The following is a 144,179-nucleotide window of genomic DNA, read 5'->3' on the forward strand; positions in this document are numbered from 1 at the left end:
CTGCCCTTCAACCACTTCTTCACTCAGTGCACAAGGACCTGTCTCATCCCACAGTTGGATAACTTACCCAGAAAGGTGCTGTGAGGAACAGTATGAAAAGTAATACTAAAATCCAGAAAAAAACTGTGTTTGCTCTCTTCCCTTCATTTACAAGACAGATGAGTAAGAATACAGGAATACTGGGAAGAGTACAGGAACATTGCCAGAGTATGCAGGGGTGGAACCAAGAAGACTAAAGCCCTTTTAGAATAAAACCTAGCCAGGAAAGTAAAGGAAAACAAGAAGGGATTTTTCAGGTACATCAGCAGCAAAAGGAAGATTAGAGTGTGGGCCCACTGCTGAACACACAAAGTGCCCTGGTGACAGAGGATGCAGAGAAGGCTGAACTACTGAATGCCTTCTTTGCTTCAATCTTGACAGCCAACGCCAGTCTTCAAGAAGTCTAGTCCAGCAAGGATAGTTGGATGGTCTGGACAGGAAAGGACTTTCCCTGGGTGGATGAGGAAGAGATTAAAGACCTGTTGGCCAAGCTTAACACTTGTAAGTCAATGGGACATGATGGGATGCACCCTAGAGTGCTGAGGGAACTGGCTGGTGTGGTTGCTAAGCCACTCTCCATCATTTTTAAACATTCATGGAGGACAGGTGAGGTGCCTGTCACGTCACATAGGAACATGTCTAGGCAGGTCTTGAAGACCTCCAAGGACGGAGACTCCACAACCCCTCTGGGCAGCCTGTGCCAGGACTCCCTCACCCTCACAGTAAAATAGCTTTTTCTTATATGTATGTGGAACTTTTTGTGTTCCAACTCCATCCCATTACGCCTTGTCCTGTTGCTAGCTACTATAGAAAAAATCTGGAGTCTTGTGTCCAGTTCTTGGCTCCCCAGATCAAAAGGGAAAGGGAAGTTCTGGAGAGAGTGCAGCACAGGGCCACCAAGATGATCAGGGGACTGGAGCATATTCCTTATGAGGAAAGGCTGCAAGAACTGGGGTTGTTTAGTCTAGAGAAGAGGAGACTATGGAGTGACCTCATTAATATTTACAAATATCTAAATGGTAGATGCCAGGAGATTAGGGCATCACTTTTTACTCTTGTATCTAGTGATGGGACAAGGGGTAATGGGATGGAACACAAAGCTGGAACACAAAAAGTTCCATTTAAACATAAGGAAGAACTATTTCACTGTGAGGGTGAGTGAGCCCTGGCACAGGTTGCCCACGTAGGGTGTGGAGTTTCCTTCTCTAGAGGTCTTCAAAACCTGCCTGGACACGTTCCTGTGTGGCCTATTCTAGGTGAATCTCCTTTGGCAGGGAGGTTACAGTAGATGATCTCTAACAGTCCCTTCCAATCCCTACCATTCTATGATTCCATAATTCTATGATCTTAGCACAGAAGGATATCAAAATAGATAAACAGGACTACATGTGAACCCATGTTGACTGTACCTGATGACTGCATTATTCCAAGAACTGAAGTTAAAGAAAAGATCTACAGTTCCCCAGGTCTTCTCTCACACTCTTTTTGTGGACTGGAATAACACTGGGTAGCTTCCAGTCAGCAGAGACTTCCCCAGACTCCCAAGACCTTTGGTAGGTGATCAAGAAGTGTCCTGCCATAGCATATACTAGTTCATTCAGTCTTCTGGGATGAATCCCATCAAGTCTCAAGAATTTATGAACATCCAGCTGATACAGGTGATCCCTTTAAATGAAGAATCACTATCCCCACACATTGTCCTCCTACTCAAGAGACTGGGCATCCCAAGGTCTGTCAGTATTATTAAAAACTGAAGCAAAAAATGCATTGAATACCACTATTTTTTATACTTATTAATCTGATGACCATCTTCCACAATATCAGTCTAATGTTTTTTTTAGACCTCAGAGTTACAAGCCCTTTCCTCTCCACAGCCTGCTTCTGGGTGGAGCTGTATAGGAAAAAGAGAAAATTCTAACACTATGCAAGCACTTCTCAACACTATGTTATCAACCCTGTTTCAGTCACAAGTCCAAAACACAGCAGATATGAGCTGCTATGAAGAAAAATAACTTCCTGCCAGCCAGATCATGTACACCTATTTAGCAGAACTGACTAAGTCGATTTTTTGCAGATATTAAGTGGTAGTAGCTGATATACTAGCTTTTGTCTCTCTCTTACAAAAAAATGTGCACATCTTTTTTTGTTTGTTTTAAAGTTTTTATTTTATTTTTATTTTATATTTAATGAGAGTGCTTGGCCTTCCATATACTGGTGAAATAACTTACCTTTGGAATTTAAGGAGATGTGGGTCTGGCAATTCTTATATCTTGGCAGTGATGGATATAGTACTAGACTGGCAGAACCCATAAAACCTCCATGAAAGTACTTAATATCTGTGTTGTGGGGAGGATCTTGATGTGAAGGGAGAGTCCCAAAGGTGCCTTGCAGGTGTTCTGAGCCTGCATCTACAGCCTTCCTTAAAGCACTTCCCAAAGGAAGCCTGAAAATGAGATGATTGCCTGACAGAATGTCAGCATAAAGGGGAAGATAAGCTAAGCGAGGATGTAATGCCCTTCCTTTCTCCTCCTCCCTGCAAAGAGTCTGGCATCTTTGCCCTCCCTTAGGGAGGCATTGGCAATCAGCTCCAATAACGAAGGAAGCCTTGACAATCAGTTCCAATAATGGCTCCATTATTAATGGGTATGTTTTCTTCCTACGATATGTTTCTTCCTTGATTCTGTCTGTAGGAGTCTTATTCTCCTTACCCCTTTGGCTAACATTAATTTGTTCAGCCTTTTTTTTTTCTTTTTTTTTTTTTTTAATCCCTTGCCCTTTCTTTTCCCTCCAAACCTTAATTAATTCTGTATATTCTTGTTTAATAATACTTACCTACCTCAGAGGGACGTTTTGAAGCTTAATTAATTATTGTAAAGGTATTTTTTTCAGTTGCATCTTTGAGCAATCCCTCTTTGCAGCTATTCTGGCAAATTCTCATTCTTTCCGTTCTTCTTTTGTAGGCCTTGTAAACTCTTGTGCCTCAGTGAAGATAATTAAAATTTCTCTGTTCTTCTTCCACATTGAGGAATCCTTCCTTGCATTAAGGCCTGTTCTCTCTGGGATGGACTGAAAGGAAAACTGTATTACTCCTTCTTGTTTGCTTTCCCACATATTGAGTTTTAAATCCATGATCCCTGCCCTGAGTCACTGGAGAAGAGCCATTCTGACCTGGTATGAGACTCTCCAAGGCTGGGCTGCCCTCGGAGGTGGTAGCTAAGCTGTGAAAAAACACAGAAACCAAAGAGGAATGAAGGCACTGTTGTTAACTTCTTCAGCACTTTTGAAGCAATGATTTTAACCAGAGGAAACACACCCGAAGTGTCACCTGCCTGTTCTCAGGGTTGTGTTGCATCCTCAACCTTCCACTTTACAGCCTTGTAAACCCTACACTCCAAAGCCTGTAAGACTTCTTTCTGCTGGCTCAAGATGCATGTTTTCAGATTCCTTGTTACATTCATGTGCCGTTTTTGCCTTCACAGATATGTTTTTTGGTAACATCTGCATGCATCACCACTGCCCACCCTTGAGAAGAACCTGTATGCAGTTTTATAACAGAACAAAATATCTTTTGTCACTGTAGAGAAAGACGATGGCTGAAGCATTTCACAATGTTCCCAACATACTTCCTCCAATTTACATCAGCAGGAGCTTGATGACAAGGGTGCTGGAGCCTTGTGATAATTAAGGATAGGGGGACTGTGACAGAGAAAGGAAAAGACTATTAATCTAAGACTTTTTATGAAACTCTAAATGAAACAGCTCTTTACAATGATTAAAAACTTCTGCTGACATTTATTTTTAAAATATTAGCTAATTCTACACCTCCAGTTTTCTTTGATCTAAGACATCAAGCTTCCACAGAACTATCTCAGTGGAAAGTAGTTCTCCTCTAGCTGATTACATCCAAGGAAAAGAGAAAGGAGGAGGAAATCTTGTCTAAAAGCTGACTGCACTAAAAGCAGAATATTTTTTTGTAGGCAGCATTGCTTTCCAGTTTCCTCCATGTTGAATTGCGTTTTGAAAGCTAGCACTCCCTTCTTGTTCCGCATTGCAACAGCTATGCTACCCTGAGTTTATCAACTGGTACACTGTGATGTCAGATGGTCTAAAGACACAAACTCAGACAAGAATTGAAAACAAACTATATTACGATGTAAGAAAAATCCTGGTTCTTTTATTAGTCTGGTGATTATGACAAATTTGGAACACATAGGACAAGCCTCATTCCTAAAACCATGACAGATTGTAAAAGCAATAAATATTAACTTATGTTTTAAGTCAAATATTGTGTGGTTTTGGTCTGCAGTGTATTCTGAAAGTTCTATGCCTTTTCCATAGGCTATGTTGCTTTTGAAACCAGGAAGAGAACTAATATAAATCCAAAGACTGGGTTTTGCCCTGAGTGCTTTAGATACTAAAATTAAGCTAGTTTTCTCTAAGGAGTTGTAGGTATCAGATTAGCAGATATCTCTATAACATGGAGATGAGACATTCTGAAGCCTGTTTTGGTTCTCTTTGGTATCTCAAGCCTAATGAATGGGGGCTGTAGGGGAAGGAAGGCACAAAGACACCTTTGTGGGTGTAACTGAAATCTGTGGTCAAACACTCTCTCATTTGAGCTCCCACATCAATTGATACATAAATTCTCTGAACCAGATGCCCTGTCACGACATACTCAATTTGGTTTGCAACAGCTCTTCTGTGAAGGTATTAAATGTTCACAAATACAAACCAAATTGAAAAAAAATAATGGGAAAAATATATTAATGCATGTTAAAATTATTAATCTTCAGTTTCTCGTGTCTCCCAGTATTGTGAGAAGCCTGTGCTTTGCCAGGTTTACGGCTACTTGAAAGACATCTACTAAAAGGATAATTAAATAATAAGACTGGTTGACATGCTTAAAATTTCCCAAAGGTGTTACAGAGTGCTTCCAACACTGAAGCATCAAGGAAAATTTTTATTGCAGTCATCATCCACGCAGCAAGAGCTTCAAAACAGCACTTTGTTTCTTCAGAGCAATCCTGAAACATTTCTGATAGCTCCTTTGACTCTTGCCCAGAGCTGAACCTTTGTCATCAATCCAACACTACTTGAATACCTTGAAGTAATAAAAAAAAAGAACAGGTATTGACAAATAATATACCTTCTACATACAATACATTTCAGTTGTAGAATTCCTGCTAATCACTCTTCATTCCTTCTCCTCTGTTGGACATTTGTAGAATTTTGTTGATTCTTTTTTTCTTGGTTCTCCATGCACCTTGCTTTTATTAAGAAAAAAATGATCAATAATTGTAACACAACACTACCTACAATATTTTCATTGTGTTACTATTCATTTTCTTTCAGATGTAAACCAATTTTTAAAATTGCTGAAAGTAGTGACTTTTCTCTGCTTCTTTTACAATGTGGCAAAATTACATTAGAAGATGAAGCCATGTGGCTGAGTTATTAAACTCCCCCACATTTGTGTAATTTAGACATTACATAATATATGAGGGAGAACCTCTCATATATACATATTTCAACAATAAACATTAATAACATGTTAATATCTTTATTTCTATGCTTATTTCTTTAATCCACTAAAGGAAGCTGGAAGCAAAGTTCATATCACAGTTATTTTCATTAAATCTACCCTATTTTTAAGAAAGGCCTAAGCTTTCTTTAGTGGGTTATGAATATTTTACCTTTTAGCATAGACATAAATAAACAAATATATGTATTTCATACACCTGCTAGTTAACAAATCTGGACAAGAAGATATTTCCAGAACATTTGGATTCATTATGATGAATGGAGCTACTATCAGAAGATCAGGTACAGGGTCATGGAAAACAATGGACCAAGCTGGTAGGAGACCGATTCGAATTCTGCAGAGGTGGATATAATATCTTCTTTCTCGGTTACGGTTTTATTTATTACTTATACATTCTACACTTTCACAGTTATTATAGCAGTTACAGTCTATATTTTATAATGTAAAACTACTCTATGACTGCTGATAGTAGAATTTAATGTTTATATTGCAGTGAACCCTAGAGATTGCAATAGGCACCGAGAAAATGTAAAACTGTCTATGGACTAGAATTTGGAGATAATTGGGGTGTACTCGGCTTTGTTATCTGAATCCTTCTTAAATCACATCTTGTTTTCCTGAATGTAAAATGTAATTTAAAAACAAACAAACAAACAAAAAGTCCAAACCCTGTGAGCCATGAGTAAGGAGAACAGGGATTTTGTATCTCTGGTGCCAGGGAGTGGGACTGCCCAGTTTGTCACTTACACAAGAATCCCATGTTTACTGACTGGAATGGTACCACTGTAAAGGTTTATGCCCAACTGAGAAAAATGATAGCAAGGCAGGGTCAGAGCAATACCTGTTCTGGTATACTTAGAAGAATCTGGAGTACTTTTATATAAGAGTGCAAAGGCAGTGTGAAAGTACAAGCTCTGCCTCAAGACCCCCAGAGTAAGTGGTGAACAGATGGAAAAAGAAGCTTGTCAAATTTACTGGTACATCAAGACACAGGCAAAGACAACTTTTACCACTGGCAATTTCTGAGAACAGGCTAGCAAAGTACCTGTTAAGCATGTTTTACGTATTGTTGATTGTATTTTAGAGCAGAGGGATGGACTATGTTCTTTGAACCCTATTTTGACAGTATTTCTTTGACAGTGTATTTGAAGGGTAACTCGGTGTCCTTGGACCAAGTTACACAGGCATGGCAAGATCATTCTCATCAATACTCAACAGTTCAAATAGCATAAAACATCCCAAGTATGAGATTCGGTGGTTATTCTGGGACTGATGGATCAGTAGTGACTGGCTGTTTGTATTCTTGGCATGGCAATGCAACACAACTTCTTGTAATTAATCAGTTGGGTAAATTAACCAGCTATAGGCCATGACCTGCCTATGGAGGCTGGTGTGTTCCACTGGCTTTGGGAAAGGTCTCTTCCAACCTCAACCATTCCATGAAGTTATGCCTAAAGGAGGGCAGTACCACTGAGGCGCAGTGCTAGTCTGGGCACAGACTAGGTGTCAGGTACCAACACTGGGCTGAATGATGCCTGCAAAGAGCTTTCTCATTGTCACCATCCTCGGTAGACCAATTGGCCGTAGGAACTAAAGCACTGTCAATGACCACAGCAAACTGTGCCGAACCAGTGACATCTGTGACTTTCTTTGCATAGGGAGAGAGCTACTAGCCCTGCCAGGGGAAGGATGCCTGTCTCCCTGGTGCTATCATCCTTCTTAGGCCTGGTGAGCCCTGAAGCACAGTGCTCTGTGGCCAGGCAGGATTCCCTTTGGTGGACACCGCAGGGATGCCATGTCCCTATGTCCATACTGACATTGTATGATTAAAGGCAACAAAGAAGGAATTAACGTAAGAGGTGTTTTAAAGCTCTTACAGTTTATTGCATATCCCCAGCTGGGAGTAGTGGACTGCTGGGTACTGAGAAAATCCCGAGATTATTTCCTGCAGAATTGCAGTATCTAACTGAACATGTCGATTTGATCAGTTCTCATACTTTCTTGGGCATATGTAACAGTAGTAACAAGCAAATCATGACATGACATGCATTTAAGATCAGTGTCAGTGCTGTCAGACAAGCAGCTTACTTATGGAACAGATCATACCAGCTGGAAGACAGCAACATTTGTTCCTCTCATGGCAGAGTTAAAAGCAAATGTTATATAAATGGACAATATCTATTTAAAAGAAATAATCAAGATTACTTGCACAACGGAAAGGATCCCAGCCAGATGCATAGAGAGAGGAAAGCATATATAGAAGTTTGTTTCTCTTAAATAATGGGTTAGTAAACATGAAAATCTATGAGGACCAAGTTAAACTCCAGAAATCAACATTTTTCTAGTCAGTCAAGGGTAGAATTGTTACAGAGAGAAGCATCTGAATCAAACCACATCTAGCTACTGTGGTGTGATATTCCTTAGCAATTGTATCGTAACAAAATCATCAAGGTTAAGCATGAAATCCCAACAATTAGGTGAATTTAGTTGGATAAGTATAGTCATTTTAGATATGCTACAAGTCAAAGATTTGGAATAAAGGAGAATGATGTTTGCAAATTAAAGGTCACAATCAAATTGTCTAAGGAACTTGTTTCTGCCAGACAGATCTGTATTAACATGGCAACCAGATCAGAGTTGACTTTATGGCTAAACTGACAATTTGGTTAACTAATGCTTAAAAGTAATTCAATTTTATTTTAGCAGAGAGAGTATCACTAAAACATTGGACTGCAGATTTTACATTCAGAAGCTTAACCTTAGCTACTCTATAGCTCTACACTCTGAATTATGCTCTTCTGAAAATGTTTGCAGAAAAATTCTACTCACATTAAAATTGTTGATTTAAACAAAATATTTGTAAATTATTTGAAAAGAATAAAATATTGCAGTGGAGAATTTGAGAAAAAGTAGACCTATCAGCATGATTGATTAGCACACAGTAAATTAAGACTTTTGTCCAAGAACTCATAAAGGACCCAGCACAGAAAAGAACAGAAAGTTTACCTGGGGTTTAAATATATTTTCTAGAATTGGTGGAAATCTATTCACAGATCTATTTTAAGTACAGGATTTTTTTAGGATAGCCATATGCAGCAGGCACTGAGAAACTTTCAAATGAGAGTCCTTTTGTTCTCCAAGGGATCTCCATCTGTTCCACTAATCATGACTTACACAAAAGCAGAACACCACATTGTTCCTTGATGCTAATAGTAGATTTGTTTGTAAAAATTTTAATTGAGGCAGGCTTTTGAAGTCAGAACCTTACTTAATTTTTTTTTTCAGATCGTAAACTATCAAAGAATTTGCAAGTCAGAACTCCTTAAGAATCTTGCACCAGACTGAATTTAACTAGAGATTCTGCAATACACAATTTTCAAACCTTTTGGAAGGTCTTGCAATATTCAACACCAAATGCTAAGACTTTGCAGATATCTCTGTTGACAGGCCTGTGGCCTTTAAGGTACAATGTCAGTTTAGCTCACATTTCTTTATATTTTATATCTTTTCCTGGAAGAATTAATATGGTGTCTTGAATAGCCAATGTTATTATTGCTTTATAAATTGTGGGAATAAGATTAGAAAAATGTAATTTTTATCTGATTTAACATTGTAAAGGGTGAGGCAAGTTAGATCATTTAATTGATTTATTCTACATATTTAGTAACCACCTCATTGCATAGTTATTTGTAATACCAACAGCTGTAGCTCTGAGTCTGTCCTGAATGTCCAACAAGAGGGTGCTCATAATTAAAATTTGGATGGAATTTAAAAAACATTTTCTAAATAACTTACAACATATAATGGCAGCTTGAGATTTCAGAGGCTGTTTGAGAGAAAAAAAAATGTTTTGTAGTCATCATATTACTTTAAACTTGCGATCCAAAACTCTGAAGACAGAGGGAATACTCTTTAGCTTCTAATATTGGACACTGGGGCATAAGTACATAAAACCTGATCACTCTTAACTTCTCAGGGATAGAATACACTGTGAAAAAATCTTACAGATCTGCTTACTGAAATCTGAATGTTTCTTGCATTAGGGCGTCTTAACTTCCACATTACTCTGATAGTGAACATTGATATTTAATTTTCCTACATGGAAAAGATGTTAAGTTTGATCTTGCCTAATGCATGTACTAGATCCTGCCTGCAGTCCAAGCCTGTACAGGGGAATCATTACCAACACACCACACTGAGAACTTGATGACCACTCCATCAGTCCTTATTGGCTGCTAATCATCCTTCCTGATCACTGAACAGTCCTGGCTTTCAGGCTTTCATCTCATTCTGAGTCACTGAAGCAAATAAATACAAGATGAAGGAGTAAATTAGTTAATACAAGCATTAAATCTAGTGATGACAATTTACCACTGTCTCAAGAACCCACTTCCCACATTGGTCGAGTGAAGCACATACAGAGGACTATTGTGTTGTAAGCCCCAGTGGTATGATGTGGAGGCTGCTTCACCCTAGGAGTGCCGCTGCAACAATCCCTTTGCTCCAGGGTGCTGGGAGCTGGTGTGCCTGGGTCATGACACAGGAAGGACAAGTGGTGGTCTCTTAAGCAGTCTTGGGAGACTTCTGAACAGGATAGCATAGTGTTATAGGATTGGCTGTTGTTATTGTGCCATTGAAACTCAGCTGTGTATCTCAGCTGATACAGCAGCCCCAGACTGATACAGTCATTATGCCTTTAAGGATGGCACAGGGGAATGAAGAGCAGCCATCAGTCAGAACATGGCCAGACTGAACTGAAACAACTCAGATACTGCCTCAGATGCTGTCCCCATTAACTTGTCAATGTCATCTCAAAGCCCTGATGAGTACTTGTGTTTGAGGAGTACCAATTTCCAGGAACACCTCTCCACATCTCCCATCACAGGAGACTTTGACCTTTCCTTTGAGAGAATGATTTGGCTGCAGCATGTGTGTTTTTGTTATCTCTTTCCTGTACAACTACTGTTGTACCACTGATTTGAGAGTAAAACGGAAGCAAAAGGCTACGGCTGATGCAGTTTGTTTCATTTCTTCATTCCTTCCTGCTCTGTTAAGCTTATGCTTAAATCTTTATACCAGCCAGTCATCTTTTGATGCCAGCTTTTGGTTCTGGTCTCAATTTCAATTTTCACAAGAATTTGTGGAATGAGCTGCAGCTAAAATAAAGTATAATTCTAGGGGCAGATAAAAAAACTGAGGGTGGAGGATTTGAAAAGGAACGGCATGTTCTTCGTTTCCAATCTCACAAAATAGAGGAGCCCAGGTGGATCCAGAACTTGTCTGCTTTAAGAAAGGATGTGAAGGCTCTGTATTTAAGTGAGACTTTTTGACAAAAAGTACTCAGAAAGCTCCAATATTCTTGGTTATTCCCATCAGCATTTCCTGATCAGCCACACTCTTCTTCTCAAGTTGAATTTGGTTTCAAGGGCATAAGTCCATGAAAAAATCCAAAAGGATGCTATGCTAGATTTTATGTGAAACACACAGATATTCCAGACATAAGTGACAAGATAAATTACAAGATGGAGAGATTAGACAAAATAATATTGCTATTTGAAATAAAACTTTACTGTTATTTGTTTGGAATGTGCCGTAGACAGTGAGTCATTGGCCAAGCACCTGAAATTTCAGATATTGTTATGAATTGCAAGCTCTCTCTATATTTCCATGAAGCAGTCTTGTAGCATTTGGAGCTTTGGAGAAAGCTAGATAATTTTCTGCTAGAATGGAAAGCAGTTTAATCTTACCCACCCCTCAGGTCCAAAGCCCAAATGTTATGTAAGCTAATATTGATAGCATAAACATTACTAGGGCATTAGAATCAAAGCAGCAGGAAATTCAGGCCTGCATAGTTGATGTTGAAATTTAATATATGGATTCCATATTTACTCAGTGTCAACAACAGCTACTCACATGTTTTTAATGCTTTCGATCTATGCATGGGGTGAGTGTTTAGAAGATAGGAACCATGTGGCAAACCATATACTAGCAATCTGTGCTGTATAATGGACAGAAAAAAAAACCCAAGCCCCATACACCTCTGATTATTCTATGATTGCACATAAAGATCTTACATATAAGACAACTATCAAATCTGCAACAAACAGAAGATACATATTTAGCCATGACCACTAGATCTTTTGGGATGTATTGCTTTTGGTACAAACAATATCCTCAGTTTTCTGATGCATAAAAGTAGTGGAATAGTATAAACTTAATCCAAACAAATCTCTGTCAGTACAGTTATGTTGGCAGATGGATGGTTCTTAAGATATGTCCATGCTATAGATGGGTAGGAGCATACACACTTAAACACATACATACCTCTATGTATATATAGATACATCTTATTATATCTTTGTAGAGAAAAAGAGAGAAAATGAGAATGAAGAATAAGAATACAAATATGGAGACAATGTCAATCTTAATGTTTTTCAATTTAATCAGAATATTACTCTTCCTTTTTCTTGAAAGGAGAAGGAAGGATGTGTTCATGGGCACATTCACAGGGAATGCTCAAGACCACTATTTCTGCATCATTAAATTTTTCAAATTTTTAAAGGAAATTCAGGGGAGAATTTTAAACTTGGAACAGAATTTTTATTAACTTTAATTCTCTCAAAATTCTATTTCTTTTTGCCAATTACTCTTATGGATTAAGAATATTGATTCTTTACTCTGCAGCTTGCTTCTTTACTCAAGACATGAGTAAAATTTGCTGAGAAATGATTGGATATTCTACCTCCTGCTTGCACTTCTGTTTGTCCTGGATTTTACATACCAGATGTTTTGCACCTTTTCATGTAATGATGGATTAATTGAATAGCTGTAGAAGAGCTAACAGTCAAAATGCTGGACTGTATTAGTTTTGAAGCTTTTAAGAGAAATTGGACTTTTAGAGTTGTGCTATATGAAAACATGTGTGAGATAGTGATAGGACCAAAATTAATGACTAAGTATACTGAGTGGCTGAGATATAGTACAACTAGAAATAATACCTTATAGATACATTTGATATCTGTTTAGATACCTAAATAATTTAATACATTGAATAATTTTCAAAGCTCTCATGAAATTATGGCTTGGTTAAACAAGCTGAAAATCTGAGAGAAAAGTAATTTCTAACATCATTGGGAAATGGAGACTTGGGCTGATTATTTTTCACCCAAGGATATAGTGTCCTACCACAGTTTACAACATAACAAGACCATTATGACTTGGACAGTGAGCACTTTCCCATGGTACTTTGCCCACTTGGCCACAGGCGATTTTCTTATATCTTAGACCCTCATTGTAAAAACAGAAGTAGTTGAACTGTGGAAATAACGATTCACAGATGTGTGAGGATTTGTTTCAGACACTGGGGAAGATACATAAAATGTGCACGTTGTGAGCTCTACGATCCTTTTCCCTAGTGGCACGAGTTAAACTTCTGAGTAGCTAACATTTTCTTTCCTAGCAATGCTCTTAGTATAAGTCATATACTACGATATACTACTATATTCTACCTTTTTTCATCTGCCATATGTGGTAAGAAAACAAAGACTTCATTGTTGCTAAGCTTAAACTTCCTCCCTGTTACCACAATACCTACAAACTGGGAGAAATTGCAGATAATCTGCAAGTCATGTATTTATGGGCCGATTTTGTGCTGCCTTCTTCTTATGATGCCTTCTCTTTTTTTCTAGTAATGAGCAAGATACTTCCTTATTTCTTTAATCATTAATGTTGACAATTATTTTTGCAATACGTGAGTGGAAAAGTCACCCCAAGAGCATGATCTTTACTGTCATTCTCCAAAGTTCATTATACTGGTTGTCAAGCTGGTTATCCATTCCATGTATATGCTAAAGCAATCAGTGGGGCGCTTTTTCTTTATCCAGTGCTGCATTGTGTTCCGATGGTTTCCCAGGCTTGATCTACACCTCAGTTTTTGGGCTTGACCAACTACAGGTTCTTGCTGCTGATTTTCACTCTGCTACTGCCACTGGTGAGATTATGCTGCAGGGAAACAGTTCATCAAGAATTGAATGAGTTTTCTATCTGTTAATGTGTTGACATACTCACTGTGGCATTGAAACAGAAATACATTCCTCTCTTCTTGGTTTTGGATCAGAAGACAACAGCAGTCTCTTCTGCCTAAGTCCCCTATCATTGTCTTTCCATCACCTCAATTTTTCTGCAGTCACAAAACTCATCAAACACTTTTGTGAGCTGATGCATCATTGGGAACATTCTTCTGACAGTACACTCTTCTCATTGTTTTTTTTTTCTTCACTACTGAGATGGTAAAAATCCTTTAGGTTTCTTGTTTTTACCTCACTGTGGTCAGTTCTTCATGCATATCCCATCTTTCCTTCCACTGCTTTTAACTTTGTACATAAGAGTACCTAGGAGGCTCTTTCCTTCTGCTGCTGCCTAACTGCTGTTTTGTTTTCCTGTTAATCACATTCTTTCCCTAGCTGTGGATCTCGCTGGACTGACCAATGCCACCGTAATTTATATAGCACCTTCTGGGAAAACACAGGAAAACTCTTTTGCTCTGAAATAAAATTGGCATTTTATTATTTAGCGAGGCACTGTGAATGCAGTTACCATTTCCTCTAGACATATCCTGCTGCTTCCTCAAGCTTCTTCCTCCTTGAAGGCATAGAATGGTGGAGGTATGCATGTACAGGTTGCAGTTTATTGTATCCAAATGCAACTATAAAAACTAGATGAGATGACTGGCAATCTATGAGCAGCTCTTCCTCTCTGCTGACTAGAAAGCGGGGGGTAAGCAATTAGATCAGATGAAGATGTCTAGGCTGTCTAAAGTGAGGGAAGATAAATCCTATCAGTGTTACTTGTGATGGATAGTCTTTACATCACAGCTGCCATTAAATAACATTTAAAGATATTTAAAAGAACCTAAATAAAAGGTGCCGTGAAGCAAAACACAACTGCTCTTAACATGTTGTAATTGCACACTTCAGTGTGTCTGGCAGATAAGGCATCTATTGTTCCTTTAATGCACGTGAGACAAATAGCACATTTAATTACCCTGTATGTCAAAATTAATACAGATCCCAAAGCAGGCAGTGTCAATACATTTAGTTATATAGCAATTATAGTGCAGCCAGAGCCACTTAATGTACAGGATTGAAAACAGAAACTAAACAAACATGAAAAAGGGGAAAAAAAGCATGGATCGGTGCTTCAAAGAATAACCTTATAACCTTAGGAAAGCAGGAGTTGTTCATTAGTACTAGGCTGCAAGTCCAAATAAATATGTAACCTCTCGAAAGTGTTCATACCAACCCCAGAGCCTGTTAGGCCTTGTTGTTTTAGAGACCTCAGAAAGGTGAAGGTGAGCTCTTGACACAATGCTTTTCATTTGAATTCACTTCCTGCTCTCTCGTTTACTGGAGGTAACTTCCCTTGGTACCTCAGCTGGCTTTCTTCACACAGAATGATTCGCTATTTGCATTTTGGTTCTAATACTGAATTCGACTAACATGATTCAATCTTATTTTCCCAGTGGTACCATTAATATTTTAATTTAATCAGAATTTCAGGAACTTGTTTGCCATCCAGAGCAACTTGGTTACCTGTCAGCCTCCATCAGCTTGTCATATTAGAGGTGATTGTTCCTTGAATCTAATCTACTTTAAATGATTTCATTGGGTAGAGGTCTATAAATCATTTCAGAATGGGTCTGACAGATGAAGGCTTAGGTAAGTAAACAAATCAGGCTTGCTTTACTTTAGGCAGCAATGAACTTGGCTTTATCAACTTCTCATTGATTTCTGCACTCCAAAAGGTCAAAAAAATCTCTTTAACATAAGAACATTATTAATATAAGTACAGTATTACAACCAACCATAATTAAGATAAGTCTCAACATTCAGTGATGAGGCTGACTTAAAAACGTTGCAGACTGCATTTCAATAAAGCCTGTTATGCAGTTTGAATTGATGAATTCATTTCCAAAAGGTTTACTTTTGTCTTTCCAATCAAAACAGAAATTAACTAATTAAGCAGTCCAGAGTCCCTCTGGATTTTGAGCCAAGTTTATAAAGGATAATATGATAAGGCTGCAGCTGGGAGTCTAGATGTAGAGTATATTATTTGAATCTTACAGTATGTTCACATTTACTTACCTAAATTGTAGTTAAAAGCAAAAATCTGGTCCCTTTGAAATGCTGCTGAGGAATTAGACATCACATTGTGATTCACATCAGACACATGCTGAGGTTGAGTTAATCAGTGATTGTCGGCATGAAGCTGGCAACAACAAGGTGATACAGAGAACAAGGTATGTTACGTAAGAGCATGTTTGTTCATAGTCTCTGGATTTCAAACAACACTGACACATGTATCTTGGAAGAACCGTGTCTCTTTCAGTATGGGCAAGGGGGAAAGCTCTGCATTCCTGTGGATGATTTCAGCCTCTGACAGAAAGGAGGAAAAAGTGGAAAATAAGGCTAAATAATGAAAAAAAGGACATTTTATTACTTAATCTTATACATGATTGACAAAATTACTACTAGGTAATATATAAGGAGATATCTTCCGGCAATTTTACATACCTTTAAAACAAAGGGTAAATCAGCATTTAGACACTATAGCTTGCATAACTCCCTCCTTCCCCAGATATTTTTTACAAAAATAAATGGATGCCTGTTTCAGTTTCTAATTAGTTTACAAAATGACATCCAAATACACATATAGAAATAAGTTTATGGAATGTTTTCCTTGGAAAAACAGATTTCACTTCACTGATACATCCTATCACACCACTGATCAATAGAAATTAGACAGTTATGAAGTCAAACATGCCCATGGCAGTGTGTAGGTACAAAGTGTGAATTCACCAAAAAATGGACCAACTCTCCACAAACCTGCATGTCCCAGAGAGATGTGTGGGAGAGTAAAAGGGTCAATAATAATTAATAATTAATATAACTCTAGACATGTTGAATTCTTCATATGATTTCTAAAACACTGCAGTGAGTTTAGCTTCACTTAGGGACAACGCCTTCTTTTTTGTAGATTAATATCCACATGCAAAGGTGTTTGAAGATATTTACTAAGATTACAAAGTTCAGGGGTCGTGCCAGGCTATGTAGCACATGAGATTAATGAGAGTTAGTGTCTTTAGCCAAAGAATTGATAAGGCTGGTGCTTGATTTGGCACCTCAGCATAATTTGTGAAGAAGATGCTTACAGTTGAGATTACTGCACAAATTTGCAGAAAGTTTGTGACATGGCTAAATGCACAGCTCTGGTTTGTAGCAATTGCCTTGAATGCTCATTCCAATACCCTTAAAGTCCCTTAAAAGTTAGAAAGTGATGTTGCCTGGGAATGCTGCTTTCTGTCTCAGGAAGCATTATTGCTTTACAGTTTCTAGTTGCATCATCATGAATTACTGCAGGATATCTTCATAGAATCATAGAATGGTAGGGTTGGAAGGGATCTTTAGAGATCATCTAGTCCAACTCCCCTGCAGAAGCAGAGTCACCTAGGTCACGCAGGAACATGTCCAGGTGGGTCTTGAAGACCTCCAAGGAAGGAGACTGCACAACCCCTCTGGGCAGCCTGTTCCACTGCTCCCTCACCCTCACAGTGAAATAGTTTTTTCTTATGTTTAAGTGGAACTTTTTATGTTCCAGCTTCATCCCATTACCCCTGTTGCTAGCTACAATAGAAAAAAGGGATGTCCCAACCTCCTGACACCCAGCATTTAGATATTTGTAAATGTTAATAAGACCTCCCCTCAATCTCCTCTTCTGCAGATTAAACAGCCTCAGTTCCCACAGCCTTTCTTCATATGAAAGATGTTCCAGTTCCCTGATCATCTTGGTGGCCCTGCGCTGGACTTTCTCCAGCATAGTAATAGACACATCTTCCCCAGATATCTAAAATCTGGTGTCTGGTGGAAAAGGCACCTGTAGATGGTAACTGATCCTAGTTCTCATTTATAGCTATCACAAGACATCCATCCATGTTAAGATAGGTGTATCCTAGAAACGTCCAGTCCCCCCTATCATCTGTAGAGAGAGTCTGGACCACATCTAGTCACAGAAGACTTACTATGAAATTTAAAGTCACAGCTGCACCGGTATCAGGAACATGATACTATTAAAATTAGATATATATGGTAGTGACTTTAAATACTTCTATCCACTTTTAGTTCTTTTAGCTCACCTGAAAGTCACCATTACTTAAGAAGAGTACAAGTTTTACATAATAACATTAAGTATTGAGAGCTACCATGAGAGCTGTGATAACATGTGTTGGAAAGAAGAAAATGCAATCCTTTAAGATTTATGCCACTGATGAGCTCAGCTTTATCTGAGTCCGTGAGTCTATCTTGGAGCTGGCTGAAACTGGCTATGTCCAACATGGGAGGCAGCTTCGAATATTTTCTCCCAGAAGCCACTTCTGCAGCCTCCCCACTACCAAAACCTTGCCATGTAAACCCAATATTGTCATGTTAAAAGGATGCCAATAGTATATATGTAAACTCCATTGATGAAGACTTAGAGGAACCTGATAGCCTTTTATGTAACCAGGTGGATGGATGGTTGTAGTGCAGTGGATGTGGTTTATCTTGACTTCAGTAAAACATTTGATACCATCTCCCATAGCGTCCTCACAGCAAAACTGAGAAGATGTGGGCTGGAGGATCAGGCAGTGAGATGGATTGTTGACTGATTGAAGGAAAGAAGGCAGAAAGTGGTGATCAAATAAGCAGGGTCTAGGTGGAGGCCTGTATCTAGTGGAGTCCCTCAGAGGTCGGTGCTGGGACTGGTACTGTTCAGTATATTCATTAATGACCTTGATGAGGGAATAGAGGGCACTGTCAGCAAGTTTGCTGATGCTACTAAACTGAGTTGAGTGGCTGACACACCAGAAGGCTGTGCTGCCATTCGATGAGACCTGGACAGGCTGGATGGTTGGGCAGGAAGAAAACTACTGAAATTCAACAAGGCAAGTGTAGAGTCTTGCATCTGGGAAAGAATGAGATGGAATGGATATGTATGAGCAATATATGGGGCTGAACATCCAGCCAAAGGTGTCATTGGGTGCAGGGCGTTTGTACACAGAGGCCTAGAAGGACACACTGTTCCTTCATGCTGCTCTGTCAAAAACTTCTGAGAGCTTTGGGCACTGACATGCCCCTGTGTAGATGTACTGACCCAAACCTTATAAACAACCACATCTTGGGTTGACTTAAACAACCACTTTGGATTGACCACATCTTGGCTCTGGCATTATGAGCCTGAAATGACTGAAAGTGGGGTTAGTAGACCTGAGTGTGCAAGCCTTGAAAGTGGACCTAGGTGCACTCATTGGAAGACACAAAGCCCAGGAACTGCACTGTCAACCACACAAAAAATACCTATTAAGGGACTATCACTAAAACATTCCAGAAGGTAATCAATCAATATAATAAAAGTACCCATTTATTAACATGTTAAGCAACATTGTAATTATTACCATACCTATTAAGTGGACGCAAAAATAATTTCACTGATCTCATTTTTTCTGATTTCAAGACATGCAATTATGTTTTATTTGTTTCATGGTATTTTGAGTAAAAACACATGCAAACTCTGTGAAATTCTTAGAATGAGACTCTCTTTGCATTTGCTCTTAGACATCTTAGCATTTTACAGGTTCTGTTTTCAGAAGAATGGCCTAAACCTGTTTGTGTGAGTCCTAACGGGGAAAATTCTTCTGCAAAGGTTTTAATTTATCTGACTAAACAGATCTGTAATTTTTTATAGAAAAGTTTCAAAATTGGAATGGTAAGTATGATTTTTAGTGAAATGATAAAAAAAAATCTTCGAAACTCCTAAAATACAATTATCTGTGTCTTATGTGTTATCTGAAATCTTGTTAGCATCAAACTTTCATTAATACAGACAATACAATTTCATATCCAGACATCAGTCTTATACTTTTGGACTGACATTTACCAAATTTTGTCACAGGTTGTTCCTTTTTATAGAAGCAAAATTTCATCCTTTCTGCACCAATCTTGTTTTGGTTCAGCATTTGCCAACATTAATTCAAGTGTTAACAATAAAACTCTTTGGTAGTAACTTCAGCATTTCCTAATCAGACAGAGCGTAGGAAACAGTCTGACTGGCTTTAGCTTTGTTAGCTATTGCCATTTAGAAACATTTGGTGGTAGAGAAACCTATGTGAAATGAAGTTCTAGCATCTGTTTATCTTAAGCAAGAGTTAAACTGAAGGTGTAAATTTGTATTTTGCTGTTTTGTAAGTTTTTTGGTATGAGATCAATGGAAAGTGTCTAGTAAGTGACATTAATCATTGTTTTCTCTTAAAGCCTGCCTGGAAACTTCAGGAAAGTATTATCAGTGAATGCACATGCATATACTGAAATAAATGGGAACAGGCCTTGTATTATAACAGAACTTTTGCTTTCATACGTTTCCAATACCTTAATCAAAGATATGCCTTGGATTTATATTAGACTAATACATGTACAAGACACACTTTACATTCCATTACTACCAGACTTAAAATACCGAGCAGGAGATACATTGTAAATTGCTCAGGGCTGGATCCTCCTCAGCCTCTTAATTCCAGTGGGAATTTTTCTGTAAAATTCACAAGGCTTTGTATTCAGGTCCTTATTGCTTTTTTAGCTTTTGCCAGAAAGCAATGAATTTCTTATTCAGCGGTAAGCTAGAATGATATGGGCTGAGTGAGGTGCTCTTTAGGCATGAAACCTACCTCTTGATGATCCAGAAGCCACTTGATTCTACTCGTGGGCTGATAAAAGGCCAAAGCAATTTTCAGATTTCATATTGAGTTCTCATTACGGTGAAAAATCCAGTCCAGTTCCAGAGTTTACCAACAAGGAAACTTGTAATTGATGAGTTTGTATTTTTTCAGCTGGGATGTCTTCATGTATGCATCACAGAATATACAATAATGATTTTTAGCCAAAGCAAGAAGCTTTTGGACAATCCAGACATTTCTTAACTAGTATTAGAAAATCAATAGATTTTGCTATAAAAGGACTTTATTTTGCTCCCACTGGTATCAATGTGACTTTTTGCAGCACAAAAGTTCCATGCATTTTTTGTCTTGTGAGGTCTAGCATTTTGAGGAAGCTGAGCCACAATTATGGTTCTCTGGAGTTACAACGAAGTGAGCCTATGGTCTCTTAAAAACTTGAGAGAATCTTTAAAATCAACATACCATATGGCGAACAAAAAGATTTAAGTCTTTCCTTAAATGTAAAGTTACTATGGTTTGGCTTTTTTCTTTTCATAAAATTTGATAATGCATAATTGAAATGTATGTGGAAATAAATTGTTTTCAGCAGTCCCTGTCTCTATTTGAATAACAAAGACGAAAAACTAGTGTGCCTGATTTGAAGTAATTTTCTTTTCTGGATTTGTAGGGAAGGGGAAGGAGTGGGACAGAAGCAATTCTACAGTATTAGGTTCTTGTTAGTATTTTCCTGATGGAACAGATATGAATTAAACTGAACCTAGGGAAACATTAGGATATTTTGATTCTTATGTTCTCTAAATCTAATGTTGCTATTTTATTATATGAAAGTTTAATGCTTTTTTCCTCCTGGTGCCAAAAATAGGACTGCACTTCCCTGACTGACATCATTGTAAATTCACTAAGATCAGCTTTTGTGTTAGAAATGAATACTGAACCGATGGAAAATTCAGTTGATACGCAGCTCCTGTGGATCTTTTTTAGGTCAGACAGTTGTAGTTCTCTTTTTGTTTAGTTTCAATTCAGAGGGATTTTTGTTTGTTTATTTTAGTGATTTGCAGTAAGAAAACAAAAACTTTGGGCCCTTTTCTGCCAATGTTATATGTAGAAAACACCCAAAGGCTGTCTACAGTACTTTCTCAAGATGAGATGATAGATAAAGAGATTGGCAGGATGATAAAGAGATTGGCAGGATGAACTAGATGATCTAAGAAGTTTTTTGTCTTTTCTGTCTAACCTCTATTACATAAATTTAAAGAAGAAAGATACTGACACATTTATCCCTTTGGACAAAGTTTTTAAAACATTGGAGCGATTGCAAATAGCCTCTATTTAACAGAGATAATTCTAATTAAAATTTCAGCTTGGATATTAAAGTAATTTTACTGCAATGAAAAGAGAGATCATAGGCTCTGAAAAGTGTAGATGTCAGTGCATGATATAAAATATTTAATTTAAATGTTCCAAATCCATGAACTATGGGAAAATGTATGTCAGACATCACAAAATTGTGTCCTTCTTAATAGAGTTGATAATGATAACACCAGGTAGTAATATATTTGTTATTATTGACTACTAACAATCTTATATTTATGATAGAAAAGGTTCTGAAAGGTTAATACATAAAGCATTAAAAATAAATTTGCTAATATGTGTACTTCCATACTTACATTTATGGTGGAATACTGATGTTGGCAAATTCTTTATTAAAACATTTTTTATGCTCATTTAACTGCTAAAAGGAATTAAATAAGTTAATTATTTATATAATTAAATAATTAATGATTAAATAAACTAAATAAGAGCAGGGATTCCTTGCTATTTTATGTAATCAATTGTTACTTTTGAAAAAATGACTTGGTAACTCATGATATAATACTTTGGAAAAAATATCTTTTTTTTCAGTGTATGAGCTTGTAGTTTTCACTTGGTAGGTTAGTCCCAGACATTTCAAATACTCTCAAACAACACATTCTTCTCTTCAGGTGACTGTCAAGAACATGCGTGCTACTACATACATCCATGAGTAAGGTGGTCAGCACAGCAGGCAAATACTAGGACTATAAGACAAATGATAGGTATAAATTATTTGCAAGCTCAAGTAACAGCAATTTGACTTTTTATGAGCCTGTAACAATGCCCCCAGAGACGAAAGTGTGAATTTCTGTAGATCATTGCATTTTCATGGCCTTGGCATTAAGTAAAGGTTGCAGCTTTAGGTTTTGAATTTCCCTACTCATAAATAAGAGCCATTTTGGTTTTTATGTCTGATTTTTGCATGAAATATGTATATTCTAATCCTTGCTGAGAAGTCTTCAAGGAATAATGGTGAAGGCTTTTTGGTATAAAATTTCATCTCACATGCTTGCAGAAACCATACATCTTTGGTGTTGAAGTTGCAGCACCTATATCAAGGGCTTGTGTATCAAAGCCATGCTCTTCTGTATTCTAATGTTTAACAATTTGCTGATCATGACTGACAGATTTACAGAGCTAAAATGTTCTGGAGTTGTGGGTGATTTATTCCAGAATAACTCAGGCAATTCAGAAAATTTGGCTGCCATAGTCTTCCTTCTCATCACAGATAATAAATGCCTATTAGAATTGAATACATTCCCTTTAAGATTCTCCATTAGAGAAGGGACTTTGCCTACAGTGTCCTCAAGTAACAGTAATGTGGGCATTCAAATTCTCAACGATGAACCACAAAGAAAGGTCTGTTAGCTAATTTTATTTGGCCTTTGCCAAGAAAATTTTTTCTTGTCTTTTGTTGAAATGATGGTTTATTGATAACGTTCCCATACAGTCAATAAAGTCTATATAGAGAGCTCATGAGACAAAAAAATGCCTAGTGTGATCAAAGTGGAAACAATTCTTACAGACAAAGTGTTTCACTTGGGTGCTACAACCCTAGTAAAGATGAGATCACAGGAAAGAGTGAAATGCAGACCTGAAGTGGACATGGGTTTTATCTGTTTTCAGTATTTTTCTTTACACTGGCACTTGAACTTGGCTTTCCTTATCTCTACCATAGAATGCTGTGATATGTTTTAAATAAAGCAAAAATATCCAGAAGAGCTGACTGCAGGCACTCAGCTGAAATCTTCTTATCTGATCACAATTTTTGTTTGGATGCTTCAGCAGAAATTAACTTCTTCCTCATTATTTACATTACTGCTAGATTAGAGGCCCTAAGAAATCTGTAACTCCAAAGTGCTAGATCCTTTACAGAATATAATAGCAGGCCAACAGCTGAAGACATGATGAAACAGTTGGGTAAAAAAACAAGGAGCAGATGTGGCACAGAAATGGGTTTGAATCCTACAACTAGAAATTTGCGTGAACCACCTGTTTAATTTGATAGAATAAAACAGGCTTGCTAAGCCTCCAGCTGGCAGATTTGGATATGGATAGTCTTTATTCACGATCTTGTTTGGCCCTCTCAGAAATAAATGCATTTCTATAAAATTGTCCCATAACTGATTTGTCTGATCCTGAGCTCAGGTACGAGAAAGAACAGATAGCCATAGCTTTATCATGTGGACTGATTACTCCATGTCTTAATAGAGCCAGGCATCAGAAATGGCACACAATGAGCCATGGAATTTCAGAGCAGTGCTTTCTCCTGGAAATCATACCTGGATGCAAGAATATTACTGACATGGCCATTATATGTGGGTTCTCTTACATATGCTTCCTTCTCGTTAGTACTGCAAAGGAAGTAACATGGTTCTGTGACCTAGGAACTTCAGCGTGCTTTTATTTAGAGGTTTCTAAAATTGCTTCTCACACAAGTGGATACTTTTTCTTAGCAGGGAGGGGCGATTAGTATCTCATAGAATACTTGGATTCAGCTCTAGGCTAACTGAAGAAAAGTGTTATTTTCTTCTCTCATGTTCAAAGGTAGGTTTACTTTCATGAAATAAGAATTGAATTCTAACCAATGTGGGGAACAGCTCCAAATAGAATTGGGTGAATATCTATCCCCAACAGGCATTGGGAGTAAGTGGAGTGCTTAAGAAGGTTCTCAAAGTATTATTCAATGAAGAAGGCTGTGTCTGAAAGGCCAAGATGTTATCAGCTGGGATGATTCTGGACAAATATGGGTGCCAATGATGTATGTTCATGCCTGGGTTAGCTACACTACACTTTTTGCAGTAAGACAGAAGCAATTTTTTTTCAGCCATGAATCTCCTTTGCTCATGGAAAAGTCTGACAGAGGTCAGAAGAACCTCATAAACCCATCAATTTATCTCCACTGAATATAAAGGCATCCTGGGGTAACTTGTTTAGATACAGTAAATGACATTGTAGACATCTCAATTTGATTGAGATAAATTGTGGTGAAAGTGTTTAAATAAAAATTAGCAGAAATCAAGCTTATGTAGAGCTAGAAAACGAAGTGTAAAGAAAAGAAAAAGATCTTTAGTAATGTATGTGCAGATATGTATTTGTATATGTATGACATTCTATTAGAACATATATAAGAGGACAGAGATTCGGATAATGTAGGCTAGGCCATCTGAATATGTGTTTCAGCCAAAAAAGAGGAGCAGAATAATCAAATTTGGCAAAAGCAGAACTAAGAGGAATCAGGATAACTGTCCTAAAGTGCATTCTAACACTAAAGAGAGGGAGAAGAGCTACTTATGGCAGAAGGACAAAGTAAGAAACAGAACATTTGTTTAGAAAGAATTCACACAGAAATTAGAGAAAAGTTTCTAATTATTACAAGAATTAAACTGAGGAAGACTATCTGGAATTACAGGCCTGTCAAGTTGGAAGTTGAAAATAACTGACAGACTTCTTAACAACTTCACGTGATGTGGATTTGCATATTATAGTTTAGTAGTTTTGCCTGGGCCAGGCTTTTCTCATAGTGGGGGTGGGGCTACAGGGGTGGCTTCTTTAAACAAAGAGCTGCCAGAAACTTCCCCTGTAGCTGATAGGGCTAGGACTAGTCAATTTTAAGGTGGACCCCGCACCTGACCCAGACCTGGCCAATTAATGACTGAGGTACAGTCTCTGTGAATAACAGATTTGAGAAGGAGGTGTTGTGCAGCTGCTTAGCTGCAGTAACAACGGGGAGTGAGAATGTGAAAATATCTCTGCAGACACCAAGGTCAGTGGAGAAGGAGGGTGCTTAGGCTCTGAAAGAAAGACTCCCCTGTGACCTGTGGTCAAGTCCATGGTGAGGCAGCTGTGCCCCTGCAGACCATGGAGGCCACCAGGGAGCTGAGACCCACTCACAGCCCATGACGGACCCCACGCTGGAAACTGAAGGAGACTGTGACTCTGTGGGAAGCTCACCCTGGAGCAAGTTCCTGGCAGGACCTGGGAGTCCATGGGGAGAGAGGAGCCCATGCCAGAGCAGGTTTGCTGCCAGGACTTGTGATCCTGTGAGGGATCAGGCTGGAGCAGTCAGTACCTGAAGGACTGTTCTCCTGGTGGGAGACCCACGCTGGGGCAGGGTGTGAGGAGCCCCATGGGAAGCCCCATGCCAGAGCAGTTCATAAAGAACTGTAGCTCATGGGAAGGATTCATGCTGGAGAAGTTTGTGAGGAACTGTTTCCTGTGGAGAGAGGCCCCACAGTGTAGCAGTGGGAAGTGTGATGAGGCCTCCCCCTGAGAAGAAGCAGCAGCAAAGTCCATCTGTAATTAACTGACCACAGCCCCTGTCCCACATGGCCTGCACTACTGGTAGAGGAAGAAGGGAGAGAGCCTGGAAGAGGGAGGGGTATGGGGAGGTGTTTTAAGAGTCGATTTTATTTCTCATCTCCCTGTTCTTAGTCTTCCTTTAATAAATAAAACAGTTTCTCTCCAAGCTGTGTCCGTTTTGCCTGTGATGTTAATTGCTGAGTAATTTCCCTGTCCTTATCTTGACTCAAAAACTGCTCGTTATATTTCTCTCTTTCTCCTGTCCAGTGTGGGAGGGGGAGTGATATTATGACTTGGTGGACACCTGGCTAAATCACCATATATAGTAAAGGATTGAAATTGATTCAGTCTTAAGCCTTGGTTTGTTTAAAATTTTGTTTTAAATTTTAGGAGCATTCTGACTGTAGAATGTTGCAGAATGTGTCCCCTTTCAAATTCTCCAAAAACTCCATTACTTTGATATCACTTCTACTATTTTGGTTTTGTTTTGTTAAGTTTTTGAGAGCAGGCTACTCCAGAGAAGGAAGCTCTTTCTTCCTTGCCTCCTCCACTTCTCCCTGTGCACTAATCCAAAGGTGAACTATGATACAGACCTTAGGAGATTTAGAATTGCTTTAACCATAGTGATTGAGAAGCTTTTTGACAATGCATTGTTTAATCTCTAATTATTCCTTCTGCAACATGTTCTTTCTCTTTTGAGTTATATCTTAGATTGTGTTTGTTAAAAAGGTAAATATTTTGGTTAATTTTGTTTATGCTTGAAAATTCCCTTTAAGTAGGAGTTGGATTTGCAAAAGTCTTGAGCATTTCTAGGGGAGTTTTTAAGACTGTGCACAGGAACTGAACAGAGAATTCAGAATTAGAAAATAGATATGAAAACATGTAAATAGGAATATGGCATTCCTATTCTGCTTTCAGTATTTGCAGTTTGATGTCTCTTCTAACATTCGACATTACAGATAGGTCTTTGTTTTTTGCACTGATTTCTCCTTAGGAATTTAAAAGTTCTTTCCAAATTTTAAAACAGATCACTGGTCAGGCCAGGTAGGACTTCAGGTAGGAAAAGATAAAGTATCTGAGCATGGTGTCATCCTATTCTCACAATTTATGACCAGTTCCTTTGCCATGGCATGTTCCAAATCTTTCTCAGGACTTCTAGGAGGATCATTTTGAAGAGAGCTCTTTTCTTCTACGTCCAAGACTCATATGTCTTGATCCTAACAAAAACTGTCTGGGTATCAATTAAAATATATTGACAAACATTTAAGCTATTTATTATAGCTTCTTAGGGAGCATCTTGAATTTTCATCAAAAAACCCACAAACCCAGCTTTGAATTAATGTCTTTCCTAAGCATCTGAAGCTGCATGCAGCAGCTGAGGACGCTCATGCAGATGATGTGCTGAGCAAGATCTGTGGTGTTCCACAACTGCTACTTGTCAGAGTTTCTCAGGACTCTTCTCTCCTATGGTGGCACCCCAGGATGGCTGAACTGGAGGGAGGATTTTTCTCTTGTTTTTAGCAGCTTCTGACTTGTTGGCAGTCTTACAAATGTCTGTGAAGAACTGCCAAAGTAGCTTTGCCTGCTGTAGAAAAATAGCATAGGCTCAGTCCTTCATTATGGTCTCCCCTCAGCCCTTTCTGACATCTTTGTCTTCCTTCTGATGGGGCTTTTTGGTGGGGAAAGGAGCACAACTGTTCAATGCCATGTTTCTGGGGACATCAGCAGTCGAAAAGACGCCTGTTCTTGTGAAAAGCGTTCCTCCTATTTGGGTGCAGGTGAAACATCATCTCAGCTCCAGAATTCACAGTGGATTTTGTTGAGGATCACCCTGGATTTTCAACCAGCATCATGAATTTTTAAAGCTGTTAAGGGTGTTAGGACTAACAAATCTGCCAGCTCTTCCTCAGGCACCTCCATCTGAGTCTTTGGTCCTAATCCAGCAAACTGTATAAGCATACGGTTATATGAGAGTGGAAGAGCAGCATTGCTGGAACTACATACAGGTCCAACATTGAGTCGAAGTTTAAATTCTTTCCTGAACTGGAAGTTTTGGATGAAGCAACTCCTTTGCTCATTCACGTTATCATCACAGCTTGACTTAAGTGGGTATATATATTGTGTATATCTGTGGTGCACAAATCTGAAGCTCAGAGTACAGAGATCATGTAACACTGCTGGAGGGATGCAGTGATTCTTCCACATTTTTTCCCCAGGTTCTTGGAGAAAAAAAAAAAGGCATGTTAACATGGGGGAGATTATGTACTTTTTGACACAGTGTATTTAAAATATCTGGGTTTGAGCTGTGAATAATAATGATATATAGCAAATACTTGTGTACCTTTTTAAATTAAGAGAAAATCATTCTTTTATTTGCTGCTGTAGTGGTACAATCTTTGCAGACACAGTGTTGCTATCTACATTTTAGTAATGTTTAACATTCTGTACATTTTCCCTCTTGCTGTTATTAGCTGAGGCATAAAAGGTTAAAACCTCTAATTGTACCTCACATATATATATATACATATATTTATATCTATATATGCCGTGTCTCAACTTTGCTGCTGGTGCCAAAGAAAATGTTGGATTCTATTCAGTTTTCTTCATATTCATTTTCCTGCCCACTTAACAAAATTATATTCAATGAGCTGTGGGAGAAATTCACATCAACGGGCCATGTAATGCAATTTCTGGTATATATGCAGGAAGAAAAAATCCTACATTTTCTTTCATTTCTGTCAAAATCAATCAAATTGTACTGAACTGAACATAATCTCTTAAAAAAAAGAAAAATCACCCAGGCATTTCCAGTGAAATAAGCCTCTCTTACATGGTAACATGCACATATTTAAGAGGTCTCTGTTTTATTTTTTTTTAATCATGCCTAATTAGTTTTTTTTAATCACCCACACAACTAAGGCTCTTGCCTGCATAATTTATGACATAGAGGACCCGGTGTCAGAAATCAAATGTTGTAAATTAAAAATAACAAGTTTGAGACTAGTGATTCAATTAAAACCCTAGAAAACATTGGATTATGCATAATTGAGAGCTTGTATGCAGAGATGCATGTCATGCTTGTCAGCTTGGATGGGAGGATTGGATTGGAGCTGTCAAGAGCATTTAAATCAACTCAGTAAAAAAATTAGAAAACAAAGATGATATTTATTATTAACTTCCAGTGTTCAAAAATAAACTGAGAGGTATTTAAATTGAATGCTTAGATGACAAGGCTTTATTTATAGCAGAAGTTATAAAACTCAGTAATAACCCTAGTTGGCACAGATGTAAAGATACTACTGTGCAGCTGAGCTGCAGCTTACAGTGTCAGGATTCAGTGGTTGGCCCTGAATCAGGGCTGTGTTGAAAGAGAAGGAATCCAGATTCTTGAAGGGAGCTGTGAATGACCAAATCCTTATTTTTCTTCTTTTCTTCCCTTTCTTTTCTTCCTCCCACAGACTGACAATTTTCTGTGAATTACTTCATAACCTCTGAGAAAATGTGAGGCCATCCTAGGGAAAGGCTGACTTGTCCTGATGATCCAGGTATGCAGGACTACATTTTATCAGCCAGGAAAACTACTTGGTAGGAATAGTCAAGGTCTGAAGATTAACAACATCATCCCACTTCAGCCACACATCCCAGAGTCAGTTCCAAACTTTATTTGAAGTTGTAGAATCAATGATAAATCGCACTGTTGAGAGTGCGCATAAAAGCTAGCCAGAATCCTTCCTACATACAAAATTAACTCCATTCATTTCTAGCTGAAGAAGAAAGAATCCAACAAAATAAAATCGTGATTCTTAGTACTAGAATATATCTGTATCTAAAACACCTATGGTCTCACAAGGACTCATCCTACCCCTCAAAAATAGACGAAGGAACTAAGGGTTCAGGAAGACCATTTAGTTGCTAACCTATATCAGTCACATAAAATGAGTTTTTATTTTTAAACCCCAGCCTAGTCCCTAAGGATATAGCCCTTTGGAAGACTTGAGATCTTATTGCAAGGTACCCAGAAATGCTGAACATACGTGACATTTTGCCTTTAAAAAGACTTCTACTCAGCAAGTACCAAGACATGAGATTCCATCTTTTTTTCCTTGAAGCTTCTGTAAATTTGACAGTGTACCCTGCTCACTCTTGTGGTATTTTGTAGCAAATGAAATAGGAGTGCAAAAGGATCACCATCAGCTTTATAAAGCTTTAAACCATGTGTTTCAATGAGGCAGTATCTGAGAGCAGTGGTGCCAGCCTTTTAAATGTTTTACGATGCTTAAACCTAAGCATCATGCTAGGGAAAAAATTTGTGCCTTGAGAAAGGCAAAAAGGACCTTCAGAAAGTGGAGAAAACTATATGAAGAGTTAAATTCTTCTCTTTCGGTACACCGCTAACCGCTGACGTCAACGGGATTTGCAAATTCACATATGAGAGTGGAATTTGGCCATAAGTGAGGTGGAAAAATGATTGATGACTGCCTAACCATAGAGGAGCTGGATCAACGCAATCATGCAGTGGAGCTGGAAGCTACTCAGTTTACCCTCATCAGTTTTCTATCAATTTTGCCTGTGAGCTCAGGGGCAGGTGGAAAATTTCCAGAAACACAGGCAGCTCTTGGTACCTGGCTAGCTTGGCTGAACATTAGGCCCACACAATGCATCTGGGGATGGATTTTTGGGGGCCCAGCAGTGAAAAGAATGCATCTCAGAGGTGAGCCTGGGTCACTTTTTACATAGTGTATACAGGGCATGCACGAGTCCTAAATTTAGAAAGTAAAGCAGAGGTGTATTTAGGCAACTTTCAAGGATTCTAGAGGGAAATACATAGTTAAAGCTCCTTAGTGAATCTAGAAGTAAGATTTTAGTTGTTCATTTTTTAAAATCTCAGTTGGCAATTCCAAATCTTTGCTATACTAAATTCCTCTTATAACCTACAATCACTTGGTAGCGTTTACACATACTATCTTTGTATCTCTTTCATCATCTTTCTTTGATGTTTTATTAGTTACAAGGTTTAGCCTAGAAAAGCCTGTGCATTCCTCCTTAAAAAAATTAAAATGTGGAAAGATTTTAATTTAAGCCGTTCTGAGAATTCTCCAAATTATAACAAGACTATAAATATGAGCGGGAAAGTTATGTAAGCAGAAAAGATGAAGCAGTGGTGTCTGACTTTTGCTGTATTGGAAAATACAGCTTTATTCCTGAAAGTTCTGGGTTTTTTGGTTTGTTTCTCCCCCCCCCGCCATTTTTATGGGCAAAATCAACTAAATGAGAAAGTTGTGTAAGTACTAGGAGATCTACAAGCACCTTCAACGTTTGCTTAGCTTTGCTCTTATTAACCTCTCTAACAGTTTTCTTATAAGCTTCAATGGGAATAGAGTTCAGCCAGAGTCCTTCCATTTATTAACTGTGGGTGTCTGGGAAAAGGATCAAACTTTTGCTGGTTCTAAGGAACTGCTAGTGTCAGTAAGTAAATGTGAAACAGTCTAACAGTCTCTGTTAGAGGACAACCAGCTATCAGAGTTCCCTGCTAAGAGATAAGCAAGCCATTTTCTTCTACACTGAAATGGAAATGTAAGTTTTTTATTTGAACTGACTTTCTAGACATAAAGGAGTGGAAATTAGAGACCATATTTGCAGGCAAAAACATTAATCATTAATACAGTTCATTATCATGGGACTGTTCTCTTTACTGCATTCTACACTTGCACTTCCCACAGAAATGAAGAGCTTTTGTATTTCCTTCATGGCCTAAATGAAATGGAGGGGTATTTTAAAAAACTATTCTGACAATTTAGGTCTGAGTAGATGCACCTGACAAAAATATCTGGCAAAAAAGTCTGAACACAAATTTCTACAATGAGAGGATAGAGAGCAAGCTAACATGGTGAGGGCTGGATATGGATGAGGAAGAACAATGAAAATGGGAATAAAATTCTGGGTCTTTTAAATAGATGTGAGTTTATACATTTTAATCCCCAAGATTAAGATGTCATCCTTTGCCCCTGGTGTCTTTCTTCTGCTTTTTACTATCTCCTCTGCTTCTGCAGATAGTCTGGATCTTGGCAAAGGAAATGAAACTCAAACCCACATGACTTCTGCCTGTGTTAGAGGCTCGTTGAACCTGCATTGGTTTTTACTTCTGGTAAAAGCTGCATGGGGTTTCAAGAAATGAGACACATGAGAGAAAACAGGGCTTTCATTTGGTCAAATGTCAAATCAGATATATGTGTAGTATGGCTCACCTGTGTGACTTCAATGGGATCCCCAGGTCTGAATTAGGTGCCCTAAATTTGTATGCTGTGTGAGATGAAACAGGAATCAGAAATGGTTTTTTATGAAATCTAGTGTGGTGCATAGGCAATCCCATAAGACAATCACTTAGAGAAACTGTGTGTAAGCACTTGCCTCAGCTTTCAACTCTCCCTGACCTGATGTGATGTTGCTGCTGAGGATGTGCTGCTTGACTCCAGAACTGCATGCAGGTGGAAAGGTAGCAAGTCCAAAGCAGAGCAAGAAATCATCATGGGCTATGCACAAAGCCATTCCTCTGACCTCTTAGCTAGCAGTGCATATGTATCCTCAGAAAATTTAATTGGTGAAAAGCAAGTTTCTGGATGCTGGTTACACATAAGCATGAGCCAAAACTAAGATAGAAACTGAGGAATATCAGAACACTTCCAGAGACAGAAGTTTTGTTTCCTGCAAAAACTTTCAAGGGAACGAGTGTTGCTTGAGTGCGACTCATGCCTTCTGAGTCACGTGGCAGCTTCATGGAGCTTTATAGTCTGGCATATAGCCAAATGTACATTTCCCTAATTCCTGTTAGAAATGTCTACCTGTCTTTCTGGATGTAAACTTATATATCCAGAGAACGTTATTAGCACAAATTTAGGTGCCAGGGGAAGACAACTGTCTTCCCCTGGGGTGAGGCAGCAGCTCAGCTGGGATTTTGAAAATCTATATTTTGGATTTAGATATTTGCAATGGCTGTTAGACTCATAATTCTTTTAGTGGATCTAGGCCATAACATGTAGGCAAAGCTTGGTAGAGTCAGCAGAATTTTCTCTTAGAAGTTTTGGGTTTCTTTGAAGCTGAAACTCACAATGGAACTAATTATAACTTAACAGTAGTTGTCTGCCCGATGCCTTATAATATTCTTGTTTGAGACATCCTATAAAATTATTTTTATACTTTTTAAAATGTTGTATCATGTTTTATATCTAAATTAAAAGTCCTTGTGATGAATTCTAACAGTGAATGGTAGTTATAGAAATTTATCATCAAATCAGAAATACTTATTTTTCCTTGAAAAGCTTGAATTTCTGCTGACCATTAGGAAATGAAATGGAAGAAACAAACCCAACAATTAGTGTTTCAATTAGTACATGTTGGCTGCACTGAATTAGTGAAACATATTGCTTAATAAATGTAAATAGTGATGCAAAGTTCTGTACGATAACTACACATCTTAGTAACTTAATATCTTAGTAATATGCTGAACCGAGAGATTTCTGATCAAAGCCCTCAAAATCTGTGGGATCAGTAGTTGTTGATACAATCATGCAGTCTGACCTTATGTACTGAAATGCCCATGTGGCAGACAGTGAAAGAGAAATTCCTATTTTAGGGATGTACTCACTCTGAAAAGTGTGCATCCAAGAAATCGTAGGAGAACTATTTCATCAGAGCAACCAACTTAAATGTTAGCAGACTGATAGCTTACACCTGATGATTAGCCCAAAATCACTGTATTGCATTAACTGGGAGGGTTTTCTTTCTAACAAGCTACAATACAAGGCTAATTTGATAGAGGTAAAAAAAATTTAACCTTTATACTAATCCATTTTTTCAAAAGACAATGAAAAATGAATCTACCTGTATAACGTTGAGGAATTAATTGGGGCTGCCCCATTTCATAAGACTTGATTAAAAAGAAAAAAGAATGGAGTGATGAGAAGCAAAGAAGTTAGAAAAGAAACCTCAGTAATAAGAAAATGAAACAAGCTCTTGGAAATACAGGTTCCAAAATCCCAAATCATCCAAAAAAAAGTAGTAAGTGAAATCCCCAAAATACAGGATCAAAAAACATCAAAGCAGGCACGTATACACTGCCAACAATTAGAACAGTATTAATTAGCAACAATGTTCTTTAATCTATAAATAATAAAGTGATCAAACGGTCCCACAGAGAGGTGTATAACAATACATAGAATTTTACAGTTGTAGGTCAAAAAGTCTATTTAAAATCCCTGTGGCTAATTCATATGTTCAGATTTAAAGCCCTGTTTATCGTTTAGTTGAGAGATCACTCCAAGGTAGATGTCAAAATCAGATACAGTGCCTCTGAAAAACTACACAGCATATAATAAAGAAGCTGCATTCAATCGCCTCTTTGCAATGAAGTAAAAAGGTGCAGGAAGTAAAAACCTGCAGGAAGAAACAAACTATGTTTTAGAAGAAACTTAAACTGGGCACTAAGACAAGGGGTCTACACAGCATCATTGGGAGTGAGCTACATCATCAAACTAAGTTATGACAGATGACCACAGAGCTGTAACAATCTATAAGATAGATATATATACACACATCTATATATCACACTAGATAATAGGTCAAAAAGCTTTGAAATACTCCAAGTTGTGTTAAAATATTTACTTAATTAAAACACACAATGTTCCAATGAACTAACATAGTATTATTATCTCCATTCAACTATTCAGTCAACGGAGATAAATATGCTAAATGAATAATAAAAGGTTGCTTTTTATCCTATTGTTCTATCTGACAGACTAAAATCACAGATCATTCTCCATCTAGAATTTTATTATTTCCATATAGGGGCAGAACTCTGCAGTCCTTTACTGAATCAATCAGTGTTGGGTTTTGCTTTTTTTTTCCCCTGATCTTATAATATCTGCATTCCTATTCAGATGGTTTAATCTGAAGATTTAATGTATGCATTTTCTGTTTTTTTACTGAAGTAATTCATAAAAATATTGACCACTATAAATGCCAGACATTCCTTCAGAACCTCCATTTTGACAGTAAGCAGTTTATAATTACTTTCACAGAAAAGTTTCACATTTAATAACTGTTTTACCATTGATATTTCCCTAGCTTGTCCATAAAAACACCTGTAAATAACAAGGTACCACTAAAGTCAAGATAGATCAAGTCTACTTTTCCTGTAAGCTCCAAGCCTGTTCATTTGTCATAAAAAGAAAAAAAAAAAAAAATCATTAATTCTTTTGGTTTTTTGTTTGTTTGTATTTTTGGTTTTTTTTTTGATCAGGGTTGGTTATTACTCGTTTCCTTGTTGCCAGCTTAAAAATTGCTTGCTCTGTTACTTGTCTGGAACCTGTAAACCCTAGACTCCTCTTTTTTTAATTTTAAAAAATATTTTAATTTATCTTTATCTATATATATACACACACACACACTCATTATACTTGTCATTTTCTGGTCTTCAAGAAACTGCTGTGAGTTCTCAAAGAAGTAGTCCTGAGGGGAATGTGGTAGTAGTCCTGGGCTGTGCTGCTTCTCTCTTCTCGGAGGAGGATGAGTCCTCATGTTCTTCCCCTGCTGATACTGGGTCCCTCCCATACAGTCCTTAACGAACTTCTCTAGTGTGGGTTCTTCCCAGCAGCTACAGCTTCTGCAAATATGGGGTGCCTGCCATGGGACATGGCTTCCTCTGTGCATAGTCACTGCCCTTGGCACAGGATCTTTTACAAAGTGCAAACAAGTCACAGCTTCACCAGTCCTCTCCATAGACTGCAGTGGAGTCTCTGCTCCAGCACACCTCCTCCTCTTTTCCCTCACTGACCTTGGGTTCCACATGTTTGTTTCTCTCTTCCAACTCCTTGCACCACCACCAGCTGGAAAAGAAGGAAGAACAGAACAAGAAGAAACAGCAGCCTCCTCTTCTGGCTTCTTTTTCTTAAAAAGTGATCATGGGGGCACCTAATTGGCTCAGTCAAGTGGGTCTGACTCAGAACTGGGGAGAGTTTTGAGCAACTTCTTACAGGAGCCATTTTTACAGCCCTTTTCCCATTACCAGAAATGGCTGTGCAAAAAACCATGGCATTTGTGTATACATAACACCATAGAGAGATTGCAGGAATGAAGTCTAGGTGTAGCCACAGCACACACCCAGGCATAGCAGCCAGGAGGTGCTTCTGAGTCCCATAGCATAGAAACATAAATATCAATGTTATTTATCTAGTGAGCTATAAACACAAAAGGGCATCGTTTGGGATCTTTGAATCTACTCTCTCTGGCATCTGACTTTCTTTTCAGGCAAGTTGATTTGATCTGTGATGATGAACAAGATCTCTTACAAACTAGATTATCACAGTGCCCTGGATGCTGTCTGCTGAGTGGATTCAGCGTGGCTTCTGTGAATGGAAATACTCCCGAGGCGCTTCTGTGAGGGAGGTAGTGAGCACATAAACTAAAAGCAGCCAGGGCAGGTAAGATATTCAGTCTTCAAAAAGACTTCATTAAGATCCCATATCAAGGTTTTTAAAGTAACCATTTCCTCAGGACTGTAAGAAAAGTTCTTTTATGATTTAATTATCATAAAAAACTGGTCATTTTCAGAGTTTAGAAATGTCATCAATAGGCTCCCAAGAGGGATTAGTGCTAGTACCAGTTTTATTCAGCAGGGACCAAGAATATTTCAAAAAGGTGAATGAGTGGTTAAAAGATGGCAGAAGAACTTCAGTATAAAAGACATTTTAGTGGTGAATCTGAGGAACAGTAATTTAATCTGTGCCTACACGATGCTGAACTCAAAGCTAGTAGCCACAGCTGAGGAAGAAGACCTTGGAGTTATCGCTGTCTGGTTTCCAAAGTTGTCATTTCTATGTGTGGTGGCAGACAAGAGGGCAGCAGCACTGGGCATTGTCAGGAAGAATTATGGAAAAAAAAAATCAGCTGATAACTTTCTGCTGATGTGTTAAGCTGGGACATGCTACACCTTGAGTGCTGTGTGTACAGTCCCATCTTTGGGTCTCAGGAAGGACTTAGTGGAGCTGTTACTGACTACATCCTGTAATACCATAACCACTCGGTAAAGAAAGAGTGATGCTGCTGTAAAGGCAAGCATTCCTTTAGCAAGCACTTAGTGAACTCCTGTATATTTCTTGCATGGGAGATATGAGGTTAAGCAGTACCTGCAGGCAGAGAAGAGATAAATTTATAATCAGTAGGTCTACAAATAGATATCAAAAGGTCTAGAGAGGAGGAAAACCTTTAATAAATCTAATCCAATGACTGCAGAAGTTGGAATAGTGCATGGGAAATGGTCTTCCACAAAGGGAAGTTAAATGTGTTAAATGCCCGATTTCTTCAGTTTTTTCGGAGCACCAGACTGGTTGGACCACCCATCCTGCCCAGTCAAACATCTCTTCTCATGTTCATTTTAGGTGCATGGGGAGATAGATCAAGAACTGAGTATCTTAACACCTCTAAATCTGGGTTGTCTCCAGCTGTCTTTCTGTATTAACTAGCAAAATTGCTTATACTACAGTGCTCCTGGGGATTTGCATTACAGAATGGTTTAGAGACAAAGGGGAAACAAACTGACAGAAAAAGATCTTATTGCATTCTTATTAGCATACCTGGATCTCTCTTATTCCCTCTTGTTTGAAACTGATAGCCCTTAGCAGAAATTCTTGCTACTAACCCTGAAGTACATGACCTTATACTGCTTATTTTATTCACTTCACTACAAATAAAAAATACTTTGACAGAAAACATATATTCCACAAACAATTACAGACATATGTGTACTTGGTTTGTTATATGCATTTATTTATAAATATCGAATAAAGTTCCTGTCGTTCCTGGTTCAGGATGAACTTTTACCCAGAACTGACCCCTGTCTTGAAGCTGGAATACAAGTTTTCTGGTGAACTAATAAAACTTTTTTGAGAACTTTGACTTTTAATTTACATATTTTGTGCACATTTGACTTCTCATGTAATTTCCATAATCTTCATAATTTTAGTAGTCTTTGTAATGTTTGTTAGGTTTAAGAAGCTAACCTTTATTAGAGACCTGGGTGACCATCATCTTTCAGCTTAGTGTTTAAATGACATTAACAACCATGATGGAGTCTAATGTGAATGTCTTTGCCCTGTTGCATTGTTAGTGACAGACTGTTATCATTAATATCTTTTGAAAACTTTGACATTGTTTTACTACTGGGTACATGTATCCTTCAGCATCTGCCTCCAAAATTCAAAAGTCCTTTAACAACCCAGTTTTAATTTCCACATATTGCAGAGTATTTAATTCTATATTCTGTTTAGATTGGACATATGCTAGTTTTGGCTGGTGTATAGTTAATTTTCTTCATAGTAGCTAGCATGAGGCTATGCTTTGGATTTGTGCCGGAAACAGATAACACAGGGATGTTTCCATTACTGCTGAGCAGTGCCTACACAGAGTCAAGGCCTTTTCTGGTTCTCACACTGTCCCACCAGTGAGTGGGCTGGGGGTGCACAAGGAGTTGGGAGGGGACAGAGCTGGGACAGCTGACCCAACCCACCAAAGGGATATCCCATATCATGTTCAGCATATAAAGCTGGGTGAAGAAGGATGAAGGGACATTTGGAATGATGTTCCCAAGTCACTGTCATGCATGATGGAGCCCTGCTTTCCTGAGGATGGTTGAACATCTGTATGTCCATGGGAAACGGTGAATTAATTTCTTGGTTTACTTTCTTTGTGTGCACAGCTTCTGCTTTACCTATTAACCTACCTTTATCTCAACTCATGAGTATTCTCACTTTTACTCTTTTGATTTGCTTCCCCATCCAAATTCGGGGTGGTGTGTAAGCAGCTATGTGGGGCTAAATTGCTAGCTGGGCATGGCTGGCTATCCATGACAGGTCATCAGGAGGCCCGACATATACAGCCTTCTTCTCCTGAGTCTTCTTAGGCCAGTGCTCCCATAAACATCAAAATCATTGCACTTCTCTGTTGGGAATAACTTGTGAACAAATGCTGCCACACAGTAACTGAAAATTTCTTCTCTTTATATTTCTTTAGTATCTTTCTTTTTGTATGATGTGCAGCATTGGTATATATGTCACTTTTGTCACCAGAGCTTCTTTAGATTGTTTTTCAGTTGAGCCACCTTCTAGCTCATTAGAGCCTGGAGTCTTCCTATCTTTAGCCAAAAAAACCTTCTTTCTTCTTATCCAGTTCATAAAAGCTCTTTCACCACTGTAGGATTGCACAACAAGTGAATCTCTTTGTAGATACAGATTTAATTTTCTCAACTGTTAGGCAGTTTTAGGGCTTGTGTTTCGATGTCCTCCATTTTCTCTATGATAAACTGTATGCAAGCTCTAAACCTGGCTACATAGCACTGCTCACTCGTACTCAAAACACCAACACTGCACCTCAACAGTATTTTCAAAATCAGGCAGATTCTCATAAGAAACAATTTATCTACAAATGTTTTAAATTTGCCAATAACATGCAGTTAAAAAAGTGATGAGCAACTTTTAGCCATGGTCTTTTCTACTGACACTGCCTACAATATCTTTGCAAAGGTCAGGATGACTCCCTCTTATTGTGTCCTAGGCTGTTCTTGGCTAACAGCCCTTTGAGGAGGGACTTGCATCTCCTCTAGAAAAGTATGATTTACAAGTGCATCTGAGCTATACGGTACATGTTCTTGCTTACCATTACCATTTTTCTGAAGAATTCTAGGTGGTGCATTGTTTGCAAAGAACAAAATCATGAGTGCTGATAGTTCTATGTCCACAGGGTCTGCTAGCTTTTCATAAAACAGCAGGAGTTCTCTGGCTGTATTTGGTCTACAGATTCTAGCTTATGCAACTGATACTTTTAGCATTTCTGATTCTTCCACCTGGGGACTAACTAATGATTATTTGGATCATTTCCTACTCTTCTTGTCTCACTGTCTGCCCCTTCCCTGAACTGTATAACTCGGCATAGCAAATATGATATGATTCATGGTACAAAAATGAGCCAAAAATAAGAAATATTTGTTCTCTATCAGCAAGCAAAAAGTAAGTTTGTGTATTGTGCAGATAACATCAAAAGCTGCTCAACACAAAAGCTTTTTTTTTTTTTTAAATAAAACCACTTTCTATCTGTTTTTCCTCTCTGTGATAAAGTTCATAACCAGATTAAGACAGTATTCACTGTTCACTCTCTGACTTATACTGCCTAGGCACAGTCTCCTTTCTTTTTAAAGGCTTTGTGTTACAATCTTGATTTCAATTCTACAGTAATAAAGGAAGTGCAGTCTTCTGGGCTGGGGAGGGTTTAATTAAATTCATGCCTTTTTGTAGTAGTTTTTGGTGTTTTTTTAGCAAATATATTTATACGCAGACTACAGAATATTCACTGATAATTGCAAGTATTTTCTTAAGTAGCTGATTTTCATCTAGCCAGGACACAGGAACGTATATCATGTAATCCCAATTTCACAAATCAAAAATATGTTGAGAATTAGGTAGAGATGAACAGGTAAATCTTCAGCAAATCTGATTTTTATTATAGATTATTAAAATACAACTATTAAATTCTTCCTAAGTACAGATTTCTAACATATGCCTTTTTCAAGGAGCCTCTTCCTCCCAGATATTTGAAATGTCCATTTGCAGAGCAGTCATTGCCCATTCTGGAACAGAGTTGGCATAATTCTACATGGGGCTTTGTGAAATATTTTTATAAAGCACTTATTAGTCAGGCTACTTTCTTTTCACCTACTGTGAAATCGAGAATAACAGAAGAAGTTGGACGAGATGATGATCAAAGTTTAAATGTCGCTCACAGCATCTCATAGACTTCAATTTGAATTCTGCCCAGTGTGATCTGTGACATTCCTATTGTCTTAAGGAAGCTTTGAAAGAAAAGCAAAAAAAAAAAAAAGTGCTCACTGCCAGGAATAAAAAAAACCACATCAGGCCTGAATTAAAATGTAAATTTTAAAAAGAGAGGGGACTAATTAGTCTGTTATGCTTGGCTGCTGAATGCAACAGGATTGTATCAAGGTAAGTACTCAATTATACTCTTGAAGAATTTAAAGTGCTAATGTAGTTTCTGTTATTGCAGTACCTAAGCCTGTCACCATCCCTCTTGTAGGTATATACACAATTCCCTTTGAGGTGGCAACATTTTACTCTCTATATTTATAAATATGAACGACAAACAGCAAGAGAGGCAGAATTGTCTATGCCCATTAAGGTTTGAATTCATTTTATATATTTTAGGTGCTTAACTGAGGCATGTAAGCTAGTAATACAATTGTTCTTTTGCAGAAAAAGTCATCATTTAGCTTTTCCCCTGATGCTCCTTGGTACTTCAGTGCAATGCCTACAGTTAGGCAAAATCACCTAGATAAATGATCAAAGACCTTCTGGATACTTCTCCAGCTCGCTCATTTCTGGAGCTGGCTTCCTCACTTGTCAGGTCTTTGCTCATTTTTTTTTAACAAAAAAAAATAGGACTGTGACTCTGTGAGTTTGTACCAACTGATACTCACTTTGACTGTGGGGTTACAACTAAAATCTCCATAACACTTCCAGTTATTGCTGGCAGCTGTGACTAGAAGGCTGTCAACCAAAGTGACAGGAAATAAGTTTTTTCCTCTACAGCCACTGCACCTCACTTGTGGGTGATGTGGTGGAACATGCACTATTACCTCTGTCTCAGACCGACTACGTGGGAGGGCAGAGAATGTTCCCACTGCAAGAGTTCTCAACGTACATTTTTCTGGAGTGCTAGGTTAGCTCAAACATTCCTGCAAGCACATAGTTTACAAAAGAGCTGTTTTGCCTACTTGCAATCGCTTCAGTTTCACCAGTCTGTAAGATTTTGTGCCTGGGGAACAAACGCTTCTCCCTAGGCTCAAATGAATAGTTCTACTAACTTCAAGGAGAGTATCAGCTGCCATAAAGCAAGCAGAATTTGGCCCTTTCTCCTGTCAGGTATAAAATATTTAAAAAATAATCACATTTGCAGAGTTGCATTCATAAAACACAGCTGCAATTAACCTTGAAATATTGTAATGTTAACCTTTGCAGCACCATATAAGTACATGTTGTTGTCCTTAAAAAAAAGAAGCTTGGCCTCTCATGCTGTAAATATTGAATCATCATTAATATATTACCACAGAAAACTTAAGCCCTAAGACCTTCAGTGTCTTTGCTGAAGTCAGCAGCTTCAACCAGAGCCTATCATTGGTGTCTCTTGTGTAAAGCCTTTGAAGTTATCACTGCTCTGAAGTGAGGAGAGAAGCCAGGCTTTTAAAGGGGAAAAACGTAACCAACTGCCAGATGAGCTCTGTTCTGAAAGGAGGTGGGAGCAGAGTGGAAATCTAAATGGTGGACAGTACAGTGCAACATAGTGCTGTCAAGGTCTGATCACCAGTTTGGATTAGTGAGTGTGACTCTACCAATGTTGGTGGAGATATGCAGGTTTCCACTGCCTCAGAGGCTGCACCTTTCTACTCTGGTCTCACTTGAGCTACTTGCACTTCACCTTCAGCAAAGACTCCCCAGAGACAGAGGCAGAGGTGAAGATCTTTCTTCTCTCTTCCAGGACAGAGGTCTGGAGCCTGGTGGTTGTCCCAGCTAGGAAAAGCACTATGACTGAGATAGTGGAGGGGGAGACACATGCAAGGAATGTGTATGTACTGTCCAGGTGTTAAAAAAACTCTACTGCATCTCCTAACACCGACCACAAAAACTCGTTTGCACTGGCATTGTCAAGATGATAATTTGTGTTGTGAGACTAGCCTGTGTCATTCATCTTAATGCAATTCTTAAAGTTTTCCAAAGTGACATTGATACAGGTTTTTCTTATGAGAAAAAGGCTAAGATAATAGGAGTAACCAAATAAGACTCCACTGAAAAATCTTCTCCTTGTGAAAAAAAGCAATAGCTCTTTGGTAGGAGGATCCAAACAGTGTACTGTTCTGGCAGTTCAGATATGGTGGTGTTTCCAGTCCTAGAAAAAGATGAACTTCATGTGAAAGTAGAAGTTACCAGCTTTTTTTTTTCGTGGCAGAATTTTCTTCCTAATCCTGCCTTTCCCCCCACAGTTACACAGTACAGAACTAATCTGACATTTGAAGAGGACACAAGGGGAAATATAGTTCAGTACATTATATAAACAGACAGGATACACTAACATATTAAAGACTCTGGACAACTTAGTGGAAAAAAAACCCTACTCAACATCCTTTCCTATTGCTGTAAAAGAAAAAACAGTTTCAACTCCAGTTTCTTAGAAATTAGAGCAATTGGAATAAATGTTTTATGAGCTGGCGATCAAGTTATTCATGTAAGCTGAAGAGATGAATAGCATTTTGCCTTTCTGTAAGTGGAAATCAGGCAAATAGAGCTGCAGATTTTCCTTTAAGAAGTTTTGGTAAGCATGCAGGTTGGGGAAGGTACTTTGTTCCATGATTGCTAACCGTCAGACTTCTTGACCTATAGTTACTTCAACTTTATGTGTTATTAGTTGTCAAGATCCCTCCAGAGTGGCAGGACTTATGGAGGAAAACTAATTTGTCTATGCATTTTCAATCTTTCTGCTTTTTAACTGAGGTGGCTGTAGGAGCTGTTGCCATTACTGTTGCCATTGTAAAATGTGTTCCTATAAGTTTTATTTGGGTAAAATTGTAAATTGCTTCATGCTAAGAAGGATCACATAAAGAAACTTGGATGATTCTCTTGCAGCCAGAGGTTCTCTTGAACCAATTGGAAAAAAAAAATCAAGGAGTACAGCAGACGAGACAAAACTCTTCGGTACCATTTCAGAAGATATTATGATCGACTAGGGATTCATTTTCATTGCTAGTTCAATTCCTTAAACCTTGTCTAAACTATGGAAATGTACCATTCTAAGAAGTGGTTGGCCCTCCTAACATGGTTGTAAAATACCTCATGTCCATGCCTATAGGTCTGATTTGATTTGTGGAAGCGTGCAAATAGAAGAAAATTCCCACTGGTGGGAGCTACAGGGTAGACAAGATGTCTATGAATGTAACTATTTTTACCACCATTTTGCTTTGCTTTGCTTTTCCAATAGATTTAATGAAAACTGTGGTTGTGGCTCCCACTAGTTTTAACACATTCAACAGCATTGGAGTCAAACGTGTGGAATTTTAAGCAGTTGTAAGTTTTCTCACTATTAACTGGCTGGGTTGGTTTGTTCTTTCTCTCTCTCTCTCTCTTTCTTTCTTTCTTTCTTTTTCTCTCTTTTTCTTTCTTTTCTCTCTCTTTTTTTCTTTCTCTCATCTTATCTTGTGCTCTCTTGTTCTCTCTTTTCAGTACAGGTTATATTCTATTTGATACGAACTATTCAAAGCATTATGGGAGTCTTATATGCTAAACATTCAGAGTCTTAATACCTATGAAAATAGAAGTCACTGCCCTTCGTGAAGTGACTTGCCTGAAGTTCGCTTCTGGGCTTTCACAGTCTTCAGGACAGAAATGACAGAGCTGACAAGTGCATCTGTAAAGTTACCATCCCTGCTGTGACTAGGCACTGTGTATGATTCATAAGCAAGATGGGTGGCAGCAGTACCTTCCCTCTGAGGGACATGTCAAATGTTCATACAGACCAGAGGGGTCACCTAAAGGACTCCAGGAGATATAGGTGAAGGAGCTGGGAGGTACTTGACAGAAAATTAGAGAACTTAGTGGCTGGGCAAAACCAGAGGGTAAAGTAGCTCTGAAGGAGGAACAATCCCAAGACATAAACAGGCCATGCACCCACATGTGTGGCTCTGGTTATGTCACTTAATATGCCTTGTTCAGCTAGAAATAGCTACATTTTCCTACTGCTGGCACATAGCCAGGGTGTTGAAAAGCTTTGTGTGGGTAAGTACCAGAGAATCAGGTTGTGGTCTAGCTCTGCACTTTCCTCACATTACACAAATACTAGACATGGTACCAAGGGGGATACATTTTTAACCTTAACACTTCAGTGATGGATAGTAGGATGGATAGTTAATGCTTACTTTTTAAGAGTCATTCATTTACATTTGGGGATCTCAGGTGACAAACTACTATTCCACCCTCTTTCAGATCTCTTTCAATGAATATGTACAATTGAAGCTTAGTTCCAAAACCAGTTTTTAAGCTGAAAATAAATGTTTTCTTTTGTCGAGGAGAGAGACAGAAATCCGTATGTCCAAGAACCACAGGCTGTGGCTGTCTCTTTAAGTTTTCAAATCTTTACAACCAATTTACAAATGAGCACATTTCTATAACCCCCGTGAATAGACATGTTTTTTTAATGTAAGAATCTGTTTTATTTGGACTATCTCTCCTTTCCCACCCCCCCCCCCCCAAGAAAGCATACCACATGAAGGAGAATGTGTGGGCGTTGTAAGAATGAATGATTTTCAAGCTGTGAGGACATTATGGCCTCATGTACCCTAGGAAAAGTACTCGCTGCTGACGACTGGTGTCAACAGTGACTGTGGCTGAACACTGCTGAAAACAATTTAAAATCCTTCTGTCCCTCAGCTCACACAGTATTCAGCAACATTTCAGGTAGTTTGATTAAAATCTGAAGAGGCACTGATTCTACTAGCCTGGTATTAACAGGAGAGTGAGCTGTAGTGTAGACAGCTGCCTGGCTCCAGAAGCCATCGGCAGTGCTCTGTGTGCTCCGTGTGTCCTGGAAATGGCTTCTGAGCCAGAAAACTGTCTACACTAAATTTACATCACTTCTTTTCTTGTGCTAGCATATGAATGGGGTGAAAATTAAACAAGCGCAGTTGAAAAATAGAAATATCCTTTTTGTTTGAATTTTCTCACCAAACAGAGATTTAAGATACTTTGGTGAAATCTCAATTACATTTTCTTTATATCCTTTTCACAACAGCAAAAGCAAAGAAAGACATTGAAAAAGAAGCAAATGCAATAAGCTTCTGGTTTAAGGTTTACAATTAAAATATAATCTTGGCAGGAGTCTTTTCAATTCTTCCCAGAGAAAAAGAGTTTTTCACATTAGCTCATTATGTATCTAAGAAAGCATAAAGTGCTGTGCGCAGTTTCCACGGAAAATCGCATGAGCAGTCCTCTGTTATGCAACAAGTACTTCCAAATGAAGCTGAAATGCAAAGCTAGTATCTTTGATCTCCAATAAAGACTGTAGCAATATGCACTAGCACCTTGTAATTGAAGGACTTTTTAATGCAGTCCTGCCCGTTTACTGTATCTCAGCCCAAAGACTGAGAAGACAAATACCCAATCCATGTGAGGAAACAAAAGCAAGCTAGAACATCTTCTTTTTGAATGAGGACTGTGAAATTATTTTGAAAAATTATTGTGGAAAATGGATTAAAACTAAATGTTTGGCCTGATGCGAGGATTCAAATACACTGTGAACAGTGTTTACAGAATTTGACAAATGTAACTCTTCTCACTGCAGAACAGATGCAAAAAGTGAGGACTGAAACAGCAGCATCCTACGTAAGTTTATGCTGTTTGGCAAAATACTTGTAAGGGCAAGAGCAATGTATTTTATTCATGGAGCAAGGGAGAAAAAGATACTTGCAGGGAGTCCCTGAAAGTAAGTACACTGTGAGGCGTTATTGCAGCTTCAAAAGTGTTCTGATGCCAAATCACGTCTATTCATAGCAGTAGATTTAAGCTACCTTCTGGAAGAGATAACTTGTGTTTCATAACTAGATATGGAGATGAACGAGGTCACTCATTTAACTTCAGCCACCTACACAGAGACAATTTTTTTCCAATTTTGTCCCTGACTTGCAAAACTTTGCACCTCTGTTGGAAGTTAAAATACATGACTAAAACTATGTGGGATCATATCTACTCTGTTTAAAGCAAATGGAATAGTTGTTCATTTGCCGGCTTTTGCATTCAGATTCTGTCATCAGACAACATGACAAACCTTAGCTGTGGCCCACAGAACTGCAAAAATTCTCTTTTCTTTAGAACCTCCTATCAGACAGAGTATCGTGCCAGATCCCTTGAATAAAAATTTGTTGAAACAGTGTGCAAGTCAGGTATGTTTGAGCGTGTGAACTGGATCTTACCTGATGCTTACCTCCTTCTGTTGGTTCACTGATGATGCCCCTGCCTACACACAAACCTACTTGGTGCCATATTCTTCTCCTTTCACATTTGATAAGTGGAAAAGTCGTTAGTGCTGTCACTCACCAGTACATCTTGTTCTGTGAGGCACATTGGGCTTACTGTCTGTTTCCCAGTCTTGGGAAATGCAGGAAGGGTAGGCCTTGGAACACAATGGAAAATTTCCTTGCATTAGCTACCAGAAAAAAAGAGACACCCTGAAGGCCTTGTCTTTTTTCATTAGATTCATAAAAAGCTGTATAATTACAAAGCTTGTGCAATGCTAATTTTCCACATAACTTTCACACTTTATCAGCCCTACAATATATCTGAAGTGGCAGTATTGATACACAGATCAGGTGCCAGCCCACATATTCTGCCATAGATAACACAACCCGCAGAAGCACTGTCTAGTCTGTAAAGAATTAAGAAGAAATACCTCTACTGAGGAGAAATGCTCTGACTGGATTACTCAATGAGTGCTGACAGGAGAGGCATTAAACCAGGGCATTAACAGACTGCAAGAATTGCAGATTTGCCCTCGCTGGGCAGAAGTATGCCTTAATCACTAAATTAATGATAAACAGAACCCCCTCAAAACTGCACACAACTATTAATAAACAATCTCACAAAGTTACGTTTCATTAATAACCATAAACAAACCTATAAATGGTGCCCATCGGAAAGATAATGTTTTTCCCCTTTTCAGAGAACATGTGTTTGTAAACTGTGTAACTGGGCCCCGAGTAATTTTGGAGTGAGTAATTTCCGAATGTGCAATTACAAATGGCTAAAGTGCAATAGCTCCCCGAAGCATCATCACGATTTCTACAGTGAGTGTTTAATTGTAGCCAGACTTTGTAACCTTACCATGGCCTGTGTCCTTGCCATAACCCTAGGCCTAAGCTCCACTCTTCAACATATGGGAAAATTTTTCAAGCTGATTGCTCCAATCTGATTAAGGGAAGTTATGTAGCTGCCATTTATTCAGAGTCTTGTTACCACACTCTAACAGCTGCTTTGTAAAAGATTCCCATTAAGGCCATTTTCTGCCTACTCCAATTCCGGCATGCCTGTCAAAGTAATTGTGATTGCACTGATCATTCTGAGGGTGCCAGCAATATAAAAATTAGAAATCTCTTTGATACTGGGTTGGTAAAAAGCAACTTCAGTACAACAGTAAATTGGTTAGGAGAAAGTGCTTCCTGTCTCAGCCAGCTTTTCTGTGCTGAATTCTTTGGTGAATTCCCCAGTGCAAGAAGACACAGGTGCTTCCAGGACAGCTTGAGAGGAGGAGCTTGCTCTGTAGCAGGTGACTACTAAAAAGCCAGCACAACTCCATTTTATGACAACAATCTTTCCCTCCAGGTCCCATTTTGGCAACCTAAAACCTTTGATGGGTTTTTTACTCACAGGTACAGTAATGTTGAGGTTGAGAGGCTGTGCATAACTGAAATGTTGCTGCAGTATTGTAAAGCAAAAGGAGAATAGATGGCTTTTCCATCATGGTGATGGAAAAAAACCAAAAACCAAAAAACCAAAATCAAAACCTCCAAAACAGAAAGAAAAATAAAAAAAAGTCATGTGTTCAGAAGTTGAAGTGTCTAAAAGACTTAAAGGCCCCCAAAAATTGCTGCCAGGGATTTCAACCTCTCTAGAAATCCATCACCCAGGCAGGATAAAGTATTATTTTTTTCTCTTATTTATTGAGATATTTTGTTAGGTTCAGAAGGTTAAATTAAACACACAGTTAGAGGGACTTGATCTCAGTTAATTTCTGATACGAATATGCAAATGACTGGTTAAGGGTTAAAAATGCCCCAGGCACTAAGTTTGAAACAGCACCCACTTAAAGTGTTTGCTGAACTCCTTGTATTTGCTTATGCTTATTCCAACACAGATGCCTTTATCCCTTTACATTTCAAATACACTTTTGCACCTAAGTCAGTGAAGATTTTATCATTGCTTAGTAGTCACAGGTACAAGATTGCTCTAGGTAAGTGGGAATCAACATTAATGTGATTAATGTCTGTCATATGTTTCAGTAACTGCTCCTCTATCAAACACCAGTAAGGTTCAAATGCAAATGAAATACTCATCTTAAGAAGCTTCAGGTTAATAACAGGCAACTATTAATATAACTTTATATTTGATACAATACATGGTTTATGGTTTGGCTGAGATGGTTTTAACAGATTTTGCCACAAGTTAGAAAGTATTTTGGTCTTGGGCCAAAAGTAAAATGTACAAATCTAATGAAAATTTGTCAACTTGAATTTTACAGCCAACAAAGCATGTTTATGCCAGACATAGGTTTACTGGGTACCTCTGCCTGCACTGTGCAAAATATTTACAATTTAAACCCCAAAATCTAGTTACAGCTTAACCACAGTCTGAGCAGGTTAACCCTGCCCAGTCTACAATTTTTAAACCTAAGGTCCTGAGATCTTTTAAGAATTAAAAACAACCTCAAATAACATTATTTCTATGCAAAATTTTTGAGAAGCTGACAATTGTAAAAGTTCTGCGGCAAGCTGTGAAACTGGTGAAGTTCACTGATTTTTCTCTTTTCAGGTGTTGAATCCAAATTCTGGGTATAGATCAGATAACAGGTAACATATCTGTATGTAGGGTCCTGTGCTAAGCATCAAACTTAAAAAAAGAACACAGGAAAGCCCTTAAGCAGGGTTTCTAAATATTTAAATAGGACCTGGTGTACAGTAAAAAGCACTCTTGAACAAAAGACTTTTGCTCTTTGGTTAGCTATGAAAATCATCTTCAGCATCCATGAAGAGGTATTGCATGTGTTCTCTATTACATCTGTCTTTCCAGGGGTCAACAGCACAGAAGTTTATTTGGTGAGTTGTCCATGTTCCATGACAACTTGTCTGAAGGGGTCATGTTCTTGGACAGAGAATGTTGCACTTTCAGGCTATTTTTGATTAATTCCCGGTGGCTAATAAGACTTCTCAGATGTGACTGAGCCTTACTGTGTAGAATAAAGTGGTTAGTTATTCCAGCAAAGATGCTGGCAGGGTGAACATAGGATTTTTCTGCCATCACTGCAGACGAGTCATACTCTCCGGAATCCCTTGTGTCTCATCAGCTTATCACAGTAAGACTCTCATAGGTTTATTTTTAGCTATTTTTTTTATGATGTGTATTATAGGGAAGGACAGTTTGGCGTTGCAGAGGCAAGAGGAGAAGACGCAAAGAATTTAATGTCATTAGTTTCACCTCATGATCTCTTGGCAGAAAATACTTTTATGAAGTAATTTTGGGAGTTAAGGCAGAGTCTAAACATTTTTAACTTGAAAATGGTGGTGAATAGATTTTTATTTCTGTCTGGAGGCAGAAATGGTTTAACCAAGGCAACATGTTCATTGTTTATGCCCACTGATAGCCTAAGGGCCCAGTCCAAATGACAGCTGGCTGTGCACATCCAAACATTATCTGTGAGAAATTTAAAATCTAGAATTCAACTGAGAAGCTTTAAATCACTGTATTGAAAACTTTCTTTCTAAAAACATTGATATATCCCACAGCTGCAACTGTTTGGAGTTTTGTAAGAACGTCTCCCTCAGTTTGCATGAAAATGTTAATTTTATGATGGCTTCTTGTAGGTCTCTGTTTATTCTGAGTCCATGTGAGTTAACTGTTGGTTAGACTTCCCTGGACAGCTTTGTTTTTCCTAGAATTTAGCTGATGGGATTTTTTTTTCAAATACTTGCTTTTTCTGGGACAAGAGACTGGGTGGCCAGGCTTCTTAACGGTGGTGAAGCAGTGGTGTAACACCTTTTGAGAGAGTGGCAAAATTGTTCAAATCCCCACTGCTTTATAGGGATTAATTTAATGAGAGCTGTCAGTGAATATCGGAGGTGTGAGAGAAGACCGGGGTGTTACAAGTGCTCTTGAAACCATGCGCTGGCTGCATACTTGCCAACATTTCAAATGTTCAAAGTGGCAGACTTGGCAGATAGGCTCAGTCTGGTTCCTATGGCTGCCTGCTCTTGCCTCCTGCCCCCTCTCTCCATGCCTCTTGGAAAGGCCAGCAGCTTCTTGTTCTTGTAAGCCAGCCTTCCCTTCTGAGAAGTTATGCACTCTGCTTGAGTCTTCTTGCTGCTGTTGAAGTGGCAAGACATCACAGATAAGGGGATCTGCTTCAGTGACTGCATGCCTGTCATTTTAGCAGCAGCAAAAATTTTACAAAATGATCAGAGATGTAGTGCTAGCAGGTGGATTTCTAGGGCACCAAGAGGAACGCTGGTCAAAGCAGTGTAAAGGTGGATTACAAATTGAATTAATTAACAAACTCATTAATAAGTTTTTTAACAAAGAGGAGTAGTGAGTATGGTAGATATTGCCATAGAGAAGTCTTTCAGGCATGCAAGCAAAATAATACAGAACGTGGAATTGATTTTGGATCGGAGATTCTCAAATGGGATTAAGAAGTCCTAGTTTCCTTAGGTGGACAGTTTTCTCTCTGTTGGATAGAGATTCTTGTGTATTTATAGGCGCGATATGTAATGCAAAACTGGTAGACTTGGGCACTAGGTACATTGAACTACTCAGGATTTATGCACTATTTTATAGATAAAGAATCCAAGTACATCCAGGATGCACCTGATTTCCTGTGTTATCATTGTAAAATGTATCTCTGCATGCTCAGCAAGCTCAGTGTACCCAGCAAGAATGTGAAAAGTTAAGCAAGTTTATACAGGCACATGAACACTTGTCTGGAATTTTCAAGTGCCCAGAAACTCAGTAGATCCAGAAATAATGAGTAAATGGCCAAATTCCTTTTGCCCCCACAAGAAGTCAAGAGCAACATGGGAAAGAGCAGGTAGAAAGTTCATAGAGGGGAAAGTTCTATGGCCAGGAGTGTCAGAGTTGGCAGGTATGGGTTCTGCTCAAGAAACTCAAAACCTAGAAAAAGAAAACACTCATGGAGGCTACACCTGGCTTGCATTTATTGTGACTGTGTGGCAGAAGTAAGGAAACAAGAAAGCAGAGCTCCCAAACACCCAACCTCTAAATATCTGGATCTCCCTCAACAATACTCTTATTTTCACCTCAAAGATTAGTCTAATAATAACCACAGAAACAAACGTTGTGCAGATGAGTCAGCTACTACTCTCTGCAGAAGCAGTAGCATTATGGACTGCTTCTCTGTTTACCCAAAGCTGAGCTTCTCTTCCTTCTGGCAGGTCGTATTTTTAACTTGCTGCCCTGCTGATCGGGCAAGCCCTTGGTGTCCTATACACCCTGCCCCCATTCACTGCATTTATTTCTGGTTGAAGGCAAGGTATGTGGTGAGGAAGTACAGAATCCTTCTGAGAACTGAATACGGGAGGAATTATTCTACTTCGTTCTTCTCTGAGGAGTTAAGAGTGTAGACAGGGGAAACAAAGAAAGGAGATCTGGTATTAGACTAAGCAAACAAAATGAAAAAGCCAACAACTCATTTCGGCTTGAAAATAATAGTAGTGGGAGATATCCGGAAGGAGAACTCAGAGGAGGCTATGATTGCAGGTGCACAGAAACATGCCTGGAGAGGGCATCAGAGAAAATTACATGGGGCTTTTAAGACTGAGAACAGAAGAAAGACAAAGTAGGGTGACATGCTCTGAAACAGCTTTCAAGAAAATGAGTAGAACACACCTTGTACAAATTAATCTGAATGTCTCTGGTTGAGACTTCAGCATGAGTCATCTATTTCCTCATGAATCCTTTAGTCAACAGGCTATAATACAAAAGGTATCTAAATCCTCATATATTAAAGAAAAAATGGGATGCTGTCTTTTAAAAAAGGAGCCTAAACATCTTGCTCTTATAGGAGCTTCCAGGCTCCAGGTCTTCTGTTGAGAGCTGTATCTCCAGCGCTGCAAAGTCACAATGCTCATCCAGACCATGTTGCTTCCCCTCTGGCTACTTCTGAGTTCTGTCACAATGAACGGGTTTACTTTTGGTGGTCTCCATGCCTAATGTGGGGTGCCTTAGGCCACATTCTGCACCTCACTCTCTTCTCTTCCATCTAAGAGCATCACATAACCCTGGTGAGTAAACTACACTCTACTGTGATATACGCATGTCTAGGTGTGAAGTGTTAAATTACTATGGTTGATATTTCTTGTGTCTTTGGCTGATCTGGTATTTTCAGGCTGGACACGCCACTTAGATGGGAGTGTATGTGCTACCCATCTCCTCCCTAGTCAGTTAGGTGGAGAATTTTGTTCCAGTACGGCCATCTGGTCTACGTACTGAGGTTTCCTTTAACAGCAGGGGGAGGACAGGAGGGAAGGGTGGGGAGTGGAGGAGCATGCCTAGCTCCTATTCCTGTCTGGAACAGGAGGCCAATAGAGAGAGGTGTGCACCTGGGCACAGGAGCCAGCTGGGGAGCACCACTGGGCTCAGCAGCACAGGCATGGCCTTTGTGTTAAGAAGGGCTGTGGTGAGCAACGCAGCTCCTGCCATGTAACTTCACCTTTTCCTTAATGGTGAGCGTTTGACTTTGAAGCTGCAGTCTGCCCTGATCAGTTTACTCCATAAATTAACGTGTTAATTGTACACACAGTGCTGTCTATTAGGGAGGTGTGTGTTTGACAGCCTCCAGCTGTGTATTTGCAGAGATCCTGTTGTAGAAATCATTACAACGAGCAGTTTTCACAACCTTTTTAATGCACTCTTAAAAGTAACAATTACAGGGGCTTTAACATTTGCAGCTGAAACATGTTTGGAGAATAGCTCATTCAGCTGCTTTAGTGCTAAGTTGATGTTGTATTGGATTGCATGATGCCAAATTAGCTGTACACCACATATCATCCCATTAAGATTGTAAGAGCTTTTCTTTCTCTTAAAAAACAAATCAACAAGGGCCACCATTTTTAAAGCTCATAGTTCAGAAATTCTTTTGTAACAGACTCCATCTGTTCTTAATTTCTTGCCTAAACAGGCAGGCTGGAAGGAAAAGCCTTTACTCACATTGTCTTCTTGTGTGAGTCACGGCTCACAAAAGTGTCCAGGCACTCTGGCCCTGAGATAGAGGCAAGTGCATGTTATATATTTAAAACAAATCTCTTTGACCTCTCAAATGCAATGGGCACTACTGTTAATATATTGAAACCTGCAAATCACACAGGCAGAATCGGAACAGATGTGTTTTAAAGTTAGGTTGTTTTGATTTTGGGCTTTTTTTTGATTTCTTGTCCTTTTCTCTTTGGACACAGATTTACACACCTGTAAAAACATGTAAATAAAGTTTTCTTTCTTTTAGTGATAGGAACTGAAGTTTAGCTCATGTTTAGTACAGAGGTCAGAAATGACCATTTCACCAGCTATCCAATGAATATTGCTGAGGTGTTCCAAAGAGTCTAGGCATCTACAGATTTGAGAGTATCTACATAGGCATTCACACCCACCACCAGGGCATACAACCAAAACAACAGCTGATGAATTTTTGCCACCTCTACAAGCAAATGTATATGTGCAGGAACAATGAACATCTCATTGCACTGCTAAAAAACATCTGCATGTCCAGCTGGACCTATGTTTCACTCTCCGTGGCTAGATGTAGTCAGGAAGCAGAGATGATACTTTTTTCTTTCCCATTTTACAGTAATTTGCTGTCTCCAAAACTGGAAGGGCTGGATGTGGAAGGTGAGAGCAGAGAGGAAGTAAAGCGTTGGAAAGGTGAGAAAAAGATGCAGTGGAAGTTAAAGCAGCTTGACCCAAGGAGACACCGATCTGTGTAATGTAAATGGGAAAACTTGAAGAAAGAAATGGTTTGCAGACAAATAATTGGAGAAGGCTGACCTTGATACTCAAAGAGGAGGGCAGGGCAGAGGAGAGAGAAAGGGAGAGAAAGAGAAAGAAAGGAATGAAGACCCATGTAATGTAAATTAAAAAGGTTTCAGTATAAGCATCTACAGACCACTTGGAACCCAGAGAATGTACCTCTGTCCTCTGGCCACAGAATGTTTCAATATGCAATTTTTTTAAAGTAAAGTGTTGCTTGTTTCAAGAAAAAAACCCCACAGCTTCACAAGGCTCTGCAATTTGCTGTTTAAATTTCATTGTGGATTTTCATGTAGTGGGTCACAGATATGCTGCCCTACTTCACCAGTGTTTTCCAACAGGCAGCATGCTTAATGCACACTGCTACTTATCAAGGCTTTCCTGAATTTACTGGAGGCCTTCACTGCTATAATAATACAGTGGGTTCTAAAATGCTTGAAAAATAAAATGAAGATTGAGATTAAACAAAACATTTTTCTTGGTGATAAATTTAAGCAAATTGAATGTAATTGCTCAATTTTATTCAAAGGAAGAGTCTGTGCTGACCTTACACTCAAGTATTCTTTCTGACTTTTGTAAGCCTGGATACATGACATCATTTGGACAATTTGCACATATTTATACAATTTGTCATCATTCTGTCTTTACAGTCTAGAGAGTTACAGGATTTGCCTCTAGGCTTACTTTTCCCCCTGCACAAGATGCTTTATGAGAATCATATGCTTGCAATACTATTTTTAAAAACTGAAAAATTTAAGTAAACATTAGGAACCTACTTCGTATTTAAAGCTGATACGAAGAAAATAAATTGTGAACAGGGAAACAGGGGCTGGAAAATTATAAATCCAAGCACGTACCAGAGACACAAGTGTTTTTTTTCCTTAGGCTACCTTTGACATGGGTATGTATGAACAGCAAGGTCCAGGATAGTATTTCAGAGATGGGGGAGGCATTAAATTTTTTTTTTTTTTGGTGCTTCCACAAAATGTAATTGACTCCTGTACCTCATTACCACATCAGTCAGTTGTGTGGATTATCAGGAAGATTAGAAAAATGGCTATTTGGCATGCACTCCAGACTTAGATTCTTTTGAAATGAAAGAAGGGGAAAAGATTGGCATGGTGGAGAGGGGAGGCAAAAATTTGCAAACTAAACAGTTATAGCTAAGTCCTTAGTAGTTGAGATGTGAATAAGTTGTCTGGCCTGATTGTTCAATTGCATAAATAAACCAGTAGATGCTTCAAATGAAAAATAGTGTGATTTTTTGAGAATTTAAGCCCTTATATTGGTGGGATTTTTTAGGTCTGCCCCATTCAGCTCCTAGGTTTCAAAACAGAAAACTTTTGCTTGCTGATGGTAGCTGCTATTCCTGAAGCAGTCTTTAAAAGAGAACAACAGGATATATTCTTGAAAGAGCTGAGATGCTGTTTTCCAACTCTGTTCTTTTATGCTGCACCTAAACTAAGGACATCTGCTAACTTTAGTTTAGATGTATACTATGGCTGTGTTTGGCTTCTTAACAGGACAAAACCTGACCAGGTGCCAGTATTCCCTTTTACCTGCTCATTTACTCCTGAATCCTAAAGTATAGATCAGAGATGATCTATACTACAGATTGGCTGAAGCAACACCTGAGTGTGGTAGTAAATATGGACACATCAGCTTTGCTGTATTTTCTGCAATTTCCTTAGAAATAAAAATATTTTAATTTTTTAAAAATTATTTTTCAAAAGGAAACAAAAGAGATTACTTTAAAAGAAACCCACACTGTAAATGACAACCAATTACAACAATTTGTTTTTCTAGGAAAGACAAATTAATTTTTCTAAAAGTCATATTTTTTCTCTTTTGAAGCAGCATTTTCTTTTATTGCACTTCATCATTTCATAACAGTTATAATTATTCTACAATAAGAAAGAAATTTTCACCTCGAGTTGAATGAGATCTTTTGTTCAAATAACATTTTTTTCAGCACTATGGCTTGACCGTCAAATCAAGAAAATCTGCAATATGTGCAGCTAGTAAGACCTTTCTCCCACAGCAAGAAACAAGCTTGGCCATTGATTTCAGCTAGCATAAAATGAAGTCCGAATCGATTCACACCAACAGCTTTTAACTTTCAGAGGGGGCTTACATTTGAACGATAGACTGAAAGTGAGCGATCCATAAACCCAGTAAATAACACTTTATTGCTCTTGTAACTCAGTAGATGTGCATTGAGCTTTATAGACAAAAGCAAATCTTCTCTCTAAGTTATTATGGACAAATAGAGCGGAGACAAACAGCAGACTTGGAAAGGTAAGGATGGATGACAATGGCAACCATCAATTGAAGTATATTTCCAGTGAGTAAGTAGAAGCAGGGATCAGATATTCTGGCTTCTTGAAAGGATCACTTTTTTTTAGGAGAGTTAGAGGGAGAAAGATGGAAGATCTTAGTGAAAGCTGAAAGGGATGAAAGCTGAAAGATAAACACAGAACTATGCTTTGAGAGCATGCATTTTGGGCTCAGTGACAGATGCAGTGAAAGAGGTATGGTAAGTGTATAAAGCATCAAGACATCATTGGTAAGACTGAAGAATTTTATTCTGACCTGGTAAGTGGAAATAAACCTAAAGAGAGATTTTAAAAGCTCCTTGTGGCTAAGGCCATGCTATGATTTTGCAGGAAGACTCAGTTAATTAAAAGTTGCAAAACAAAACACCACTAATCCATTAAATGGTCCTGTGTGCCAATAGGCTGCTAATGCAAACCTTTTGCCACTTGGCACTTGTGACAGCAGATCCTGCAGGTGGCAATGAGGCAAGACTTTTGCCTATGCTTACCTCTGTGTACCGCCACTAAATCTTTGCACAATCAGGGCCTAAGCATCTGTCAATAAGTCCTGACCACACAGGCACATTCACTTATAATCTGACTTCTACTCAGTATGCACACAGGTTATCAATGCACGTATTTGGTACCCTTCATTAGCTTAGTGTGCTGTCTTTAGAGAAAAGTCAATGGCCTGCTCATCTCAATGGATACCCTAGAATAAATTTGTGAACTAACTACAAAAGAGTACATAAAACCAGATGAGGCATGACAGAATTAAAGTCTTTGAGTCAGAGGCTCAGCTGTGGCAAGCAGCCAGCTGTGCCACTGCCAGTTAGGCCATGCGTATTACCATTACAATTATATCGAAGGGAAATGACTTCATGCGCAGGGTATGGCTTGAATATTAAAAATTCCTTGAGCGAAATGAAAGGCGCATTACAGTATGATAGAAAAAGAGTGCAAACATGTTTCATTTTATTTCAACACTACGCTCCAGCAGATGCACTGGTAAGCAAAGGAAATTGCTAGGTCTCAGTTTCATGTTCCAGGGCTTTACTGATTGGAGGACAGATTTACAGCACATGTAAGAAACAATTAGAATAGGGACTCCACCAACAACAAAGCGAGGGAATAAATTCCGATAATGAGACGGGAAAAGTACAAGGTAGAAATGATCTATGTGCTTGCATTCGAGGTATAAAATGTCAAAAAGCCCTGTGTCAGCATGAATTGCACTAGGCAACAGATGGTGTACAGATTACGCTCTCTCTCCTCCTCAACCTCTCTCTCTCCCTGCGTCTCTTTCTTTTATAGGTTTCTTTCCAAAAAACCTACAGATTTCCCCCAAACACTTTGCTATTTATTGGCTGTCAACTGAATAACCATAAATGTTTGGTTGGGAAATTTTCAGGGAAAGAAAGAAGAGAGGGAACAGATAGCAAAAAACTTCAAATTTTCCCAGTCACGTTGCACAGACAGGAGCCTACTCTTTGGATTCTGAACTGTTACTTTCAGTTAAGTTTTCTAGGTTGAAAGTTTTGATTTTTTTTTCTTTGCCATCGTGGAGACTGTAAGAAAGTGTCATGTAATAATAATAAAAAAATATAAGTGTTATGCAGTGCTGAAGTCATGTCTGACTTCACAACAACAAAAGAAAGCTCAAAGAAACTTGTTGCTGCTTCTTTCTATTGACATCTATTGACATTATGTAAGCAGAGTGCCTGAATCATACAAAGGTCTCATTTTGTGAGAAAACTTCACAAGTCATGGAGATATCTGAAGTTTGTGACATACTTTTACCTTGGCAAATCATAGAACACAACAGCTTATGATTGAAACAACTGACACTGCAGAAACTGTGTGAGTAGGGATTATTTTATCTGTTCCCCCTGGTGCAGCCTCTAAGTGTGTAAAACTGTGATATTATGTACAACAGTTTAGGACAAGAGATGAAGAAAATAAAACAAGATAAGAACCAAATGAGAATTTACTTAAAACCTCCATCACAATTGAAAATAATATGTGATTAAAATGCCAGTTGTGTTAGGAATTTTAGTCAGAAGCAAAAGATACTTGAGATTTTACAGTTGTACATTTTTAGAGTGATACCTATTCTGTATAGGGAAACCATGCTGTTTTATTTTCACAGGGGCTGAATACTCTGAAAGAATAAGATGAAAACAGTTATCTAAGGTGGTGTTTCTCTAATTTTCTACTTCTAAATCTGAAAACTCTTGGATGACATTTATTCAGAAAGCAAATTAACAAATTGTTATTTTTCACAGTTTATTTTCCATGTAGACAACTGTTAAACCTTGGACAATCTAAGTGGCCAAATTTTTTTTCAAAGTTCAAAGCTAAGCTGTATTATTGTGATACTATGCCTTGTACTTCCCAACGAGAAAAATGCAATCTTTATAAACCCAGATGACTTTCTAACTTGCCTTATCACAAAGATCCTAGAGATGCCAAAGAAGCCAGGGAGGATTTTAACCAAAAGTTGTGACCCATTTATGGCCCATTAGCACCTGCTGAGGTGGCTTACACTCTTCTACTTTGTGGCATGGCCTTGCTCATCACACCCCTGTCCCTGCCTCTGGTGCTACCTGTGCTCTTGATACTTGCCACATCTGGCAATTAACAGGTGACACTTAGAGGTGTAATGTGAAGGGTGCAAAAGGAATGCTGCAAGGGGCGGTGGTTGCGTAGCTGGACTCTAAGGTTAAGGCAGCTGCAGAAACACCTTCACTCTGAAATGATAGTTTCAAGTGTTAGGCTCAGAATGTGGATCTATGTGACTATCAAAATCCACTGAAAATGAAACTACGAGTTGTTTAGCTTTCTGTATTGCAAGTAGCACACCAGGTTGTCTAGAATCTTTCCAAACCCAGCTGATTATGGATGGCCATGCAGGTGTTTCCTAGAGTGTGCACCATGTAGGCATATACTTGCAGTTTGAGGATACAAACCACCTCATTTTCTTTACTTGTTGAACTGAAAACGTGACTAAGTGCCATGTCTATGGATCATCAATTATCCTCACCACTGCTGCAGCAGTTCAGAGAAATCCTCATCTTGTGGGATTTCCTGAATTCCTATGTCTGAGGGAACTTCCTCCCTCAGTTGTAGTGGGACAGATGCAGCAGATCTGATCTACCTTTGCCTTTTGGGGATCCTTCACAAAGGAAGTGTACTATCTCCAGCGTGTCTCTCAGAGGATTAGTGAAGGAAGAGTGATGATTCACCTCCAGCCACACAGGACTTTTGCACTTAAGGTTTACTAAAAAGACTGACAGTATCACAACTTGAGGACCTTTTCATTTCTCAGTGGGTGAGGGAAACTTTGAAATTGTTTTTTCCCTCTAAAGATAAGTGCCCAGGATGCACACTCATCTGCAAATTATATTGATGTATATCTTGTCCATGCTTGGACAGGAACTGTAATTCTAAAGATACCAGTAGAAATTATGAAATTATCAATCAGAAAAGTGCCTGGAATATGTTATCATTGAACCAAGGAGGTCCTGTCAAGATGGAAAGGAGAATGATTGCTTAGAGGAGCACATACAAGGGACTGACAAAAGGAATCCTATGGAGGAATAATATTAAAGACTGAAGACAGAAACTTCTAAATATCACATTATAAAACAGGAGCAAAGAGAGGTGCAAATACACAAAGAATTTTTCACTCTTAACAACCTGTAAAGAGAGACACTAATCTCTAGATTGTAGGGTTGGGAGTTAGAAGTTCCAGATTTTCAAATGGTGAAAGTGCTACAGCTTCAAAATCTACAAAGGCCACAGTGCACAGGACGATGTCATTTCTCTCATTTTCTCCCATCTCAGAATCCTGAATTAATTTCTAGAACTTAATTAAAATTTCAGGATACCTCTGTAGTTTAGCTATTCTGATCACTTTTCCCATTATACAGATTGTGAACAGAAAGAGAATGAAATTTTTGGAAATACTTAGCATTAAGTGAATTGATTCCTCTGAAGTTTGCAGGAATATTACAAAGAACATGAAAGCCAGCAGATTTAAGCCAGCTCTAAGGACCAGATTTCCAGAGAGTATGCAATAAACTTTCAAAATGAAATATAAGAAAACAGTAAAGTTATACTTTTCACTTTATTTGCATGATATTTTGGCTCTCAGTGAGATAAGATCAAGACAATTTGGTTTGACCTTTTAATTGTAGACAATGTCAAAACACATTTACACATTTCTTGGAAATGCTTTGAATCTGACAAAAAAAGCGCCTTTTCAGGTGAAAAAACTGTTTTAAGTCAACTGTTTAAACATTTCTAGCACTTAGGTCTTCAAAGATGAAAATTAGTTGCCTTGGAGGATCTTGATAAGTACCTGTACCAGCAAAATACATGTCTTTCAATGAACTGTATGTCTGTTTGCATTTTCAGGTTTCTAAATAACTTTATAAAATATAGCCCTAATATGCTTGAAAATCCCACCCAGGCCGTTTGACTACCTTGCTTCAGGCCACTGAGCAAGTAGGTGTTGATGCCGATGAAACATGATTTAAAAGTCTACAGTCTTAACCATAAAAACAAGTATTGCTGTCCTTTTTGCAATAATAAAAAGGAGATAATATGAGATTTTTGTCGGAGACAGCTAAGAGCTACACTAAAAAGGGAATCAGGCACATTACTTCCATCCTGGTTGGAAATCCTTTCAGCTGGTAGTGGAAAGGGCAATACAGCCTTCCTATGGAACCATCAGTTTATACAGGAAGCATTGATTCTCCTGTTACGTTTGTGTTACACCAGCACAATTTCCTTTTGCACTGACCTAGATACAATGGTTGCACACCAGGAGCTCTTGAACTAGAATCTGTGTTTGAGTATTGCTTTCTTCTTTTTTTTTTTTTTTAATTTCTTTTCTGGTTTAAATCTTGTGAACTTATGTCTCTCTACTGCCTCAATTTCTCAAATAATAAGAAATACACCCCGCAGAGAAGCTGTGAATACAAATTAATGAATATCAATTAACATACAGTGCAGAGGAACCCCTTATTAGTTAGTAGTATAATGCTCAGTTTTACTTCTTGGATCAGCCTCCATTTCTAATCTCAGTTTACTTTAGAATCCTCAGGAGAATCACTTTGTTTTTCAGTTCCCAATATACATATTCATTATCAATTACTGTGTCATTGTGTATTTGCAAGCCTATGACATGTTCAAAGTTTCTTTAAAGAGAAATATGATGTTCTTTTGCCCATTGATCATTGGATGAATGTAAGTGAAATTCTGAAGTCAGGCCAGTTAAAAACAAAAATTATATATATGTATACATATGTATACTCATATCTCATGAAAGGTTGTTTTAGAATTGCTGTTTAAATAGATATAATTAGATGTTGTTCTAAGGAAAACTTCTCACACTGAAGTGAATGTTCATGGTCCAAGACAGAGCTATCTTAAAGTGCTTGGTGTTCATCAGCTTCCAGGATTAAACTTATTTGTCTGGTAAACACTTTAACAGACAACACTTCTAGTCTAAGAAATAGTCAAAATTAAAAACAAGTTTTCAGTTCAAATGGAAAAGAAGCTCAAACAGCCAGTGTCAAGCTGTGAAAAAGTTAATGACAAAACTGTGGTCTGCATCTCTTTTATAGTTCATACCCTTACAAATTAATAAAATTTGAATGTAACCTTAGGTTGGGAGCTGCTTTGAGGAAATGGCAAATGTTACTGATAATTTTGATTATAGCATGTACTATGGGTTCAGATTCTATTTTTGGTTATTACACTGCTTTACTTTTTTGTTTTCTCGCTGATAGACTTTTTCTTAGCTGCAGAAAATCATAAAAAAACCTAGAGAAGTAGAAATTATAGGATATATGGAAAAGAGGCCAGTGATATTACTTCAGTCAGGAAAAAAAGTGTGGCAAGAAATATCCAAACCCCTCTTCATTTTAGTTCATTTTTGAACAAAATTAGCACTATGACTATTGTACATGACCATGAAAAATAGAAATTAGATTAAGAAGAAAGGATTGGGAATAAGTGTGTGAAACACAGGCATCCATAGTGGATGACATGATTGCCTAACCTGTTTCATTAAGTAACAACCCAAAATTGGGACTTTGAGAAATTATTTCAAAGAAGCCTATGCAAAAGTGTATAGCACCATCATGAAAGATTGGTTCTAGGTTTTGAGGATATGGCTTAAATTGACTGGTGTAGGGTATTATTAAGTGATAGGACTCAACCACTTGGTATGCTTATTTCCTCTGATTTCTCCCTCAGAATTCTGTAAAAATTATCTTCTATTTTAATTTAGTCACCTCCTGTTCTGAAACCATCTGCTGCCTTTCACTTGTTTCCCACTGTTGCCAAAATCTTCAGCTTCCAACCCAAGGCTCTGCCAAATCTAAGGCTGTGCTGCAGGTGACTCCTCACACAGACCTGAAACACGGGCAGTGCAGGCTGTACCATCATGATACACATACATGGTGTATGACTACACCACAGTGCATACAAGTGCTTGCCGTGACACGTAGTCCTAATGAGATTGCATGGAAGCCTTTCACAGTCTCTTGCTTTTTTCCCTGCCAATAAACCTGCATCTGTGAACTCACTCCTTCATTTGCCAATACTCCTGCAAAATGTATTTTCCCACTTGGCTAACAAAAAAAGGAAGGTGGAAAGATTTTTAAAAGGCTTTTTTCACAAGACCCACCAAGACAATTTATATATTTATCTAGACACCAGGAAAGGCAATTTTCTTTTGTAAATTCCAGTTTCCTGTACACAGCACTAGTACTTTAGTAAGTTAATTGCAATATCAGCAATGCATTATTAATTCCAGGATTCAGAAGAAGAAAATGCTACAAAAGGCGGTTTATTATGTTTTTTCTTTCTTCATAAAGGAATTTATTCAACCATGCTAGCTAAGTGTATCAGTGCCACTCTTTAATTCTCTGTAGTTTGTTTCTTCTCTGAAACACAGATCAAACACGAAGTGCTGTTTATTTTTTCCTGAAGTAGTAAATAATATTTCTGTTACAAAGGCATATGACAACTGATGTGTGATCTTCAGACTGCAGTCTCTCTTGCTGAATCAATGGCAGTGCTGATAGTTTTGCAGCTTCTCCTTTCACTCAAAAAGACTGTCTTTCAAAAATGTTTTAGTGAGAGCAAAAATGCAAGGTCTTGCTGTCCTAGTTTGTGCAATGCTTGAAGTAAACCTGAATTCAAATAATTAGCAACCTACCTTTTTTTTTAAGGTTGAACGATATCTAATGCTGATGTCAAAAATACTCCCTTCTGACATGAAATTCACTCAGCCTGATGCTGCCAAATGTGGGAAACCTGTATTATCCCCTGCTAGAACTGTCACTAGCAGGCCTACTGCTGAGTTCACTGCACACTGGGTCTGCATAAGCTAAGAGTAGGGCATCCAAGGAGGTGAAATAGGTGAATTCCCATCCATTGATTAGGACATGACTATGCAGCACGGGATGCTCTCTCTCCCCTCTGTTGCCCTCCCACAACTCTTCCTCTGAGCTGAAAGAGTTATTAAAAATTCCCTGTAATGCTCCATGGGAAAGAGTATAATACCTATATAAATATGAATGGGTATGTGTTTTTCTCTTTTGGCATCACCCTTCACCTGCTCCTACTATAAGCTGTGTTCCTCAGTATGTTAAGTCAACAAGAGACCTGGCGGCTGATGGCTGCAGTGTCATGATTTCTACAGCGTAAAATTCCTCAGCACAGTTATATGACAACAATTATACAGAGCCTTGAACATGCTGTTTTTTTGATTTAGTGATAGGTTACACAAAAACGTGGAAATTACTTTTACCGGTGCCTTGCTTTTTAAATGGACGAATCCTTTAAAATAGAATAGAAGAGGCATTTCAACACTATAGAGAAAAATTCTGAAATAATCTAATAAAATTCTACAGATGTTAAACACTATTTATAGATTCACACTCTTCCAAGCTTTGCTCTGAGTTTGAAGCAGTGAACAATAATAGACATTAGGAGGCAGGTGAGATTCTACTAAAGGAAACTTACTTCTGGAAAAAACCTCCTACGTTTACTTGCACACTCACACATACAGATGGGCTATAGCATTATGCCATATGGAAGATAACCTAAAATATTAAAATACATTAATTCTCTTGCCCTGAAGGCCTGCTGGCTGATTACAGACAACTCACTGGAGGTTTACACTCCAGTAAATTCACTTAGTTTCATAACACAGATATTTGCTGGTGCTGTAATACACTGTAGGGCAATGAGCCTATTGATCCTCTATTATTAGATGTGTTAAGGCTCTGGACCATATTTAAGAAACAAAATAACTGAATTTTGAAATTTTTCAAAAAGTTGAAAAAAAGCTGCAAGAGAAAGTTTGACACAATGTTGTCTTATTTCTCTAGCAGTTTAAGATACCTTTTTGTTCTGAATTTCCTTGCCGACAAGAGTACACCCTGTTGCTTTGGTTGCACCCATATACTTGTATATAGCATCATTACAGCATCATGACAGCAAAAAGAATGTGAAGCCTTTTCCAACCAACTCCCACCTCTTCTAGCTGCCTCCAGCCTATGACTGGATCTTAGATTTAGTACTTAACAATATTCAGGAGGAGACTGGAAATCCTGCCATTGTGATGCTCCTTTACTCACTGCTGATCTGATGCAGATGCATGAATTTTAGTTCCTTTGAGGTATATCAGCCTTCAAAGAAGATAGCTGAGTCCTTTCCACTGCAGGGAGAGACCACTCACAGAGGATAATAAATTAGCAAAAATCATCAACGCTTTTAGTGAGTAAATATGAAAAAAAAATTAAAGAGCATGTTAAAATCAACAGAAACAAACAATTGGGTGAACCTATCCATGTTGGATCTCCTAGGTAGTTGTTTCATGACATAAACATACTAGTGGATGAAATTTCAGTTGCCTTAATGCCCTTACATGTTTATAAAATTGACAGCAGAGGGACTGGAGTCACATGAAGCAACTGCCCTATAGATACAGTGGTCCACTTCTTTAAGTCAGTTTAATCTGACTAACTGTAGTAGCTATTACAGTTCAGCCTAGAAAAGCCTCTGGCCAAACTACTGGATTCTCACTTCAGGCCTGTGTTTTACATTCTTATAAAAGAGGCAGTATATCTAAAGAGTAAGACAATCTATTCTTCATAGACTGTCTTTCAGAAGACAGCCAAGTAGTCTTCTTTTGTTATTATTCTTTATTTCTATATCAGACAGTTATGACACGTGCTATTTTAGCAAATTAATTTTTTCCACGAACTGTTTAATTTTGAGACTACTTGGGCCTGATCCAATTTCTACTGAAGTCAATGAAAAGTCCTAATGTCAGTGGGAGCTACCTGTGCCACTGAGGCTAATTTCTCCATTTGGCAGAAAAAACCCCAAACCAAGAAAACTGAAACATCCAAGAGAAAGATACTGTTTACAATGTTTTGCAACTGTTTGCAGTCTTCATAGATTTATTCTGAGGAAGACTTAAAATATAATTAGATGGTGGTCATTGTCCATTTCTAAACTTTTCATTGTCTTTGCCAAACATTCACCAAAGGCAGCCTGGCCTTGTATTTTATCTTCACGGGTCTCAGAGCTGAGCTTTGTTCCTTTGTGTCTCCATCTACTACTGACATGATAGCCATGGACTTAGCTTTGCCACAGCCTTGTGGTACTCCATCTCTCTTCGTTTCATTGCATATGCTGGTAAAACATTTATATCCACATCATCAGTTAGTACATGGCTGCTTAAATGGTACCAAACTAGTGCCAGTGCTTATCACTAGAAGGAACAGGATAGAGGATGGTGGAGGCTCTCCCCATGTGTGAGAGGTACTAGATGGTCTGAGCATGTTGGGGTCTCCATGTTAGGGCCCATCCCCTGCCTGGCAGAACTGGCAACTGCCTATTGCTTCAGACCAGTTAGACGTGTGTCTCCATTTTCATTGCTTTCACTACTGCAGTGAATTCTTGGTTAAATGAGGCCAATTATATGATGTTTAATGGGGCCAAGTGCTACATCCTGCACTTGTATCACAACAACCTCATACAACTCTACAAGCTTGCGGATTTTAACTTAGGGAAACGGTCAAGTGGTTGATAGGGCTAGGACAAAGGCTGGAGTCGATGATCTTAAAGGTCTTCTCCAGCTCAAAAGATTCTATGATTCTAAGAGTGACTGGAAAGCTGTCTGGTGGAAAAGTACTGGGGTGTACTGGTCAAAAACTGAATATCAGCTATCACCGTGCCCAGGTGGCCAGGAAGGTCAGTGGCATTCTGGCTTGTACCAGAAACAGAGTAACCAGCAGTGCCAGGGAAGTGATTTTCCCCCTCTACTCAGAGCTGAGAAGGCCACAGCCCAAGTACCGCATTTAGTTCTAGGCCCCTCACTACAAAAAGAACATTGAGGTGGTGGAGTGTGTCCAGAGATGGGCAATGAAACTGGTGAAGGGTCTGGAGAGCAAATGTTATGAGAAGTGGCAGAGAGAAATGGAGTTGTTTAGCCTTGTTTAGGAGAAAAGGAGGCTGAGGGGAGAACTTGTGGTTCTCTACCACTACCTGAAAGGTGGTTGTAGTGATGTGGAACTCAATCTCTTCTCCAAAGTAACAATCGACAGGACAAGAAGACATTGTCTCACGTTGTCAGGTGAGATTTAGTTGAAATATCAGGAGATATTTGTTTGCTGAAAAGGTTATCAAACATTGGAACAAGCTGCTGGAAGTGGTTGAGTCAACATTGTGAGGTATTGGAGATATTGAAAAGATGTGTAGACGTGGTTTAGTCTTGGATATGGCAATATTATGTTAATGTTTGGACTTGATGATCTTAAACATCTTTTTCCAACCTAAACTGTTATATGATTCTGTGATTCACACTCTTTAGAGAAGGACTATCAATGTTTGCCAGAAATTCAGTAGATGATATCAAGAGCATGGTTCTACTCAAGTAACTTTTACAGTATCAACTGTTCCAGCACATGTTAAGCATGGTGTGATATGCACTCCTGGTGCAATCGCTTTTGATATTGCAGTGGTGAGTGGCTGTCAACTACTTCCATTGGCTAACCCACAGAAGACAGCCAAGAAATGCCATAGCATTTATCATCACTACATTTATGTCACTTCTTCCTGAGTCACAATTTCTTTATTACAGAAGTAGAAATAAGTGTTCAGCTCTTGTTTCTTGGATAGCAGCTTAAAAATCTTGTGATACAATATTTTGTAACCAGATAGATATCATTATTATTTGGTTCTTCATTAATTTCCACATTTACCACATGACCTTGCATTTGCAACCATTGCATTTCTAATGACTGATCTTCCTTTGTATGTCTGTTCCTACTAAAAAGTAGCATTATCTGTTTTCTTTACTAGAATCATAGAATGGCAGGGGTTGGAAGGGACCTTTAGAGATCATCTAGTCCAACCTCCCTGCAGAAACAGGTTCACCTAGGTCAGGTCACATAGGAACATGCCCAGATGAGTCTTGAAGACCTCCAAGGAAGGAGACTCCACAACCCCTCTGGGCAGCCTGTTCCACTGCTCCGTCACCCTCACAGTGAAATTGTTTTTTCTTATGTTTAAGTGGAGCTTTTTGCTTTCCAGCTTCATCCCATTACCCCTTGTCCTGTTACTAGCTACTATAGAAAAAAGAGACGTCCCAACCTACTGACACTCACCCTTTAGATATTTATAAATGTTAATAAGACATGGTTATAGTGCTGTCCTAAAACTTTAACACACAAACAACCCAAACAGTAGGCAAATCCCTATTACACAAGTCAGATATCCACTGACACATTACAAGCTAGGACCTGCTGACCAAGTTTTAAAGCACTAGGGTTTCTTACAAAAAGACTACAGTCCTTTCACATGCTGTCAAGAAAATTACTCATTTTTACATAGCAAGGCACACAGCCAGCTAATATTCAACCAAAGCAGTTCATTAAGAAAGAATCCCTAAACCTCTACAACGGCTAAGATGTGAGGACATGTCAGCCTTGAAATTCTGCTCTACAGCTTAAATGTGTTTGGGAAAAGCTGGATGAAGATCAATGGGCATTTGACGTAAAATTTTAAAAATCCTTTAAAAGAAACGGTCTTCCGTATAAGATAGGTCAACATTTAAAAATATGTGTTTCCATCATCTGCATTTCAGACTATTTAGGACTTTTAAAATTAAATGTGACTTCTCTGTGAGTGCTATCATTTTTGCACTAGTGTGGAGAAAGAAAATCTCTCAGTACCTGGACTGAGTTGTGGCAGCCTTTCTGTCATTGCATAGTATATTTTACTGAGTGTTGTCCCACAGCCCCTTCTAGGTATAGCTATAACATATGTTATATGAGCAGAATCCTAAATGATGAATATCAAGCTGGAGATAAAAAGTAGACCTATATGAAGCGGTCCTAAGTTTTGTCATCGCATTTTGTCTGTGGGGTAGGATATGGCTATGGCATCTTTCATTTTTTTGATCCTCTCCTCCTTCTTCATCCCAAACATTTTTAGACTTTTTTTTAAGCCCACAATTTGAAGATACTATTTAGCATCCTTCTAGAGAGAATAACGGGACAAAAATCTTTTCCAAGGCTTCTGCCTCTTCCCTTATTCACATGAGGCATGGTTGGTAAATGATGTAAGGCATGCCTTTCCCCAGGGACCGAATGGTCAAAGCTCCTCCTGATTGTTTGGAAAACAAGAGAGCCAGAGGGAATCCTAAATCAAACACTGTCTCTCACTCACCAATGCACCAATTGCTGCAACAGCTCACTATCATTAGGAATGTTTTCTTCAATTAAGGGAGGTGTTGTCAAGCCTTCTACTTTTAGAGCTCTTAATTTGTTATTTTACACTGGCAGTATTTGTAATGCCATCTCATAGTCCATGGCATCTTCTGGGACAATATATTGGCTGCTACTGTGCCATGACATATCATCGTAAAACATAGGTCTGTAAGAGCCAATAATTAATTTATGAGAGTACATTAGATATCCATGTATAATTTATCAAATGAGCATTATGGAGGCAGGACTGTGCCTGATTGACAAAGATTATCTCTATATGGGTGTCTTGTGTAACCACGCAAAAAAGAATCCAATAGCTGATGTTCACTGAACTACAAAGCAGCTTTTACTCCACGAACTGGGCACTCCAAGAAGTGAAATCGAAGAGCACGAACAAAATTCCTGATCTTCAATCTTTTGACTCCAAATTGATACTCTCCAAAAGATTCAGACAGGGGTTTCAATTCACATTAAAAATGGAGGAAGCTAAGTTTTTAAGGGGATAGTGGTATAAAGGCCATTTGAACTTTAGCCAGGATCAGGGTTTGATTTAGCAAAGAAACTGTAGGGCATATTCAGTTTATTGAAATTTAAGGTACAGAACCCTTTGAACCTGTGAGATTCCCATTTCCTAGGAACTGCTAGGCCTACAGTAACAGCTTAAATCTGAGTTTTTGGGCTAATTACTCTTCAGCTAAATACTGCTGCCACAGAAATGAACATGAATTGACTCATCTTGGGGAAAATCTCAAATGTCATGGGGTTTGATTCTAAATAAAGGCTTGAATCTTACACTGAATTTTTGATTCCTAGTCTGAGAAGTCTGGATAGAGCCTCAAACAAAGCCTCTGCAGCATGGTACTGTGCACTTGGCCATGCTGCAACACTATGTTCTTCAGAACAAACTAACTGGATTCTGAGTCAAGACAGCAATTTATACACTGACCGCGCTGCCATAGCCTTTCTTCTGGGTCTTCCAACCAGACCAGCAGCTGTGCTGGTGGTATAATCAATTGAACACAGCACTTTATGTTCAGCTTTTTATCCAGTCCCTTAGGGAAAGGAAATTGGCTACAGCCTGGAGCTACCAAGCATGGCTTCTAGCTTAAAGTTCAGTGTCTGCAGCTTTCAGCTGTCTTCACTAGAATCTCTAATTTTAGCAGAGGTGATATTTGTCATAACAACTCATAACTATTAATATTTCTTAGCAAATTTTAGCCAATATTAATACATTTTAGTCAATACATTCATTTTGAGTCAGCTATTGAGCAGCCATCACACAGTAAAAAAAAATGCATGCTGTGACTCTGAACTAAATTTGTTCATTAATTCAGGACAGAAAAGTCTCTAATATCCTTAGGAATTTGAATTTCTTGCACTGATATTATTTTCATGGCATCAAAATGATCTGTTTCCTCTGGGGAAGCAGATAACTCTGTGGGTGGGATCTGGTCTGGGAGTTGGAGGATTTGAGTTTTATGCCTTGTGGAACTAGTTGAGAAATACTTTTAATGAGTGACAATTCTCTGAGTACAATTTTGTTTCCTTAAACATCTTTTTTTTTTTTTTCCTCATAGAAAAAATAATTCCATTGTAAGTAAAAGGGGAAAAAAAGACATTCCTTTTTTGAAAGATTGTATTAGTTATTGTTTTCTTTTTATTACTTGTGGAGGAATCATCTTTGTTTCTCTGCTTCTCTTGCCCTCCAGATTATGAATGATGTTACCTTATTACTTCTCTGGAGAATTTCCACCACCTATTCCTCTGTCTACCTAGAAATACACAGACATGCCATTATCTGAACATCATACGTATCTTCCAAATCTCTCTCTGAGGTAAGCAAGTTCTCTTATCTCCACTTTCTTGAAGTGATGATGAGACACAGAAGTGTGAGGTCTCAAACTCACTCACAATAACAATGTCTGAATCAGCTAAATATTGGATTAAAGTTCAGATTTTAAAGTGTACTTAGGCATGTAGGAAGAAAAAAAAACCCTGAATATTTGGTTTATTTTTTCCACTGTTACTTTGGGAAGATTTTTGTGCCTATTTTGAATGAAAACCAAGGTCTGGAAACACAAATATCTCTCTAGAACTGGAATTCCACGTTTTGCACATTCATACAAATAACACATCTGTTACAATACATGCCACAATGAGTCTAGCCTTGGTTGAATACAAATAATTAATATGAATAATACATAGCATTTTTTCCTAAGTGTTGGCTGTGCTGTGTGGTCTACAAATACAGAAAATGATTCTGCCCACGTTGTGTTGGTTTGGACAGTAACACAGGTAGTCATAAAAGTTCAAACCTGTAATGTTGGTTGGTGTTACATTCTCCAGGAATCGCAGTATACTTTTGAAAGGAGTTTTGAGGCTCCTGTCTGAAAGATTTATAAAATAAATGGGTTTCTTAAAATAATGTAAGTCTGTAAACAGAAGATAAATAGCTTGGTATGAGAAGACACAAGTTCCTTGGGGTATATGTGCAGTATACTTTCATACTGAATGTGAGATGTATCTAAAAGATTATGAATTACATGCAAAAAACAACAAGCATTTTTTACTATTTACAGGAGTTAAAAAAAAAAGCAAGAAAGGCCTGGATGATGTTGCCTAGAAGTGTGTACACTTGTTTATTCTCAAAAGTTGGTTGAGGGCTTGCAGGGAACAGCAGGGTAATGGAATATTCATGAAGCAAATGTCCTTCACTTAGCAGAGGGCAAAGGAAAGCAGATTGCTAAACCCTTTTAAACTTCCTGTGCAAGAAGCTTGTGCTACAGAATAATGAAGCCTGTGTTTGCCAGTTTGCAGCACAGAGCTAACCTGGCATTGCTTGGCTCCTTCACTCACCTCTTCCTTTCTCTTTTGACTGCTCCTTCTATTTTCAGGCATGATCCACACTGCTGCCACACACTGCCACTTTGACCACAGCTGCAGCAGCACAGACCCACATAACTGTTCACAGTCTGGGAGGATGAAAAGTAGCAATTTCCAATTTTCCTCCATAACCAGTCTAGGAGGATGAAAAGCAGCTGCTGCTGCAAATGTGGACCTCACCTATCAGTATTTGGGTATAGCAGGCATCGGCAGCCACCCATCACCTGCTGTCCCAGAAAGGCAAGTTGGTTTTCACTGTTTCATGGGTTTACTTTAATGAGCACTGGGACAACTGGAAGGAAACCGTGTCTTCATCATCATGGGATATGGACAGGGCTCAAGTGGCTGGTCTGTCACTACACACAAGATGCCAGCCATTTCCATCCCTACAACTGCAGAACACCTTGAATACCAGAAAGTCACTCCTCTGACCCCAGCTTCCCGGTACAGTCAGGCACAATGAGAGACCTGCTGCAGGAGCTGTGCCTGTGGTGGCTAACAAAAGCAGGAGCAGGGCTGATGCCTCACCCTTGCGCGGGCTCACACGCCCACGGCAGGCCTGGCGTAGCCAAGCTCAGCCTGCTGCTGCTGGGCACGTGGGCTGCGATTGTTCATCCCCAGCTCGCCAGATTGGTGTCAGCTGCCTGCGGCCCCGGGCGCCGGTCCCCCGGGGGCACATGGACGGAGGTGGCCAGCACACAGATCCAGCGGGCATGAAGCAGCAGGTGGCCCCCGCGGAGGTAATCAGGATCACATTCAACGGGGGAGTCGGCTCAATTTTCAGCCCTGTGTCTGCCGAGGGGCCTGGAGCTGCCTTGTTAATGCTGCAGGGAACACGTGGGACACATTGACTGCATTAATTGTCCCCACTCATTCAGCGGTGGATGAATTATAATGTTACCACTCCAGGGTAAAGCAAACACCTATCATAACAATCATGTCATTAGTGTGCAGATGCCGGCTGCTCTGCTTAACCTTTTGTATCTTTTTTTTTTTTTTATGGCATGCAATAAGAATATTTTTTATTGTTTTTCATATAATTGATTTTTAGGTTGCAACTGTTGCTAAACCCTTGAAACAAGCGCAGCGCATTACTCAACGGCCAGGAATAGGCACGTGGACTGGCAAAGTGCAGATTAAAGCTCCTTTAGAGAGAAACAGCAAGGCTTTAAAAGTTTATGTTTGCAGTTTGGTTTATCCTTTGCAATGCAACTGACATATGTTTTATTCACACAGCAAGAGCTCTAAAGGACTAATGGTCCTTAAAAAAAAGATAACAGTCTTAGAAACGCTTCTAATTTTATGATTTTTCTAATTAGGGCCATGGTTTAGTGGTGGGCTTGGCCGTGTTAGTTTAGTAGTTAGACTCGATGATCTTGAAGGTCTTTTCCAACCAACCAGTTCTATCATTCTATCATAATTAAACTACAAGTGTTAGTAACCAAAGATTATATATCCACACCCAGACAAATGCTACATTCTGGTTTAAAAATAAAGCTGTTCAAATCCTCACAGAAGATCTTTTTGTTTGCTGCTATATACGTGTACACACACATGTCAAGAGACACATGCACATATGTACGCACACATACAGGTGTACATATACACACATATATGAATATAGACAGTCATTTTTCTCTATGAAACTTTATATTAATACTAGGATGAATATTAATAATCTACATGTAAAACTACCAGCTTGGCTTCATAGAATAGTTTGAGTTGGAAGGAATCTTAAAGATCACCTAATTCCAGCCCTCCTGCCATGGGGATGGGTTCCCACCCACCTTCCACTAGACAAGGTTGCTCAAATCCCCATCAAATCTGGCTTCCAAAAGGATTAAAAGGATTTGCATGGCTTGACGCTTGGCTTGACTCTGATAACTGTTAAAACGTGAAGGTCCCTCATACATGTGTAGACCACTGATGGAGCCAGTGACCTTGCAGATATTTACCAGTCAAATGCTTGACTTTACCTGCTGCAAATAAGGAATTTCAATGGAAATAACTACATGATATAAAACCAGTCTTGCAATCAAATATTTGAGTATTTTGCTCCTAACCAAAAACCATAGTGAAAGACGTGGGAGACATGTATAGCGAATATCAGTGCATTATTTGTAGATGTACAAATGCAGAGTTGCATTATTCACTGTTTGATGCCATTATTGTGGTAGACACAGTGTTACAAAGAGCAGGGAACAGGGGAGAAATGATAGTAGTGTTACAGTTACTTATAATAAATATATGTAAATCTATAGCAAGAGTAAGTGAATGGTACGATGAGGTTAAAGTTTTATGATTATTGTTTTGGTGTTTTTTAAAATCATTAGACATCTTAGCTGACTAATTTTTTGTAGATGCTTGTGGTTTGTGAAACGGAGAAGCTATTTAAAATGGTTCTTAAAATGGCCTTAAACAAGTATTTAATTTTTACATATGTGTGTAAAACTGTGTTGTTTATTGGTATTTCCACTGAAAATTACTGTGATTCAGTTCTTTTGGATGCATTTCAAAAATGTAAAGGGAATTTATGTTCCAAAATCAGTAGATGTACTTCCCTGAAATCAAAGAAATTGCTTTTTTGTTATTATGGTGGATTCATTTGAGACTATAATACCATTTTCTGGTACAGAATATCTCTAAAAAAACAGAATGCAGTCTTACATAGACCCTATAATGCTATATACAAATACATTAAACAGTATAATCTTTTTTCCATACTTCACCATTAGATTATGAGTGGGAGAATACACCTTTCATTTACTTTATGTGTACAAATACATGGTGTTGGACTAAAAACTCTTCAGTTTCTGAAAAGTGTTTTTATGAACAAAATTAAAACCTGCAACTGTACCCTGTTTGATCATTTTTTTCCTCCAAATAATATTTATGGTATGTTTTTTCAAGCACACATATTTGGTTGATCAAAACCAAACAATGTTATTCAGTGGCAGATGGCTGTCTGTGCATGTATTTTCCCCCATAGTAACCTAGGCTAAAATCAACTTTATTCAGATTTTTTTTTTCCCCCTTAGTCTCCAAAAAAATTACTGTAAAAATGAACCCATATGAAAATGAGCTCTTGCATGTAAAATATTTTCCCACACATTGCTGCTGCTGAATGTTTTTACTTAGCTTACTGAAAATGGTATGTCTAGAAAAATAATGAATGTATGCTGCCGTCACATCCATTCTCACATTTTTCTGTTTAAAAAATAAGTGTACAGTATGGACATGCTATAGATTGGGAAATAAGTATTCTCTTTTTGATTGCAAAATATTTTACTGTAAATTAGTAAAACCTTTGCTGATAATTTGACCCGCTGTTATATATTGAAGTCTGATTACAATATTTTAAACCTAAAAGTATGTATATTATTTGCTAGCATATGTGCACACATTTATAAACATTAAAGCAGTATGATATTTTGGATTGCATATATGAATATAATAATAAGTAATAGATGTTTGAACACAGTTATAATTGATCATATATTTTTGCTAATCTCTGGATGGTAACGAAAGATAAAAATCTAACATAGGATGACTTGTGTTAACAGTTTGCTGTAACAGTTTCTGTAAGAATATTATTCAGACATGAAAATCTCTTATGGGGAAAAGTTCACAACTAAATAAGCTTATAAACTTAAATGCTGATTTATACCAGCTGAGGTCCTGCTCTCAGGGACATTTTACTTTTCCTTAGTAGTCATGGATTGGTTTATACTCAAATAACTGGTAATTAAAATAGCTTATAGTTGCCATATAACATCCATTATTATATTAACAACACTGCTTTAGTGGTTTAAAAAACATAAAATTAAATTTAGAGCTGTTTTCTTAAATCCTTCATAAATATTTTAGAAGTTAATTAGGAGACTACAGGTATGAGTAGACCAAGATTTATTCATAATTAAAAACCAGATATCACATGTCACATTTTCTGATAGAGAAAAACCTTTAATTGCCTGTAATTGGGCAATTGTCCATATAGTTTGTCAAAGTAGGTTGAATTGGAATGAACTTGATAAAAAGACAGTGATAAACTAGGTTTCCTGCAGTTTCTTTGTTCAGTTGCTTCTTTTTACATGTGGGTATGGAATATGGTAGAAATAGTAAACTGTATGTGTTTTACATACTGATATATTAAATAGTAGGAAATACTTTTCTGTATAATTTGATATAATTTGGCATCTGACCTTTATCTAATGCCTCATAATTTTTCGTGCCAATTATTTTGTCTTCCTTTACCAAAACATGAACACAAAACTGAGCTCATGAATGACAATATATTCATTCAGCAGACCTAAGACATGTTTTTCCGAAGTTGTAATTAGCATTCCACTTTTACAATGCAGAAATGGAAAAAAAAAATTCCAAAGCCCAGTTTTTTTGGTGTTTTTTTTCTTTTTCAAATTACCGATCAAAAGAGGTATCATACCCACTGTTGCTCAGGTATCTGAACCTGAAGTGTGGTGTATGATATGTATTCATCATCTAGAGTAGTTCCCAGAAGGTATAGTGTTGGCTAAAATTTTAAAATCTGATAACTTTAAAGCAGATATTTACATATTAGCATCTTAAAATGGCTTCATTTCCTGCAATATGAACATCTATATATTTTGTCAAACTTGGTAAGGACTACATATGCCGTTTAATAGCTAAGAAAGTTTTAGCAGGGTTTCTACATTCTGTGAAGACTCGCTCACAGGCTTTACCTGACATGCTGACTACCTTTGAAGTCACTGGAGCTTTTCACGAACAACTATGTCTGCAGAATTTAGTTGTTGCTGTGTCCAAGATAAGGGTCTGACTCTGTAATATTTTTCCCATTATACTTACTAAATGCATTTCTAATCAATACAGTATTTAATTTGGCTTAGAACCTCCAAGCTACAAATCTGATTGGACTTGACTCACCCTGTGTGATCTGTTATCTCACTGCTCTGCTGAGCTATGTCCTTCTTGAACTTGACCATGGTTTGAAAAATTCTGGTTCTCACTAATGTCTGCATTAGTCTTGTGCCTACTCCCTCAAAACTCAGTAATAAAGCAAAGTATTGGTTATTTAGAACAAAAAACATTTCAAGTTATTTCATACACCTGAGTTAGATTTTTTCTGCACACGTTCAAGTCAGTCATTAGACTTCCTTTGGAGTCCTCCTTCATTCTCATATCTATCTATTTATCAATCTGTCTGTCTATCTATATGTATGCACTATTACAGCTTCTGGATAATGACTCTAAGAATAAAGCCAGCAGAACTGGCTTTCCTAATTACTCTTTATCTGTTTACTTTCAGTAGGCCTCCAGTGTTTATCATCTACACTATTGACAATGCTTTTCATTTGTCTCCATTTTAAATTTTCTTGTTGCTTTTGATTGTGTTTGTTTTTTTCCTTGGCCTTCTGTAGCTCTTATAACTTTGATTCTTTTGTACTACAGATCTTTAACATGGTTGTTTAGCATTGGTGAAGACTTTGATATTAGGCCAGACTTCATGTGGTTGATAGCAGCGTCAAAGGATTATAATGAATATCATTGGTCGTTTTTAGTCGAGTGTTTTTAAGTCTCTGTTTTGTTTTGTTTTTCAGCTCTGGAGAAAGGATTCTCGAAGTCTGCAGCTCACTCCTCTGTATTATCAGTGTGTGCCACAATGTCCTTACCTTCATTTGTCACATTGCTTTCCAGTTGGCATTTTTTTAACATGCTTCAGCAATACAAGAATACTAAAAATTCTGTTAAGGGATAGTTGGTAAATGGCAATGCAGCCTTCCGACTGTGGCCTTCTGAAGCTGTTGAGAAAATTATTACATCTCAGCTATTTAGATTATTTATGTCTGTTAAGGGAATGTCTAAGAGACAATGAGAAACACACTAACAGGTTAATTTTTAAGGTGTTTCTAGCCCCCTTCCCTACTTGCTGCAGCGTACTCTTGGGTTTCCTTAAAACCCATCTCAATAGAACCAGAGATACTTGAGTGGAGATTTCAGGATAGCGTTTGTTAACTTTAAAGGTACTTGTTGTGATAGTAATGAATTTGTCTCAGTAACAAGTTGTCTTTTATAGTGGGATACAACTCAGTCTAATCTAAGCCATCTAATAGCAGGGCATTCAATTTCAAGTGGTCATGTAGACTCTATTTGTAGTCACTTCAGGTAGAGGCATACATACATTTTGGAGGCAATTCATTCTACCCATTTTTAATGCTTATTTTGAGGCTCAGTTGCCCTCTACAGGTTTATTGCTCCTTGCAGTGAAATTACATGTAGCCTGGATGACCAGCTTAGAATGGATATTCAATTTTCCTATGGCTAAAAGTAAGTGAGATTAATCCAACTTTAGTTTTCTTGCAGTTATAGAATTGAAAGCATTCTACTGACATCGCATTAGATAGTGCTCCGAACTGAAGGATAGCATCAGATTCTGTATTTCTCATTACAATTACTGTAGGCAACATCTATGTGTCCAAAGCTAAAATTAAGATTCTTAATTAATCCTCCTTATAAGTGTTTGAAATTCAGACATAGCAAGTTACCATCTTTAGATACTTAGAACTGTACCGAGGGAATGTAAGACATGGTCCAGTACATGTATTGTATGTATACAGGTACATTCTTATACAAATACATGGAGATACACAGTTATAGAAGGGAATACACAGAGTTATAGCTGGTTCTGCAGATGTTGTCAGTTAAATCTACGTGTGCATGGCATGAGTATAGGCAAATGTCTGAACAGCTTAGTGGAAAGAAATAAGGGCCATAAAGCCATTAAACTTTACAAATCAATTATTAGTTTGCCTTAAATCAAAGAATACTGCTGATGATCTTCCAATAGAGTTTGTATTTCACAATATATTATGATCAGTCATAGAACTCCTGTAAAGAGTCCCCATGACTAAGTTGTCAGTGTTTTATGAAAGTGAAGATTGGTGAACATTTAGACATTTAAAAACACTTAATGGAGACTGACAACTTGTGGACTTATATACATTATGTAGAGCATCTTCACTCTTTTGTGCCCTAAGCACATAATGGAGTACAATAATGAAAATTTTTAATGGAAAACTCTTCATTTCAAAATTTGAGCCTATTGCCTCTGCCAGGTAAGAGTCATGACTGCTTATGTTATGGTTAAGCATATGTAGCATTTTGAGGGACTTAGCTTAAAGTTCATATGACTGTGGCAAACAAGACCACAAGTGTTAGCATCTGCACCATTACAACCTACCACCAGGACCATGTTGGGTCTCAGTCACATTCTGAGGGGCCACTAAAATGTGATTTGTCTCTTAAGCCCAGAGACTATGCTGACTGGCAGCTCACGGGCTATAAGCTGTTTGCAAGTGGTTCAGAGGTGAGTCCCAAGTCACAGCCAAAAGACAAGGCCTTGAGAGGCTTGCTGGTCACCTGACCTCATGCATCAAGTCCTCCCTGTACAACCCAGCCCCAGTAGAGTATCTCCTTGAACTCAATATAAATCATCTGTTGTTTATAAAGGGAAAGTCTGTATCCACAGAAATCAACTTGTGGAAGGGAGCTTCTAGGACTGTATCTGCACATATCTTCCTCCCAAACTGTACCCCTGCAATGGTAAAGCACTTGAGGTTTAGGGTTCTTGAGGCTGCTGAGATCTCAGAAAAGCCAGATATATTTTTAGTACTCTCTTAACTTTATGAATACTTGATTCATGTTCTTTGGATCCTGTTTCTTGGGGTATTTCAATACTTATCTAAATTGGAATAATCTAAGTTTAGTGTTATTTTGTTTTCCATGTATTTATAAATATATATATTTACATTTATTTACTATATAACATCCATGCACACATACATGTATTGCTTATATACACATTATTCATACATCTAACAGAAGTGAAAATCCTGATGTATGAAGAAGAGGACGATGTTATAATTCAGGATTCCATTATTCTAATGCATTGACTTTTCTTCTGAATGTAAGAAGATTTTTTCCGTCCAAAATAAATAGCTTTTTTTTCCAATGCTTATATAATTTACTGTGTTTCTTTATATGAGCTGCCTTCTGTTTAATGGGAAGAATTTTAGGCTATCATCATCTGTAATATCAGTTTCATTAATATGGTATTTATAGAAATATGGCATATAACACAGGAATACTGGTGTATTTGTTTTTCCATGTCCCCAACAAAAGCATGAAAAGACCTTGCAGAGTGTTTTTAAATAAGGGCAAAAGCATGGTACAAGTTGGTAAGCCATGATTCTGTGTTTTATCAGAAGAGAAGATAGGGAAGGGTAAGTTAGTTTTCAAAGAATCTCTATAATCTGTAGGACAATATAAAAATGGCAGTGATAGCAATTAACTTTTAAAAATAATGCCTCATATCCTTGAGCACATTATGGAAATGTATAGTACACGGGAAATGTCTACCTGTGTGCAGTGAGATTTGCATGTACACACATGTGTGGGTATGAGAGAGAGTAAAGAGAGGTTTCAAGCTGTCTTTGTGTGGATGTATTTGTAACTGAACTAAAAGGATGAAGCAATTTGAAGTGTTGTCAGTAACTCCTCAGGGGATGCTCACTGAATGCATGTCATTAGGTGCCACACAATTTGCTTGGCTTGTTGCTCACTCTGTGACACCAGTCCATGACATGTTCCTAAAGATTTTATCTTTCTGCTCTTTAATTTTAGAGGTATTAGTGTTTGGTTAGTCTTAAGTAATTCCAAATAATCCACCACTCCTATGCTACCGTTGGCTGCTTAGCAATCAATTATCCTTTTTTGCTCTTTACCAGACTGTATTTACTTATCAGTTGTCATGATTACATTAGTAACATGCACCTGAGGAGAACAAGGCTGGTTGCTCACTTAAGTGCTTCTAACTTTTCAGCATAAAAATGTAAAAATAGTATGAGACTATGGGACTGATTTTGAGTTTGAACTACCACATATGCAAAGATTTACTATGCATTTAGTAGCTGTTTGTCTAACACTTTTGGACACCTGGACATTTAGTAATTACTACTCAGGAAGTCAGCTTTACAGAAAAGACTCAAAAAAGTTTACAGAAAAGACTCAGAAAAATTTACAGAAAAGTTTTGGTAGACAATTCAAACATGAGCCAGCAATGTGCCTGTGCAGCAAGGAAAGCCAGGGGAATCCTGGTCTGGCTTAGCTATGTTCTTATCCAGCCACAGGTGGAGAAAATGATCCATTCCATCTATCTGGCACTTGTGAAATACTATGCCCAGTTGTGTGGTTCCCAGTCTCCATAGGATGTCCCATGAGTGGCTGTCAGGTTGGTTAGGCACTTGGATCACATGCCGTATGAGGAGAGGCTGGAGCAGTTGGGTCTGTTCATCCTGGAGAAGTGGTTTCAGGAGGTTCTAATCACTGCCTAATTGCTAGCCAACAAGACAGAAGACAAAGCCCAACTCTTCTTGGAAGTGTGCGGGGATACAACAAGAGGCAAGAGACATTGCTTGAACCACATGAAAATGTGTAAATTCTTGATACAAGAAATCTTTTTTCATCAGCCATGAGGTTGGTCAAACACTAGAAGAAATTGCCCAGAGAGACTCTAGGGTTTCCATCCCTGGAGGTGCTCAAGATTGAATTTGTATTAGCCCTGGACAACTTCATCTAAATAGACCTCCTCTGAGCAGAAGATGGGTCCAGAGAAATCCTGAGGTCTCTTCTAATCTGTGGTTGTGAGAGGGTTTGATTCACTGAGTCCTTTCTTCTCTATGTCCCTCGTGCAGTCTCATGCAATATCCTGCAGCTGAGAAAATGAGACTAACATATGGCAGAAGTAGCTATAGATTGGGAGTGGGGCTAGACATTAAATTCTCACAAGCTGTGTGGAATGCAGGTCTCCCGGGTCTTATATGGTGCTTTAACTACTGGGCTCTTGGATGAAAGGAGGGAACCATCACTCTCATTTTGGGATTTGACCCTTTGCTTCATTTGCTTTTATATGCAATGCCTCTAAATGAAGTGTTCTGTTCTCAATTGACCAAAACAGTTTTTTCTTTTTTTTCCCCCATTCTCCAAAAAGAAACAAAACCTGTTTAATTTAGTTCAGGTCGAGCCAACTTTTTTCCAAAAAATGTTTTGGTTTGGCAGCTGCATGTGATTCTCACTGCCCTTAAGAAGGAATAGAAAGTTCAGTGGCTTTCTTCCCAATCTATAGGCCAAGACAGTGGCCAGGAAGGATTGTTTTACAGCTTTAGACTCCAGCTCAGGGCCTGAATTTCTTCCCAGTTTGTCCTCTGCTTCATACTCACATTACATCCAATCTTTACAATCTTTTTAATAGAGAATAAAAGCATCAAACATGTCTGAAGGATTAAAGTACAAGTCACCCTTGGCAGTCTACTTAACACTTAAATAGCAATCTCCTTCCTTTGATTGTTATACTCAAGAAAAAAAATCCTCAAACAAATAGAAAGTAAATAAGACACAATTTCTAAGTAAGTTCCAGGCTTTTATTGTCATTGTTCATAAGTTTTACAGGAACAATCTGAGATTTTTTTTTCTGCATAAAAGTGTAGAAATGTCAGTTCCAACGTGAATATGCACCTGTATTCAAAGAACACCAATCAGCACTCTTCTTTTGTCCAACTTGCTTCTATACCAATGAGTAGATTTACATTACAGGTGAGCTACTTGGAGAAGCACCTACAACACAGCTCATCATTACTATCATTGTTGTTATTATTATTATTGCTAAATGTTTTAAAAATTAAGAATTGGAGGTTAAATTAAAACAATTGAAAAAGCATGCTATACATACATGTGCTCAGACGAGAACTGAAAAGCATGTTTCTTGTGGCCTCAGCTGCCCCAGAAGGATTAAAAGAAACTCCATATTCCAATTCTGGCAGATCAATAACATTGATTTTACTGTTGAAAAAGATGTAGCAAGGATGCATCGAGCAGAACTCTTTTTAGAGAACATGCCAAATAGACGTATACAAGAGTAGATACCTTATCTCCCTTCATACAAGTACTGACTCTGAGGTGCACCTTCATGGCTTCTAAACTAAGCCTTGAACCTGCTACAATGTGATCTAATTTAACTGTAATGGGTATTAGAAATGCTTCAAGCCTGGCACTGTAAGAGTCTAATTTGATGAAGCACAAACTGTGCAATGGCTCAAGAAGTTATAGGTAAGGAGAGTAGCTGAGTTGTGAGGACACCATAAGGTTTTGACACAGCTTTGCATATCAAAATATCTTGAGATATCTGTATATAAACCGACCAAGAGCTTCTTGGTGAGTCCTGAACACAAGTGCATTAGAGGGATTTTGATCAGGCTTTAATATCATGAACTGAAGCAAATCTTCCAATGAAGCTGTTCGTAATAGCAATAGAAATACAATCTGCATGTACTGAAGGAATAGAATTTTCAAACACTTCCATTCCAATGACTACTGATATCTCCTTGGACAAGTTAATCACTTTTCATGGGTTTCCATAACTGCAAAACAAACATAAGGATACTTATCCTCATTGTAAGAGTTTTTAGGTTTGTACATGTAAAGAATTTCATAAGTAAGGGTATAATACTGTCTGTTATGACTACAGAAGGACATTTTAAGTGCTCTGATAGATCTTAGTATTAAGCAAAATACATCCTCATGAACCAGAACTCACTTTAAAAATAAATAAGTAACAAAAACACCTTAAGTAAGATTTAAAAAAAAAAAAATCTTTGACTTACACAAATTAGTTTTATATTAAGAATTTCTATTATCAAAATCAGTTTCTCCTGCTTTCTTCCAAGAGAAATCCTCCTGAACCACCTGACTTTATGGTGAGTGAGAGCCATTTTAATTAGTATAAATTTTGTAGAAATTTCTTTAGTGATATTTCAAGCTTTCTTTTGCTCTTTTTCTTCTAAGGATGCTGTAATTCAGTGGATCTTCCATGGCAAACTGCTGTGTACTTTCCCATTCCTGCCACATACAGTATTTGGGAATATAAGCAAACTCTGGTGATGTCTCTTTGCATAAGTTCATACCACCTCAAAGAGGCCACCAGTAGAGTAAGTTTTTAATTAATATGAAATATTACATTTATAATTACCAGTATTAAACACAGTTTTATAAATTTTGTGTTTATGGAGATTAATTATTTAGCAATTGTATGAAGTCTGAATATTTGTGTAAAACGGGTTTAACCTCTAAAAGTACCAATCAATGTGCAAAGAATGTAATCAGTTTGAAAAATGGGAATGATCTAACTGAAGAGGACTTTTGTGTGTTCCTGACTTTGGGTACCTAAATCTGTACTTCTCTGCTTGACTGGGCTGCGATCTCAGCACTCAGCACCTTGCTATATCAAGACTTCAAGAAGCACAGATTACAATTAATTGCTTGCTACTTGAGGGCACCATGTTCCAGCTGAGGCTGTACAGCATGCTCTGCTTGGCCAAACCTGTCCTGCTAAATGGCTTCAGACCATGAAGATATTGGGCTGAACAACAGAAATCTTGCACCTGCTGTTCCTCACAGCAGTAATATACTTTTTACTGCCACTCTGGTGCCAGGGCTTCTTGCAGCCTCTTTGTCTGTGTGTTTTTTCACTGTGGAGGAGGATGTGAGAAGCAGGCTCAGCAGAAGTTGCAATGGGCTGCAGCCCCAGTGCAGCCCCAGTGGGCTGGAGGAAGCTTGGCTGCCAATCACTTCCTCTCTTTAAGCTATGCTACCCTTGTTCAATAGGAGTAATGGGTCCAGTGGGCAAGTAATAGGTCTGGTGGGTCTATTACACGTTTTTATTGAAAAGCAAAATAAATAGCCCTGTAAAACTCACACACAGCCCCAGGGCTGCAATAATTTATGCACCTTCTTACACCTTCTTTTTCCTTCTTTTTCTCTTTGACTTTTCAGAGTTCCTGGAGTGAACTTTTCCAGCACAGCAGTTAAGAGTTTTTGTAAATTCATCAACAACTGTTTGAATATAACAGTATTTGAAAATACTTAATGTTGTTATGTGGAGAATTGACGAAGGCCTTTACTACTTGATTATACACATGTGTAGTACCAAAGGACATCACATATTACTCAGCCAAACTTGTTTAATAGAAAGGGCATACAAATCAAAGTATGGATACTGTCATTTTTTCTTTCCAGAGAGATTGTGTTTTCCCCCAAAACTAAGGACAAGGTAATTTCCCATTCAAACAAGTTGGAAAAAAAGAGAACATTCTTTCCTAAGCAGCAAAAATTCTGCATTTGGCAGACAGTAGTAAAAACAATTTTGCTTCCCTTAGCCCATAGTAAATCAGTACCTGAGACTGATTAGCAAATGACTGGAAAGATATTGCTTTTGTTTTCAAGGTTTGCTAATGATTTTGGTTTGGTTTGGCTTGATTTGGTTTGGTGTTTTATTTTTTTATTGTTGTTGTTTTTTTCCTAACCATGCTTTACCAGTAGAATTCTAGTGACAGGACAAGGGATAATGGGATGAAGTTGGAACACAAAAAGTTCCTCTTAAACGTAAGAAAAAAACTATTTTACTGTGAGGGTGAGGGAGCCCTGGCACAGGCTGCCCAGGGAGAGTGTGGAGTCTCCTTCTCTGGAGGTTTTCAAAACCTCTCTGGACACTTTCCTGTGTGACCTGATCTAGGTTGACTTGGTTTGGCAGGGGGGTTGGACTAGATGATCTCTAAAAGTCACTTCCACCCCTGCCATTCTATGAGTCTATGATCCTATGATCCTGATGGGAATCCCTTGAGACCTGCAGAAATCCATACTTTAGTAAGTATCATAAGAGAAGTATTTAGAATTGTGCTTTGTCTGTTCCAAGTCTGATTCAGATGGTACAGCAGGATATGAAAATGCTGCACCTTTAAACCTTAAAATCAGTTTTGGACAAAATCTTAGTAAGGTAAATGTAGCTTTGCCATACCAAAACAAATGATTCACTGCTTTGCAGCTCTCTCTCTGGAACCTGTTGCTACAAAACATGGCTACATTAGGCACCTCTGGAATAATCTACCTTTGCAGGGAAGGAAAAAATTCCTACCTCCATTAGTTAGAGGGTAGAATATGCCTGAGAGCAAGAGAACAGATTTTTTTCTAAAACTCTTTGTTGACTTTTATCCCTACTGTTAACAATTTGGATAGGCTCACTACCAGGTGTTTGTTGTGCAAGATGATTTTATCTAAAGCAGCTGTTTTCCCCCTTTTTTTTTAATTTTCTTTACTCATGAGTGCAAAACAAGAGGGAAAAAAAGTCAATTCAAAATAAATAAAAATCATTTCCCAAATTCAATAGAACACTTATGGCAGAATACTTGAGACAGATGTTGAGGAAGGAAGAAAACACAATCTCTTTATGATTTACTTCTTCCCCTCTTGCAAAATGGTCATTAACACCTAAAAATTGAAAGAAAACAATAATTATTTCAGAGCGTGAAACAGTGAATAAAACTTCATAGAAAAGCTCCTGGTAGGATTAGTACTCAGCTGGAAACTGAGAGTACCGCATGGAGAATGTCATGACATAACACGGATGAGTAAAGAACCAGTGAGGAAACTAAACAGGTATCAGCATATGGGAAATAAAGGGAGGGCTCTGGGACTGAACTGTATCAGGTTAAATTGTGTTGTGTGCTGTAGTTGGCTTCTGCAAACGTGGAAAGGGTTTGGAATAGGCAGCTAATGGTGGAGAGTAGAATAGTAAGTTATTAAAACAATGTTGAAAGCTGATTACCTGAGATTAAATCAGAAGATAAAGATTAATAAAGCACAGACGAAAGCTTCCTTTATGGTGTAATGTTTCTAAAGTATTTACTATTGAGACTGTGAAAGCCACCAAGCCAAGTGTCTTGGAAGCTGACATGTCTCTTGTTGGCAGAGCAGTGAAAGAATGACTCATAGTGAACTGGCTACATGAGCTAACCATACCAGGCTCATCCTGAAAGAAAATCCCTGAGAGATACAAAACAAGACAGGTTATTTTCAGCAGTCTTGAATTCTACTCCATGTCTCTTTTCCTCATGTGTCTTCTACACAGATCCCTTGTTTGAGGCCTTTTCCTGGCTATTTAAATGAACAGGAACCTCAGAGGCATCTTGCTTTCTCTTCTGGAGGGAAACACAGTGGATTTTGGTGAAATTCAGATCAGAGAAATCCATCCCTGTGTCACTGAGCCCAGGGAGCCTTGGCGGATTGCATGAGTAAGTGATCCAATTACATATTGTGATTCTTTACAGTTCAGATTTCCTTCTGCATGGAATAACAACTATTTAGGAACAGTAGTGAAGTTTAAGTGATAGCAGTGCTATAGGCAGGTAGAAGGAAGTCCCCTAAGAACAGAAGACTTACAGATAGACTGAAATTTTCAGGTTGAATGTCTGGATTTAATTTCATTTTTATGCTGTGGTTAGAGACAGCCTGGAGTTTCTCTAAAGAATAAGAAAAGATTCTGTGCTTTTACACTCCCGGGAATGTAATCTTGAAAAAATGTCTTCACTGTTTTTCCAGTGGCTACAGCCTCCCATCACATTGTGTTACTCTGTATAGTGAGGACATCTGGGGGGATTCAACCCTCTGGCTCCAAGTGAAATTGGTACTGGTTGTCTCTCACCTTCCACTCTTAAAAACACTTGACAATTTGACATTCTCACTGCTAAGTGAAACTGACAATGACTCATCAACAATAGGACATTGTTATCAGCCCTGGCAGAAATCATACCAACAGCCTTATGTGAACTGATGACTTGCATTTACTTCCAGCAGGATGAATGCAATTGGGTGTCAAGTGTTCCTAGTGTATGACTACAGAACAGTGAGGAAGTTACTTAAAGAACTTGTGTTCTTCCTGCTTCCGTCTCAGTCATCTTGGAAGTAGATTTCCAATTGTTTAAACATTAAAATATATCAGAATAAATGTTTCATTATTACACTGTAGTTTGATAGGGCTTGGAAAAAAACCCCACCCTAATATGTTTCAATGATTGTTTTCAGATGTTGGTCTTTATCAGGCACGAATGCTGGGCAAAAGATAAAGGCAAATTGTTAGTACCACTCTGCTTGCCAATAATTCTCTTCTCTTCTCTTCTCTTCTCTTCTCTTCTCTTCTCTTCTCTTCTCTTCTCTTCTCTTCTCTTCTCTTCTCTTCTCTTCTCTTCTCTTCTCTTCTCTTCTCTTCTCTTCTCTTCTCTTCTCTTCTCTTCTCTTCTCTTCTCTTCTCTTCTCTTCTTCCTTGCCTTGCCTTCCTCACATGCTGTACCGACCTTTCCCATCTAGGACAGCCATACAAACCCATCCTTCATGAAAATAATGGAAAGCGATTTGGATCTGAAGGCTATAAAAATCAAAGCTGAAATGAATTCTGACAAGTCATAGTTGAATTCTTCTTGCAGAGAAAAGCCATTCCTTCCCCCCTACCCTTACTATCTGACTCTTTTTACATGGTCCAGAATTGGCTGTTTAATATCTGAGACTCCCATAGCTTGAGACTGTCAGGAATGGAAGGAGTTTATTGATGCCAGCTGAAGGTGCTCTCATCAGGTGATCGAAGGTGTGTTGACAGCTTTTGGGTACCTGACTGAGTGACATTTAAGTGCCGCATCCAAAAGTGTATGAAGAAATTAACAGAAAAGCTTCAAAAGGGTTAGATTTCCATCCTTGTAATTTTATTTTGTGATACTCAATTAATAAATAGAGAGATGATTAAATATTTTCCTCTCACTGCCCTGTCACCGTGCAGATTTGTTGACAAAAATGAGTAATGTGACATTTGACAAAAAAATACTGAATGAAAATGGGCCTTGCTCTACTTAAAAAGATTCACTATCGCACTGCATAAAATAAAATGTTGTAAAAATCTGAACTTAGCTAGGGAAGGATTTACCTCTTCCTCTTTCCTAGCAGAAGGTTTTGTTGTTGCTTCTTCTAACTCCTCATTTGCAACACCTTTCTCAAATAAGGGCAGATTAGAGGACATTTCAGTAAGAGGAAAATAAGAGCCAAAAAGACTTTTCTGAGAAAGAAGTAATATATTCTTTTTTTTTTCTTTTTTTTTTTTTTTTCTCTGCATATGGAAACAGCAGTGAAGGCCATGGGTAGGAAAGAAGGGATGTGGTTTACAGGTTTGCCTTTTGCCACAGCTGTAAGTCCCACTGGAGCACACCAGGCTGGGGACCTCCACTGGCCATCTCTCAGTCCCTGGAGACTCAGAAATGCAGAACCAGTAGATTCTTCTTCATTTCCTCGGCATCCACTGGGAGAAGCTTGAGCTATGCAAACCCAAATAAACAGCTGAGGGAGCGCCTAACTGCTACCCACATTAGCCTTTATTTTCCCTTGTTTTTTAGCTGTGTGGTGCTGTAGGAAACACCTGCACAGGGCTCTGGTCTCTTTCTACCCAGCTGATTTTTTTCAACCATGCACTGGCTTGGGGTCAGCCCTTGCGAGCAGGTGTTTTTCCTCAGAATAGCTTTCTTGTCTGAATCCGAGTGGATCACAAGGGCCGAACTTCACTGCCGGAGGTCACGGGTCAAACACGGCAGCACGGGGTCCCCTGGGTACTGTGCTTACCAGGTGTTTAATATTATCAGAGGTTATTTGCTGAAACCGTGATAGAGTGTTCTCAGTGATTCAAAATAAATTTAACGGGAACAGTTTTAAAAGCCCCCACATTAGAGGATGTCTGTTCAATGGACAGAGAGGTTAAAGTTAATTCAATCAGGCATGTGTACTTTCTCCAAAAAAGGAACATATGCACTCAGAGGCTTGGCCCCATTTGTTGCAATTTTGAGTCTCATTTCCATTTGCAAGAAAGATAACTACTTGCATATGTAAGCAATAAATAAGAGAAGTCATTAAAAATTCTCTAGTTTGGGACGGGTGAGGGTGGGGGGTGGAAGGAGACTTAACAAAGTAATATCTTTGCCAGGGCAGACAGAAATGTAAATTAGAGATTGGAAGGAAACCTATTAAAGGAATTGCTATGTTACTAGTCTTTTTTAATCTAATGAATTTATGAATTGCCATTTGTTAGGTCACAGACTTTGTTAATTTCCTATGTGTTTGACTAAACAGGGAAAACATGGGGCAGGAGGAGGTAGGGGTGAAAGGAAAATGCTTGAGAACAATGAACCTGAGCAAATATTTTCATACAATGCGTTAAGGCTATTAGGTTAAATTTTTTTAAATAAAACCATCTATATTTAGAAAATCTGAGAAAGATTGGTATGTATCCCCATTAAACAGGATGATATCAATTTCTAAAAGTTTTCCTGTGTTTATTTTTTCCACTTTCATAAGCTCAAAGCCTTTAAAGGTGTAAAAGGTTTCAAGGTCATGACATTTACTGAATAATTCTATTTGAAAAAAAAAAAACCCTCAAAAAACTTTAAGTAAACAGTGTCAGCCTATGCAGCCAATTTACTAGTCACAAGTCCATGGGCAACACTGTCAAAAGTTACAACTAATCTGATACCTCTTGGGCTTTCTTTGGTCCAAAGCCTGAAGAAGAATTTTCATTCTCTGTTCTTGTGGATCGCAGAATCTGAAAAAGAATGTTGCACCTTGATGTCCCTCTTATTGATGGTTAGGATCTGGGTTGCTGCAGAATTACACTAGCAAATGTTCATCTGTGGACCCACTTTGATGAATGTTGAAGTGGGATTCTCCAGTATCTCAGCAGCCAAATGTGGGAATTTTTTCAAGGTTTTTTGGTTTTTTTTTAAGACAGCTTTTATTACAGAGGATATGACAGAGGACAATAAACACCAAAAACAGCAGAGCAAGCAAGGAAGAATAAAGCCCTTCTTTCATATGAGTATCCAACAACGATGGGTGAATTAGTTCTCCCTGCGATGAATGACATTTTGCACTCCTCTGCTGTCAAATACACTGAAAAGGTAACAGACTGGTCCTACTTCCATGATTCATTGCAAGTATTCCCATTCTACCCTTTACTGACACACAGAGTGAATGAATGATGCCAATTCAGTGGCTTTTTAAAGTGTATGAGTTAAAGATAGCAATGCTAACAACTGCTATTACAATTGTTCCCTAAACATTCAGCAGCATCCTGTCTCAGACAGGGAGCTGAGTGAGCAGCACGTTCACCCTGCCTACATTGACCCTGAGTAGCTGCAATTTCCTTCATTTGTGGAGGCAATCAGATATTGAAAGCAATTTGTGAATGGGCTGGATTCTTAGTGGTTAATGAAAAATGTTCAAATAGCAACCTGTTGGGGTACCAAGTGGCTGCTTTCTTTTCTTCGGGTGTTGAGGCAAATTAACTGTAACCATATCCCCTCTGAATGGGCCAGTGAGTGTAGACAGAAAAATAAGTTACACGAATATGCATACATGCACAACCACATATACACACAGAGAAATCCAAACCAAGCCTTAATGAGTTTTGATAAGCTCCCCACTGCACTTTACTTCAGTGTAAATCTGTGCTCCTGTGTGATGCTTCTGGCTCCACTTAGAACCCTCAAGTCAAACAAACCCAACAGAAACTCAAAACAAAGGCAGTTTTTGTTGCATTTATGGCATAAAAGGATCCAGAAATGAATGGAAATCTAACTAAAATGTCTGTTCTCGGGAGGCCTATGTCTGCATTCTTGAGGGTTCAGATCGTTTGGATAAACTGTAAAAGTATCTGAACTTTTTGGTAGGTCTCCAAATTGAACCTCTGAACTTTCTGAAGCTCACAGGCGGCTAGCCACTTTTGTACTGCTGTAGGCTTGGACTCAGTTCGTTTTCTCAGGCCCTTGATACTGAAAATATTTACCAGGCAGTTAGCAGAATCCAGTCAGAGAAGTCGTGGGCCTGTCTTCTGGGTTTCATCGGCCAGTACAAGGGAAAAGTTTCTACTAATGTATTAGTCATCAAAGGATGAAATAGGAGTTGTTTTGTGGTTCAGATACAACTCTAGGCCTAAGAAGATCTAGCCTCTGTTACAGGTCCTGCTACTGACTTTCTATGCGATATAAACAATCTGTCTGATACTCAGTGACACATTTGCTAAAGGTGGATGTCTGCATTACAAGAATAAACTTATTTGTCAGATAATATGGAAATGAGTACAGAAGAAAGCCTAGAAATCTATGTAATTCCAGAAGGATGAGTAGACTAGCGTGGTTTTAGTTGGCTAGTCCCAGGTAAGGTACAAGAAGAAAATTCTTGGGAAGACTAATGGACTTCAGATACTAATTTGTTTGGTGCTCAGTAATATTTAAAACAGATTGGATTTTAAACCACTTGAAAAATATGCCACCCTGCTGTTCCCACAGGTGTGAGCCAACAGCTCAAGAAACTACATCTAACTCCTGTGCCAGTAATACATTTATTATTTATGTTTTCAATTACATTTCCATACCAACCTCCATGTGTAAAACTGAAAAATTTAAGTGTACACTCCCAAAGAATTATTCATGTTTTTCTTACAGCAGACACTGTATCTTTGAAAAGGACAATGTTCCCTCTGACCTAAGTGGCATAATTCCCACTGAAATTTGTGTGAATCAGAGTAGGAGTCCCTTTCCCCTCCTCAAAATAAGCACACTACAGAAAAAGCTTGTGAAACTGTACAAAGTCAAAGCTTAGCTGGTGCTGCAGTGGTTATTGAGTAGCTTAGGACAGATAAGTATTAACATGAGCATCGGAGCAAGTTTTATGCCCTAGAAATGAACTAAATATGACTGTGTTTAAATGAGAAAGGAAGTGAATTTATGTTAGAGTTATTTATGGGCTTTGATAACATTGAAAGATTTAAATGATCATATACTGAAAGTTTAACAGTCAGCTCCTTCATGTACCTTAGAAGACACCATCAAAAATATCTAAATCTAAAGCCTTAACTCCAGGGTCCTCCATGTTCTTACATCAGATGATTTTTGAGGAAATTGTACCAAAGGCCTTTGTGATATTTTGTATCATGTCCTTAAAATATTTGTGGAACATTATGACAACTCTCAGAATATTTGAGGGTTTTCTTTTCATTTGGGCTTCAGGATGAATGACCCTCCCAGCTTTGTAGATTTAAAACCAGATCAACTTATTGGAAGTAAACAGTATTTTGGTGTATTAGTCATATTTAAAGCAGTGAATTCAGCAAAGCCTGATGTTTGTAATCTATCCTTCTACTTTGAATATAGTGTATTTTCTATATATTTACTATAAGAAAATACATTGTCCAAATGCTAAAGTACATACTATATCATGAACATGCATTTAAAATATTGTAAAAAATATTTTGTTTTAAAGTATTCCATAGCCCAATGTAGATATAACAATAAATCTCAATCCTAGTGGTACGTTGTATCTGTTAAGTAAAAGGAACACTGATGACCTTTGTAGTGTTTTATGTGTATATTCTAACTGATCATATCTTTTACATCTGTTGCCCCTCTAGTACCCTACAAAATGTACATGATATATATATATATTTCATACTGATGATTGCTAATCTAATATTATATTTCTGTGCTGTGTTGCATTAACTCTGAAAATCAGTCACGGTATAGGAAGAAAAAGAAACTGAAACCCCTGGGAAGTTGATAGTGCAGAGATAGGAGAAAAGAGACATTCCTTTTCATACTTTTCTGGAATGCAAATACATGAGTATTTCCTTATATGATTACTTGAATCTGTGCTGTTTATAGAGCTCTAGCCACTTGCTATCTGATTTCCTACTTAAGCATAGTTTTACAAACAGAAGCTAGTCCAAATCTAGTACTCCAAAAAGAACTTTTATACTTCCATCTATCCACTTATACTTCTATCTATCATGAAGTAGTCTCTTCCATCTCTTAGCGGTGATGTTCATTGGTTCAGTTGGCTACATATAAGTGCCTGATGCTATTTGCAAGGTTCTAATATATACAAGAAATTCACATGGCTAGCAGAAGCTTCACAGGAAATTTGGGTCACCTGTGTCCCTTGGAGCTGCAGATGGAGGCCAGGTGTGGTAACCTAGGGCATCTCAGGGGGCAGTGGATTGACAGTAACCATGTCAAAGGGAATTGGGTGAGCAGTGTATTGAGACCTATTGATTGTATTGATTAACCTCGATGACTACAAAGTGGAAGCAGATAACAGTCTAGAGAAGCCTGCAGTTAACTACCTGTTGTTTCAGATGGACTTCTGTCCCAAATCCCCTCAGCTCCTTGAGGGTTCTTCCCAGGCATAGGAATTTTCTGGTCTTCATGCTGCTACCAATGTTTTGACAGACTCAATCCAGAAAACATTGGTACTCTTGCCATTACAAAGGTATTTAATGATGAACTTTAAGCATCCATTCAGCACTTAGCAGGAATTAATCTGTAAAACTATTTCTGTCTTTTTTCATTTACGAAGTGCAAGTCCTGATATCAACACAAGCAAGATAACAGAACAAAAATAATCTTCCTGCATCAGCTGAGGTGATTCAGTGCCTACGATTTGATTTGAGAAATCTTGTCCAACTTCAGTAACTGAAGGAAGAATTTCTAACAGTCTGAGACAAATCATTACTAAATTGCCTCCAACACAGTAAGAAGTAGAACTTCATTGTTCATCTCTTTATACATACAACTTCCAGTGTTATTTCATGTTTTAATGGTACATAACAAACTTAATGGCCTTCTCTGTGGGGCCTTTTTTCCCCTCCCTGATAATTCAATAGTGACTATCCTCCAAACAGATTGTTGTATAGTATTCGTGATCCCATTTGCTGTCAATTGATTTCATACTCAGAACATATGTAATGACTCATTTATTAGCTCTAGAGCTTCCTTATTTACGTGAACTACTTGTATAGATATCATTAGCCTTGAACAATCTCAGTAGTTCTGTCCATGGCTATGAGCTTTTAAGTTATAAGCTCGGTTCTTATCAATGTTCAACTGTCTAGTTTTCGGTCAGTTCTAATTAGTCTCAAGTTAAAAAAAAAAAAACGACATAGTAACAAAAAAAAAGGCCCCAACTATAGTGACACATTCTTAGTGGCCGTGATTTTTTCTATGTTACACAGACAAACATTTCTGTGTCATCAGTACTTGAGCATTTTATAATGTCTGAAATGCTTCTAAATATGAATTACATATCTGAAAATCATTAATGACATTCTTGGCATTCCATTAATGTTATTTATTATTTATCATGTGTGAGACGGAACTGCCTAGAGGCCTTTGCAAAGGATCAAGGGCCCGTTGAGCTAATCTCTTGCTAGGCATATCAATCCAGATGGATGAGCAAATGCAGGAGCACATGGCAAACAGCAAAACCTGTTTGTCAGTTCAGCATTCCAGTCTGCAAAATACAGCCATAGCATAGAGGAAGTGGCACAGTTCATACTAACTGACACTATCAACTGTCACAGCTGAAAGGACACATAATGAACAAAATCGATTCAGTTTTGGACTTATTTCTAATTAATAGCCTCCTCTGTTATTTGGCCCCAATGATCACGTTTTCTAAAGCAGGCTTTGAAGATAGGAGGAAGTGTATAGTTTGTTTTTAAACCTGTGATATAGAATCAAAGTGTGGCTGAGTAGCACCATGAGTCTGGGAAATGGGAAAGTAATCCTTTGTACCATATTATTAAGCATCATATTTTAAACTTTTCAACTCTGGCAAATAAGGAAAAAAATACTACTGCTGTGCTGTGCTTATTTTGTATATCAAGTAGGCTTTTTCTGAAATAGGTGGCATTAAAAAAACCTCTTCAGCTGTTCACCATAAGAAACTCCATCCACCTACTATCGATAGTCTATTCACTGGTCTTTCTAACTGCTTTCTAACTAGCCTTTCTCCACCTCCTTCCCTCTGCACCATCAGGAAGAAAAAGACCAAAGGGTTAGAGTGTACTCAACGATCAAGAAGAACCGGGGTTGTTAATTTTTTTTGTTGCAGGTGTGTGCTGTGAGCCTTGGTCATTCCTATGGGCTTTATCTGTCTTTTTTTTCAGTGTTTTGTGGAGAATGATGTTGCCTTCTTGCGGTGCCATGAGGATTCATGAACTTGTTATTGATACGTGGTCTTTGCTTTTCATCTCCTGGTCTCAACTACATCACATTTTAGCTACCTTTGCTTCGTGATGTCAGGAGAAAGAAGGGGTGAGTGGCTGCTGATGAAAGATGCCAAGAGTTCAAGTGTGATAGTAGAGCTGTGTGAGGCTTATGTTAACAGCTACAGTCCTGTATCGACCTTCACAATTTCTCCCTTTAGCTTGATTATGCTCAAAGACCTCTGAAAGTAGACCAGAAAATACAACTGAAACCAGAAATTTCCAAAGACCAACAAGGCCCAATAGCCAAATAAAATAAATGAGCTGGCCTAGAAAATCCTTGTAACTTGCCACCCAACAACAATAAACCAACCCTACAACACACAAACTAGAAAGGAAACAAAGAAGCCTTTTAATTATTTACAATAGGCTTATTGTGGCTAAATAAACATTGGACAAGGATTTAGAAAGTTAGCCTCAGTAAAGTGGGCTTATGCAGTTGTATACAAACTGTACATTTTAAACAGCAGCTTTTTTTAACCAATTCCAGCCTAGAACAAATAAAATGTATCTTCCAGCAGAAGGGCTGCTTGTGAGATGATTTTCAGCTTACTAGTTTCACTGCAGTCATTTTATAATCAGGTAAATTTATTAAAATTTTTTTTCTTAAAGTTGATAATCATGGAGCTTTAGAGAGAGAAAAAAGTGTGCTAGCAGAAGAAAACCCCCTGGACCAGGGACAAGGTAGTCCTACTGCACTCAGAGGTATCTGCTAACTCCTTGGTCTACACTCTGTGGTGACTGCTTGCATCTCCTAGGGGTCTGTGCTTCCACACAGGAGCACCTCAGGTGGTATTCTCTGTCCAGGGAATGAGGAGAGTGTGGAGCCTAATGTCATTTGCCATGCTATGTGGAGGTGAGCTTGGGCCTGGTGGAGCTGGGAAGGTGGGAGACAAGATCAAGTTGATCCAACAGTCCTGTCCACAACTCACATCTAGAAAACAAGCAAGTGAAGAAAACAGGAATTTCAAATGTACATGCACATTTGTAAAAAAACCCCAACCAACCAACCACAGTGAAATAAACTCTCCAACTCAGGAGCTCTGTGTGTGGTGGAATTAATGAAATTCATTGTTTTGTGGATTTAAGTAGAAAGGTCCTTGAAACCCCTCACTATCATGGATGGCTTCACCCCACTCCTCCTTTCTTTCCCGCTTCCTCTGTCACCATCCCCCTCAGCCCCCTCCTTCCTCCCACAACCCCACCCTAGCACGCATGGTAGTATGCCCCTCCTTGTGGCAAGAGGCATCCTGTTACAGATAGCTGTCAAGTTCTCGTTAATGCCATTCCTTCAGAGATGCATTACTTCATCACTCCCTCTTCTATGTAATCCCCAAGCTTTATGAGATTTTGCCATCCCTGAGACCTTCATTACCTCTTGAATTTAGTTGAATTTGACTACAAGTTACAAAAGGTATTAGAAAGAGATCAGGAGATAGAAAGGCATAAATTTTTATAAACAGGTTACAGCTGGAAGGAAGATCACAAAGAAAATGTGTGCTTTCTACTGGTGACTGAGATTACAGTCAATTAAAGTACTTTTAGTCAACTAAGTACTTTTGAAATTAGTGTGCGGGCCAACAAAACCAGCAGTGAATGCCCTCTCACTTTTAAATAAAGTCCTTCTCATCAGTGTTAACAGATGATTTTTAGGAGAGAGACTACAGCATACGAAAGCCAAGAAATTTCAGAGTGGATGGCAAACAAATACCAGGAAATGGCAGACCAAAGTCAGATTGTTCCAGTCCTTCTTGGATAACATGAATTTGTGATTATGATGTTCTGAATATTTGGTTTTGGCTTTCGCCAGAGCTTTAGTAAGGAATAAAAGGTGTTACCACTCAACAAACTCATTATTTTAATGCATAAGGAGGAGTGCCACTGGTTCTCCCTATAAAGAGAGTCATCTTTGTTTTCCACGAATGAGTATGTTTTGATTTTTTGTTGGATATAGCATATTGTTCTTACCGTGTTAATCTTTCCTGACAGTCATTAAATAGACTGTGTGTTCTTTTGCATGAACAGCAACAAGTTTAAAGAACATTAAATCTTCTTTAAGGCTCTTTCCTAGTTTCATTTTCTCAGATGCAGACTGGGCTCCCACTTGGTCTTCCACTTGTCCAGGTCTCCTTCTGGCTATATCTTGTGTTTTCTAAGTAGCTGAAGGCCAGTGACTCTGGGTGTGATGTGTAAAGAAGTGTTTACTCAGTGGTTAGTTCAACTCTCTTCCCCTTGCAGAACATGACTTTCTGCAGACCTAGTCCTGATCTCGTTTCCTAGGCTTAAAGTTATAGTCTGCAATATAACAGCATGACAGCAGCAGTGTTTTTCCTTCCTCCAGAGCTGAACAGCTACAAAACCTGTGCAAAATGCAAGAAAAAAATAAGGTGCTGTTTCACCTTCTGCTTCTGGCTTTCATAGGCAGTATCTATCCTACTGAGCAGGTATAGTTATTGTAGGGGACAGTGTTATGCACTGCAAATAAGGAACTGTATATTATGTATCAATCTGACAAATAAGCAAGTGCTGTTTGAATTAAATACAACTGCTGGGCTAACAAACAGATAGGCAGACAAAAAAAGTAGTTACAAAGCCAGATAGAAAGGCAAAAAGAGACACTAGCCCACAGGATAAAACCCAACAATATAATTGCCTTTCAATATATTAAAATGATAATGATATATGATATTTGGAGCATAGGATATGACAGATGGTGTCAGTTCAGTAGTTTATCTACTTTCCAGTAACAGGCTATATAAGATCCTGATCACAGAGAGTTTTACTAACACCCAGCAGAGGGTTTATCATAAATATTTTTAATTCTCTCAGTAACCTTTCTCTTAACTAAGGTGTCATTTTAATTGTGTTTGTTTAGCACTGCTATTGTTTTGACAAGAGGGAGAGGAGCAGTTTTTAAAAAAATATTCACATACAGGTAAGAGTATTACAAGAAAATCTCTGCAGAAACCATTGACTTTGTTGCAAGGAAATCTAATGTAGAAATATACTTTTGATCAAATTAATCTTATCTTTGTCCATGTTTTGACAGGATTAACAAATCCAGATAAGGCTCAAGATTATTTCAAGGAGAAAATGGTCAAAGTGATCTCATCCTGTTAAGACAGCTTTCTAATTTCAAAGTAGTTTATTAGTTTTCTTTTAAAAGGTTGTGGGCTTGCTTTTTGTTTTTTTTTTTTTTTTCTTTTCACCAAGTTAACTTAGCAGCAGCAAAGATATTTTAATGAATAAACAATCAAATCTTCCTGAACTCTTATTCTTTGATGTGGCCTAGTTTTGGTGTTAATTACTTTGGCATGTGTTTGGTTTGATATAGGACAAAAAAAATCCTGATAATTTGGAAAAATTTAGATCTGTCAATCTCACTTTGACCTTTGGTTGTTAAGATGGGTCTCCATTAGTACTCTGACTCTACATACTCATTTTCCTCTTGCTCCAGGTAAAGGTTAGGAATTCAGATCCCCATTTTACAGAAACACCAATTTGGAAGGTAGGTATATAGTTTTAAATCTATCCCCTCTCCTTGAATGTCTACCAGCTCTTTCAGAATGGGAGCCTAAAAGGGCATGCTAATGTTTATGATTTTTGCTCTAAGCTTTGTCATGTGTGTGTGTGTGGTTATGCTACCATTACTGCCCAAAGCCTTGGAAGGCCAGTCCTTTCTTCTTGAAAGAGAAGACTCTGCTATCTCTCTTTTTTTTCCTCTATTTTCTTGTCTTTTGTGTGTACTACTCAGAAAAAAAGTTGAATACTATAAATTGTATATAATTTACCCTATGGATAGATTTTCGTTCTCTTACTTATTTTATAGCAATGTCTGAGACATATGACAATGGTCTTTCTTCTCTTCCTTTCTAGTGATTTATAGACAACATTAGATCACTAGTGTATTTTTAGTTCCTCTTTTTACTCTGTGCTCATGTCAACTTGTGAAAGATTTATTTCTCTTTCATGCTTTTTCCCAATGGGAGTTAGAAAAACTGGAGATTTAAGTCTTAGCACCAGAATTACGTGAACAGTGTTCTTCTCTGTCCTAACTTCTTAAACTTGTACTACTTTGAAAAGGGAGAGGAAAGGGGAAAGGGAAGGGGAAGGGGAAGGGGAAGGGAAAGGGGAAGGGAAGATAAGGAAAAGGAAAAGGAAAAGGAAAAGGAAAAGGAAAAGGAAAAGGAAAAGGAAAAGGAAAAGGAAAAGGAAAAGGAAAGAAAAATATTTTTTCACATTGGTCTGATATTTTAACTAAGGCATATTATAAATGCTAATTTATTCTAAATGGCCAAACACTAGTTCTTGTACTCACTCTTAATTATTTTCATTCCTGCATGATTTTCATCTAGTTCTATTATTTTGGATGAACTAACACAGGCTGAAGTATATAGTGAGTTTGTAAAAACTCCCAGTTGGCTCCAAGCACATTTCCTGACTGGCTTTTCTATGGCTTCTACATCTCAGACAAACATTCAAACTTGGCTTTAGGTATATGCCAGGAAAAGTATTGTCCCAGATATCAAGTTTAAAGACACATCACTTCCCTCTTCCTAATACCAAAACAATAAACTCTTAATAAAATTGGGTATTATTTTAGTTCTTCAGAAATGATATGGTTCTAGGAGGAAAATCAGTTTGCAAATAGGCATTAAATTTGTCTGTAAAGAAGTTCTCTCACTCTTAATGCTACTACCATCATTTGATTGTCTGAATAGATGGGAGATATCACAGGGAAAATGATGGCAATAAAACCTCATATTCCCATGGAATATAAGAGTTATTTATTCTTTTGTCTGGATGTTTACAGTTTGGTGAGATTTCCTGAGGTCAATGTTACTGTGAATATTACAGTGTTTGGAAATCACCACCTATATTTTATCTGAGCATTTAGTGCTGTTAAATCCCACCTTCTTTACCCAAACTAGACTTTAACTGAACACAGTAGTCAATGGCTGTGACTACAGTTTTTAAAAAGAAGTTATTTTTCTGCATTATTTGTCCCATAATAGTACAATTTTAAGACTATGAGAAAAAAAAAGTACTTCTGAGTTATTGTAATAAACATTAGTGCTCTGTACAGTAGTCAGTATCAGAAGATAAATTCAGTCTTCTTCTATTCTAAGGTGTTATACTTTTCCATGGGATCAATTAGATTTTTAAGGAATATATTAGTTGTCAAGTAGTGCAAGATATTGTCCTTTAATGGAAATCAATGGGTTTTCTGATCTAGCACAACTGAACCTTTACAGATTATTTTGTTAAAGAGGATGAGACAAATTTTTGAATGTTTCTTCATATCTCACCTGAAAAACCTGCATCATCTAAAGGAAACGGAAATCCAAGTGCAGCTGTCTTCACATGACTTGTCTTGTCCTGATCTTGTTTTGGTTTGTCAAAGATGCAGTGTTGCATCAGTTTAGCCTTTCCTTTTCCTGCCTTGGCTACAGAAGCTCAAAGGAAGGAAAGCACAGTTAGGATATTTTGTGTTCTCAAATGGTCAAAAATTGTAAGATTTGGACTAGTATCTTTGTTTTCTTCAGCAGAGTTGCTCTAAACAAGATCCCCCTTCCCAACTCTGTCTCGAAAAATAAGGGTTCTTAGCCACATAACCAGAAGTGATCATTTAGTATAAGTTTGAATTTACTTTTGAATATGTTGGATCAGATTATTTTCTCAGATCTACTTGCAATCTAGGTGTGTTAGGACAGTTTGTTCATGGCTGTTTTTGTGACTGGCAACAAAAGCAGGTAGCTGGAATTGGAAACTCAACCAGAAGGTATTCTTGCCGTTTTTGGAGTATTTCCTTGATTTCCTAGGAGAGACATGAATCTGATGTTGCCTTGCCAATGATTCTGGGTGCTTATGCATTTAAAACTCCTTCAACTATTTTGCAGATGTCTAGAAGGGTCATAACACTATATTTGTTATTACAATGGCAGTGATTTCCAGATCGATCCACATATTCTGTGAGTAGATTTGGGAATTAGATTAAATAATTATTGTACAAAGCTACCATCAGAATTTTTTTTTTATGTTTCTTAGACCACCTTGAATCCTTTGTTCTGAAATTACAACGGAAGCAAAGTCCAACCAAAGTGTTCAACTTCCTACAACATAGGGATGTTTACATGAGAGGGGGAAATCACCTTACTGACTACATGTAAAATAAAGTAATATGCTATGAAAATTGCCAGGCTACAAGAAATTTGTGATCTTCTGTTAGAGCTGTCAAAAAAATTTCCAGTACTGTAAAAAAGGCATTGCTGCTCTAGTATAAAGGTTTGCAAGATCTCACCTAGAATGTCAGACTGCTGCCCAGTGTTCAAAAGCAATAAATTCAGCTTGAACAAGATCAGCTAAGATGGTCAGAAGATGGAGAGCTTGATTAGGAGAGAAAGACTATAACTTGCAGAGTTTAGTGGAGAGGAGGTATAAAGAGGATGTGATTGCTCTAAATAACACAAATGAAAGAATATGTATGTGGAAATACACAGTAGAGAGTGAGAAGAATTCCTTAGACTCATGAATAACATTGAGTAAAGGAAAGTCATCATACTAAAGAGAGGTTCTGATACAGCTTTGAAAGGTTATTTCAGTAGAAAGGACAGAAAACCCTAATTAGACAGCTGGGGAGCAGACTTGATGACCCACGAAATCCCCTCTAGTGTTCCATTCTTATGTTTTTTGAAAGGTTTCTGTCTAAAATACATGCAATTTAGGAGCTTATTTTCTGTGTGTTCAGTTTTACTTAGTACTGACCTTCTAGGGCCAGCATAAGGAAATTGTTTAACACATGATGTTTGACCTTTGTTTCATTCCTATGTAGTAAAACTTTGTTTTATTCCAAAACAATGGTATCATCTTCATCACATCAAAGAGGAACTAAATTAGAGAGAAAGGTCTATTTTTTTAAAAAAAAAAATCTCACTAGAAATCAGTGGTTGCCAACATGTGTACTGCTTGAGCTCCTTACAAAAAGTTTTACATACTTTTATTGGCCCCCCAGAGTTACATGTTGCTCACAATTCCTTGAAATATCCACCCAATGAGTAGTAGGTAATTTCCAGTGAGGAGTTTAAATTTCATTGGTACTGTCCTGCTGTTTTAAAGCAGTTTTAAAACAATGAATCAGGAGAATACTCAGCTAAATCTGTGGTAATAATGACAGCTTAGTGTTGATGAGCTCTGTCCTTCATTCCTTTCTTTTAATTAGGCAAACTAACATTGTTTCTTACTGTTTTGAAGAGAAGATTGGTCTGCAGTTCTCACCTTGGGATTTTTTCTGATCATGCCTGATATTGTGACAGCCTTTACCTATGTTCAAATAGTGACTAGAATTACCATTTTTATTTTGCCCATTTAGATGCCTAGATCTCTAGGACAGACTAGTGCTTCTTATGTACAACATTAGCTACAAAATGTCCTTATAATTCAATTGAAGCCCATCATAATATAGATTGTAATTCTAATTGAGATTTATTTCAAAACTTTCACATTATTAAAGCTATTTCATTAAATGCATAGATTACTTTTTTCTTAAATCATCAGTACAAAAGGAAGCATAGTGTTCTCGAACTTTCTCAATGTCTTAATGCCATAAGTATACAGAAATTTAAACTAAACTCAAATTTTATCTCAATATTTATTTTATTACAAGTTGATGGGTCCATGGGTTGAAATGCCATTCACAGCACAGGGGTGCTTCATAATAGACTAATTTGCATAAGTACTAAATAATTTACATATATAAATTATATATCAAAATGCTCTCTAGAATCTATTCAATTCAATGATGTTGTTGTTTTGTAGCCTTTAATACTGCTGAGTCTTTAATATTTAAATCCAGCACCTCTTCCAAAGCAAACCCACAGGAATTCTTTAAAATATTTTTTAAGAACATTACTGACTTTGTTAGTGAGACAATAACTTGAACTTGATTTTACTGCACTAAGAGAGATACAGATGACTCTGTCAGAAGTTTGGGCTAACAAAAAAGCTTCATATGAAGATAATCTAAATATTAAAAACCCTATTAATTTTCTAGGAAATTGTAGTTGTTCAGAAAGGTAATTAGGTGGACATGGAGGGACTGACTCAGTGATTCCAAGAACCTTCTCTGTTCAAAGAGCAATGGAAGCTTTAAATTCAGCAAGAAAAGAAAAGCAGGCAGTCAGAAGAAGGGTCAGAATATTATCCCTTGTAAGTTTACAAAACTTATAAAATATCAGCAGAAAATGTGGAGCATCTCCCTTATGCTGAAAGGCTGAGGGAGCTGGGGCTCTTTAGCTTGGAGATGAGGAGACTGAGGGGTTATCTCATTAATGTTTCCAAATATGTAAAGGACAGGTGTCAGGAGGATGGAGCCAGGCTCTTCTCAGTGATGTCCAATGATAGGACAAGGGGCAACGGGTATAAGCTGGAACACAAGAAGTTCCAAAGAAACGTGAGGAAGAATTTCTTCACTGTCAGGGTGATGGGGCACTGGAACAGGCTGCCCAGATGGGTTGTGGAGTCTCCTTCTCTGGGACATTCAAAACCCACCTGGACAAGTTCCTGTGTGACCTACTCTAGATGACCTGCTCTGGCAGGGGGATTGGACTAGATGATCTCTCAAGGTACCTTCCAACCCTTAACATTCTGTGATTCTGTGATTTGTCCGGGGCTGTTACGAAATCATTAGGAAACCAATTTATTATTCTGGAAGTCAGGACTAGACCAAAAGAGTTACATATTTTAAAAATGTGAAATTACAGGGATTCATCTAAACATATACAGTCTTCACTCTGGATGTTCATGTATCTATTAATCACCTTAGACTTGTTCTATAGTCAGTGGATGAAAATGTGCATTGTAATGGCATAATTTACCTTGTTATAATGTGCACCTCTCATATATTTGATGAACTGAATCCTGAAAGTGTTTGGTTTTGTCCACTGATTGCAATTAGGCCCATATGTAGTAATTTATTAGAGTTGACTAATCATGGTGTCTAATGATTTGTAAGATGACTGAAATTATCTAAACGGACTTCCAGCCTATGTCTTCCAGCTGTTGTGGAGGTCTGAGACACCATAGGACACATTAAATATTACTGCGTTCATGTGAGTGATTCCAAACTAAATGGCCCTCTTTCAGATGAGCACAGAGTTCTCTAGGCTCCATACTCTATTGACTGGACATGATAAGGTTGCCTAAACACAATTAAGCAATCAGAGATGGCTTAAAACGTATGAGATACTTGTTGAGATCAGATGCAACATGGGTTTGCAGAAGGTCTACACCCACTGGAAGAATATAATAGTTCATGCTCTGTGTAAATTGAGACGTCTATTCCATCCACTACTTCAAGAACTTTCACACCTCTTCCAGATATGAACACCTGCCCACACTTCATTTTTCACTATCTAAAGCCTGGTGCTGAAACCTTTTTCCAAAGATAGGTGGAATTGTTTCCATCTCTAGTAAACTTGTAGGTAAAATCTGTCATTTTTTTTTTTACAGACAATAGTCTGCCATAGGGTTAGAAAGCCGAGCTACCTGTTTGCTTTGGTTATGACCTATTGAGCTGCATAATATTTAATGTTTTGCATAGCCCCCAGCAAAGGCAAAGCATTGCAAATTGCTTTAGAAATTTCTCTTCCTAAAAAATGTTACTAAATTCAAATATAATAGCAAAGTTTCTTTAAAACAGAAAAAGAAGCAGACAGCGAATCAAGAGGAGCTTTGTAATATGTGTTATTTCAGTTATCCTTGCAGACCTTGGGAGGGATTCAGTAGCTTGAACACAAGCGTTGTGTGCTGCTTGTTACGGACCAGTATACCTGAGACATCTGCATGGGGCTCACAGTTACGTCACAGGACTTAGAAAAGACCCGTGTCCTCCTAGACAGGCAGCTGGAGACCAGGTGGGGTCGTCTGAGACGTCTCAAGTGGCAACAGATGCCAATGTTTAAGCAATTGAATCCCGTTCTTTGTGTACAATAGAAGCCGGACCACGTATGTATTGCCTTGTCAGACACAATGCAGATAGCATGAAAGTGTTCTCTCTGACAGGAATCACCGTCAATGATTTGTCTTTTAAACCGTGCTTAATAAATTATTAAGAAATAAAACCACATGCATTAAAGAATCTTAGGGCTGGGTTCTGAGCTAATAGAAATTATTGCAACTGCACTGACATCAGCGAACAGAATCTTTTCTTTTAATCAGCTGAGGATCTATCTCCTAATAGAGCTTATGCACATCTTTTACATTTCACTTCCACCGCCATGGGTTTTGCTGGAGTCAAGAACATGTGCTGATTGACACAGTGTGTTGGGACATGACTGCTGTCATTTAGATGGTTTCAGATATTGTCCTTTCCCTCCAAAGTAAGAACATGATTTGTAGTTGCTCTTTCCAGTCAAGAATGAAATTAAACAAGAAAAAAAAAGAAAAATCCCTGTTTTTTTCTTTAAGTGTGTGAGAGAGCATGTGTCCTTCAGCCATTGTCTCAGTTTTGATAGCAATTAGGTCATTTCCTGAGGGTCTGATTCGTCAGGTGGATGTGGATTTTGGCTGTACTCCTTATTCTTGTGAATGACTCCTGGCCCACCTAGTGGAAAAAATTACTGTCTTTGATCCACGGAGTGTCCCATGATGCAGCCTTCTCTTTGGAAAATAAGTATATGAGGCCTGTATCTATCCTGCCCATTTGCCAATGAAAGAATGCAAAATTTTGTGTTGAAAATAGGCACTTAGCACAAAAATATTGATTCTCCTACTTCTATCTGCAAGATGAGAAGGATGTTGGGACTGAAAAGAATATTTCCCTCTGCTTGATTTTAGCTTTTTGTTAAAATACTAAAATAGTCCTTGGCCTTATAATTCCCAAATAATTCCCCAAACATGGCCTATATTTCTTCCAAGATCAGAGAAGGGCAGGTGCGATAATATGATGAAAAATCTAGGGATAAAATCTAGTCCATCTAATTTAGGCTGATATCAGACTCTTCCTCTTTCTGCTGTAGCTCTGGAGAGCTTGGGAATCAGGACTGCTCATCAAGAGAACCATTTGGGTATATTTTAGGTGCTAAATTTAGTTGGAGTGCATTCCATCCTAGTTGCCTAAAACCTTTAAGAATCTGCTGTATTTTTTCTGAGGAAAAGTTGCATGTGAGTGACCGATTTCTTAATTTTTCTTTGTAAATTGTCAGTACCTTTTGTGAAAAACCATGTTTTGTAATAAGAACTATTTTATTTCTTTTACGTTTTTATTGATTGGCAAGATATTGATATTTTAGCCTCCTTTCCCCACCACTACCCCAATCTTTATAAATACAGATAGATTTACTTCAAGAGATGTATGCTTTTGTCATAAATGGAAAAGGAAATGTATACACTGTAAATGTAAAACATTATTGTTACCCAATAGGAGAAAAAATAATAACCATGTTTACTGAAATGTCTGTCAGGCCATGGCAGCTGTCAGATCAAGCGTGACAGCAGAGCAGAGATATCATATGGATTTGCCAAAATCCCATTCACATCAGCATTTAGAATTACAATTTTCTGCAGTATTTATTTAGCTGTTTATAAGCTATTTCAGGGTGAATAGCAATTTCAGTTTTGAACTATTACACAGTTACCTCCTTACCTGCTCTTGACAAAGGGACAATTGGCTTGGCATAATATTTAGTTACTTTTCTGAAGACAGCTTTTGTCTGAGTAATTGTTTCTTATTAATAGGTGAAGGCTCAGACATGAGCTCCCTGAAATTTGTATGTCAGTTACAACTCAAGATGAGCTAAATGCCACTTGTCCATGCGTGATGCACAGAAGATCTGGGTCTGTTGCTGTCATTAGGTCTCTAGTAAAAGCTGTATCGACATTTCGTGGCAGAGGACTCCCACTGTTTCCAGTACATAGCTGAAATGTAGTCTGCCACATTGCTTAGAGGTTTTCTTAAATAGTTGGTATATTTTGTGTGCTGTTAACTGTTTTCAGCCAGCAAGGGAAAGCAGTTGGCGTGCTGATCAAATATGCTATGGTCTGCTAACCTAGAGAAGATACAAATGTGTCTACATATGCAGTCTAGACTTATGCCAAAACCTCTGGACACACTCTGTTTCCCTCTGGTGTGCTATGTGAGCATAGGGCCATCAGATCTCCAGGAGAGATTTCAAAGGTAGGAGATGCTTTCTTCGCTGTAAAGCATAATACATAATTTAGACCACAATGTAAAAAATGAAACTGAATCAAATCTAGACAATGTTTCCATTGCTGTGCAGGTGAGTAACCTGAGCTTACTGCCACTGCTGCGATCACTACAACCAAACAATTCAGGGAAAGAAATTTTTCCAGGAAACTTGATCAGCTTTCCCCTGTGGAGAAATGAGGAAGCAGCAACTGAACCATGACTTTTTTGCTGTATTTTCTGGTAGTAAAGCAGTGACAAGACACAGCTCAAGTACAGCATTCAGAGTCCAGGATTAAAAGAAAAAAATATAACCCATACTTTTTCCTGAGTTTCAGAACAGAAAAAAAGGGGGAGAAAGGAAGGATCTAATAGGAAATGAGTCTTGTTAATATATTGGTTTAGTTGGAAATTTTTGGCTGTAAAAAAAATAGTGCCTTATCCTAGATATGCTTCAAAGTGTGTCAATAACTGTTGAAAGAACAAATCCTATCATGAGTTTTGTTGCCATGCAAAAAGATGTTTGAACTTGATTCACCAAAGTGACTTTACCAAGCTTTACAGAAGAAAATAGTTATTTTTATTGACATTGTACTGCTATGAAAAATTGTAGTTCTGAGAGGGTGAAGCCAGAGGCAAGTTCACCTGCAATATTTGCTTGTTTCCAACAACTTATCCTTCCTTGTTTCAGTTGCCACACTGAATTATTTACTGTCAAAAGGGTGGTTATACTATATTTGGATATGATTTGACTATGATTTACTGAGTCATGGACTGATTCTACTTCAAGTAAGGTTTTCATGATTACATCATGAGCTACTCAACATGATGCATACATTTCTTCGTCCTGCTTGTCAGTTAGTCTTCATTTCATAGCAAAGGATATATAAGAAAGCATAAGTTTACTCAGTGGTCAAGGAAATCTAAAACTCAATAGGAGTTGATTTTTGTATGAATCAGACCAATTTTAACTTGTTTGCCTCTCTTTCTTCAAGACATACTTTAGATTTCTTTTTTCTTTTCTATTTAAGAAGTTCTGTTCCTAATTTGAAGAACAATGGCTTATGTTTACATGAGTTTAGTCTGAGTAAGAGAAACAGCTTCTTTAAATTCAACTGCAAAATGTGTTTAAATATCTATCGTTCATATCAACTGAAAATTGAAAAAATATGAACTGAAAAGAGATTAAAAATACACCAGAGACTTCTTCAATGAAAAACTGATAAATACATAAGCACTGTAAAGAACATGAACCAAATGTCCAAAGATATGACACTAATCTGATTTTAAATTTATCTGATGAATTCTGGAAAAATGAGAAGCTCAAGCTTAATTCAGTGTTTACATTCTCAGGTTTATTTTCTAGATTCTTTGTAATAGGATAACAATAATGAAACCTAGAAACACATGAACTTCTATATGAGAATAATTGGCTAAAAAAGAAAAATGTTGTACATAAGTTCACTTGCATCAGTTTTTAAAATGTCTTTGAAGTTTTATACAGACAACAATACTGCTAGAAAATTATTTTAGAAGTCGAGTGTATTTTTTCCCTTTTGCAAGACAATTATTTCCTTTTGTAAGACAAATGTACTCCCTGCCAGTAAAGCCGTGAGTCAATAATCTAAATGAATTAATTTTATAAAAGACATCTAATTCTGTTGATTTACAGTGGAATTATACTTATGTTTGGGATGAACTTGGCCTTTTAACCCTCTACAGTGGGGAATGATCATCTTATACTTCCAGGATACCAATAATGCTTTTAATACGCTGCAGAAATTATGAAGACTGTATCTATGTCAATGTTAAATTTTATTCTGAACTATCAGAAATGAAAAAAAATGTAAATTATTTTCTTTCTGATAATTTGCATAGGTCCTTGAATCCTCTAAGCCTCTTATAATGTATTATGCATAGCTTAGGTACCCCTTTTTCTCCATCAAGTAATCGACATATCCATATTCCTTTATACAAGTTACAGTGTTAAAATATAGAAGGAGAGTGTTTGGAAACCAATGTATAATATGGTTCCAAATCCTTCCTCTCAGATAGAAATTAAATAGATCAAATTTATCCCCACTGGTTTCCACAGAGCTACATGAAGAATTAATTTATCATCAAGTACCTAAATGGAGTTCTTAGTAGACATTTAAAAATTTGTTTTTCCATTTCAAAGTAAATAAACACTCCAGTCAAAATTCATGCTGAGTGTTATTTAACTAAAAATGATTGGAATTTTCTAGACATGAATGCAGTCTCCTAATGTCAAAAACGTTCTACGGTTTACTTTGTGAGGTGAATTTAAGTTAATGATCACAGTTCCACTTAGAAGTTCACAGTTTGAAACAAGTAATGAAATAAAGGGTTATATAAGCTGTTCATTTAACTCAGAAAAGAAACGAATTAGTATACACAGATTTTATTTACACAAAATTTGCATTTAATTAAAATGAGAGACTTGAACCTTCAAAAGATAAAGAATGTGTGAAGGAAGAAAAGCCAAGTACGAAATAAATGAGGTCCACAATGTTTTCAGTCTTATGTCCTCTCTGTCTGCACTGTTTCCATTATCTGCTTAGTTCTTTAATGGAAGTTTACATAAGGATAACTTTCCTGGACTAGTATTCTTGACTACTCTAGTATTTTTCTGACAGTAGTTGTCAGATGCTTATCAAAAGCTTCAAGCAGACCATATGTACAGTAATTTTTCCCTGATATAATTTTTCTGGCAATTTAGACTTCCTGAGATAGAGATCACACCATCTTCATGGTACTGATAGCCACCAATAAACATAGCCTCCAGGTACCTACATAACGTCTGAACACATATATATATATATTTGACCTCCGCAGTGCCCTTTGCCAATGCATGTTCTATGTGAAGACAAACTATGGGCTTCACAGCTTTTCAACCTGCTGCCTGATCACTGCATGGCCCCTCAGTCATGCACTGTGATTTGAAGTGCAATGTGCTACTGCTTTTGAAGACAGGTCATGGATTCAGGACAATGCTTGTAGGTAGCTTTTTCAAAGGATATAATTGCATTCTACCTCAGGTTCTTTCTTAGTAAAGTGGTACTTTACTTAGTAATATTTACTTAACAAAACACTCTAAGATATTCTGTATAGTAAGGAAGGTGGCAAAATACACACATTTTCAATTAAATGAAGGTTGATCATATTTTTCAAATTCAGTGATGTCCTTGTGGACATAGAAGATGGCAATGGTGTACATGATAATTAGTACTTGGCATGATAGTATTGTACAAAACATCAGCAATGAACTTGAGGAAGTCTCAGGAGAAAATAATTTTAAAATCATCAAACCTTATGTATAGAGTCAGCACAATGCTAAAGACCTTATGTTTGTCATAAATTTTTGAGGTAAAGTGCTTGCGAGCAGAGTTTGTCATCTAATGGAGTGGTTACTGAGCTATGGCTAGGCATGGATTGAGCATGTAATATGTTGATGTAAGCTCATAAGTGACTTTCAATTACTAAACTGACACATGGTCTTCAGAATTTGGATACTTCTCTAAAATCCAGTTTAAGATGGATGGTTTGTTTTCAGATTCACTTAAGCAAAGATGCTTGGCCACGTTTAATTTGCTAAAGTAATTTCCAGATGAGTACTTTCCTCCAATTGTCCATTAACATTAAGTGAGATTAAGGGAGCTATTAAATACTGATTCTTTTACTCAAGAGATATATTGCCTAGACAACTTTCCTACTTATATTTATGAGAACTCTTCTGATATACTTATACCTCATATGCTAAATATTTTAAATTCCTCCAAAGAGACAAAGCAGGTGGCTTTGTACTCATTATGAGAAAATCTCATTTTGCTTTCCAAATTAGCTGTGGAACCGAAACAACATAAAATGTACGCCCATCTTCCTGATAAATGTTGACAGAACCCTCTTGCCAAAAATACATCCATTTAAATCCAAAGTATTATAACTAGTTGTGTTCATACAGCTTTTATTTACAGTGGGGAATTCTTCACAATGCTCTCTGACAAGCTATCAGACTATGATTAGTGATGGGTGAACTTCGAAAATATAGTTCAGTAAGACAACTAAAACACTGCTTGTTTATCCAGACTTCGCTAAACCTTTTTAGTCAGAACATTTGATAAGATCTGGCATTCTCCTGAGATGTTCAGTACTTGCAAATTCTGGCTGAGCTGTGTATGGGAAATATTAAAGAGATTTCTCTAATGTAGGTGAGATAGTTTTGGGTGAAGGAAATTCAGACTGGTGCCCAATTTATGACACTTGTGCTGTATATGACATGTCTAGATCTTTTCAAAGACCACTGGAAAACAAATAATATAATAATTTGTTTGACCACAAGAAGTTAAGAATCCCAATGAAATTATTGAAAATATTTTGCAGCCTCTAGGCATTTTGGAACACCTCTGCAGACTGATTTCAGCTAATTACCTTGCAATATTTATTTCTACCCACAATTCACTACATTTCTACAACTACGTGACTAAAAATATTTTTCTCTTCTTTTCTTTCTCTACGCCTACCCTTGCAGTAAACATCCTTGCTGTGCAAAGTGCTTGGTTTTTCAACCCCATGGTTCTGACATGTTGAGTGAGAGGAATGCAAGGGGGCAGGACCAGGGCTAAAATGGGTAGGAAGCAGACTGATAAATAAACCCACACTCTGGACAGGAGGTTTAGAGGTGATGCACACGGGAGGCTGGGTGTGTATCCTGAGACGCTCAGAGGATGAAACCTGTGGTATGAGAGGCACCCAGAGAAGATTCCATTTCAAAAGTGCTGCAGAGAGTCTAGAAAGCAGAGAGAGATTCCTGCTTTTGCCTGAAGTGGTAGCAGATGTCTGGTACGTGGGAAAAATGGGTCAGGCCTATGGCTGCTGTTACACCATGCCATTAAGTGCAGTGAATGGAAGATGATGCCCTGCACAAAGCAGCTCCTCTCTCCAGACTGCTCCTTGGCAATCCAAAAGATTCTGCTTTTGCATATGGCTTGCTTAGGTGATTTGCTGCTGAGCATCCCTTTGGAAACTGCAGTGAGAAGCACTATACCACCTTCCATGTTCTCTACCTGGTAGAAGAACTGGACAGTTGGGTAGTGGTGAATTACTGGAAGTCCTATTCTGCCCAACTCCACTGAAGGACTTCCATATCTGTAGGAGTCACTTTTCCTTCATTTTGGTTTTGTCTGAAGAGCTTATGCAGCTCTCCAAGGAGGGAAGTCAAATATGAGACTTCTGCAGAGAACCTAGGTACTTAAAATTGCTGTGTAGTTTTTTTCTGGATTTATTAAGCACCAATCACTCTCTGGCGTCAAACCGGTTGCTCCCAGTCTATAAAAAATGTACCTCCCTCCCAGCTTTTCTGTGTTGAATTTTGATGAGAATTGCAGACATTTTTGTACTTTCTTATATATAAACTCTAAATATCTGAACTGTTTTATTCTAGAATGGATTTCCTAAATAATTATTTGTTTAGAGCATGAACACACTGGTGACGTTTCTAACCTGTCACTAGCAAATTGTCCACACTCAGATCCTTCTGCTAATGTTGGTTGTATAAATATGAATACATTTATATTCACTTTTTTCAGTCATTTGAATCTCAGAATTGGAAGCAAATCTCATTAACAAGCCTTACTTTTTGTTGTAACAAAAGATTTTTTTTCTTTCAAAACTGAGACTGGTAAGTGATCCACCAAGTATTCAGTTTATCTGATACTCACATATATATATGTATATATATATATATTTATATACAATTATAAATATGTAGTTAAAAAAGTAAAGATAGCTATTTGTAAAACCAAAGGGAAATGATATTCTCCTCCCATAAAATTTCCAAGATGTTAAGTAATTTCCTGTTTCCATTCAAAAACTTTTTGAATAGTCCAGGTGATCCTGAAGACCTATGGCTGAGTTCCTACTATTACCTAGCAAGTTATTTTTTATGTTGGATCTGTTGCAGTTTGTATACAACAGTACCTCTAAAATTGGCTTTGAATGTCACTCATTGTCATGGTTTTGCGAGGAGCTACTTTTGCTTGGTAACAGGGGGAAGGGGTTGCAGTGCAGACCCAGTAAAAAGTTCTAGAACTTTCCCCTGGCTCTTGGGTTCAGATCCACCTCCAGCCTGGCTGGGCCAATCTGGTGCCTCTGTGATCACTATTTAAGGACAGGAATTGGAAGTGCTTGGGAGGAGGTGTAAGAGTAATACAAGATGGAGGTGATCATGTGGACCCCACAGTCAGAGAAGGAGGAAGGAAGGAGGAGCACCAGATCAGAGACTCCTCTGAGAGCCGTGATGAGAATGCAGGCTCTACCCCTGCAACCCATGGAGGGCAATGGCAGGACTGAGAGCCACCAGCAGCTGCGGGTGAGTGTACCCAGAGAAGGTGGTCTCAAAGGGCTGATTGTGCTCTTTATCATTGTACCACTCTGTGCTGTTTTCTGTTTGTTATGTTTTGGAGTTTTATGGTTATGTTTTGGCTGGTGATGGATCAAATTATTTTCTGTTTTCTTCCCCAAGTTAAATAGCTTTGTCTTTTTGTCCTGGACCACAAGTGGCAATTAAGCTCCCCTTTACCATTTAGGAATTCTTGAGTCTGTGGTACTTGAGTCTAATGGTGGTCTTTTGTCCCTGGATGGGCCTAAACCACAGCACTCATCTCTATATCTCCTAGATAAAAAAAAAAAAAATAGGGTAGATTCAATTAGTTGTAGAGAAGGTATAGGAAAACTTTGGAGACCAGAGCACTGACATCTGGGGTAGGATTTTGTTGTCTTTTCTGTTAGTACAATTGTATTGGCTTCAAGTGGATAACCATGTGCATATGCTGTATCTATATCAGAGTCTTTGAATTACTAGGAATTATGGGTCATTAACTGTCCTCTTGTTCTTCAAACAAAATTCTTACTACTCCAAAGGAAAAAGAAACTGAAGGTAAGATATCCTCAAAGATGGAGGTTTTTTAGAAAAAGAGCACCAGATACTAAAAGAAAACTAATTTTTAAATAATCATCAAAGATTTTGAAAAGATGACAATGTCTAGAAAGGAGGACCAGCTTACTTTTCCATTTTATGCACATAAACAGATCAGAAAATTCAGCTCTAGGGAGTGTGGTAAGAACAGTGAAACTCTCAGATATGTGCTTTCTTATGCTACACAGTAAAATGGAGAGGAATAGGCACTCTGAGGTCACTGTTCATCTGACCTGTTTCAGACACTGTTTGGAAAAGAATGCTTCTTTCTGTTGACTGTAACAGGAACCTGGAGTAACTAATTGAGATGCAGACATCTAGGTTGTTTTTATTCAGTCAAGTAAACCTTTACCATTAGAAATTCTTTAGCTAACTGTTAGTTTTTAAAGTTAAAAAGTGCTCTCTCATGTTTCAGAAGTGCTATAAAATACAGTAGGGTCACGATTACTTGTCTAAAACATGCTCACTTCTGTAACATGATGCTCCTATCACTATGGAATTTGAATTATCTATAAATGATGTCTTTTCATGCTCAACTTGAACTCATTAAGGTTACTTTTTGAGTTATGTTTGTTACTGATGTGTAAGAAGTGAATTGTGGAAAGATCTGATCTTAAAACACAATTCTTCAGATGTGCATTGACCAACTTCTGCTGGAAAGCTACAGGAATTGACATTCCATTTCTGTCAGCTCAGCCAAGAAACAAATATCCTGAATTTCTATGTAAATCAACTAAGAAACTTTAATATTGCTGCTTATTCTTTTCTGGAAGAAATAATGGTTCAGAATTAAATAATTGAACTATTATAGTAATTTTACCAAAAAAAAAAAATCCTCATATTTCCCATTGTATGAGATTAACTACTTTCCCATGAAAAAAATGGTACCAACATTAAGAGAATTAACTTTCAGAGTATCTAAGCTCAATCCTGTGAACACTTATGCACATCAGACTTGATTGTTCTTGCTGACAGAGTTATATAATGAGTAGATGAAAGGAATGCAGCAGAGGTCATATGTTTGGAATTCAGTACAGCATATGTTCTTGTGCCTCATGACATAATACAATGAAAAGTTATTTACAGTTAGGCTATAAAAAAACCCCTGTAGTATGTATGAATTAGATACCATTCCTTTAAAAAGTCTTTACCCTGCCTCATGGGATTCTCTGCTTTCTATTGTTTGCATTTGTATATGCACACAAATTACTGATCACATTTTTTGGAGTTTAGATGTCATACTTTGATATATTCCTAATATTATGTTGAGTAGAGAGCAAGGACACAAAACCAATGTTTTCCTATTGTCTAAGAAGATTTATGAAACTCTCAGGATCCCAAAGATTCGTTCACTACAGATTGGAAGTGCCGATATTGCCAGCTGTTGTGCAAATGCCAGGATCTTGTGGGAAAAGAGGCATTTTTTCTTCTACTTTGGCTGATCTCTAAGTGATTCTTTCATTCTTGAAAATATCTGGTTCTTCAGAATTTGAAATCTCTTTAAAACACATTCAGTGTGCAAAATTTATGTTTTTCAATCCCACTGGAAATTTTTTTTTAAAGTTTAAAATGTGTTAGTCTTGCCAAATGTACTGTTTTCTTTTATTCTTATTTCTTGTCTTTAATTTCTTTGTGTTTCTTTGAAAATTTAATTGAAAAATCATAGAATCATAGAATAGTAGGGGTTGGAAGGAACCTTTAGAGTCATCTAGTCCAACCCCCCTGCAGAATCAATGAAACACCGAACTGTATAGAAATTAGTTCAAGTAAAACATTTTAAATCATTTTACAATCCTATTTCAATAGTATTTTTGAGGCTTAAATTTGTTTACTCTCTCTGAGGTCACATGTTCGGTTGCCTGCAGTTGTACAGAACAGCACAATCATAGCTTTACTGGATCAGACCAAGGTCCACCAAGCACACCGTCCTTATTAACATATGACCTACAACAAATGCCTAGAGATGAATCCAAGAGCAAAATCGATATATCATTGTCATTTTTGAAAATATCCTCTTGTTCTTCCTTAGTGATTTGTGGCTCTGGGACTTCCTTAGAGGTAGTGTCTTCATATTCTCTGGCTTTCATCACATTGCTAGCGTAGATAGAAATCTATTGAGATCACTAATTATGTAGTGAAAGTTTAAAGAATAAGGATCTTATTTTTCAGTGTTTGCTATGATTGTATCAGGATATTCAGACAATAATGTCTCAAAAACATTTCTTATTTTTAAAAAAATAACTACCATTTGTTTTCATCTAGGTAGATATTTCTTTTCTCATGTGTAGTTATCTCTGTCTTATGAAAAGTCTTTTTCAAAGGAGGAAGTGAATATGTGAGCCCTCTGTATAATAAGATGTCACTGCTTTCAGACGTATGTCAACTGACAGTTTGATTTGACTGTTGGTCACAACTGCTTTTTCTTTATAATTATCACATAGATATCTTAGGAAGTGTAATACTTTTTTTTCTTTTTTTTATCCTGAGATACAATAAATAATAAGAAAAAAATTCTCTTATGCCAAAAATCAAACAAGCAAATGTAGAATTTGATTAAAACCTCTGTAAGTGTCAGGTAAAATGTAAGGGCCTTTCAGATTTTTATTAGATACTGGATTCTTTTGTCAGCTGGTATAAATCAGTCAGCTTCAATTTATGTTAATAGAACTAGTCTGACTTTTACCAGTTGAGGAACTGACTCTTTCAGCTCCAGTATATTTATGTTAAGTATTTATGTTAAGTCAATCAAAAAATTTTCTACGACAAATGATGAAGGTATGATAGGAACTAGATGGCAGAGAGTTGTGTTATATAGCATATTTTAAAATTCAAGGTCAAAGGTGTATATCCTGTTCAAATCATGGTGACTGAATTTTGAACATCTAGACATTTCCTTTAGAATAGGTGATGAAAAATAGAAAAATATAAGATTTTTTTTTTGTAGAAAATTAAAATAATTTGAAACTGTCTGACTATCTATACATTGTGTGATTGCCTACCTGAACTGTCACAAGGAAATGATAGCTCACTATATTTTAAATGAAAAAGTTGTCACATAAAAATGTCATTCTTATGTCTAGTCCTGTCATCACTCCCAGTGAAGAGACCAAGGTCTAACTGGATCAGAGGAGCTAAACCGTTAATCTTTGGAAACTCTTTTTCCAAGCCAAAGTTAAAATGCATTGGTTTCATGAAGGAAGATAGCCTGAAAGATGTTTATTTAACAATTTATCTATTTAGCATGGAATTCATTACACTTGACTGCAGTCACCTAACTCTTGTGATTTGTCCTGTGCATTCAGTAGAGGGAACAGACAGCCCTCTTTACAGTCATTTATCACACCTGGCTAGGGAGTGATTGTTTTCATGATGGGCTGAATCTCCCTATAGTGAATTTTGTGTTTCTCCTTGAGTACAGAAGAAATCTAAATGTTTAGTCTTTCCACTTAGATTAAAAATCTGGTCATAGAGAACAGAAGATGAGATTTCTGAGCAAGGACTCAGGACTCTGTGTATGGTTTGTCTTCCGGCGCTGTCTACAGGCATATCAAGAACAAGAGGGTCATTAGGAGCAGTCAACATGGCTTTAACAAAGGAACTTCATGTCTGATCAACCTGATAGCCTTTTATGAAGATGTAACCAAGTGGATAAATGGTGGTAGTGCAGTGGATGTGGTTTATCTTCATTTCAGTAAAGCATTTGACACTGTCAAATTTGACACCTGGATGATCAGGTGGTGAGGTGGATTGTTGACTGGTTAAATGAAAGAAGAGAGAGAGTTGTGATTAATGGGGCGGGGTCTAGTTGGAGATCTGTGTCAAGCAGAGTCCCTCAGGGGTCAGTACTGGGACTGGTACTGTTCAATATATTCATCAATGATCCTGATGACGGAAGAGAGGGCACTGTCAGCAAGTTTGCTGATGATACTAAACTGGGTTGAGTGGCTGACACACCAGAAGGCTGTGCTGCCCTCCAAAGAGACCTGGACAGGCTGGAGAGTTTGGCAGAGAGAAATCTAATGATATTCAACAAGGACAAGTGTAAAGTCTTGCATCTGGGGAAGAATAACCCCATGTAGCAGTACAGACTGGGGAATGAACTCTTAGAGAGTAGTGTAGGGGAAAGGGACCTGGGGGTCTTGGTGGACAGCAGGATGAGCATGAGCCAGCAATGTGCGCTCATGGCCAAAAAGGGCAATAGCATCCTGGGGTATATTAGAAGGGCTGTGGTTAGTAGGCCAAGAGAGATTCCCCTCTCCTCCACCCTTGTGAGACCACATCAGGAATATTAAGTCCAGTTTTGGGCTCCTCGGTTCAAGAAGGACAGGGAGCTGCTGAAGAGAGTTCAACGCAGGGCAACCAAGCTGATGAAGGGAGTGGAGCATCTCCCTTATGCTGAAACGCTGAGGGAGCTGGGGCTCTTTAGCTTGGAGATGAGGAGACTGAGGGGTGATCTCATTAATGTTTCCAAATATGTAAAGGACAGGTGTCAGGATGATGGAGGCAGGCTTTTGTCAATGATGTCCAATGATAAGACAAGAGGCAATGAGTATAAGCTGGAATACAAGAGGTTAAAAAAAAAAAACAGAAGGAAAACCTTCTTCACTGTGAGGATTATGGAGCACTGGAACAGGCTGTCCAGATGGGTTGTGTAGTCTTCTTCTCTGGAGACATTCCAAACCCACCTGGACAAGTTCGTGTGGTGGTCCTAGGTGAGTTCTAGGTGGTCCTGCTCTGGCAGGGTGTTTGGACTAGATGACTTTCGATGTCCCTTCCAACCCTTAAGATTCTATGATTCTGTGATTTTGTGATTCTATAACTCTTCATGTTTGTGGACAAAACATGCTCCTTGCCACAACAATGTTGTAACCACATGTTGTGATTCAAGCCCAGATGACAATGAAGAGCAACACAGATGCTCATTCACATCCTCTTCATACATCTCCCAGATGATGTGGAGGGGAATTGGAAAATCAAATAAAATCTCATGGATTAAGATAAGAACAAAACCCAAGAAAAAGACAAGTGATGATCACCTACTGACCAATGCTCGAGCAGCAATCTGTTCCTCCCTGCTAACTCCTCCCAGTTTCTATACTGGGCATGATGTGCTATGTAGGGAATAGCCTTTTGGTTAGTTGGGGTCAGCTGTGCTTGCCGTGCTCCCTCCCAGCTTCTTGTGCACACATTGGCCACCTCCTACCCCCCCACCTCTATCCACTCACTCTCATGACACAAAAAAAGCAGACACGGCCTTGATGCTGTGCAAGCAGTGCTCAATAATAACCAAAATATCCCTCTATTGTCAACAGTCTCTTCAGACTAAATCCAAAATATAGCCCTGTAGCAGCTACTAGAAAGGAAATTAACTCTATCCCAGACAAAACCAGGATGATACACAACCATCTGGTGTGAAAGTATTCACTGTCAGTCTTTTGGAGATCAGCCACAGCTTATATGCAAAATTCAGAGGGCAAGGGGCACTTTGATTGAGCTTTATGGGTAGTGTATCCAGTCAGGATAAGGGCTGTATGTGAGTCTATGTTAAACTCTCAGACTTAAGACTGATAAATCTTTTTCAGAAAGATATCTGTACTTGGAAATAAAACGATATAATGTGCACTGTGGAAAGAGGGAGAGAAGTTCATTAGTAGCAGTTGTTATGAGGAGCACGTGAAAAATTTTTGATGCTATTTTCTTCTCCTGGCAAAAGGATTTACTAGTACCTCCCACGACCTCTCCCATTCCCTGTTAGCAGCATTCCGAATGGGCTTAATGTTTATATGGATGGTAATAGTTTATTTCTAGATTCTAAATATGTTACATAAAACATGTGTTCTGATTTTCAGTTGATCATGATGTACCAGAGGGGAGGAAATGCAATTAAAATAAAAACGACACACTAACTGGTATTTCTGAAGGCAGTTTTTAGAATTTAAATTGTGACCTCAGTGTAGACCATAAATATAAAATTCATATGTGCTCTGCTTCCTGCATATAATTACCTATCACAAGGTTCATAGTTTAAATGAAATTCTTTATGAAGCAAGAAATAGTATAATAGTGTTTTCTGGCTTAGTGCCCTACAGGATACATCAAGCGAAGATACTTTTTCTAATTTTAAAGAGAAATAAAAACATGTGGAACATATGCACTTTTGATGCTGTAATCCTATCAGAATATGTTTGCTTTTATTAAATTTTCCTCATTGAATGCTTCCTTTTCTCAGTGCATTCAAGGGGTAACACTATGTTCCACGTGAGTTTAATAGCTTTGTGAACAGTCTGAAGGATCTTTCGGATTCTTTTCTTTCTCTGTGTTTATAAATACTCGAGGTCTGCGTTCTCTGTATCAATAATACTTCCTCTCATCTTGTCATGAAGCCTGAACAAACAGGATTTGGGTAGGTGAATTGTGCGAGGATTGAGTTGCCAGACTGTAGGCAGGGAACATCATTTTGCCCAATGCAGCCTTTGAGCTTATTTAATTGCCCTTTCCCACCACGCAATAGTTTCAAACCATGGCATGTGCACAGGCATAGATTCATCCATCCCAAGAATTACCATATTTCTGACTGTTCATCTCTGGACATCTGTGGTTCCACATCTTTGAAAGTTGTTTCGGGAACCCTTTACCGCTTCACCCCTTGTGCAGAGTCTCAAGGAGCTCCATCGATGGTTAATATGACCCTTGGGATTTAAAAATTACATCTGAACTTCGGGCTTATCTTTCTGTTTCTTCAGATAAATGGGTTAAATTGATCAATGAGATTGTTTATTCACATGCAATATGTCAATCACTTCTGTTCTGAAAACCTTCTCTATGTTGTCATACTTCAAGACTTCTCACTAGCCATCAAATCACTGATGGATAGGTGATATAAATGTCCTTGTTGATCTTGGCCACCAAGGAAGCTCATTTTTTTGTTACATTATTTGCTTTTACTTCCAAGCTTTCAGAACTTCTGTCACCTGAGCACAGGGAAGTACTTTAGTTTTTTCTACAGTCTTCATTCTAAAGTAGGGAACTTGAATTTAAAACATTTACAGGTCATAAGGAGTTTTCCTTTCAAATAATTTTTTCATTCTGTCACAGATTGCTGTTTAAAATTGTGTTCTCACTATGTGTACAAACATATTGGGGAAAAAAAAAACAGGTTGCAAAAAATATTTTCTCTGCATCTTTATCATGAGAGTTGATCTTAAAAAATCTTGAAATGTGTGTGAAGAAAGCGTCAGCTATTTTTAAATAGGAACAGCAATTTGAATAGATGCATGTGAATACATTAAAGGCATCAAAGAATCAGCAAAGTAGTGTGTGGTAAGCAACAAAAACCTAGACATATTAAATATTATTTGCATGCTTGTAATGATTATGACAGTCCATACATATTTCACTTAAAAATCCTTTCAATTACAATAGAACCTTGTTCAATGTAGTCTTATTCATATTATTCTAAAGCTGTGGTGATCTCTTTGTGGTGCATGCTCAAGGATGTCTGCGGTTATTATGTGCACATGACCATGCAAGAAAATGCAGCAGGTAAAGAGAAACATATGAAACGTTTATAGAAATGGCAACCTACAAAGATGGCAGTGACAGATGTTCTTGTTACACTAATCTGATCATGACAGAATGACAACATTAAAAAAAACAGGGAGAAAAATGTTTAAGGAGCACAGAAATGCTAGCAGTTCTACTATCAGTAGAACAAATAAAGTTTAAGATAGGTTTCAAGGCTTGGTTCAGATGACTAAAATACACTTGTCTTATGTCACTGAATGTCACTACTGTTGCAACATATAAAGATCCAGTTAATACAGCCAAAAGAGTCTGAGGCTGCCTTCAGCTCAATCTAAAGTTGACATCAGTGAAGGTCAGCTGTGTATCTCTCCAGACTGGGAAGGGGATACACTAGATATTCATTGCTTATTTTCATTGACAGGAACTTAGAAATCTTTTTTATATATAGATGGCTACATCTGGACACAAACATCTTGGATTCCTCAGTTTTGAGTTGTTTGTTTGGTTCGATTTGTTTTTATTTCCCTGTGGTTGCATTCTCCAGCATCTAAAAATGTACAGTGCTTTGATCAAATTATAAACTCTTCTCTCATGGTTTTAGCATTGTAATACCTTTCTCCTCTGTGCATTCAGTTTTCTGACTCATCCTATAAATTCTCCCTAAGCATGGATAATGTTGAGGGATCTGTTATCTAAACACTTATTTTAAGAATGTGTGTTGATATCTAGTATCCGTAAAAATGTTACTGTTTGTCAAGGAAGTTGAAACTGAGCAATAGATCTAGGTACAGTAAGTGGGAAGGACAAACAGTAAAATGGTGTGATAACAGAAAAATAAAAACTCAAAATGCATTCTCACTTATTTTTCAGCCTGATAACTTGTAAACGTTGGACATTTAGACATAGAAACAGTTTTGAGAATGAAACTTTCCTTTTTCCTATGCAGACTTTGGCAGCACTGTATGCATGTAGAGAGAGGATCTCACCTCATGGGTGATGTTTCCCTACTACACTCCCTACATTTCACAATTTTAGAAGAAAAGTCCTTTTCATTATTTTTTTTAACATACTTTTACCTCTCAGATGTGCTGGTTATTGATAACAGTTGCACAATGGTTTTATCTGTTAAGTTCTTCTAATCTGTCAGCATCTCTCTGTCCATCTGTGTGCATTTCATATATTTTCCGAATTTTCTTCCACTTTTTCAGTAATGTGAACACTGTATTATCGTCATTCAACAAAGATGCATGTGACATAAGAGTGATACAACAATGAATGCATGTGTCCACTTCTGGATCTTGTATCTTTTAGTAACATCAATGAGATGCTTGCTTCTCATTTTACAGAAACAGATGCAGGCGCCGTCTTGTTCTCGCATGACAGTATAATGTGTAACAATTGTTCATGATGTCAGAGCATCATGAACAGATAACTACCCCAAATCAGGGCATCTTCTTGTCAGAACAACAACATCAGACTATAAATTCCTTAATTTTCAGGTTTTTATTAGTAATCTTTATCATATTTGAATGGAAGAGTTGTGTTAATCTCCTGCAATGCCGAATGAAATCATATGGCTTGCTACTTATTGAAGAAGTAAATCTTTCTCTTATCTTTGCTCCTCTGCTTGATAGATTGTTTAGAGAAATAAAGCTGTTCTTTTCACTAAAACTGACTTGCCTGAGTCACAGCTTATTCTTTTGTATATCAGATATGTCTTTTTCTTTTCAAATGTGAGAATGAAAGGAAGGTACTGCTTCTGTTATACTTCTGCTCCAGGGTCCTTTTAAAGTTCTTATTTGGATTAAACACATTTGAAATTAATCAACCCACAAGAGACAGACCAGGTACCCACTGTGTCAGACTGTTACCATTACTTCTCATTTCAGCCCTTCAGATATCTGTATAAACTGCTCTAGCAAGAATTATACTCATCTATATAGCACTGGTTTTTGCTTCTGGCTCACATTTTTGTCCTGGATCTTCCCATCATTTTCAAGTGTTTAAGTGATGCAAAGTTGCTTACATTTGGGTAACTTCTGTCCAGAAGGGACATTAATAAAGACAAACATTCTTCATTCAGCAAATGTAATAACGTCTGGAAGTCTCCACGTGTTGTGGAGTGATCCCAGGCTTTCCAGCCATGGAGGTATCAGTTGAAAAAGCCCTTATCTCCCCCAGGGAGGAAACCTGGGATCCATTTACATGTTCTTTGTAGTTGATAAAAAGATTACAAATGGCCAGTTAATATTTCAAGATTATTCTAAATTACTGATTAGCATGGTAAATTTCAAAACATTAAAACAAATGAAGACATGGTTTTTAAATATATTTCCTTTATTACTGAAAACTTCTAGGGCAGTTAGTTATAAAAGGCCAAAGGTCAACCGATTGGTTCCAATCTGGAAACTTAGACAAGGTAAGTTCTTTAAGGCTTCTGCTTTGGATCAGAAACAATTTGAAAGAGCAACAAGCTTGACTTTTTGGTTTGTTTTGGGGTTTTCTTTAGCCCCTCCCTGGAAATGGATAAATTTCTTGCTTGAAAAAGTGGCAATAATAATAGAGGAAGGCCTCACTCTCTACCATGTGTTAATTTGCATCCATATGTTTTAATTTGTCTCTTCCTGTTTCTTAGAAAAGATATAATAGCAGTGTCATACTGAGATTCAGAATCATTGAGACTTCATTAAAAATATACCAAAGCACGTGTACCAGTATGTGATATAGTTTTGTCATAAATAATGGAAAAATAAAGGACAGCTGTAAAACTTATTTTTTATTATTGTTTCTTTTAATTATAGGTCTAAAACTCTAATGATTACAGAGGAATTTCTGTGTAATTCTATAACATAGATATGAAACAAATAGTTCTTGTTAACCCTGACGGTGAGAAATGAGGAGATTCTTCCAGTACTGAGCATTCATATCCCAAGTTCATACATTAGTAGCTTCCATTTGCATAAGGAATTGAGACTTGACATGCCACTTGTTGTGGTTTTTCAATTTTGAGGTTTTTGTAATTCTGCTAAGCAGTTTAGTGTCTGCTTAGTTCATTAAAATGAGCACTTTAGCTGTGAAATCGGATCAAGAATAAAGACCCTGACCATCCTACTTAGATGTTCATTCAATTAAGTATTATTCTATCCTCTCTACAGCAATTGCTGACCCTTTCACCTCCTTTATTCTGTTTCCTCTCCAGTCTTTCAGGACAATATTCTGGCTGACAGGGAAATAACACATCATGTTACTGAAGCTCCGCTCTCTAGCTGTTGACCCTGTTGGCAAAGTAATATTGTCTGTCTCCACTCTAAATCTAAATTATTTCTAACTAATTGCTCCTTTTATATCTTCTCTTCATCTCACTGGTAATGCTCTATTTGAGTGTATTGATCACCTTTTCTCAACTGTAGGGTGGAGGGCATGCCACAGGCACTAACTTACTTAACCCTCAGCAACAAGAGCACTTAACGCAGCAAGGAGACAGGTTCTTCTTCCCCTCTACTCTGCCTCTCCAAATGCAAACTGAAATGCAGTGATACAGCATCTTTGTCCTGATTCTATACATATCTCCTGTGCAGCTTTCAAAGGAGTTTATTATTATTACAGTCCTTGTTGTCAGAGCCCCATCTTCTATCTCTTGAAGTGCCTCCCACAGTCACTGCTTACTCCAGGGCCCCTTCTTGTTAGTTTTTACATTAATGACATTCCCAGCGTACCTGAAATTTGAAATATTTATGTTTGCAGATGACAATGTTCTTCTGTTTGCTGCTAATGTCTCCTCTCCTTTAAAAAGACATATGTGATCAAGTGGCTAATATGCAGTACCTCTTTCCTTTCTGTCCTTCTCTTGACAGAAATGTGATTATACTCTTCCTGCTCACAAATTAGTTACCCTTTCATGCTGCACAAACCTCACAGTTCTAGAAAAGTAGGTATCTGCTTTCTAAACAAGTCACAAGTGTTTTGCATGTACAGAGGTGCTCTCTTCAGGTCAGGGATGAGGACTGTTGGCTCAACAGTACAGGAGACCTGTGCTGCTTTGGCTTTTTGGCACATTTGGCTTTTCAGAATGGGTATAAATATGTAAGTGTATATGCACACAAATGAAAATCTTTTAAGTGTACCTATGTATACACACAGTCTTCCTCCCGCTAGACTGCACTAAAGCATGCAGCCCTTTTCAAGGGTATTGCATTCATTTTTTGGGGGGAGGAGAGAGAGAAGTCAAAGCTTCTTGTCAAATATTATGACTACTTCAAAGGAATAGAGTCCTAATGTATTTAAAATATGAAGTACATTTGGATAAGCCATGTAAATTAATGTTAACTTGGGGAATACTATGACTAGAGAGCTAAAGAGGGTGGAGATTGTAGAGGGAAAAGAATTAGAGGGGGAAAAGGAAATCAGATATTTTTTAGCTAGAAAGAAAGAAGGGAACTTTAAGCACTTGAATATGTATTTTTCCTGTGAAAATAAAAAGACAAGCAGACAAATTGATGGACAAAATTGTGTCTGTTAAAAATGAAAGCGAGTATAGGATAGCCCAGGGGAACGATAACTCATCTATGAGTCACTACTTCAAATGAAACCTGGTCAATAAGAAACCTTCCTAGCAGTCACTGGAAGACTGCACAGAGATCTGAGTGGAAGGTAACACAGTGCCAGGATTTCCAAAGTTCATTTGATAGATGCTTCTGTGTAGCTGCAAGGGGGCATACGTCTTATGTCTATGTGACACAACAGTCATAAGGTGAATAGAATCAAAAGGATGAAACCAAGAAGTTTGTCTGTGATGCTGAGAGAAGGTTCCTTTTGTTGGTTTGAAAATAAAATAGCCCTGAAGAATGTGAAATGGGCAAGAGTAAGAGGTCTTACAACACCTTCTACTTTGTTATTTCCCAACTCATGGACTTTTTGGATAGATGAGAAAAGGCACAGTGAAGTGTTAGCCTTATCTCAATGCTAGCTTTTTATTCTCTGTGATACTGTTTCAGTAAAGTGTCTCAAGACTGTACATAAAAGGTCTTTGACCATGCAGTCTGGAAAGAGCTCATCAAGCAATATGGAAGTTCTATCTGGAAGACTGCAGTGATGTCCACAGATGCCCAAGTTCTCTTAAAACAGCAGCAGCTGTCTCACCACATGAGTGCAGCAGACCCTCAGTGAATTCATCCTTCAGCCTGGATGGAACACTCCATTAATGTGTAGACTGCTCACATTTCTCTTCAGATATGCTCAGAGCAAAAGCTGAGGATACAATATTAACTCCAGACTCGGAATTTCAGCGCTCAAGCTGACAAGAAATGAAACATATGAATGAAATGAAACAGTAGTAGAGAGGGGACGGATGACCCATCCTTAGAGCAGTATGAAATAAAGAGCTGATGTGGCCAGTCTTTCTAGAGAATAGCTTCACCTGCAGAGGCATCTGTGCTCTTCCCACAGAACCTTTTCTTGGATGATGTGTTCCTCTGCCTCTGAAATCCTCTTGTGTGTGCCAGTTACTATGTAAGGAAAACTACTAATTGGCTGATAGAAAAATCAGACTCAAGTGCCCAGTGTAGGTAAATAACATCATCTTTATGGTAGCAAATTGTTTTAATAAGAAAGATAGACTGCATAACTAAATATATCTAGTCTACTGTATGCCAGGTGACACATACATCTCTGACTGCTGAGACTTTTGCTGTTCTTTTTAGCTCATCAATACTTTTGGATCAAAATAACCATGAAATAAAATACAATGCAATACAATACTACACAATTCCGCCTGCAGCTCACTAAGAAGATTGAGCTCTATCCAGTTCATCACAGATCTGACCGTAGAGATCAATTGAATGCACTTGTAATGAGAAAGTAGGATTTTTGAACTCATCATAATTTACATGGAGCAGACAAACTGCTGCAGTTTAATCCATACTTCTTTTGGCCAGTGGTTGCTGATGGGAATTATCTCTCCGACTACCCATGGCTTTTATCTTGGAGAAACTGGTGCATCCCTAAATAGTCAAAGAGTGATGTAATAGCTAAGCAATGTGAAAGCTAAGGATCAGACAGATCTCTCAGAGTAGTTTGATCCTTGGCTTTTTTACTCAGGAGGGTCGGTGTACTCAAAATCATTTTAATATTTTACTTTCAATTGATTAAATTATAGAAAGCCTCCTAGATATGGAAAAATTACAGACATTAGGTTTCCATCAAGCTGAAAGAATTCCCGTATTCACCTGTATCTCAGAGGGATTGTTCATATCTAAATATAGAATGATTCTAATGTAACTGTGAACATGTGCTATTTTGATGTTCATAAGGCAGACTTTCCAAGCACGACATCTTTGCAAATGTCATGATTTAGGATTACTATAATTTATAAAGAGGAAGAAAGAATTAAGGAAGAAAGAATAAAAAGAAATATCCAATCATTCCCAGACCTTTGAAACACTTGCAACCAAAAATATGGAAAAAAGTGCATTTCAGTAACAAAGATTCCAAACATTGGCTGAAAAACAAAGGCTTATCTAAAAATGGTTCATTCTTATATATAGTGTGTACTGTAAGACCCTATCCTTCTACACAGCCTTTGAAATTATATTATCCTTTGTCCATAAAAAGTGACACCTTATACAAGAAAAGCTGACTTGGCCAGTTTTGTGTAAGAGCATGTAAGAAGCACTTGCTCAATACATGTCTAGCTACACAGAAATCTAATGAATTACATCTCAGAAATTCGTTTTTTCCGCTGAAACTTGAAAGGGCCTACAGAGGAATAGCTCAGATGTACCTACAGATGCTACCATATAAAGTTGGATGAGACGAATTATATGCTCCATATAGAACTTCATGTTACTAATTCATTTGTGTTTCCACAAAAGAGGCAGAGACATTCAAGTGCTAGGCAGAATTAGGGGTAACTTTTAAAGCCTAAACAGTATCCATTTGTAGGTATGAAAATTTTGACTACAATTTAAGTCACATTGCAGTTTTGAACTTTGGACTACTGGCATCTTATCCAAAAAACACCGTTATATTTTTCATCTCTGAAACAACAGCTGGAGATTAGGTAGCTCTTCCTCTCTTTTCCTAATCTGTTGAAAAAGTATTCTTTTCAACTGTTAAACAGTGATTGAATTTGAGAAAACATCTTAGTAGTAGATGTGGGGTATACTGCTTTTTAATCACTTCAGGACAGGCAATATTTACCTGCATCCTCTGTGGAAGAATATATTAAATAATTGCTGGGCTACCTGCTGTACCTTATCATAATTGTAATTCTTTTTGTCCTAAATGTTTGCTTTGAACTAGTTTCAGCCTCTCCTACAAAGAAGGTTTTTAATCTTTGTTCTCACCCATACATATTTACCTGAGGCTGTCAAAGAGTAAGCACATTGGTTTATTAACTGCTCTGCTAATCCAATCAGGCTGATAAATGTAGTCTTCAAAAAGAAATAATAAATCAGAAAGCATTTTGGATAAAATATGACTTTGTCCTGTTCAATCAAGTAGGTTTGAAATCATTATATTTGAATATATACACCGTTTCTGATACAAGAAGCAATGTTTAAAATGAGGGTCGGTGAAGCTTTCAAAGAGCTTACAAGAAACAGGAGATGAAAGCAGCATAAGCTTAGGTCCAATATTACTGGGGTTACACTTTGGTATAATAAATCAAAAGACAATTTCCCCAAGGAAGAGGGGCAACATGTACATCTGGATTGGATAGGCATCTGCTGTATGGGAGAAAAGGATGAAGATACACTCTAGAAATGGTAGTAAATTAGATAGCATTGCATTCCTAGAATGCTAAAAGTCCATTCCAGCTCAGGTGTTACCTTATTTTCTCAAATAACTGCAACACTGGAATAATGGCCATGGTTCTCAGTTTTACCTCCTAAGTGTAGAATTTTTATATATACATGTAATTCTCAACCTATTGTCTTTTTAATGCTAGATTCATAATCATATAATCACAGAATGGTGGGTGTTGGATGGGACCTCTAGAGATCATCTAGTCCAACTCCCCTGCTAAAGCAAGACCGTTTATGTCAGGTCATACAGGAATGTGTCCAGGCAGGTTTTGAAAGCCTCCAGAGAATAATAAATCCTCCTAACCCTTTACTAGCCTTGCTTTGTCTTTATGCCTCCCGCTTTAGAACAACTACCTCTGCACTAGAGATTTGCTGAAGCTAACACAGTTCACCCAAGCAGGAACACTGTGTTGGGTATGATCCTGGCTTTTGGATGGCCTCCAACAAGCTTGGAACATGAGAGCAAACAGAAGTCTATCATGCTGTTGCCAACTTTGTACAGTAAAATAATAAGAAAAGGGGAACCAAGATAAAGGAAAAAAGAGCAACATGGAAGAGAAATGGAGAAGATACCTGGAGAATCTTGCTTTACCCAGCATAGATAGCTGTCTGGAGACCGTAAAGGTTCATCTACTAGTTGAAACTGTGGGCTGGAAAGGAAAAGTCTGAGGAAAACAGTGGGCACTTTTTGAGTAAATACAGTGTTAGATTTTAATCTGTAGACCTGGAAGCATTTAAAATTTCAGGATGGCTGAACTTTTTAAAAAAATAATACTTGTTTCTCCTTTGTAAGATACAATTTTGATAGGCTGGGACACAGCATGAGTTTGTATTTTCCCTATTACTTTCCCACAGAAAAAAATCATATGCAGCTCCAATTACAAAACACACAGTCAGGTTTTTCTGAGGAGTGACATTTCAGGAAGCTTGTATTCACAACTTCAAGCAGTGTTAGTCTAACGTGAAACATACTGTTGCCAAGACAAAAAAAAAGAGGCAGATCTGGTCATGAGAAGATGAAGGCCACAGTGGCACCTAATTAGCTTAGCAAAAGAAAAACCACAAATTTACGGTGAGAGCCTGGCAATAAATATACCAAATATTGCAGTCTAGTCTAACATGGGTTAATTCTTGTACCTTTATAGCCTTGCAAAACACATTTAGGGATGTACCCTTGAGTTGTTTCAAATTATTTCCTCATTGTGTCTCTGTGAGAAATGCACACATATAAATTGTTTATGAAAGCTCATCTCTGACACCATTTATCCACTTTCCTTGAGATATCTGATTTGCCAAAACCGAAACCTTCCTTTATGGTATATGAGACGCTTCCTGACAAAATCCCCATTTAAGGGCTAGAGACGGGGCATCTCTTGGGAACTGGTAATGAGATACAGAGCAGAGTTCTGCAAAAGTGTAAAACAAAAGTATAAACCATGTGAATCACACCTAGTTTCATGCCTTGCTGGAAAGAAATATTTCATGTTTCTGTGCAGAAATCAGACTCAGATTGTCATATGGCCTGGTTTGGATACGAAATCAGATGAAAACTTGAGTTTTAGCAGTATTTCCATTTCAAAATGTCCTTGTACAAATCTCAGATTGTAACTGAAGAGATATCCTATCAATGTATTAAGGAGTGTACACTGAGTTGCTGCAGAGCAGAGAATGTATAATTAGGTGTATAGGTTCTAATTTAATTTGCAAGTGTAAGTACTAACCACTAACACTTTTGCAGCAGTGGGTTGAGCCACATCTCAGGACCTTGTAGAAAAATTGTATGGTAAGAACAAATTACCTCAGGTTAATGATGAACTGTGTATAAATTTATTTCCTTTCTATTAATTTGAAAAGAGTTGCCTGTCACACTGGAACAGGCTGCCCAGGTGAGTTGTTGAGTCTCCTTCTCTAGGAACATTCAAAACCCACCTGGATGAGTTTCTGTGTGACCTACTCTAGATGGTCCTGCTCTGGCAGGGGGTTTAGACTAGATGATGTTTCCAGGTCCCTTCTAACCCTTAAGATTCTGTGCGATTCAGCTCTGGGTGAATTTCACACTCTGAATTGGGCACAGGGGATCCTGTGGGAGAGTGACCTGGAAGTGACATTTGAGGATCCATTAGAAGTGTACTGGTTTTAGCTGGGATAGAGTTAATTTTCTTCATAGTAGCTTGTATGGTTCTACGTTTCAGATTTGTGAACAAAACAGTGTTGATAACACAGGGATATTCTAGTTTTGGCTGAGCAGTGCTTGCACATTGTCATTGCCTTTTCTGCTTCTCACATTGACCTGCTGGTAAGGAGGCTCAAGGTGCAAAAAAATTTGAGATACAGCTGGGACAGCTGACTCTGGCTGACTCAAAGGATATCCTATATCATATCACATCATACTTATCAATAAAAGATAAAATAAAAGGGGAAGAAGGAGGAAGCGAGGGTGTTCGAAACGATGGTGTTTGTCTTCCATTAGGTATGATGAAGCCCTGCTTTTGGAAATGGCTAAGTATTTTCCTGCCAATAGAAAGTGGTGAACTAAGTCCTTGTTTTGCTTGAGTAAGCAGCTTTTGCTTTACTTAAAATGTCTGTATCCAAGAGATTTTGCACTTTTTCAGTTCACTCCCTTATCTCATGATGGGGTGAGTAATGAGCAAGTGGCTTGGTGATGCTTAGCTGCTTACTGGGGTCAAACTACAAGTACACAAGGGCTGTAGGCTTCAGGATATATGGAATGGAGAGTGGACTTCTCTAGAGCAGACCTACAGTCCTTTCCTAGTTTAGTGATTTGGCATTTACTGTGTTTTGGGGTTCAGACCTTAGTTCACATCGAGCCCAGATATATCAGTTGAGGTTGCTGGAAGTGTCAGTGAACCCTGAAACTGAAATGACTTTTTTTCACCTTGTTCCACAGAGTAATCATTATTGCTATATGGGTTGTTTTTCACAAGCTTGATGGGCACTGTCACCAGAAGTGACTCAGGTGCTCTTCTTCTGTGTCTGAAAGGCCCTGAGAAACTTGTGCTTTCTTAGGAAAGACGTTCATGGATGTTCCTCAACTGTTGCCTCAAAGCTACTTCTCGTCAATGTTGTATAGGACACATAATATGTTTTGTGTGGCTTCCTGTAATAGGATATTACAAATGGAAGTCAGATTTGCTTTCTCAGTTTCACGTCCGCAGTTTAGAAGATTCTGGTTACATTCCAATAACTCCAGTTCACCTCCTTTTTGTCAGTTTTCATATCTTGGACTCAATTATCTTAACGGGTTTTTCCAACTATAATGATCCTATAATTCTAAAATTTAATTCAATTTCTATAGAAAAGAAAAAGAGAAGTTTTGGGTTTAGGGAAAAGCAAACAAATTGAGAATACAAGTCTTGGATGGATGCAACAAAGCAGACCCAGATAATGCAATGTACCTAGACACATGACTAGAAAAAATGAAACCTTGCAGTTGGCTTGTAGTCAGACACCTGCTCTGAAATCCATGACTTAATGGACCATAGTTCATTAACCTACTCAAACTATTTTCTAATTATTTTCACATTATTATTATTCAAAAACTTGGCCAAATCCCAAGAAAAAAGGATCATCCTCAAAAAATGTCTTTGAAAAAGAGGAAAAGAAAGAAAAGAGGAACTTGGGGTAAACCCAAATTATGTTATAATACCGATGGTAAAATCCCCAAACTTGGACATGTCTACTTTAATTACGAGATTCATCCGGAATGTGTAGTTAATTGGGAAATACTCTCTGTGGCCAGAGAAAATAAGTTTTTCATTTCATGTTGTTCTTCAAGTATCTTAAGATAATTGAGAGAAGTTTTGGTAACCAAAACAAACAGTACAGGCTTTTCCTTGCCTTATACTAGGAAATAATATATCTCCAACAGGCACTCACATCTTTCGTATTTTTGGTGTAAGGTACGATAGATCTAACAGTTATTTTTAGACCACAATTTCTCAAGAATACCAATTCCCTCAATTCCTTCCTCTCTTTCCCCAGTGGAACAGACTCATTAAATTCCATACAAACTCTGAGATGTAAATAGAATTTCTACAGAGAAAAAAAAAAACTTAGATCAGCAGAGCCATATCACTGTCTTTCAGCATTTCAAATGAAATGTTGGAGATATCTAGAACCTCACCCTAAGGTAGTTTTGCTTAGATTTTGCTCTAGAGCAAATAATTCACTTATTTACTAGGTTTTTGGTATACAGGGCATCTTACCCAGCTCAAGGTAATTTGACATGAGGAGGTAAGAATCTTGTTGTCTGTAGTCTTCACCACCTGTCAAAACTTCAAAGGTCTGAAGCTTTGACAAAGTCTCTGGAATGGTCTTATGTGTTCATTGTAGTCCAACTACACTGTACATGTACTGCCAGCACTGAACCCAGTAAAAAGTATAAGAGAAGGGATCATGTATTTCAAAAACACCACAAAAGAGAGGGCTACCTGTCCTTTATTCATTGGCCCAACATTTTAAACCTCAGCAAGAATTCAGGAGACTTGAGCTCCTTTCCTTCTGCTGAAGGTAGACAATTATATAGAAAAAAGGAAAAATCACAAAATAAGGAAGGTAAGAGCAAGGCTGCCTCTGTAACAGAGATGGCACAGAAATTGAATCCATAGAACTCTGCCTTATTCTGTGGAACAGCTATGAATTTTACGTTATCCAGCAATGAGATAAAATCAGTATACCCAGGGCGTAGGGCTCAGACTCATTCATTTCAGTGAGTGTCCCAAACACTAGGAGGCAAATCTCTTCTCTTGGATCTGCTCTTGACTCCACAGCTTTTTCTCTGCATGCTATATACCATTTAGATTGAAGGGGAAGGATGAGAGGAAGGCTAGGTGGTCTACAACTGTGGAACTAACGCACTTTCCAATGAAGAGAGAAAAAGGAGTTTGGAGCACCCCCTCCACGCAAAAGTAGAAGTGAAATTCATGTTTCCTGCTTTCTGCTCTGTGGTTGTAAAAGTCACACATTTTCAGTAGTGCTCAGTGTCTCCAGACTAGTAAGATGCTTGGTTTCTGGACAGAATTTATCCTCCTGGACCCTGAGGTAGTAGGAGCACTACCACCAGGGAGCTGGTAGAGTCACCGTCCCTGCAGGTGTTTAACAGACAGCTGGATGTTGCACTTAGGGAAATGGTCTAGGGGTTGATAGAGCCGGGACAAAGGCTGGACTCGATGATCAATATGATCAATAAAGGTCTCTTCCAGCTGAAACACTTCTTTGATTGTATGATTCTGCCAAGTTTATTGTAATACATAGGTGTAATTGTGTCCTCTTTAATTAAACTCAAGAGACATAAATCTCTTCATTTAGTACCTGCTTCTTTTTTATTTTATGGCAGCTTTAAGGGTACTGAAAGACTAACTTTCTTTTGTTACTTTCCAGAAAAAATGTGTTCAGCTACTAGTGAAACTAATCACATTTCTGGAATCTCCAGCTTTGAGAAGGGAGGATTTTTGAGACTTGTTCAGTCTCAAAATCTAGATAGCATTTATGTATTCTTATTCTAACCTAAGCTTGTCCTTATGTAATGTTGATCTTTATCTTATAAGGTTTTATTCTGTCTTTATTTTTGTTTTTCTTTTTTTTTTTTCACATTCGGATAATCTATCAGAGAGCAAAACCCTGGCCAATCAGATTTTGTACAGTAATTTTAGACTTTTCAATAAAGAGTTGTAGTGTTTAGAAGGGAAGGACTTAGCCACTGGGTTAAGTGTGTCGTTACTTCTAGAGTATAGTTTATTTGAGGTAAGCCAATTGGAAATTATTAAAGCAATATTTTATTTAATTTAGTAGAGGAGTAATATGACAGAAGATAATATGGAGATTATTAACTGAAAATCATTCACATAATGTATGAGAAATCAGTGGAATAATCTAAAAAATCCACAAAACTTATCTTACAACATATCTAGAAAGAGAAAAAGAAATCTTACTGTCAAAGAGCATTAAGTATTACCTATTTGTGTCTTTTACTAGGGCTTTTTGTCTCAACAGGACTGGAGTAATTTTAAGGTCTGGAAAAGGACAAAAGAAGCCCCAAGAAAAATGCTCTGAGCTATCAACAAAATAAACTAGGAGGCACAATATGTCTGCAGAGGCATCATGCAACATTATGCATCTGCCCTGATTTTGGATGCAGTTTTTTGTGCACAGTTGTTTACCCATACAACATCATAGCTCAAACATTAATCATGTTGGTTCTTTGCTCTTCCCTGGTGTAGCCAGGTACATTGGTTCACAATGGAGAAGGAGAAAGTCCCAAAGGCTCACAGGAGAACAGAAACAAACCTTATGTAGGATATGTAGGTAATTAAAACAACACAGAACAACATCTTTGCCTTTGCAGTACAGTGCAATTTATTAATAAAACCAAAGATGTCTCTTGAGACCTATAGGAAAAAGAAAGAAGTTGGTCTCTGAAATGGACCTAAGTCTGACAAACTTCATCTAATCTTTACAAAGCCACTAAGAGTAAACTATGAGCAAATGACTGGATAGTGTAGTTCAACGACATCTTCATGTTACTTAACTTCTTGTCAAAACACTAGTCTCTTGGGAAAATACATGAAACAAATCAATGGAAGAAAAAAGTCAGTGGAACAGGAAAAAGGGATTGGTTGTTGAATATAGTCAGTGTCAATTGGAATTGAATCTGGCCAAGGATGTAATGGAGAACAAGAAAGGCTTCTTCAAATACATCTGCAGCAAAAAGAAGTTTAGGAAGAATGAGAGCCCACTGATGAGCAAAAAGGGTGCCCTGGTGGCAGAGAATACAGAGAAGGTGGAGCTACTGAATGCCTTCTTTGCTTCAGTGTGTGTTCCTAAGGCCAGACCTTAGGAAGCTCAGTCCCTGGAGGATAGAGAGAAAGTCTGGAGAATGGAAGATCTTCCCTTGGTGGATGAGGATTGAGTTAGCATCCTGTTAGGCAAGCTGGACACTCACAAATCCATGGGAGGCATAAATACAAATTATAGACTTCTGTGATGTTAACGGTTAATTTAAATATAAATTAAGAATTTGACCAGAGAAGTCCTACTCTTGGTGAAGTGAGATAGGGAGAATGAATTCCTTAGGATTTAACATGATCAGAAGTGAGATAGTTTAACAGAGAAAAAAAATTTCATAGAGTTTAACATAGTCACTAGAAAAGAAGTGAAAGTTTTGGGTTGGACATAGGTGAATATAAGCCTTCTATGACACAAAATTAACAATCCTGCAAACATTTATGATACGTATTTCTGCAAACTGAGTATTAAGTACTACTGAAACATTATTAGGTATTAAATAATATTTAGAGCACTGTTTAAACATCAAGAAATTGATTTGAGGAAAAGCATGGATCAGAGTCACTACACAACTGGAAAATTGAATTTATCTTCTGCATTGAGTTTTACTGAAGAGAACATTAAAACAAGCTCTTGATGATTACACCAGCATCTGTTACTGAACAGTGTATTTGGCATTTTTCACTTCCTTTAACAACTGATGGAGCATGTTTGAACTGAGATCTGTCTTTTTAAGTAATAACAAAGGATAGGAAGCTTTTCCCATCTTAGCTTGATAAAGAAGATGCAGCTGTTTCTTCTAGGTATAGAGCCTGAAACCATTGTGTTCTGCGGTTTGTTTTGTTTTGTTTTGTTTTGTTCTGTCTTTTTGTTGCTATTATTTTGTGGATTTGTTTCTTTTACTGCTTCTTTGGAAACCCACACCTTAGTATCACAGGAATGAAATGAGCCTCATTCATTTTAAGCACTCATTGGGCACTCATATTTCACTAATGTTGCTCAAGTTTACATGAAAACCTATAAGCAGAACCTCCTGAAGTGAATGCATGAACCAAAAATCTAGGAAACTATGGTTCTGCAGTAGTTTGTACAGGTAAGTTTTAGTCTCTAAATTGTTTAGAATACCTTTTGGCAAGGATTGCAATAATCAGAAATAGTGTAAATACTCAAGACATGATTCCATGCTGTAGCCCACAAAAAAACCAACTACTTTAACTGTTATAGCAATTAATTTTCCTTTCTTGGTGCTTCCCGGACAGATTTGTTAATAATATGAACATGTTCCAAAGTTTCTCTCTAGTTTTATAGGCAGTTTGGGAAACGGATGACAGATGTGTAATACAGCTGAAAGAGTCTAAGGTTTATGTTTTTGGATGAGTGATAGATGATACCTATCTGATTAAATTCTTTTTACATGTTGGATGTGAAAAATCTTGATTTATTCCACAGATGTACACAGCAATAGATACTTGCTTGCCACTGTTATAAATCAAAGATATAAAATATATAATTATGCTTATGAGTTGTAAGAGAAGTTACAATGAAGGGGAATTTGTTCAAAGAAAGTGGATCTTGAGGACACTGCATGTCACTAGATCAATAAACAATATTTTTTAAACAACTCTACTGCCAAAAAGACTGTCACAGAATTTCAGCTTCACCAAGCTCTTGCTGGAAGTGTAGACAAAAGGATGAGGTGGAAGAGAGTAAATTTTGAAGCATCAGCTTGGCTAACTGGGAAAGATAATGTTACTGAAGTGTGCCTACATTAATTACAATTTAATCAAGATGTCATTTGTCCTTAATTACATAAAGATACCTATAAAAATACTTATGCTATGTCCACTGCAAGTTTATTACTTTTTAATGTGAAATCAGTTGGCAGTCACATCCAGTTAAAGGATAAAAAGATGCAAGATGGAAAGTCTTATTGAGAATATTAAGGTGTGTAGATCTGCACTTTTACATTTTTTACCATCCAAATCGCAGTGGAATGCAAGTCTTTGATGCCTGTTAGATCCACTTTTTATGAGACAGAATTTTTAATATTAGAAGTTGGATAGCACTACAGCAACTTCTGAATCCCAGTTGGTCAAGGAAAAAAAAAGGAGAAAATAAGAAAAGAAGATAAAGAAGAAGAAGAAGAAAAAAACCTGAAGAATTTAGTAATGAAACTAATTGATGCATATATTATACTCTCTTCTCAGCTAGAGGTGTGTGAACCCATTCTGGAATCTTTATATGCTTTGGAAAAACAAGTTTGGCCTTAGTGAATATTCACAGATGAATGTTTTCTTTATATGAAACTAGTAATTGTAATTGGTTGGTGTATGTTTCTATGCCATTTTGACATATCTTAAAAATCAAGTTATGGGCATGAAATCTTTTTTTGCATGTTACCTCCAGATTGCAATAGATTCCATTTTGGGACATTCTTTATTTCCTTTATTTAGTACTGTATCAAAATTGGGAGTAAACTTGACCAACATGTGAGTCAGGAAACCAACAAGCAGGGGGTTCAGTAGTTAAATCCTGTTATCTAAACATAGACATTCATGCCATTTGGGATTCTCTGGACAATCAAAGACATTGGTGTCTGTGAAGTACATACATGATCTGTAGGAAAACCCAGGGACATTTCTGGGCAGCTGGAAGTCAAAGTTGACACCCTATGGTATATCTTGCTAGGCAGATGAATCGCATATCATGAACAGAATTCAAACTTTAGATTCAGCAGCCTAAATTTAGGTTTCCATAATGTATGCATCACCTGTGAGTTAGATGTCTATTCTCCTAATGGAGTCAATGAAGATTTAATCTGTCCTGAGGGCTATTCAGAGCAGTTAGAAATAGTCAGTTATTCAATTTATTCAAACACACTCATAGAATCACAGAATGGCAGGGGTTATAAGGGACCTTTAGAGATCATCCTGTCCAACCTCCCTGCTAAAGCAGGTCCACCTAGATCAGGTCACACAGGAACACGTCCAGGTGGGTTTTGAAAGTCTCAGATGTCTGATATTTTTTGTAATGTCTCATGTCTTTTTGACAAGCTTCCAGATATTGGTTCAGAAAGGCAAGATGTCTCAGAGGTTCTACAATATGTCAAAAGGACCTGTAGTAGATTACCCAGGACATTGTAGCATGTCAAATGACGTTACACCACGTGTGGATGATCAAGTCCTCACATTTGACCTACAGAATAGCTGTCTTGACCCCACTTGTTGTAGTGTTTGATCTCTATTGACTATATGGATGTTTAGACACTTGGCTCTCATTTTGACACTCTTATTTCAATGTTGAATCTTAACTGGGTCTCATCGCACATGAGTTTTAAAACCATCACAGAACTATGATGTCCATGGCAGGGTTAGCTGACAATTGAATAGAGTGCATTTATATTGCACAGTGCTATAGTCCAAGTTGTTTACATGGGAGTGAATTCCAAACAGACACTAAATAACAGATGTAACATGCCCATTTTCTCTACTAACATGTCCTGAGATCTCAGCTGAATGGGCTTTTTGCCTGGAGCACAACACAGCATTTACTGCAGGTATATGGTTTCGATCTGGAATTAATTTGCATCCATGTAGCCTGAAGTCTAGTCAGACGAAGCTTGTGTTTTCCAGCAAAAGGTATGTGCATCCTTGGAACAGCTATATCTGTAGCTTTCCTCTTTGGGGTTTTACCAACAAAGATGAACAGAGTAACCAAACAACCTTCTTCTGACAAAATATTGTTTACTCTGCACGATAGCAATGAAGCTTTGCAAAACAGAGGGACTGGAAAATAGTCACTATTCTACTTTATTTCAAGATTTGCTACCTCCTGTTGAAAAGCTGAAAATATCCAACTTTCTCACTAGTCAGGCATCTGTGCCTGCCTGACAAGTTCCTGGATTAAAATTTCTCAGTTGCTAGAAAGAACTAATTTTTATCCTGCCCGAATTCTTTATTTTCAGCTCCTGCATTTTTGGGCTGTTTCAATAGGGTCACCCAATCTCTCCCTGAGGGAAGGGCTCTACTCCCTCAAATAGGACCTCATCTTGATGTCATTTTGCGTTCTGCTGCTGCTCTATCTGCTGCCCAGTGATGTAGACATTTTGAATGACAACCATAGACTCCACTGCTACCACAACTGCTCACGTAGGTAGACTTGCTTAAACTCTGCAGAGCAGAAGATATAGACTGTAACTTCCTTCAGCAATTCTCTTTTTTGTTAGTCCTCAACACAGTGATCCTGACTGAAAATTGTAAGCGTTAACAAAGTTACTAGTAATAGTACTGTTAAAATTACTACTGCTGCTTCTTACAAATGTTATTAGCTCACTTTACAAAGTGAAACTAGCTAAAAAGTTTTCAGTTGCAACAAAATCAGCTTTAGAATGATAGATGTTTTAGATAAACCCCATGATTTTTTAAATAAAATAAATTTTTGAAATGTGCTCCCTATTAGTGAGAAATGTTGGGTTTTTTCTCTTTTTAAAACATGCAAACTGATTTTTTTTTTAATCAAATATACCATTGTCACTGCAGGAAGCAAGAGTTATTATTCTCATCCATAGTCAACAAATCAGCTTCAGCATTATCATGGTGAACTGTATATACTTCCATGGGTGATAATGAAACATTTGCCTTAGTACACTGAAACTCATTGTATCTGCATGCTGACTTGTAATTACTGAGCCAAATGCTAAAATATCTAAATAAACTCACACAGAACAAAATGACTATTAGAGGTAAACTTGCATACAAATGTTCGTCTTCATTAATGCCGAGGTAAAAATAGGCATCATGCCAGCTTGGTGTATGGATATTAAGGTCAGATCATAATCCTTTCCAATAATAAGTACAGGTACTTTAATTAATTGTAAAGTTACAATGGGATTCCTACGATGTTGCATATCATATTTTCATGAATACCAAATTCATTCTTGTTGGTTTATCAAAATAATAGCTGCATTAATAAGGACTGGTGATTTGTTTCAAAGTGATCCTGTCAGCTAACACATGGAAAATTCTCATTCATTCCTTCTCTCTTCATTGTATTAACATTATTCATGCTGAACCCTGCTGGCATGCACATGACAGAGTATGGAATTTGAGAATACTTTGGCATTGAGCAGCACCCAATTATGGGAAATTATTAACATTAACAGAAATGGCTCTGATCCTTGCTTTTTCAGCAAAGAATAGGTTGCCTCAGTTCTAGCCACATGATCGCTCTTTTAGGGCCCCCCCCCCCCCCCCCCCCAATTCTCTTTGTTGATTAAAACCAAAGCACAAATGGGTGAATTTTTTTTCTCCTCTATCCCCACCCTGCCCCAGTATCTTGATAGTTGACTAAATTAACACTGCCCTCTGATCACCAAAGGAATGGTCTTTGTGGGACCAAAACATGGGTGATCAAACGAAGCGTCCGCCTGGTTTGACAGGTATGGAGTTGAGTTGCACATGTGCCTCTCCTGTGCCTGACATCAGCAGCAGGAGGGGTGGAGCAGTCCGGGGAGTTAGTGCATTTATGGTTGTTACCAGGGAAACAAGAAAAATTGCAGACATTCTGTATTACATATAATATGATCTGAACCTGGCTGTATCACAGCAACATTTGGCTAATATAGAAACATACTGTGCAATATTAGCAAAATAGTCCAATATTTTTATGGCTGTAGCAAGGATCTCTCACATAAAGCATTAGTCATTAGAACTTAATTTAAACCTAAAAGTGAGAAGAAATGGAAATCCCATGTTCGGCTATCTCCTTAGAAAAAAAAAAAAATGGTCCTACCACTGAATTTTCACTGGAACTTCATCTTCCCAGATTTCAATGGCCAGCAATACAGAGGATGCTTAGCTCTCTGGGAATTTCCACCTTCTTCTCTCTCTGAAGGAATTCTAAATTTCTACTTGGCATTACATAATTATCACAAATTTCTTTCAAATTCAAACCCTTCTCTTCC

Source organism: Colius striatus, chromosome 1 (genome assembly GCF_028858725.1).
Source record: "Colius striatus isolate bColStr4 chromosome 1, bColStr4.1.hap1, whole genome shotgun sequence".
Lineage (NCBI taxonomy): Eukaryota > Metazoa > Chordata > Aves > Coliiformes > Coliidae > Colius > Colius striatus.